We start from the raw sequence: 144,179 nt of genomic DNA, 5'->3' as shown, positions 1-144,179 counted from the left end.
AAGTGGTCTGTTTGACTTGATTCATCTGAACAAAATGAGGCAGTCACCATTATAGGACTTTGGGACTCAGTACTCCAGTACTGAGAAAAGAAATTGAAAAAGCACATACGATGGTAAGGTGGACACACAATGACCTCCCTGGCCATGTAGGGTGGGGGTTCTAACAATACCCCCTAAGTCACATAAAATATATATATTTTGTGGGGCATTAGTACCCTGGGACCAGCCCATGGTACTGCGGTTCCCACCAAAACACCCCTTGTGGTACCACAGTTTTGGTACTGGTACAATGGTTCTAAAAAATGTTTAATTGATGGCGGGCAAGCACCATAGTGCAGGCCATAAGCCTTGTGCTGTGGTAGTTGGTCACATGCAGTGGTTTGGGCTCAGAGCCAATCCATCGCTGCACATTGCTAAAGGCTATGTGCAGCGGGGGTTGGGTGGCCCCACGGTGGTTGACTCTGAGGCCAAACCCTGCTGGGCGTGACCTTGCACACTGAGCATTTATGCACCCACATTAGGCTGCAGGGTCTGGATGGAGAGCTTGCTCTGCTCCCAACCCTCCAGTGCGCATGGCTGTCTACCTGGCGGAGAGTTGTTTGCCAGCAGAGAGTTGGGAGCAGGGTCTGGCTAGATCCCAGGATCTCCAGCCAACTCTGGTGCTACACAGTGAAGGCTTGAACAGCTGTGGGTGGGCCTTTGTGGGGTTTTGGCTGCAGTACCCGGCAGGATCCTGTGGCCCAGCCTCCGTTGTGCTCAGTGGAAGGCCTTGAACAGCAGGTGGTTGGCCACACATGGGTTGTGGACTCAAGTCACAGCCAGAGGCCAGGCCCTGTGGCTAGCCTCTGCTGTGCACAGCCAAAGACAGTGTGCTTCATGGCTACTGGCGATAGGTTAAGCGTATGCTCAAGTTTTAATATAATCAAAAAACCCACATGTTCACTGAAAAAATACAAAGGTTAGGATGAGTTTAAATTTAGGTATGGTAATAATATCTTACTTTACATTTAGAAATGCCACAAATTCACTGAAAGAATCCTAGCTTAAAGTGATGCTATAGTTAAGTATTGAAATTATATAATAACTAATGTTTAAACTCTAAATAGCCAGTGAAATTTGTCAGTTATAATTTACTGAGTTAACTATACCTTGCTACCCTGCCATGCACTGCTTGTGAACTCACATATTGCAACAATTATGACATGCTAAAAGACATTCATGACGCCATTGATAACATCTCAAATTATATAATTCATGACATTAGTGATGACATCATCCAGTGATTGTGACAGCATTTGTGATATTGAAGTAAATCAGCACTCTACACTTGTCACCATTCAGAGCCATTAACGAGGCAATGGAAGTAATGTTTGACTACATTTGGAACACGTAGCATATCTGTCACGTCACCTATAACTGGGGTATATTAAACTCTGATTAACTGATGTTCACCACCTTAAGAATTAAAATTGGGGCATATTAAACTCTTTTTATTGATATTCACTCACCTAAGAATTAAAATGTAAAGGCCATAGGCTTTAATATGGCCACCCTTTTCAAACATTGAACATCCCCCAAAAAGTGTTTGTACACTTATCACTTCAAGGGAATTATCATTTTAAAGACTACACATGACCAGCAATTTTAAGTTAGAATCTTGACAGGTATTCTTTTTTTAATCACTGATAAGACCACTGATACCACACCTTCTGCCAGACTCTATGGACAACCATGAGTAGTTTACAACAAAATCATTCCTTACATAAGCACAATGGCATGCAATCTTGGAACCCAAAGTGAGTGAAGTCACCACTAACTGGCTCAACCTTACATTCTACATTACACAACAATTTGCAATACATCACAACTTTCAGTTCTGCACCTTATAAACATCCTTGTTATCTACTTTGAATCATGCCTCTGCAACCCACATCAGGTGAGCTTTGCTTTTATCTTATTTAACCTGGAATATTGCTTGGACCATGAACTTTACTAGTTTGTAAATGGTGCGTCAGATAACTATCAACATGCACAATTTCTATAATTTGAATTTCAACATATTACATACAACTACAGAAACAAGCATGCATTAAATAAGTACTTAAATCATGACATTTGTTTTCATATACATATTTAAGCTATATAAAAATCCAAACTTTAATTGTAAAGGGAAGATTGGAGTATTTCAAAATGTGGTTTTATTTCTAAAAGACAAAGTGATGTGATATTGATTTTTTTTGTTCCTAATATTTGCTTCTAGTTGGTGCACATTGATACTTTAGTCGAGGTCACCAATTGCCCATACTACTGCTCACAGTACTTCACAAATCAAGCTAAGGGTACCACCTTAATTTTTATTTTCCAATTTCATGTTATTTTGTATTTACAGAACGGTTTGAAAGGTTTCAATTTGACATTTAGCTTTTTTTAATAGATGTACTTTCATTATTCTGCTAATATTATTTCATTTTTAAACAATCACTGACTCCCTGAGTATGTGTTGCAGATCAACAGTAATCCACAGACCCCAGGTAAAGAACTAGGGCCCTCAATATGCAATATGGCACATTCCAGTTCTTTCTCCCTGAGCAGGAGCCGTTTAGGCAGTCTAGCACCAATGTTGGCACCCTTGAAACCTTTGGGGCGTCTTCCTGCACAAAAACAATCCCGGGAGGCTTTTTCCTCCATCTGTGCATGCTGCAGAATGCAGCACAATTGGAAAAAGTGAAAATCAAGAAGAAATAAAAATATTTCGCCTCATTACACCTCACATCAGAAGGCGCAAGGTTTTGGACCTGCCTCACATTTATGTGATATCATAAATCTAAGGAAGCATAAAAATCCATGGGTGTTGCACTGAACACCCACAGCAACACCCATGGTTCGCCTTCCTTGTGTAGATTAGGGCAATGCAGGAATTTGCCTTACTCCATATCTATGAGGCCAGAGTGGCTTTGCATAGACTCATGGATATGATTTGTTGTCTGCGCTGCTGGCTCATCGCAAAAAAGTGATGCTCCAGCAGCACAAGGAGATCATTAATACACACTCAATGGTGTAGAAGATTAAAGTTATAATAAATGCAATCAGGAAAAGAGACAGCTACTCTTCCTAATTTATATGAACTATCATCATAGTAGCAGTTATCTAAATGGAAAGAACTCTTTTTTTATTGATTTCCAAAATTCATTTTGGTGTAAATTATTCTTAATTAACTGGAATAAAGTACCATATCTTAGAACTTTGGACTGAGGTAGAGTTTCTAGCAGAGCAAGACTTATTGAAGAAAGGGATGGCCGAGAATGCGGCCAACCTAGATTGAGGAATAAATGCTGCAGGCCACTGTGGTGGAGAAGAAAATGCTATGCAGGAGACTAAGTTGAAACAGAAAATGTGTCTCAAGAGACATTTTCTAAACAAGTCCCTTTGCCACTGTCCAGCATGACATTTCAATATGCTATATGCCCACTTATTCAGTTTTCACTCAAATTACCGAAAGAGCATTTTATATAGTCTACATGTAATTTTGCATTGTACTCCCCACATCTTTTATATTTTGTGGGTAAAATATGCAAGTGTGCACACCCTTAATAAATAAGCATTTCCATTTGTGTTCTGCATATTTGTTTCTTAGTGAAAGCATGTTGTCTAAACCAAGACAACTCAAAACAACGTTAAAATATAACCGTTATATGCAGGATAAATAACACCTTTTATTTTAAAAAATGTATAAATGTACAGGTGTTTTCTACAGAGTGCAGCATTGAACATGGTTGCTCAAACTGCATTTTATATCAAATTATTTTGCAGAGGATTTGGTGCTGCACACATGTTTCTTTGTAAAAAAAAACAGTGTATTTTCAACAGTGTTGAAATACCTTGGGTTTCAATAATTTCCTATACCTATTAGTATAGGACTGGATAGTTTGGGAGCCAAGCAGAAAAAGCCTGAAATACAGAATATCACCACCAAGGAAGGTACCAAACAAGTACAGGAGGGTTCTAAAAAGCATTGGGATAAACAAGAGCATATTAAAGACAGACGAAGTCAGAGAGCAGATTCTCCACACTCGGAAACCTCAGAAAGGAGATACAATTTCCGGAATAGAGAAAATATAAAAGCTCCTAACAGATATACTGATCCACATCCCTCTCGTTTCATTCAGGATGCATTGGATAGACGTAGTGACAGAGTGGGCTGGTCAGAGCAATGTTCTTTCTAAGTGAAACAGAAGAAAGAGTCACTGCGGTCTTTGGACAAAAAAGAAGACAAGTCCCCACAACAAAAGCCACAGTTTCAAAAGAAAAAGGTGGCAGCACATTCAGTTAAAAATGCCAGTAAACTTGAGAACATTTCTGAAGAACAGGACATGGGTGGTGCCACTGCTGGACAGCACGTCAGAAGTCACAATATGTCACCAGAGTCTGAAAGATCATCTGGATGCAACAGCAACTAGTAACTAATTTGCAATCAAGACTGTGGACAAGCATGTTCTCTCGCCCCACAGTGTTTATGATTTAAATATCCAATTTGAGGGAGACATACAGTGCACCATTAGTGTAATATTCTGGGATGAACTTAGTTGTGATATCCTATTATCCGAGAGAGACTGGCCTCCTGTGAGCTCCCACATGGGGAAGGTGTTGTTGACACAGATATGCTAATTTGAAATGATTAATGAATATTTATGTGCCTGTGTTAACGAAAAGCTCATAGAGAAATTAATTGTAGGGAAATTAATGTGCAAGTTGAAAATGAGCCCACAGGGTATAGCAGCCACTTACACAAAGGTTGTACTAAAATAACAAAAAATGTGTGAAATAATGAAAATATGTAAGAATAATGTAGTAATATGTTATATTGAGATGTATAACCTATGTTTTGCTTTAATACCCTTATCTTAGTACTAGAGCGTACGGATCTAGGACAACTCATGTTGATCGTCTGTGATTCGTACTACTGTGTCCAATCCTTCAACGATTATCTTAATTATTGGTGATTGAACAGGTTCAGAGACTCAAAGGGGAAAACCATAAAGCACAGAATGCTCATGTAGTCCACACATTGGGCCACCAATGTGTAGGAGTACACGTCATTGGCAACATTTTGGCTGATGAAGTGGCCAAATCCACAGTAGCTACAGCTTCTGTTGCTGCCGTGACTCGTACCCAGACGAGATTGGATAATAACATTTTGGCTGCCGTGAAAGCTTCCCCTGAAGGCAAGCCTCTCCCAAAAGCATACCCTACAAAATATTCATACCACATCAATGCACAAAATGTTGCCTATGCAACACATCCTTAGTTTGGAGATCGAGTGATCCCCAACCAAGACCAGAGATTAGATCTAATTAAAGCAGCGCATGAGGGTGTCGCCTCTGCACATGCTGGTGTTGTGGCCACAAAAACACTCTTACATAAATGCTTCTGCTGGATGGGTCAATACACACAGACCAAGCAATATGTTCTTTGTTGTGACATTTGCCAGCAGATAAAGGGTTCAAATATCAAATGTCAACCGCAGACATCACTCTTAGTGTCCAATAGGCAATTACAATGTGTATACCTTGACCAGTGTGGTCCCCTTCAACCGGATGGTGCATACAAATACATTTTATTCACTGTAGGCTCTTGTTCAAGATACCTGTGGGTATGGCCTCAGCGGTCAGCTGACGCTCGACCTGTTATACAAGACTTGTTGATCTTTCTTGGTACCTATGCAGTTGCATCATTCCATTCGGACCAGGGCACTGCTTTGCCTCTAAGGCATTCAAGGACACCATGAGGACGTTGGGTGTTGAACTCCATTACTCCTCAACCTACAGTCCCGAGGGAAATTTGGCTGTGGAGAGGAGGACTCGAGATCTAAAGCAGTCCTTAACAGCTAGAGTGCCAGGTTACGGATGCAGTTAGCCTCATTCTTGATGTGGGGTCCAGAGAGCACTGAATAATCTGCCAAGACAGTCCTTGGGAGGACGCACTCTTTATGTGGTTCTCTTTGGGGTACCTATCTATGTCCCAAATCTAGATGGCCCTGCTTTGGAGGCAGCAGACACATCTTTTGACATAAATGAACATCTCACTGTCTGTGATGATAATTCATCTACCATTGCTGCTACCTTGTGAATAAGGGATTTGCCAACAACTTCTACAGGCTGGATTCCTAAAGTTGGGGATCTGGTTCATAAGAACATTGCTGTGAAGAAGTAATTTGGGCCATCTTAAAGTGTACCTGTTCAAGTCCTGGGAATACAAGGTACTAGAACTGTCATCCTACCACCGCTCCCTGGTTCCAAAGTTAACATATTTGTCTCCATTGACAACATTAAACTACACCATGTGGCCGATCCTGCACAGTAGACCCAGAGGTCCCTTGAGTAGTTCCCGGACCACTCTCACTACTCAACAGGACATACCTCTTCAAAGAAGAAACAACAACTCTTCTGACTGCAACAGCATGTACAACAATTCTACAAATGCCTCCTCAAGCCTGGCTGCCTTCTACTCCAACTCAACACAAGCAGACAACAGACGTCTACTATGTAACCCCATGCAAAGTGGATCCATCCACCAGTAATGCGGCTCCTGTGTTTGCAGAGACTGCTTCTGGTTATTTCATCGACCTTGATGACTTTTCTTTGAATTCATCCGCACCTGCAAGTGAAACTGTTTCAAAGACACTAAGCTGTACATATGGCCTAAAAAAATATTTAATTTATCCATAGAATTATCCGTGGATATTTCAGATATTGCTTGCCTTTCTATTATGGATTGGTTTCATTACGGTTTTCTTTCTCCTTCTAAGTGGTCATTATCTTCCTGAACGCTCTTCTGTTGAGCCTGTGGATGAAGTCTTAACTCCACATCTTTAGTCACATAAGATCCGGAGAGAGTCTTGTCCCTTGTGAACATTTCAGCAGTACCAATTCCAGATGGGATTTTGTGGGCTAAAGTTCAATTTGCTTTATATGGGCCTACTGAGGTAATTCAAATTCTATATGGCTTTACAATTTGTATGACTGATGTAGTTTCTGATGACTGAGATGTTCAAATAGCAGATTCCATGCTAGCTGAATTTCAGAATTATACTGTATTTGAAAGTGATGAAGTGTACATTAAAAAAGAATTATGGGAAAATGTTCTCTTATAATAATTGGGACATTACTACCTGCACCACGCAACTAGACACAGATCAGTATTTAATTAGACACAGTGGGAACACTGTTCAATTCCACCTGTGGAAGCCCAAAGCATTATTCTGATAAATTCACATATTTTTCTGGGTATAACATTAAGGATGCAGAATCATACTATTTCAAGTTACCACCTTCTAAAATTAGAAACATGTTGCTAACAAACACAACATTTATTTATTCAGATTCCTTTGTTTCCCGACTTGTACATGAAGGAAATGAATACTGGAAGAACACTTTTGATGGAAAACATGTATGGGGAACACAAGATTGTAAAATACACAGTAGAGAAGCTTTTTTTAGAGTGTGCATTATTCCTGTCCAAATTACTTTTTTGAACAACACAATTCAACATGCATATTGTCTAGGGTTAGCAGAAATAAAGGAAAAAAAAATGTGCCCTGTTTCCCCACGCCAGCAAAATTCAACAATTGGTAGTCCTTCCTAAACATCACTGAGGAAGAATTAGATGCAAAGGTTCAGGCTGGTACCTATAAGTCTTCACTTGCTAGTCCCGGTGGTGGTTATTGTATCCAACAGACACAAATGGGTGTCAGAAGTGTTTTGATAATTCCACAGGGGATTTCAAGTTCAGCCCGCCGGACCCTTGCTTTGTCTCAGGTCAGCACTCAAGTATAGTTACTACATACAGCGTGGGTAAACCGTGCCAACAATGGTTGTAAACCTTCGTAGCAGTTAAAGGACATACTAATATGCTATCTTATGTATAAATTATAAGATTTCTTGTTAGGTTCTAGAAAGCCACGCTCTAAAAGATTCCTTTATGCCTTATACAATGAGATCTGGAAGCTTTCTCAAATGGATACAGCTGCACGTTGAAGGCAGGTTGATAAGGAAAAATGTGGAAAAGGCTTTAGCTGTTGTCGATAATGGCATGAATACTCTGTCCAACAGAATATACTCCCTGAGTAACACAGTGTCATCTGTGATAAACATCATTCAGAATGACTTGTCCTTTTTACACCATGGAAAAAGTCAACTGCCTTCCATCATGCAGTTAGGTTGGACACTACGATTCTAAAAAATGGCTGAGTTCCATGGAAATACATTAATAGTAGAGACTTGTTTGCTGCTTTTAATTTATCCATGGAACCACAGACAATGGCTAAAAGGGAAGCAACTTTCACCATGCTTCATATAGAAAAGTTTAAAAAGTTGCCTTTCATGGTCGCAGAAAGCCCATCGACAGTGTGAATCCTACACAGCATTATAAATCTGCCCGTTTCCATCTTTCGTTTTTTTAAATGCTTGAAACATCTTGCCGTAAGCAGATACGAGCGACTAGGCGATTGCTATACCAAAGAAGAGTGGGAGTTGCCCTCTGAATATAATTGTCTGAACCGGGAAACAGAGGGCTTTCTCAACTGAAGCGTATGTGAGACTACTGTTAGTCATTCAATTATCTGCAAACAGGTGTCCGTTTATGATTTTTGCAATGTGGGGATTGCGAACTTGGCCTGTTTTCTGAAGGGAACTCCCGTCACTTTGATTTGTCCAACATTCCATATACTTTTGAATGAAAGTTATGTGGTCCTGAATGAAAACAGCTGTTGCGGTATGAGACTAGGAATTGCCTACGCAATTTCAGTCTCTGAGATTATAACTTGTTGCGGACATGTTTTATCCCCCCCATACAAGAGATAAGAGTAGCAGAAATGGGGTCTCACACTGATACTACTAATGTAAATTATGACAAGCTAAGCAGATTAGAGGCACTACTGTTCCAGAAACAATTTGCACTGACATCCGCTAGAGAGATGTATACTCTCCAGAGAGCAAGATCATCAGCCGAAATGCAAAACCTTTTAAATACCAACTTCCCCAAACACTTTGGAGAGCTGGTATTCAGAATATTCAATGTTTCGAGCAATACAGGAATTGTGCACTTCTTTAAGGCTGTTGGGTCTGGATTTTTGTCCATCTTCCAGACTGTCATTGGAGTCATTGCTTCACCCTTCCATTTACTCTTTTCCAGGGTTTTTGGCATATTTCCTGCGACTTTGGCATTGATCGGCGGGATATTGCTGCTGCTGTTTCTGATACCTAGTTGAGAGGTGTGATGGAGCTACTACCACCAGCCCAATTGTGCCATGATCACATTGTACAGTTCTTTGGAGCTCCGTTGCCGAAAGAATTGGAGCATGATTGGTTACTCTCATTCCGACTAGTCTTATGGTGTGTGCAACCAGTCTGTCAATGCACCTGGTGCCTCTTCAAATATCTACCTTTGGTGTGCTTTGTTGTTCCACTAGTGCCTCTTGTGGACCCAGAACTGCTGATGTTTCTGATGAGGGTTCATTCACGGTCGTGCCCCATGAGACCTGGGCTCATTCGGGAGGCCACTTACGAGCCGCCCTTTGTGGACTATCTGGCTTCTTTAGGCACTTTGGATGGTGCTGCCCGTGCCGATGATCCTGCGCCTGAGGCTGCTGCGCACTATTGCTCTGTGGATCCATCTGCCAATCCTGTCATCAATCTGACATCTGACGATGTGGTCTCTTTCCTGGGTGCCCTTCCTTTCAATGGCTTTGAAGACATTCTTCAAGATCATGACTACTATTAAATTAATTTGACCATTGGCTTATTCTAAAGTTACAAAGTTTTGCCAACATTGTCTTTAACTTTGGCCTGTTGTGCTTGTCATGGACCACATTTTGCCTCTTTGCATGTCTTAGCTATTTTAACTAGTTTTAAATTAGACCTTAGTTATATTTTAATATGATTTCAGCTTGTTTTAATCCAGAGCATTTTAGCTTGGGTTCATTCTCCTTCTCCGGCGTCATCCTTATGGCATCATACTTGTTCCCGTAATGGGGAGGGTGTAGTGGGTCCTATTTAGTTTTATTGGGAGTCAGGAGATATCCTAGCCTTCTGGCTTGCAGGCCTGTGCCCCTGTCACCCAGTGACTTTTAACCTACTTAGACTGCTCTGTTTTAGCACATTTATTTAATTATTTCTTCCAAGACGGCTGCTATATTTATAGTTAGGAAGATTTTTTGATTTCACATGATCAGTGAAGGCGTCACTATCAGTTTCAAAGACAAGTGATATACGTAGGTATTGACATCATGTCCCTTTCCCAATTACATGTGGCAGGAACATAATGTACTTTGGAAAGAATTGTTCATATAGTTGCCACCCCAAGCATACCTTCTTATCCATTATTTGGGAACCTACCTGCGTCAGGGGACCTACGAGATCTGTATAAATACATCTCACACAAACAAGATTATGAGAGGGATTCCTACAAGATGCCATCCATGCCATCTATGCCTTAATGCAGACTTAGCCTTCATGTCCCCACGGAGGTTGATCTAGAGACCTCATTACAAGGTAACAAGGGTTAGGAGGCTCTTCTCATGGACATGGTACTGTCAGATTAGGTTTACCACAATTAGCTCTCTTTAAGATAGAGGTTAGATTCTCCGTGCTAGGGTTTTAGGGCCTATTTTACATCTCATGTTATTGCAAGATGGAGGGGGGTTTTATATTAATGACTCACATTTTTACAGTTCTGCTTCTTGCATAGCTCATTATCCTAATCATTGCAGCTTATACATTTTGCAGTAGATTGCAGTCTTGTTAATAAAACCTATTGGAAACTTTACTGCATCTCCTTCATTGCCTGTGTGTGGCTGAGACTTGCTCATGTAAGAAATGTTAACCACGACTCTCCTGAGATGTCGCACTCTTGAGTCCATGCGTAAAGGCTGCCAAATTCACCTTTTGCTGGTTATGATTTTAGTGATGTACTGCTTTTGAGCCGGCAGGTACAGGCCGACAGTTGTGACTTGTGGTGGGATTGGCCTAGTCACCTACAACCAGAAGTGCTGTCATCCCTAAACCAGCGGTCTTGCCTAGAGCAACAGTCCAACTACGACAACAATTCCTTCATATTTGAAGAAATTGTTCTTTCAAACAAAATTACTTCACAGAAGCACTGTGTCATATTTGGACTCTTGCTCCTTAGCAAGACTGCTGGTTTAGGCGGTAGAAACACCATAAAAAGGATGGTGGAGAATGGGTCCACGGGGTCTCCAGCGGGTCCCCTGCACTGCCCATGCACTTGGCATGAGCAGTGCAGGGGGTCCCACTGGCCAACATCCTACATCTTACAGAATTGCTGCCAGCTTGATTATGAGCCTGGAGACAATGCTGTAGGGTGTTTCCCACTGACTGATGTTTCTGCCCGGTGACCTAGTGGGAAACTCTTTATGGTCCCAGTGGGGAGGTTGCAACAATGGCGGGAACCTCACCATTAGAAGTTTTGAAGACGGTCTAATCCATCCACAGAACTCCTAATACAGCCCTATATTATTGAGTGTATATATTCTGTTGGACAGAGAATTCAAGCCAAAATTGACAACAGCTAAAGCCTTTTCCATATTTTCCTTCTCTATCTGCATTAAAAGTGCAGCTGTGTCCATTTGAGAAAGCTTCCAGATCTTGTTCTATATGGCATACAGGAATCAATTGGAGTGGGGTTTCTGGGACCTAGCAGGAAATCCTGAAAGTCTACTTCCTCTGATAAGAGCTAAGATGTTCTTTAACTGCTGCTAAGGTGTTAGTGCGTAACCATTGTTGTCACAGTTTTCCCACACTGTATGTAGTAACTATACCAGAGTGTTGACCTGTGACATAGCGAAGGGCTGGCCTGATAATCTTGAAACCCCGTGAGAAATTAGCAAAACATGCCTGACACCCATTGGTGTCCATTGGCCACATTAACCACCTGCTGGGACTCTAAAATATGGAATTTAAGGTACCATTCTGGACCTAAGTATTTACTTCTTCCTTGGTGACATTTAGGACTGTTTGCCAATTGGTGATTTTGGCTGGTGTGGGGATATTGGGAACATTTATTTCTTTTATTTGTTGCCAACCCTAAGCAGATTGTTTGTTGAACTGTGTCATTTAAAATATAATTTTTACAGGAGTAAGGCATGCTCTATACTAAGTTTCTCTACCCTGAGTTTGCCAATCTTGTGTACGCCAATTACTTTTCACATCAACAGTGCTCTTCCAGTATTCATAACCTTCAACAGCAATCCAGGAAACAAAGGAATCTGAATAGGTTAATTTGGTGACGGTTAGCAAACTTTTCCACATTTCAAAAGGTGGTAATTTAAAACAATGGACTATGCATTTGTAGTGTCATGCTCAGAGAAATATGCACTTTTTCTTACACATGTTTTGGGGCTCCCCACAGGTGAAGTTGAACAGTGTTCCCATTGTGTGTACTTAAATGCTGCCCTTGGTCTATTAGCTTGATGCAGAAAGTAATGTCCCCCAGGATGATAACAGAACATTTCCCCCTAATTTGCTGTGTTTTTATACACATCTTCACTTTCAAATACAGTGTAATCCTGCAGTTCAGGCAGCATGGAATCAACTGTTTTAAAATTCCAGTCATTACAAACAACACCAGGTCCCATCAGGAATTGGTACTGTTGAAATGTTCACATGGTACAAGTCTCTTCGGACCTTATCTTATAAGGTGTTAGAAATTCATCCACTGGTTCAACAACAGAGCGTTCAGGAAAATAATGACCATTTATCAGGAGAAAGAAAACCGTCACAAAACCAATCCATGACAGAAAGGTAAGCAATGTCAGTAGAATCCACACATAATACCATGGATAAACCAGATGGTTATTTTTAGTCCATTTGTACAGCTTAGGTGTCTTTGAAAGAGTTTCAATTGCAGATGTAGATGAAGCTGAAGAAAAGTCATCAAAGTCAATGAAGTAACCAGAAGCAGTCTCTGCAAAAACAGGAACCTGGGCTGCGCTGGTGGATGGATCAGAGTAGATGATGTTGTCAGTCTGTTTTGCATTGGAGTAAAAAACAGCCAAATCATGGACAGTTTTTGTGGGTGAACTGGTGACAGGAATCTGCAGACTCTTATTCTCTGCCATCCCCACGCTCAATGAAGGTATTTGTAGCATTGTTGTACATGCTGGTGATTTCAGAAGCATTGTTGTTTCTTCTTTGAAGAGGTATATCTTGTTGGAGAATGAGAGGGGACTGGGAACTACCCAAGGGACCTCGGGGTCTAATGTGAAGGATCAGCCACATGGTCCAATTTTGTCAATTTGTCAATTTGTCAAATTTGTCAAATTTGTCAATGGAAACAAATCTGTTCACTTTGGAACCTGGCAGGGGTGGTAGAATGACAATTCTGTTGCCATGAATTGCCAGGGCTAGAACCGGTGCTCAGTAAGATGGGCTGAATTACTTCTTCACAGCAATCTTGTAGGAGGCTGGCCTGGCTTGTAGTGGGTACCAGAGGTACTTACACCTTGTGCCAGGTCCAGTTATCCCTTATTAGTGTAGAAGAGGTGTTTCTAGCAGCTTAGGCTGGTAGAAGATAGCTAAGGCAAAGCAGCTTAGGCTGAACTAGGAGACATGTAAAGCTCCTACTATACCACTGGTGTCATATGGACAATATCATAAGAAAACACAATACACAGAAGTCCTAAAAATAAAGGTACTTTATTTTTATGACAATATGCCAAAAGTATCTCAGTGAGTACCCTCAGTATGAGGGTAAGTTATATACACAAGATATATGTACACAAACCAAAATTATGCAGGTTATAGCAAGAAAAGTAATGCAAGCAGTGTAAAGTTACAATAGATTGCAATAGGAGCACATAGGTATAGGAGCAACACAAACCATATACTCCAAAAGTGGAATGCGAACCATGAATGGACCCCAAACCTATGTGAGATTGTAGAGGGTCACTGGGACTGTAAGAAAACAGTGAGGGTTAGAAAAATAGCCCACCCCAAGACCCTGAAAGGTAGGTGTAAAGTGCACCTACTACCCCCAGAAAGCACAGAAGTCGTGATGGGGGATTCTGCAAGGAGACCAAACACCAGCAATGCATTTCCAGACCTGAGTACCTGTAAGACAAGGGGACCAAGTCCAAGAGTTGCGACAGGGTCGAGAGTGGGCAGGAGCCCAGGAAACGCCATCTGAGGGTGCAAGGAAGCTGCCACCTAATGGAAGAAGCTTGGTGTTCTGCAAGAACGAAGAGGACTAGGAACTTCCCCTTTGGAGGATGGATGTCACACGTCGTGAAGAAGCTTGCAGATGTGTTCCCACGCAGAAAGACTGCAAACAAGCCTTGCTAGCTGCAAGGGTCGTGGTTAGGGTTTTTGGATGCTGATGTGGCCCAGGAGGGACCAGGATGTCGCCACTTGGATGAGGAGACAGAGGGGGTGCCCAGCAAGTCAGGGAGCCCTCACAGAAGCAGACAGCACCCGCAGAAGTACCTGAACAGGCACTTGGAAGAAGAGTGAACCGGAGTCCACACAAAGTCACAAAAGGGACTCCCACAACGCCGGAGGACAACTCAGAAGGTTGTGCACTGCAGGTTAGAGTGTCGGGACCCAGGCTTGGCTGTGCATGAAGGAAATCCTGGAAGAGTGCGCAGGAGCCAGAGCAGATGCAAATCACCCGGTACCCAGCAATGCCGTCTAGCGTGGGGAAGCAAGGACTTACCTCCACCAAACTTGGACTGAAGAGTCACTGGACTGTGGGAGTCAGTTGGACAGAGTTGCTGAGTTCCAGGGATCACGCTCGTCGTGCTGAGAGAGGACCCAGAGGACCGGTGATGCAGTCTTTAGTTGCCTGCGGTTGCAGGGGGAAGATTCCATCAACCCACAGGAGATTTCTTCAGAGCCCCTGGTGCAGAGAGGAGGCAGGCTACCCCGAGAGCATGCACCACCTGGAAACAGTTGAGAAAGCCGGCAGGATGAAGCGATTCAAGGTTGCTAGTAGTCATCTTGCTACTTTGTTGCGGTTTTGCAGGCGTCCTGAGCAGTCAGCGGTCGATCCTTTGGCAGAAGGTGAAGAGGGAGATGCAGAGGAACTCTGGTGAGCCCTTGCATTCATTATCTGAAGAATTCCCCAAAGCAGAGACCTTAAATAACCAGAAAAGGAGGTTTGGCTACCTAGGAAGGAGGATTGGTTACCAAGAGAGGTAAGAGCCTATCAGAAGGAGTTTCTGACGTCACCTGCTGGCACTGGCCACTCAGAGCAGTCCAGTGTGCCAGCAACACCTCTGTTTCCAAGATGGCAGAGGTCTGGGGCACACTGGAGGAGCTCTGGGCACCTCCCCTGGGAGGTGCAGGTCAGGGGAGTGGTCACTCCCCTTTCCTTTGTCCAGTTTTGTGCCAGAGCAGGGCTGGGGGATCCCTAAACCGGTGTAGACTGGCTTATGCAGAGATGGGCAGCATCTGTGCCCATCAAAGCATTTCCAGAGGCTGGGGGAGGCTACTCCTCCCCAGCCATCACACAAAGGGAGAGGGTGTCACACCCGCTCTCAGAGGAAATCCTTTGTTCTGCTTTCTGGGCCAGGGCTGCCTGGACCCCAGGAGGGCAGAAACCTGTCTGAGGGGTTGGCAGCAGCAGCAGCTGCAGTGGAGACCCCGGAAAGGCAGTTTGGCAGTACCCGGGTTCTGTGCTAGAGACCCGGGGGATCATGGAATTGTCTCCCCAATGGCATTGGGGTGACAATTCCATGATCTTGGACATGTTACATGGCCATGTTCGGAGTTACCATTGTGACACTATACATAGGTAGTGACCTATGTATAGTGCACGTGTATAATGGTGTCTACGCACTCACAAAGTCTGGGGAATTTGCCCTGAACAATGTGGGGGCACCTTGGCTAGTGCCAGGGTGCCCACACACTAAGTAACTTTGCACCCAACCTTCACCAGGTGAAGGTTAGACATATAGGTGACTTATAAGTTACTTAAGTGCAGTGGTAAATGGCTGTGAAATAACATGGACGTTATTTCACTCAGGCTGCACTGGCAGGCCTGTGTAAGAATAGTCAGATCTCCCTATGGGTGGCAAAAGAAATGCTGCAGCCCATAGGGATCTCCTGGAACCCCAATACCCTGGGTACCTCAGTACCATATACTAGGGAATTATAAGGGTGTTCCAGTATGCCAATATGAATTGGTGAATTTGGTCACCAGCCTGTTAGTGACAATTTGGAAAGCAGAGAGAGCATAAACACTGAGGTTCTGGTTAGCAGAGCCTCAGTGAGACAGTTAGTCATCACACAGGGAACACATACAGGGCACACTTATGAGCACTGGGGCCCTGCCTGGCAGGGTCTCAGTGACACATAGACTAAAACAACATATATACCGTGAAATATGGGGGTAACATGCCAGGCAAGATGGTACTTTCCTACATCAGTGCATTGCTCTGACCGGCCCACTCTCTCACTCTGTCTATTTGGCATGTCCAGAAAGGTACGCTAGGGACGTGTATCAGCATATCTGTCAAGAGTCATTAACATTTATCATATATATATATATATATATCCTTTCTGAGCTCACCAGATTTAGAGAGTGTGCTTCCTGACATTTCTGTATTTATTTTGTTTTTGTTTATCCCAGCATTTTTTAGAACCCCCTTGTGTTTTTTTTAGAACCTTCCGTAGGGGTGGTACTCTTAATTTCAGGCTTCTTAGGCTTGACTCCCAAACTATCCCCTCCTATAGTACTATAGGTTTCGGAAATATATTTGGTAATTGACGCTCCTGTTCCAACCTGTGGAATCTCCCGGAGTCACTGGCGTATAACCAACACTACTGCTTCTCCTTTAATGTTACTGAGTATTATGAGGAGACTGTGTTGAAGTTGCGCATCAGTTTCATCTGCAAATCTAGGGCTGGAGCAGCCCTGCGTTCATTTTGATTTTATTTTAACACTTCTGGTAAGTTGGCAAGTGTTGGAGTACCATGCGTGGTAGTGTAAATTGCAGCAAGGCTTTCCCCCATGTGGTGCAGTCGTCCACTGAGGGAACCATTCCGAATGGCAAGCTCATGGTGAGAATTCCTTATTGATCTAGGGGTCCCAAATGGGGAAACACTACTTCCAGCTGGTTAGTTTTTTGTGTTATCCAGAACAGAATCTTCTCATGTTCTGTGGGCGCTTTGCCCATAATAGAATGCCCTATTTGTGGGTTAATCACAGTAACAGCCAATTGTGGATCAGCTGGTGCAGCCAGTGCTGCGGTGATATTCAAGGACAGCACAGTGAATTGTACCATTTGTCTGTAGAATGCTACTAGCTCATTATAAACCTGTGCGTACGTCTGCTATTTGCATTGACTGTACGCCAGGATGTGGGGAGCATGTGGCAAACATGGGCCACGTTGACCTGCCATTACTTTAGGGAACTCTTCTAACTTGTTGTATTACATGTGGTAGGGCGCTAGTAAACCAAATATGATGTCCTTGATAAGAAAGCGGTATGTCTAGATACTGGTAAGCTTGGTACTGCTGCAGTACATTCGCAATTCTACATGTGTGACATGTATGCGTTGCATTGTTTTCATCAGGAAAAGTAACCCAGAAAAAAAATGTTTCTGTTCGGTAAGCTTCATGAGCTTCCACAATAAATGTGCCATCCCTACCCTCATCTGTTAAGCCATGGGCTACTAGATGTTGTGTTAATGCCTGTCTGACATTTTCATGAATGTTTATGTCATTAGCCATACTAACTGGTTGGTAGGGAGAAGGAACACTAAATGGGGGAAAAGTCTTTTTAAGGGTTCAAGCTTGAACACCCTAGTTAGGTACTCCCTATTCAGTTGAAGAGGATTACCCCTAAGACCACGGTCATCTCCGTAAAATGGGACTCAGGATACTTGCTGTGTATGAGACGTGATATTCAGAATATCTGTAAATTAGTGGTGCCATTCCATTCTGGATTCTCGCTCTCTAGCGAGATTGCTGGTTTAGGGGTGACAGCACCTTTGTTTGTACGTGACTGAGTCACCCTTAAACAAGTCCAACTGTCTGCCCAACCCTCCCAGCTCACAAGCAGTACCTCACCAAAACTCAGACAGTAAAGGTGACTTTTGGCATCCTCACGTGTGGACTCTAGATTAGACCTCTCAGGAAAGTTGTGGTGGAATAGGAGTTATCCTTTTCTCTTGTTAGCAATCAGTCTCAGTCGCACAAAGGCAATGAAGGAGATGCAGGAAAGTTTTCAATAGGTTTATTGAAAATACTGAAATCTGAGATAAAACGCATGTGCTGCAATGATTAGAATAATAAACAGGAATAAAAGCAAAATTGTGAAGATGAGAGTTGTGAATATGAAAACCCCACCATCTGACAATACACATGAGATATAAAATTCTTTGAAAGGAAAACCTAATCTCTACCCAGTGAGAGCTAGGTATGATAAACCTAATCTGACATTAACATGTCCACGAGAAGCACCCCCGACCCTCATTACCTTGGAATTAGGTCTTCAGGTCAGACTCTGTGGTGACACAAAGGTTGAGTTCTGCGGCAAGGGAACATGCAGCATAGATGGCATCTGGAAGGAACCCCTCTAATGACCTTGTCCGTGTGACATGTATTTAACCAGATCATGTAGGATCCCTGACACATGTCTGTTCCCAAACAGCTAATAATGTGTCAGACTTGTGTGGGCAATTGCATAAACAATCCCTAAAAAGTGCACATGATGTTCCTATCACATCAAGTGGAAAATGGAAATGATGACAATACCTACGTACATCACTGATCATGATGCTAATAATGGCGCCTTCTTAGAATGCCACTGATAGTGAAAAGGAGAACATTTCTTATAAAATGGAGCACATGGTGAAAACTAAAAGAAATAATAAAATAAATGAAATGAAACACAGCTAGCTAAATAGATAAATGGTCACTAGGTGACGGGGAAGAGGTGTCACAAGGAGAGACTAAAATGGATTTGCCACCCCAGGTGTTATCTAACAATCTATGAGCCAGGGGTTATCCATGTACACTGATTAAACAATCCATGAAACAGGCATGTTATTGCCCCAAGGATGCGCTCTCCACTCCTAAGGACAAGAAAATGTATGACCGACTTGTATGTGTGACTACTTTTTCCCCCTAATCCAACCTACTGAGGAAATGTATTCTAAAACATTGGGCCATAGTGAATGTGGAAATCCTTAACCTTGAAAGCCCGTTATTTTCCTTTCGTAGAGGCAAGAATATTAAAGATCATTTAGTACGGGCCTCCTTACTCTTCAAAGCCACAAGTCCCTCACTCACACAACTGTGGGGACTTCCCCTGGTGCTAGGACATTCTAAATGTGGTAATCGTATACTATGTCAGTTCACTATTGAGTCTAAGATGTTTGAACATGTCAGGATTACTATTGTTAACTCACTTTTCCAACTGCAGTACTGCAAATGTTATATATGCTATATTTTGCCCTTGTGAGAAGGTCCACATTGGTCAAACCACACAAAAGATCTGTATTCCCATCTGCCAGCACAGAAGCAGAATTTGCTGTAAAGTGTAAAATGCACCGCTGGTGGAGCACTTTTTGGAAAAGGGGCATACACAAAATCATCTCCGGTGGCAAGTGGTAGAAGTCATCAAATCCCCAGACAGAGAAGGTGACATCTCTTCCTTACAAAACAAGGAGGAGTTTTAATGGATCTTGTGTAACAAAAGTCTGTACACTTGGTTGAATAAAATGGAAGACTGGACAACACATGTATGACAAGCTTCTTACAATGAACTACTTTTATATCTTTGCAGTTGAGGCCTTGTTAGACCCCCTCATGGACACTCTCCTATGAATCATTTTTGTTCTTCCTGAATACACTTTACATAAGCTCTCTGTATTTATTATGTATATGACGTGTTTATTCAGTTGTATGTGATTATGAGTGCTTCCACTCTTTTTTTCCAACCATCTCTCGCTTTCATTAATCCTTTCTTTTCTTCAGCCGCTTTGGTATTACCTCCTTCTCCTCATCTGATGTGTCATGGTCCTTGGCTCAGACTAGGGGTGTTCTCTATCCTCCTTGGCTGGTTGGGGTTCATCCCCTTTCTTTCCCCCTCATTAGCTCCCATAACCACAGGGGTGGCCTCGCAACCCTTCCTAAGATGGCCGACACATAATTAATTTATTCTCCCTCCTCCTCCTTAAATGTGTCATGCAATATGGTTGTGGCCTTGCCAGGTGGCAGTATGTTTGCCTTGATTCTCCCCAGTGAGTTTTCCCTAGACAGCTCTGACTGGCCAGACAACATCATTCCCTCATTTAAATTTCCCTCACCAATATCCCCTTCAAGATGGCCGCCACCTTTTCCTCACTACATTCTGCCATCTTTATTTTTTCACTCACTATAAATATTCTCTCCAAGATGGCCGCTACCTTTCTGCTGCATCCACGCAGGGAACAGAACATGCTCCCCTGGTGCTTATACATGGCCCCAGTCTGTCCACCCCAGAGATCCACTGTAATACAAGGGTGATTCTACCATGGCAAACCATGTGGGTGATGGGACACACGGTGAGTCTCCTGCACCCGCACTGGGTCTTTGCCCATTTTGTAGTCCTTTTGGTTAATCTGCACATTTCTTGATTCTTGGTTTTTGTTCCCTAGATTGTAGGAATTGTGGCTTGGCCATCTCTTACCTAATTCTACATGGATTCTATCCTGAGTTGGTTTAACCCTTCTCAAAGGTGAACCATACTTGCAGCTCCTAACTGCCGTAGTCACCCTACTTCTCAACTTCCTCAAGCCATACTGGCCTGGTAAGTTTATCCTTGATATACAAAATTGTGAGTCACTTTTCACCCTGACTTCCTTTGTGCTGTGGGGAAATCAGTTCCCACTTTTGCACCGGTATGTTTCTCTATTCTCTACAGCATCTGGATTATATGGTTTTGCATGGGGTCCCTTGTCTATCCTGCATGTTTTTCTGGTAACTTTCATATCCTTATACTCCACATTGTGGCACCTGATGATGCATTTGTATTGGCCTCCCACAATGCGTTAGTTGCCATCACTCACACACCCAGCCATCCCCCACCCAATGGGTGTTTTCTATTGTCTTTATATTAATATGATTCAATTCAACAATCTCCTTTTTTTTCTTTGTTCGTTTTCCTCCTAATCTCCTGTTCTCTCTCTCTCTCGCTCTTTCCTTCTGATATTTATACAGGTCTTGGCTGCATTCCTCAGTCTCTCAGGCACATCCCAGGCCCTTATGATGATCCCAGTACTAATTGTGGGATCGAAACGTCATCGACTAAAGTTCCCTGAATCACAGTCTAGTAACTAAATTAATGTGTGCAAGCATGGGCAACATATGTATGTGACATATTCTGTACTTCTGTCATGTTACAATTAACTTGTCTGAGGACGATTGCGATCAATGTTTTTAGTTTCCCACATTATTTGTGTATTTATTAAATGAAAATACCATTTTGAAACAATCTATTCACCTGTTTTCATAGATTTCATTGCAAGTGTATGATTATGACGTTCATCTTGTTTAATTAAGGGTCCATTGTACCTTTAGAGTCTTTCCTCTATATGGGCATGGAACTCCTCGGTGGCTTACTATATTTTTAGAATGCACCGCATGGGTTACACTATCCCATATACAATAATGCCCAAGAATGCTGCACATAATTTACCTTTAATCACATAACGTACCACAGTTTTTGTTCCTTTCCACATAATGTAGTTAATCCCGCCCCATAGTTTTACCCTCTAGAGGTATAATTCTACTTCATGTGAAATTTAAATTATGCCATCGTAATTCGTGTAATTTTGGGAATTTTGAACTCTTCTTACATGCTATTGGCGATAAAAAAAAATGTGAACCACATAATTCTATGGGCCATAAGTATCGATCTACACTTCAGATCTAAGGCGTTTAACTTCTTAATATGTTGTATTTTCTCCTGCGATGAGTCCAAAGTGTTTTTTTAATTTTATTATTTTTATTTCCCTTCAGATTAAGTGACACGCTTTTGCAGCTGAAGGCAGGAGTGGCTGTCTCCCAAGCTGAATGAAGCATACAGGAAGCGCAAGGCACAAAGCTCCACAGCTTGCCTCGTGCCTCAACACAATGAGCTAGCTTTCTTATCCCATGGATAATTGGAGGCGTGAGGCTCGGCCCGCGCGCTCTCCTATCCGATAGCAGACATTCCGCTAAGGAAGCGTGGGATCAAGAGCTTATAGATCAGGCATGGTAATCTTTGACATTCTGCATTAAAACATTAGTTTTTTTAACATCTCATTAAACCAGTTTAATGACGCCGAGCGGCAAAGCCATGCTGAACAAAATTAATTGGACACTCTCACACACGGAGGGCAGATGGTTCTCTCAGCTCCTAACAAATCACTCATTTTACTGAGAAATGTTGCAACAGTTCAATGGCCCAGTTATTCCGTAGTAAATCGAGAAAAACCGGGTGCCAATCGGGCACACGACCCAGGGGTGCAGAATAAAGTAACTGTCATATAGAATAAATTTGTATACTCGAATAATAATACATCAAATCATGCTCAATTAGAAACTGTCTACAACCAGATTCATGCTGTGCTATTAGGTAGAGATAGTTGTGCAGCATGAACTGAGCGTGGTTTTCCGGCTCCTGATCAGGCCTGTGAAAACTTCGGCCCGTATTTATACTCCGTTTGCGCCGAATTAGCGTCGTTTTTTTCGACGCAAATTCGGCGCAAAACTAACGCCATATTTATACTTTGGCGTTAGACGCGTCTAGCGCCAAAGTATTGGCAAATAGCGTCATTTTTTTGGGTGAACGCCTTCCTTGCGTTAATGAGATGCAAGGAAGGCGTTCCCGTCTAAAAAAATGACGGCGACGCAAATGCGTCGTATTTATACTCCCGGGCAAAAATCACGCCCGGGAGTTGGCGGGTCAAAAAACCCCGCATTTGCGCCACTATTTAACGCCTGGGTCAGGGTAGGCGTTAAGGGGCCTGTGGGCTCAAAATGAGCCCACAGGTGCCCTCCCCTGCCCCCAGGGACCCCCCCTGCCACCCCTGCCCACCCCAGGAGGACACCCAAGGATGGAGGGACCCACCCCAGGGACATTCAGGTAAGTTCAGGTAAGTATTATTTTTTATATTTTTTTACTTTTTTTTGGGTGGCATAGGGGGGCCTTATTTGTGCCCCCCTACATGCCACTATGCCCAATGACCATGCCCAGGGGACACAAGTCCCCTGGGCATGGCCATTGGGCAAGGGGGCATGACTCCTGTCTTTACTAAGACAGGAGTCATGAAATGGCGTCTGGGCGTCGTAAAAAAATGGCGCAAATCGGGTTGAGGCGATTTTTTTGCCTCAACCTGACTTGCCCCATTTTAAGACGCCCTAACGTCATTTTTTCCCAACGCCGGCGCTGCCTGGTCTACGTGGTTTTTTCCACGCAAACCAGGCAGCGCCAGTCTGCTTGCGCCGGCTAACGCCATTCCATAAATACGGCGCCCGCATGGCGCTTCAGAATGGCGTTAGACGGCGCTAAATTTTTTGACGCTAAACTGCGTTAGCGCAGTTTAGCGTCAAAAAGTATAAATATGGGCCTTCATGTCGCACAATTACACGCCGTTCACGGTAAAATAATAGCATGATCACAACGCGAGAGGCTGTTTGTACTGCTTGTGTTTTTGCACTATTTTACTACTAAATCTATCCTCGAATTTCAGGATAAATGAGCCATCAAATGCTAGTTTTGCATTTTGCTGAGCTTCCCATAATTGGACAAATGCAAATTGTTTGACTTGTACTGGCTTAGTGCAAGCTGTGCACCTGTTTTTGTGCGCTATTTATGTGTAAAGTGAGTTCATTTAATCCAACATTTCCCAGAGCTTGATCTTCAGACAAGACAGCTCAGAAACAGAGAACAGGTAACTCAGATTCACATTACAGTCTGCCGTGCATAACCTGTTGGGCAGTGCGACGAGCCAGAGAACTCTGTCATTATACAGCCCCCGGGCTGGGTCATGAACAGCTTGCACAGGGCACGGTTATGCAACTGTATTATATATATGACTGTACTGGTGTGAATGCGTACATCTGAAAAAGTATTTCACGGGTCTGTGCATGAGATGCAGACAGCAAATCTCATGAACAGAGTGAGGCAATCATTGTTGGTTGTGCTGTCTGCAGCCCATGCATCAACTTAGTGGAAAATCCCTGTCATGCTGACCTTTTAAAAGTACTGTCACAAAGTGCATCAATTAAGCAGTTCACCCTTTGTGGAGAATACTTCAATCACCTCACATAACTTGCACATAGGCCACACAAATTGTGCACTTGGACATTAAGGGACATATTTACGAGCCCCAAGAGCCACCGGAGCGTCACTTTTTGTGACGCTTCGATGGCTCTGTGCACTGCACCTTATTTACAAGGCTGCGCTAAGACACTTTTTGTGGTTTAACGTCACCTTGTAAATACCACCCCTTCACACACAGACCTTTGCATGGTAGGCGCATCCAATTGGTGTTGCTGTGGGCATCCCACAGCAACACCCATTTCATTTTGACCCAGCCCTAAATTTACAAGAAATCGTAAACCGGTGGCAGCCCCAAAATCTAATGCCACCGCAGGGGTGGCATTAGCATGGCGCAATGAGAAGAAATGCTTTCATTTCTCCTAGTTTTTTGCTCTATGTGTGCTGCAGTCTGCAGTACACATAAAACGAGCAAATTGCTATTGAAGATTGTTTTTGTGCAGGGAGGTATTCCTTCCAGCACAAAAACAATCTACCCCACAACGCACCATTGCGCAAGCGTGGCTGCGTTGGCACTAGGCAACTAATTTATCGTTGGCACTGGGGAAAACACAGGGATGCGCTGTATTTTTGTAAATATGGCACATCCCTGCGTTTCAGAACTAATGCAGCATGGCACTGCCAATTTTGGTGCAGCGCCGCGCTACACCAGTTCTTTGTAAATATGGCTAAAATAAGGCTGCTTGCACAATACAAAACACACTGTCGAAATTCCGTGTTGATGAGGGTAGCTATCCTAGGTGTTGTAAGTGCAATAGCACAGGGTGACCTGGAATGTGAGGAGACTAGTGCAGCTCTGTAAAGGCTGCAACATATTACCTAAGGGGATGCTATGAGTTATTCTTTGTGATATGGCTCCTCATAGCCTTTTCTGAACGACTACTGATGTGAGGACATGTCCCTGAGAAAACACAAGACATAAACGCTTGTTACTATTGCTCAGGGGCACTTGTTCTGTGGCAAGGGTCAAGCTCAGAGGTATTGGGTCATGCATCTGGACTTGGAAGCAATGAAAGGCACATATGGAGGTGGATGTAGGGAGAGGCAGTCAATTCCATCTGCACGGGATGGACAAATTATGCAGCAGGGTTGAGTAAATTATGTTGCAAGAAAAGGCAAATTATGCAGCATAATTAGAAACATTTTTGAATAAAATTGCTTTGTTGTTTTGTAATTTTTACACCTTTTAACACTGCCCGGGGATTGGTTTCACTCATTAATGGCAGTTTAACACAAAAATATAGCAATAGGCAAAAGAAAGGTGACCAGTCAAACTTTGCAAAGGGCCTTCCACTGCCCGGAAAACAGTGTTGCTCCATTTTTAGTAACTTTCAACCGTTTGAACAAGAAACATTTTTTTGTTAAAATCTGCAGATTATGCAGCAAATGATCGATTATAAGGCAATTGCGGCAAACTATACCCAAGTAAAAAAATGCTGCAACTGCACAACCTCATAATTCCAATACCACTATCCATAGGCAAACTGTTCTCAGTCCTCACATTTATTGTATGTGACTGGATAATCGTGGGTGTTTCAGTACGAACTATTGAAGCTGGAATGGGGCTCCAATGCCTCCTACTGGCCAGTCAATGTATGGCATTGCCTAAGTATAAGAGGAGATGTGCATACTTTCACCATGCCACACAAGGTCACTGTTAAGTCAATCTCCTTAGAATGGTGACTGGTGAATGCATGAAAAATGAGCAGAACTGACAAGACTTCTGTGGATCGGTCCACAATGAAAAATGTGCCTCAAAATGTTTGTTTCTTATGCCTCATGAATGTTTCTCTCAGTTTCTTTGTCATTTACTCTATTTAATCAGCAGGCACTTCTTGGAACCCATAAGCACTCGAAGAAGACATTACTAAACAACTCTCGGCATGGACATTGTTTGACCATGCAATATAATAAAACAGCCTTCCGTCTAAATGCGTCTTTTATTTATATTGGCTTAAAGGTCTGTATCTAAGATGCAGCAACCCATTGAGCGAGCGGTGTGCGTGGAAGCCTTTTGTTAAGCTTGTCCCTAATACTTTCTGCTCACTGGGTACTTAAAAATGCATAAAGCAATCAGAGGAGCGAATGAAAACACTGTGAGGCTCAGCCAAATGTAACCACCGGCTTGTTTCTTAAAAAAGAAAAGAAAAGCACAGCGCACGAGTTCAGAATTTTTTCTTGGAATTGTTTTTTCCCCGAAATATTTACCTTCGAGATCTGATCAGCAACGTAAGCTGCAAGAGATGGCATTCGCAGCTCGAGTCGTAGAACATGAATGGCGTGGATTCAAGTTACTGGCGGGGGAAAGGTTAAATTCATTTTTCTATTGTATTATTTATAAAACGCGGCGGGCAACTTCAGTGGCTTAATGGTAAAGTCGTCAGTGACAATACAGTAACAGCATTAGCAAAGTCATTAGGTCCAGCCTTTGAGACCTATTGCCATTCTGTTTTTTGGGGATGCTCTGTGGCAAGACTACCGTTTTTTATTTTTTATTTTTTTAATTTGAAGCGGGCAAGCATGTGTGCACTTTGAAAAATGCTTCAAGGAGTTTGGTTTCTTATTTTAAAGAATCCGGTAGGGGGACGTAACGTCGGTGGATGCACCAAATGTGGGAAGTACAGGGATGGAAAGGAGAAGGAACGAGCGAGAAAGGAGGGCATAGGTCAGGGGAAGAAACAGGGAGGGCAAGAGTGGGGATGTTAAGGAACCCAGAGAGCAACGTGGAATGGGCAATGAAAAAGCACAATAGTGAGAAAGCAATGGAGGAAGTTCATGACGGTGAGAGCAGAATGGGGTGGCAATTAAAAGCACAACAGAGAGAAGCACAAAAGAGTGTAGTGGGAAAGAAGTACATGTAGTGCTTAACTGAAAAGAAAAAGTAGTCTTAAAAAAAGCACGGCGTGATAGCATAGTCACCAGCCAATCCCATAGGGGACAAATACAAGATTGACAAGCCGGGACACAACTAAAAATCAGGCAAATGTGAGCGACAGACAAGCCGACCAACGGTAAGCAATGGGGGGATACAAGCCCTTGTATGTTGTTGGTGGAACCATAATATGCCTTGCAGCAGACAGTGCATCAGCTGTCTAGAAGGCGAGACCTAAAATTGATACAGTGCCTGAGGGCCAACAAACAAGCAGGACAGATCTTGCTCTGTCTAAATTTCAAAAGCAAGTTGTTCTGTAAGAAAGTGTGTTATCAGTTGCAAAAGATGTGAGTCCTTCACTAGTAATAAGTCTGCACCCTTCAATTATTGAGAATCAAGTACCTCATTGTAGTATTTGACTCTCTCAGGGCAGCGAAGAATATCAGTCCAAGGGACACTAAGGGAGGTGGTGTGACCTAGTAATCCCAACTCACGGAATGCAACAAACAACACCCAATGAATAGTGCTCTAGTAAGTGCCTTTTCTTATAAAAAGGGGAAGTATTTTATTACATACACACAAAAAAAATATTATGCAATAATTGCAAATGTATACATTTAGGTAGATGGAAATAACTTTGATGACAGCCTCAAAATGGTTCACACCCTCATCAAGCCCCAAGCCCACTACCACAATGCCCCCAACTATATTAGATAAAATATCACAATATAACGGTGTGACATTATCAATAAGGGATGTCTACTGGCTTTGCTAGGGTATACGCATTAAACAAAAGTGGAAAGCATATTATAATCCACATTTGCAACATCAGTGAAATCAATGGGAATAGTACTAACATTCAAAATTTGTTATTATGCAAAACCTTGCATTGGTAATCACCAACATTGCCAATAAAGCCTTGTGTTGATTATTATGTGTCTCAGAGTCTAATTTCTACTTTTTCCAGGCTGCCACTGCAACTTTAGAACCCACAAATAGAATTCCTCACAGTTCAAAGCCCATGTACCAAAATACAAGCTTAAGGAGTGCAATACTCCAATGGTCATAATTAGAATACCCCAGGAAACTTGGAGTGACTTTTGATGGCAACATTTAGGGGCTATTAATATTCTGGCATTCCTAAGACAATCAAAAAAACAATGGCATGCCTCTGCCCACTCCTTGGGCACCACAATAACGCCCATGTGTAACTATTTGAGCCCTTGCAAAGACATATGGGACGCCCTTCACCTTAGGACATAAATATTAGTTGTGCAGCTCTAACATTCCAAAAATTCTTTTCATTTTCTTTTCTTTTTTGACAAACATAAACTTATGCTGCACTTTTCAATTTTTACTGCCAGGTGCCCCTGCCCCTCCACTGGGGAATCTAGCATGAAATCAATCAGAAGCCATGTGGGGAGTCCACTACCTCATGACTCTGGCTGGCTCCTCAACCAGTTGACACATTCCTGTGCCGTGTGGGACATGGCAGCCTCTATTTTACCCACCTGCATGAACTGTGGGTGATGATGTAGTGTGAGCCCCGCTCAACCGAATAACAGGAAAGGGAGTGGGAGATGCACGGCAAGAGCACAGCAATACTCACTCTTGTGTTGCCCTGCCCTCGGAAGATGAGGTCCCCTGTGGTAGTTTTTATTGTGCCGGACTCCAGAGTATGGCTTCCTCAATGCAGGCCTCCTCCCCATTAAGAATAAATAAAGAAGGCTGCTCAAACTGCAATGGGCTTGCTCCCCACTGGAGAACCTTATAGAATATGGTAGAGTACTATGTGCTTTTTTCCCTTCTGGTTCCTCCCGGTGATCAGTTTTTAAGTGTAATTTTCTCTGGCCCCCTACCAGCAGTGGCTGGTGAGCATGGGCGTGAGGGCGGAGCACCCTCACCTTATTACCTAAGGAGAGAAGGAACATAAGAGCAGCTCCTTTGGGGGAGGGGAGAAGCTGTGAATGTGCCACGTGAGGCTTTCACTCGCCCTTGAGGCACAGACCAGCATAGTGATGTCAGGGTGGTGGATGTGACCATATTTAGTGGGACTGCTACTGTCGGCCCTGGAGAGTTGATCATTGAGGTCCAGGGTGGAGTCAGCACAGTGCCATAGCTTACAATAGGAGGGAGCAGGACATGCTTATGAAGCAGAGGTTGGATTGGGTGTGGCATTAGGCTGGATGGAAACACTGGGCCCCACACTAATTTCAGTGAGCTCCCAGGTTAAAGTTGAGAGAGGCTGAGGAGGATTCTGGTAGGGAGCAAAGAAACAAAACTTTACCCATTTCATAGAGTGTAACTGCTTTGTGCAATGAGTTTTCTGTCATTCTTGCTCCTGCTTTGTTTGTTTTACTTGTGGCCTGTGGCTGGAGGAGTTTCGCCTACAGGCTAGGGTGACCAGATATCCCAGACTTGCCCGGACAGTCCTGGTTTTTCAAGGACTGTCCCGGCATCCCAGCACTTTTGGTGAAAACAAATAAATGCCCTAGTTTTTAAGAGAGGGTTGTGTGAACCTTCACATTCATCACAGTGTTGTGAAGGCTCACATTTTAACCGTCTCTTTCTAAAAAAACGGGGACAGATTTTCACTCCTAAATGAAGAAAAGGAATGGGGGGGATTGGTTATTGGAAAGGCGCTCACAGAAAATCACTAAATAGTATTTATGAACCAATAAATAACATCACGCTGCTCCTGGAAGGAGGGTCCTCCCAACTCCTCCAAAGTTTCTCGGGCGAAACAAATAAGATTCAAAAGGGACCAAGGCACTCGTGCAAATGACAAGAAACTTTAGTGTACCTGTTTAACACAAGTAGTGACTTCTTCTTGTAATCCAAGTTCTACTCAAAATAAATGTAGTCAGTAGTCAGCAGCTTAAATCCATTCTTCTGTTTATTATTGAGGATTGTTCTCCTTGTACACGGTCAAAATACCAACAGCTATCACGTGTTTCGTCATGCAAGAGGATAATCTCACTGACTTCCTCAGGGCTGTGAAGGATACAATTTTAACTATTTACAGACATGGATATCATATAACCTGTCTATTGACAGATTTAGTTGCTAAAACCCATCACCATCACCAGGCGGTGTTGTGATAAAAGAAATAGGTGAGTGTCAATACCAAAATGATGAATTGAATACTTTGAAATATGTTATATACTGTTCATGCATGAAAAAACAAGTATAGTATATTAGTGTGTGAATAGGCTATGTGCCGAAATCATCTCAGAAAAAAGAGCAGAAAATCTGTTTATAGAATGACAATCTATCATAACACACTTGTGAAAATAGCAAGATACCAGAATAACAAGAAGCCAGCAAAAACATGCTAAAACCACATCTACTTGTAATCCCATGGTGCCACCAAAAGGATTATAAAAAGTGAACCCAATCAGTATGAGTCTAAATAACATAATGCATACCTTAGAAACTTAATCACAGAATGTATATGATCCCAAAATACTCGTAAATTCCGATGGAGTTCTTTGCAATAAAAATGTCCACAGTCTTCTAATAAAACCAGAAATTGTGAAAAGGAGCTGACCTCTAGCTCTCCAAGACTGATAGATATCTTGATTGAGAACGCAGACAGGAAGTCTCCAAACTACAATTAGATATATCCAATTTAGGGGCCAAAATAAAAGGATTGAACTTAGAGGAAGCAGCGACTAAAAATTATGCAATTCTTAATGAGATGATCAATCAACACCAAAATAAGATCACTCAGAGAAACGCACTTAAACTCAAACGCGATGAAATAGATTACAGAAATGGTAGAATTTTTAACTTCTCCAAGAAATATGATCATTTAGTCAGAAAAGGAGAGGATCCATGATACGCGGCATAGGCTCGCAGTCTTCACTTAGGGGGTGATTCTGACCTCGGCGGTAAAATGCCCTTACCGCCGGTCATAAGACCGCCATAACACCGCCGCGGCCGCGGTCAACCGCCACGGTCATTCTGACCCACAACGGCCAAACCTCCAAAAATCCGTCCTCCACTGCAGCCCGCCACATCGGCGGGCAGCGATAAACTGGAGATGACCAAACCTCCACCGTCACGCCAACAGAAATACGCCCATGCCATTACGACCCGCGAATCCACACGGCGGTCATTCAAACGCGGTATTCCATTGGCGGTACACACCGCCGCGGTCAGAATACACACACATCACCAAAACACAGCCACATTGGACAATTTGAAATACACACACCTGATACACATACACACACCACTCACACACAATCAACCAACTATAAAACACACACCCACATCACCCACAAACTCCTGCGACCATAATTACTGAGAGAAGGAGAGAGAGACACAGCAGACAATCCATAGCAAGACACACTGAGGCACACTACACCATCACACACACCACATAGTAGCACAAAGCACCACTCACCAACACACTCCTCATCACATACACCACCCCACACCTCAACCATACCACCCCATGGCACCCCAAAGGCACCCACGCTTTTCGAACCAAGAACTCCGGGTCATGGTGGAGGAAATCCTAAGAGTGGAACCTCAGCTCTTCGGCTCGCAGGTGCAGCACACCAGTATAGCCAGGAAGGCGGAGCTATGGCAGCGGATCGTGGACAGGGTCAACGCGGTGGGACAGCATCCCAGGAATAGGGAGGACATCCGCAAAAGATGGAACGACCTACGGGGGAAGGTCCGATCGATGGTCTCCAGGCACAACATCGCGGTCCAGAAGACTGGCGGCGGACCCCCACCCACCCCTCCCGAATTTACATCGTGGGAGCAAGAGGTCTTGACCATCCTGCATCCTCAGGGCCTCGCTGGAGTAGCCGGAGGAATGGACTCTGGTAAGTCCCATCTCAAATACTATATCCCCCCCACCCCACCAGCATGCCAACCCACACCCCCACCCTCAACCCCAACCCCCCAGCACATATCCTCCCTGACAATGTCTCACCAGCACAACCCACCCATCCCAACACCAACTCCTGCATGCCAACACAAATCATGGGCACCCATCACCTATGCATGACCACTGCACTAACCCCTCCCCCCCACTAAATACCCTCACAACACCTCCCTCAAGGGAATGCCTGCACTGGGGAACAAGGGCACCCATAACACGCACGCTATTGCACACACAGAAACAATAACCAAACTCTCTTACCCCATGCAGGACCCAAACGACAACACACCAGCCAGGAGGGTCCAGAAGTGTCCATCCCACCACCGGAACAGGCCCACACTGAGGATAGCAGCTCTGTCGACAGTGAACCTGATGACCAGCCCGGACCATCGGGGACCTCTGGGCAGTCGGTTCCCCTCAGGCAGCCACAGGCCACACCAGACCCGACCCCCTCTGCCGACACCAGCACAGCTCCCACCCAGCGGGCCCATGCCTCTGTCTCTAGGACAGCTCAATCAGCGGTGTGTCCGCCACTACAGGGCACCCAGGCTAACCCAACACCCCAACAACAACAGGGACCTGGGGGCAGTGGTAGCGGGCACACCGGCCAGGGGACAGAGGCCGGGGGAAACCGGGCAGCTCGGAGGGCTGCTGTGCGACAGGGGGGGGAGGAGAGGCCCAGGGAACCCACTCTCCAAGAGGCCCTCACCACCATCATGGGGGCATACCACCACTCCCAAGAAACGATGGCGACGGTACTGGCCAGGTTCACTGAGATCCAGGCACAGCAGGAAGAACGCTACATGGGGTTCAGGGAGGAGCTGAGAATCATCGGGACCGCAATGGGGACCATCGTCCTGGCCCTCCACAGGATAGAGGACGCGTTGCGGGACCATGGTGCACCACACAGGGCCCCTGTCACTAGGCCGGACCAGGAACAGCCTACCACCTCCGCCGGCGCTAGTGGACAGGAGGTCCCAACACCTCGACAGCCCCCCAGAACCCCACCTCCTGCTGAAGAACAACCACCCCGTAAGAGGAGCCTGAGACCAAAGAAAAAGACAGAGTAGGATGTCAAGACCCCCGCCAGCAGGACATACCCCCTGAACTCTTCCCACTGTCCCACATTGCCACCCTGTCCAACCATGAACTGCCTATGCTCCATCCTTCCACAGGCAAAAGAACAATGCACCTGTGAGACTGAGAACTGGACTCTGCCATGGATATTCCTCCACCCCCACCCATCACCCTTAGAATCACATGTACCGATATCTAGCACTGTAAATAAATCACATTTTGAACACTAATCTGTTTTGAGTCATGCTGTATTATTAACAAATGGATTACATATTACTGTTCCATTTCTGTTCTGTCAATTAGTCATGACAACATACCAATGTCAATACGCTGTATTTCATGTGCGAACCAAGCAGAAGTCAGGTACTGAGTCAGACAGCACTGAGAAGGGAAGGGAAAGGCAAAAATTAATGAAAAACATCTGTGGGGAACTACAGAAAGTACAGATGCAGGAGGCTAGAAGCAATTGGGAAATGGCGTGGGTGAGTCTTACCTGGGTGTCACTGGAAATACTGTTGTATCACTCTATCCCTATTGTCTGTGTCGTCCTCTGAGTCTTCCTCCTCTTCACTCTCCACAGGCTCCACGGCTTCTACAACACCACCATCTGGACCATCCTCCTGCAGGAAAGGCACCTGGCGTCGCAAAGCCAGGTTGTGAAGCATACAGCAGGCCACGATGATATGGCACACCTTCTTTGGTGAGTACATTAGGGATCCACCAGTCATATGCAGGCACCTAAACCTGGCCTTCAGGAGTCCAAAGGTTCGCTCAATCACCCTCCTAGTACGCCCATGGGCCTCATTGTAGCGTTCCTCTGCCCTTGTCCGGGGATTCCTCACTGGGGTCAGTAGCCACGGCAGGTTGGGGTAACCAGAGTCACCTATTAGCCACACACGTTGTCTCTGTAGCTGCTCCATCACATAGGGGATGCTGCTATTTCGCATCACATACGCGTCATGCACTGACCCTGGGAACTTGGCATTTACATGGGAGATGTACTGGTCAGCCAAACAGACCACCTGGACATTCATCGAATGATAATTTTTTCTGTTTCGGTACACCTGCTCATCGTCTTTTGGGGGTACCAAAGCCACATGGGTCCCATCAATGGCACCAATGATGTTGGGGATATGTCCAAGGGCATAGAAATCACCCTTCACTGTAGGCAAGTCACCCTCCTCAGGGAAAATGATGTAGCTCCGCATGAGTTTCATCAGGGCAGACAACACTCTGCTCAAAATCTTAGAAAACATAGGCTGAGACATTCCAGATGACATGGCCACTGTGGTCTGGAATGACAGCCTGGCCAAAAAATGGAGGACTGACAAAACCTGCACCAGAGGGGGAATCCCTGTGGGTTGGCGGATGGGGGACATCAGGGCTGGCTCCAGCTGGGCACACAGTTCATGGATAGTGGCACGGTCAAATCTGTATCGAAGTATTATATGGCGTTCTTCCATTGTCGACAGGTCCACCAGCGGTCGGTACACGCGAGGATTCCTCCTTCTCATCGCAAGTCCCAGCGGACGGTGCCTAGGAAGGACAACATGGAGCACAGAGTCAGCCAAACCACAGGTACGTACAGACAGCTTGCACAGTTAAAGAATGGCAATGGTTTGAAAGGCGTGTATGTGTGGCAATGCAAGGCCTAGGCCTGTGTGTCGCAGTCAAAATTAAGCCATGTGGGCCCTTGAAATGGCGGCTGCCTGACCTGTGAAGTGGGACAATGGGATGTGAGGTCAATGCGCTGGCGGGGCACACCGTGGCGGTAGGCGGTCGCAGACCGCGGCGCAAAGCCGCATTGGTTAACATTGAAGCCTATGGGTTTCAGGAGCCAATAACGAAGTGCGCCGGCGGTCGCGGTACGCACCGCCGCGGTACGCACCGCCGCGGACGTGACCGCCATTTTCTATCTGCTTAATTACTCGAGACCTGATCATCCACAGGAGAGGACCTATACTGCAAGTGCTGCTGTGACCTCGGTCTGGAAGATACAATGGCTGCTGCGACTGGGGAAAGGGCCCCTGCCTTCACGTCTGAAGAGTTGGACAAGCTCGTGGATGGGGTCCTCCCCCAGTATGCGCTACTCTACGGTCCTCCAGACCAACAAGTGAGTACACCGGGTGCTAATGGAATGGGCTATGCCTGTGTGGATTGGGGTGGATGTAAGTTGGTGGGGTGGGGGGCGAATGAGGAGTGCAACGCCCGACAGATGAGAGCATGTGCCATATGGCAAAGTGGGTGGGGGGGGGCCAATTACATCTAACATGCAGGTCATTGATGATTTCCTCCTTTCCACCCTGTACATGTCTAATAGGTCAGCGCCCATCAGAAGATCGACATTTGGCGTGCCATCGCCAAGGAAGTCCGGACCTTGGGGGTCCACAACAGACGGGGCACCCACTGCCGCAAGAGGTGGGAGGACATCCGCCGCGGAACAAGGAAGACCGCAGAAACACTGCTGGGGATGGCCTCCCAACCTAGGAGGGGTGCCAGTCACACCATGACCCCCCTGATGTCCCGGATCCTGGCGGTGGCCTACCCTGAATTGGATGGGCGCTTTAAGACATCACAGCAGACACAAGGGGGTGAGTATCAGCACATTCTCCTATCTTTCTGCGCAGTGGAGGCGTCTGGGTGGGGGAGGAGGGCTGTGGGTGACATTAGGCCAGGGCGCTTTCTGTAGTGTAGTCCTCTCCCTTAGGCATGGCACTGTGCCCCCGGCCCCCACCTCGGTAGGGTGACAAGTACAGCCATTGAAGGTCCAGCATCTCCCATGTGCGCGTTTGACGTCTCTTGGCCTGTTGTCTTAGTCAGTAGTACTGAGTAGTGTACCCCGAATGCGCGGCTTAGTGCATTAGGCACCTGTGTCTGTCCTCTCCGCCAACGGTGTTGACATTGCATGCACTCAACCTGGTCTTCTTTTTTCTCCCCCCACCCTTTCTCTTCATCTTCTTGTGCATGTGTGCATTAGCATCATCAGGCGGAGGAGATATGGCATCGGAGCACGAGGGAGCTGCAGGACACAAGGCCCCGGTGGGCCCAGGAACAGACACCGAGGGCACCAGTGATCCGGAGGGCGAGGGGAGCACCACGACGGGGACCGCTGGTGAGAGCAGCGAAAGCGACACGTCCTCGGATGGGAGCTCCCTAGGGGTGGCGGCAACATCCGTGCCCCCCGCCTCTACAGGTACAGCCGCCACCCAGCGCACCAGCCCCGCCCTCCCAGCAGCCCCTCAGTCTTCGCTCCGTGCCGGTTCGCCCAGGAAGGCGCGCGTCTCCTTCGCCCCAGGCACCTCAGCCCCTGCCCCTGTTGCCCCTGCTGCCCTCAGTGCGGAGCTCATTGACCTGGTAAGGACGCTCATTGTTGGGCAGACGACCCTTTTGAATGCCATCCAGGGTGTGCAAAGGGAGGTGCAACAGAGCAATGCGTACCTGGAGGGCATTCATTCGGGTCAGGCTGCCCATCAACGAGCGTTCACTGCTCTGGCCTCAGCACTGACGGCAGCCATTGTCCCTGTTTCCAGCCTCCCTCTTCTGACTGCCTCCAGCCTGTCTCTGTCTCCTGTTCCTCAGCCTATCCCATCCACACCATCAGACCATCCTGCACACACCTCAACACCCAAGAGCAGCTCATCCAAACACAAGCACCACAGATCCCGCAAACACTCACCCGAGCAACACCCAGATGCAGACATGCCAACAGCCACTGCCACCCCTGTGTCCCCCTCCTCCTCGTCTCCCTCCTCCCTCCCTGTGATGTCTACACTCACACCTGCATGCACCCCAACATCAGCCAGTGCTTCCATCACCACCTCACCCTCCAGTACAGTCCACACTCGTGCATTCACCACCCCCACTGCCATGTACACGTCCCCTGTGTCCTCTCCCACTGTGTCTGTCACCCCCTCTTCCAAGACACACAAACGCAGGCAGCCACCCACCCAACAGCCATCCACCTCACGACAGCCTACAGCACCAGCACCTTCACCCAATGACAGCACACCTGACTCTCCTACAACCACATCCTCTACCTCCACTTCCATCTCCACTTCTCCTACCCTTTACCTTGGCCCAAAAAAACTTTTCCTGGCTAACCTTAACCTCTTTCCCCCCGATGACCTCCCCCATCCATCTTCAAAGAGTCCCAAGAGCACCGCAGCGACCACCAGCCCAGCTTCGGGTGTCACTGTTGTGCCTGGGTTCTGGAGCCCACCCTTTGCCAGCAGTGACACATCGATCAGCAGCAAGGACACGTCCAGCCCCCCCCCCGGCAAGAGGACCCGCAAAAACAAGGACCGCCGTTCGAGGACCGACAGGGCTGCCCCCAAAGAGCAATGTGCGGCCACTTCACCACCCACACCATCTGGGGGAGGCAAGGGCCCGAGAGCCCCATCAAAGGAGCGGAAGGGCAGCAGGAGCGCGGAGAAGGTGGACCCCACATGCCACATCCCAGCTGGGAAGGAGGACACTAAGGAGGCCAGGAGTCCGTCCCCGAAGGGTCCAGATACGTCACGGTCCGAGGGCGACTGAGCAGGGAGTCGAGGCCAGGTCTGGCTCCCTTGACCTGCTGGATGAGCACCGCTGAACAGGGCCCGCGGTGCAGAAGAGCACCGCTGAACAGGGCCCGCCGTGGAGAAGAGCACCGCTGAACAGGGCCCGCGGTGCAGAAGAGCACCGCTGAACAGGGCCCGCCGTGGAGAAGAGCACCGCTGAACAGGGCCCGCGGTGCAGAAGAGCACCGCTGAACAGGGCCCGCCGTGGAGAAGAGCACCGCTGAACAGGGCCCGCGGTGCAGAAGAGCACCGCTGAACAGGGCCCGCCGTGGAGAAGAGCACCGCTGAACAGGGCCCCGCCGTGGAGAAGAGCACCGCTGAACAGGGCCCGCGGTGCAGAAGAGCACCGCTGAACAGGGCCTGCCGTGGAGAAGAGCACCGCTGAACAGGGCCCCGCCGTGGAGAAGAGCACCGCTGAACAGGGCCCCGCCGTGGAGAAGAGCACCGCTGAACAGGGCCCGCGGTGCAGAAGAGCACCGCTGAACAGGGCCCCGCCGTGGAGAAGAGCACCGCTGAACAGGGCCCGCCGTGGAGAAGAGCACCGCTGAACAGGGCCCGCCGTCTCAAGCACCGCTCCGCTGGGCCCTTCTTCTCAAGCACCGCTCCGCTGGGCCCTTCCTCTCAAGCACCGCTCCGCTGGGCCCCGCCGTCTCAAGCACCGCTCCGCTGGGCCCTTCTTCTCAAGCACCGCTCCGCTGGGCCCTTCTTCTCAAGCACCGCTCCGCTGGGCCCTTCCTCTCAAGCACCGCTCCGCTGGGCCCTTCTTCTCAAGCACCGCTCCGCTGGGCCCTTCCTCTCAAGCACCGCTCCGCTGGGCCCTTCCTCTCAAGCACCGCTCCGCTGGGCCCTTCTTCTCAAGCACCGCTCCGCTGGGCCCTTCCTCTCAAGCACCGCTCCGCTGGGCCCTTCCTCTCAAGCACCGCTCCGCTGGGCCCCGCCGTCTCAAGCACCGCTCCGCTGGGCCCTTCTTCTCAAGCACCGCTCCGCTGGGCCCCGCCGTCTCAAGCACCGCTCCGCTGGGCCCTTCTTCTCAAGCACCGCTCCGCTGGGCCCTTCTTCTCAAGCACCGCTCCGCTGGGCCCTTCTTCTCAAGCACCGCTCCGCTGGGCCCTTCCTCTCAAGCACCGCTCCGCTGGGCCCCGCCGTCTCAAGCACCGCTCCGCTGGGCCCTTCTTCTCAAGCACCGCTCCGCTGGGCCCCGCCGGGCCCCGCCGTCTCAAGCACCGCTCCGCTGGGCCCTTCTTCTCAAGCACCGCTCCGCTGGGCCCTTCTTCTCAAGCACCGCTCCGCTGGGCCCTTCTTCTCAAGCACCGCTCCGCTGGGCCCCGCCGTCTCAAGCACCGCTCCGCTGGGCCCTTCTTCTCAAGCACCGCTCCGCTGGGCCCTTCTTCTCAAGCACCGCTCCGCTGGGCCCTTCTTCTCAAGCACCGCTCCGCTGGGCCCTTCCTCTCAAGCACCGCTCCGCTGGGCACCGCCGTCGCAAGCACCGTTTATGGTTCACTGTGCCCACCATGCCTCCTCCTTGACCAGTGGAGACTGTCATCCACCTGATGGACTGTGGCTTTGCACTCCCCAGGATGGTCCAGTGGGCAGCCCACCCACTGTAGAGACATTGAGAGACTGTGGCTTTGCACTCCCCAGGATGGTCCAGTGGGCAGCCCACCCACTGTAGAGACATTGAGAGACTGTGGCTTTGCACTCCCCAGGATGGTCCAGTGGGCAATCCACCCACTGCAGAGACTTGAGAGACTGTGGCTTTGCACTCCCCAGGATGGTCCAGTGGGCAGCCCACCCACTGTAGAGACATTGAGAGACTGTGGCTTTGCACTCCCCAGGATGGTCTAGTGGGCAATCCACCCACTGCAGAGACTTGAGAGACTGTGGCTTTGCACTCCCCAGGATGGTCCCGTGGGCATGGTGGCTCCTCGTGGATCTGGCGTCGTGGACTCATGTGGCTGTGGTGCCCCCCCCTTCCCTTCCCCCTGAGGTGCCTGTAGTTTTTACATCTGATGCCCCTGCAGTGTTCTCTCCAAAGGACTCAGGTCTCCTGTGTGGGCTTTGCCCTTGTTTCTCAAGACTTTGGCCCACGGACATGCTGAAATCGTAGGTTGTGCAGGACTTGGTACTTCAGTTATACACTGATGTGTGTGTCATTAGTTTTGTTGTGGATATCTTTCATGGTTGTACGCTAATTTTCTGGAGCTTTTTGGTACATAAATATTTATTCAAAATATGATTATGTCCTAGCATTTTTCAGGGGTGTTTGGGTGGTGTCACTGTGACTTGGTGCGCTGCATTGGTGAGTACATAGTTGGGGGGGGGGGGTCGCATATGTGTGTGCCCGTAACCTTTCGTCCTCCCCCTCCCGTGTGCCGTAGGTGCAGTACTCACCGTTGTCGTCTGCGCCGGACTTCGTACTCGTGGTAGATGAGAAGGTAGACGAGAGCAGGTAGGATGTTTAATTCGGGTTCCATGCTGTCCTCCTTCCTCCTGGAGTGCGTAGTGGTGAGCGTTTTCCCGTCCGTAGTCTGTTTCCGCCGTGTTTTTATCGGCGGTGCTCCCGCCCCGGAAAAGGTGGCGGATTGGTGAGTTGGAATAGTGTGGGCGGTACATTGTCTGCCGCCTGTCTGTTGGCGGTGACCGCCGCGCTGTTTGTTTGTACCGCCGTGGCGGGCGGAGTGTTGAGGTGGCTGTCTGTGTTGGCGGTTCCCGCCAGGGTCAGAATCCCATATTTTTTACCGCCAGCCTGTTGGCGGGTTGGCCGCCGCTTTAACACCGACCGCCAGGGTTAGAATCACCCCCTTAGTGCTTTATCAGTTAGCAGCAGTGAATCATATATCAGCGCAAACCCTTCTAGACAGGATGCGATAAACCAACAGTGGGCCCCTTCTTTTTTAAGGGAAGTTCAAAGGATCAGATAGGGACAATGGGAAACGAACCGCCGCAAAGAAGGCCGCGCAAAATAAGGAGGGGTAAGAGAGGAGGTAACTGCAGAGGAAAGAAAGGGAATGAGAACCAGGTCATGGAACAAGGAGAAATAAAAGATAAGAATGAGGGTACTATCTCTATCAACAATCTGTCAAACACAGTATTAACATCACTGATCTTTCATTGTTAAATAAGGGCCTTGGCTTTTGCCCGGGCAATTTTGGTGATTTTCAGAAAATAAAAAAATATTTTTTTAAGTTTATCAGACGTCTGAAAATCAAAAAACATTTTATTTTTGTGGACTGACACTTATTTTACCGTATCAGATATTTACAGACAGCAAGATGGGAAAAACATTGAAAAGGGAACAATGAACATTGAGGAAGACTGAAAAACTATCACAAACGAACAAAGTAGAAACCTGCAAGCGTAAGATTGGGGGGTGGAAGTGTCTGGTACTGGATTAAAGAGGCCTGATGTGAATTCAAGGCTAAAAAGGTTTGGTATTTGGACAGCTGACATTTAATTGAACTGGCTTCTGAGCAGAGCTTTGAGCAACGTCATTCATTTACAAATTAAGCACTTGGTGCATTGTGGGAGACCAGGACCTTTTTCTTCTTTTTGCAAAGATTTAGAGGTGAGTATGGCATCTTTCTGTGAAGGAGATTTGTCTTCTGGTGGCACCTCACATTTCTTTTCCAGCTTAGTGTCAAAGTTTTCATTCATTGGAGCCAAGCACTAAATGTGCTTGCAAGTGGTGTTCAAAGAGACTGATCTTGCATTTGGTTCTCATAGATTTTTGTAGGTCTCTGTATTCCACCGACATCTAAGAAGATGAAATCTACTCTAAAATTATTCTGATCACAGGGAAGCCACAGTGGCCATATGCCAGTGAAACAATTGAGCCAAAACATATCAATTGTTAAAAACATCATGGAATGGAGAGAAATGTAACATTGTAGAAAGGAAAAATTGAAAATATCAAGATTGGAGCAGCTTTACCCAATATGTTCATGGCAAATTCAGTTTAACCCCTTTGTGAGTAAATGAGGAGTACTCTATAAGTCTCTCAGTTTATTTAGACTGAATGAAAGAAAACAATAATCCAAAATAGGGAAATAATAGAGATATTACATCCCTGGGTCACAGAATGAAGGACAATGTAACCACTACAAAAGAAGCCATTCAGAAAACGAATTAGATTATGGATTTGAATGTTGGCCATAGATAAGGGGCAAATTATTATTGAAGTGCTAAAAGATTTAAAACAAATAAGGGAGCAACATTCTGGGAATAATGAGCATGACTGAAGGAACAGAGGCTCTCTCTTGAAGGAATTCATCTAGCAATTCTCCAGACACCTGACTCCTGTCTGCACAAACATGACATTAGGATTGATCAAATCCACAGAGTTGGTCATCAGGGAAGGTGGGTAAGACTGGCCCAAGAGACATCATAATGAAATTTCACCCATTGCAGATCATCTTTCAAAAAAATAGGAAATCTAAGTCTATTTCTTTTCTAGTCAGTTACAGTTCCATCACATCACTGTTTCTAAATAGTAAAGGGGTGACATATTGTTGGAAAATGGGTTATTGGTAGGGCAGGTAGGTACCTACACCTAGCAACAAGCCACTAACCTCCACATAGGTACAGTTAGGTCTCAGTAAATTAATCCCAGCTCTACCCTTGGTAGCTTGGCATCGAGCGTCAAGGCTTAACTTAGGAGACAAAGTGTAAAGCATTCAAATATCACAAAACAGTAATTAAATAAAACACAGGAAACAGTTTAAAAATCCAAAACCAATTTATAAAAATAGCTTATATTTTTATCTTTAAAATGACACAAAAACAATTAAAATCGGTTCAGGGGAACCGGAGATATGAATTTTTAAAGTATTATTATTTTCTAGCGCTTAGAAACAAAAAGCGCCAATCGGGTCATCTGGTTGCACCAGGACCGGGGCAAAGTCAAACTTTCAGGCCGACCGCGATGGAGCTCTGCTCGGCTACAAGTCGCGGGAGGCCTTGGTTAAAAAGTTACCTTCTGACTTAGTCTCTTTTTTGATGTTTTTCCTCCCCGGGACGAACCTGCCAGTTGAATCCGACCTCCAGGAGCCCTTGTCCGGATACGCGAAGTCGGTTTCCTCGGTGGTGATTTTTACCTTCGGACTTAGTCGTTTTTTCAAGATGAAAATCCTTCGACCGGGGTAAACCTGGATCTTGATCCGACGTCCATGGAGCCCTTCTCGGATACGATGGCTGGGAGGTCCCGGTCAACTTTTTACGTTCGGACTTAGTCTCTTTTTTGGATGTTTTTCTTTACCGGGACGAACCACGAAGTCAGGCCGGGTCGCGGTTGAGGCAAGCCGGCTAGAATTTCCGCGTCGGGTCGGTCACTTTATGGAGCTTTTTTTCAAAAATTCTCCAATCTTTTCCAAACTTCTGGGGCTTCACCCAGATGTTCTTTCAAGGTTATTTTGGGGCCCACAGCTCACCCCAAGGGTCCAGAAGTTCTGTGATGGTCCTTGGGGGTGCGGACTTCAACTCCCAGAATGACCTGGCGCAAACTCCTTTTTGGCCACTGGACAGTGGTCAGCTGGTCGCTTTCTTCAGGAGTTGGTGCAGGGGACTCTGGTTAGCAATTTTTCACCTGTAGCAAACAGGGAGTCCCTCCTTGAACCAGTTGAAGCCAGGCAAAGTCCTTCTTGTGGTGAAGCCCAAGTGTGCAGCTGGTGCAGTCCTTCTGAGTGCAGGGTCCAGGTGCAGGCCAGGGGTCCAGCAGGGCAGTCCTTCTTCTTCTTTAGTTCCTTTCTTGTTGAATTCTGGAGGGGATCTGAGGCGTGGGTGCAGGTCTGCCAGTTTTATCCTTGCTCCTGGGTGAAAAGCAGGGGGGCCCTGGTTCTCCAATCAGGGACAGGGTCGTCCCCCTGTGATGACCACTTCCTGGGAAGTGTGGCAAAAATCCATCCCAGAAGGCAACAGTCTCTAAAAATCCAACATGGATGAATCTGATTTTTGGAGGTTACATCTGGCTGAGCCCACCCACTGGTGTGGCTAAAAATCATAAACACACCCCTCTCCTGCCCTCTCCTAATCTAATCAAGGGGGCACCTAATTGTCTGGGGTTGCAGGATGTGGGGGTGTTGCTGGGTGCTGCAAATGTCCTTCTCTGCCTTTGAAGACCAGTTTGGCAGCCCTCCCCCTTCCTGCCTCACCATCTGCTGAGGGGAGATTCTCTCCCCCAAGCACATTCCTTTGTGTGAAGTCAGGCCACTTCACACCTCATCAAGGTAGCCTGGCAGAAGCTGCTGCAGGCTGGCCAATCAGAGCACAGCAGCAAAAACAATGCAGAGCTGAAATTGGCAACTTTTTAGGTAAAGTCTAAACTTTTTACCTGGACTAGTTATATTAAATCCAACAACTGGAAGTTGTGGGATTTATTATAACAATCAATTTGATACCAAATTCTTGGTATGTAACATTTAAGGAGACTTTAAAATTTAAAATAAAGTCTGCCCATTCTAGCCTATGAAGGCCATTTACTTCAATGAGGGAAAAACGAATTTGGCTGTTTTTACCTCACCAGGGCTTATAAATCTATTTTTATAAAGTCCCTGCTTATAGTTACATGGCACCCAGCCCTAGGGGCACATAGGGCACACCTTAGGGGTGACTTCTATGTAAAAATAAGGTAGTTTAAGACTTTGGAAGTACCTTTAATTCCAAAGTCGAATTTGCATATAACTTTAATTTAAAAGCAGCCAGCAAGGCAGGCTTGCTTTTAAAATGACACTGGGCACCTCAGCAATGCACCTAGGTGTGCACCACCTATGCTGTGGTCCCTAAACCTACATGCCCTACCATATACTAGGGACTTATAGGTAGGTTAACTTAGCCAATTATAATTAGCCTAATTTGCATATCCATTTTACACAGAGCACAGGCCCTGGGACTGGTTAGCAGTACCCAGGACACCATCAGAGTCAGGGAAACACCAGCATAAAGTGGAAAATGGGGGCAAAAAGTTATGGGGCCTCTGCAATCAGCCCCAGTTTCTCACACATATAAATGAGACTTCTCATTATTTTATGTTATTTGTAAAATGTTGGTGAATGGTGCCATGAAGCATAGCAAATAACCACATTTGGAGAGTCTAAAGTAACATAAGGTAACTTTATTCATCAGAAAGTAGAGCTTTCAGATTCTACCAGGAAACTATGAGAGAGAATAAGGTTCAAAGCTCAAAAAGAAATAAATTCTATTCTTTTGCCACTGTGATAGAGAAAGCTCTGTCACTTAAGGAAACTGTTTTGGTCCTTCGAATAACCAGTAGCCATTGGTCAGATGGACATAGTACACATTGGGAGAGATAAAATAGAATTGTAGATCCTGAAAAGAGGAGTGAAGAGTTTGGACCCTGTGTACAACAATCAGGGTCTTTAAAAGCTGTTTTTATTTCAGTAGATTCAGTGTAAAATGCAAAGAATGGTTCTTAAATTTAGAGACATTTAAAAGGTGAGATGTGGCATTTTGCATCAGTTGGACTCTTTTGAGTAGTTTGCAGTTAGTCCAAAGTAGATGGTATTTCTGTAGACTGGAACGGACTACATCAAAACCATGTCTATTGGAATTGCTCAGATTCAATATACAGAAGAATTTTCCTTGGGAGTTTATCTTGCCATAAGGAGGAGCTAGCCAGCTCAGCTATGTGGTATTCAAGGCAAAGATCTAAATTAAAATGATACCTACTTTTCAAAGACATGTGCACTCATGCACTCTAACATGTCAGCAATAAGATGCTCACACTGAATGTTGTTTGCGCTGGAAGGCGAAAATAAAATAAAATACCAGTGCAGACTTTATTCCCTAGATTAATTCAGGGTTTTGCCGTCCACTTATCTTTGACCCGCCTTTACATCAACAATGGTCAGGAACTCAAAGGCTCTTCGAGGTGCTGTCACCTGCTTCCTCACACTATGACCACTGAGACCAGGTCCAGGGCAATCTCGTAGAGTTGCAGTCATTTGGAGGTGAGTTTAATGATTTTTATTCTCCACTACAACTCAAACCTAGCCATCCCTAAGCCAGTCAACCTTCAACTGCCATCCTCAAAATCCTCACGCATTTAGATAATACAATTACAGTAGGATTCTAATTTAAATAAACACTGTTTAAAATTGGGTTAGTTTCAGTGCCTGCTAGCTCGTATTTACAATGGGGAGGCAGGAGGGGGGATACAATAACAATAACATTAAAAAAAGGCACTTACCTGTTGACGATCTTCTCTCCTTGCATCATCTCTCCCAGTTCTGAAGCGGGGCAGTTACGGGACCCAGGAAACTGCACAAGCCAATCCTGACGCTGGTTTTATGCTATTAACCAGCATGAAACTAGCATCAGGATTGGTGGGAGAGGGCTCTCTCAGCACTCACAAAAGCACTGGAGTCCTGTGCTTTCTGTAACCCAGCAGTCTTAAGAAAGCTGGGTTAGATATGTTTAAAGTGCATATGTCTGGATGGCTGTTGCAAGATGGCTGGCCAAATTTAAACAAGTGCACAGCTTCCTGCTGCCACTCGGCAGCAATTGCCATGCCCTGTCATGACACTCGGTTCAGGAATGGTGCTGAAAAATAAAATGGTACTAAACAAAGTTTAGTACCATTTTATCTTTCCGTTATGGAGGGCATTTTTTTGGGTGGGGAAACGCTCCTCCGCCCACCTCGAGGGACCACCCCTGGATAACTTCTTTTTATTATGACAAACCAAGCCCAAAGGCAGGGTAATGGTAATAGTAGTCATGCCTTGCTCAGTCTGTGACCGAATCTAACCAAACTTTGAGGGAAAGAAATAGGACAGTTATTAGAAAGAGCCTGTGATTGTTCAACATAGTTTTGCTGTGTTAGATGGGATTACAGATTTTCTGAGCCAGGGAAAATTTATTTTGCTTCATTGGGTGCCTGTGTAATATGGTAGAGTAGTCTTTTTTGTGTAAATGTGCACCTTGAAATGGCTAAGGTGTAAAAAATGTTAGTCTCTTGAGGGACCAATGTTTTTCCACTCTCAGGGCTTTAAGATTTAACAATGAAGGGATGACAAAAACAGGGACTATCCTTTAGAGAATCTTTTTATGTCAAGTAGATTTTTCAGTTTATGGCTCGAAGCTGATCGGGAGTTGTTTATTTCATTTTCGCCTCAGTGATTTCATCAGTTTTATCTTCTCTTCACTTTCAACCAGAAAACATACAGGTCCATGATGGTTGAAGAGGCATACAGAAACATAGGACTCAGTATGGAGAAGGAGCTGTTAACGAAAACACTATGGGGCAGATTTAAGTAAGGTGGCGCTGCACTCAGTTCAGTGCCACTTTCTTTGCATCCTTAGTGCCCCCCCTACTGCACCATGTGTTCACCGTATTTAAAATACAGCGCACCATGGCACAGGGTAGGGGGCAATAACGTCAGAAGATTTGTCCCTATTAATGTACTGTTCAGGTTTAGCACCAAAATGTTGCTGTCAACCCTGAACAGTACATAGGGGCCCACTGTAACCAATGGTGTGCCCCCTTTTAATGCTTGCTCTGAGCAGGAGTTAAAACTGCCAAACAAAATGAGATTTCTTTGCGCCATATTTGTAGTCCCCCCAACTAGGGAATGCCCCTCTTGCATACATTATGCCTTCTGCATATATTAACTAAAACAGTGTTTCTACTGTAAATAGTTTAAAGTTACTAAAAATGCAGCCACGTGTTGCCATGCTGTGGAAGCCCCTCTGCAAAGTTGACTGGTCACCTTTCTGTTGCTTTGTGCTATATTGTACCTCATTGGTACAAATGAGGTGCAAACTATGCCCAGACAGTGCTAACAAATGTAAAGGAGAAAATAGTAAAGTAATACTATTGTAAAATATGCCACATTATGCCACATAATTTGCCTTTCCTTGCTGATTACCTACTCAACCCCGCAGTATAATTTGGCCCTCCCCAGCCACACATTCCAGTGGACCTGGTTAAGTCAGACAGACAACATAAAGATAATGATAGATAGATAGATAGAACAACAGACAGATAGATAGATAGATAGATAGATAGATAGATAGATAGATAGATAGATAGATAGATAGATAGATAGATAGATAGATAGATAGATAGATAGATAGATAGATAGATAGACCTCATTACAGATTGAAGAAGGATGGCTATACTTGCTCCTTGGTTTCCAGAACACAGTCAAGGAGAGGCAGCACTTGAACCTTTCATGCTCTCTATGTAACTCCAGTTCACAGGTAAGTAAAAGCACAATAAGTTGTTCAAATAGAACAAAACCTGAGAACACAGACATCTGTGTTGGGAAAAAACAGATAAAGGGAATTAATGTGTTTGCTTTATTTTTAGAACTGACATTTGTAAAAGAAAACTGTTGTAAAGTGGATTATTGGTAAGGGCAGGTAAGTACCTACACTGAACAACAGGCCACTAACCCCCACTAGGTCCAGTTAGGTCTCAATAAATTAAACTCAGCTCAACCCATAGTAGCTTGTCAATGAGCACCAAGGCTTAACTTAGGAGACAAAGGGATTGATTACGAGTATGGCAGTCAGTGTACCTCTGTGGTGGAGTTGGCAGATGCACCGCTGCGGGCCCAGCAGTGAAGACTGCCATATGATAAGTAATGGGAAGGCAACTGCAGAACACACCCAAGTTACTGTGTGGCCTGCCACAGCAAGAGGGCTGGAGGTCACGTGGCAGCCATCTTCAGGCCGGCGCCCCACAAGCATATTACAAGGTAGCACACCGCCAGGGTCTCCTGATGGAAACAAACAATATAAAAGGGAACACCTACCTTGAGGAACACAAGCACGTTCTTAGGTGCCATAGCACATGAATTGCATCTCCTCCCAATCCTCTACTTGGCCATGCAACTCCCGGACCGGCGACCACAACACCAACCATAAGTACACCAGCCTAGCACACACTGGAGGGAACAACGTTAGTACACACACAACACACACGACACAGGAAGTCACGCCCACACACACGGAACTAAACACCTGTACCAGCATACACATACACACACTCATACACGCCAACACCCACAACCTCCACACATACATGTGGAAGGAAAGCCAGGACGAGGAAGGTACCATCGCCACCAACGGTGTTGTGGTGCAGATATATTAGAAAAATCTTAACTATTTACACACAGGCCCAAGGGCCAGTCCAAACGTCAACAGTGCCCCGAGCACACTGGACACAAGCTGCCCCCCAACTTGACTCCTGACTGCAAAGTGCAGGCTTCCACAGGGCATGGGCATCCATGAGAAATGCAGGCATCTAAGGATTGAGGCGGGGGTGTGGCGGGGGTGGGCTTGGGTTTTGAATGCAGGTTCTTTGTTCTGAGATTGGAGGGGGGTCCTTAGGAGTGGGCTTGGATGGGGGTCCTTAGGCTTGCCGTTGGAGAAGGGGGTTTAACAGGGGGTGCATGGGCTTGGCCTTGGAAGTGGAAAGAGTGGGCTTGGCCTGAGACGTGGAGGGAGTAGGCTTGGCCTTGGAAGTGGAGGGAGTGGGCTTGGGTTTGGCAGGAGGAGCAGTGAATGTGACAGGGGCCAAAGTGGCAGGTGGTGGAGGGGCATGGCCAGGGGCAATGGCAGACTGGGAGGCAGAAGGCAGGGACATTGTAAGGGTAGCAGGGCACTTGTGGGAACAGGGACTGGGTCAGTGGCGGGAAACAAGGAAAATTCCCATAGGAAATATTTCTTGGGGACACAAGGGAGGTCTAGGGAAGGACGTTTGGAAGTGGAGGGAGTGGGTATGGTTGTGAGGTGTGTACGAGGTGGTGCCATGGGTGCAGGTGTGTGGGTAGATGATATGTGTGTGCTGGGGGGCTGTTCGGTTGGTGAGTGCGGGCGTTTAGATGTACTGGGAGGAGGTGGGGAGGAGATGCAGGGAGATGGCAGGGGGGACGTGTGATTGTATGTTGGGGTGGTATCTGCAGGTAGGGTGGATGTGCTGCATGTGGGTGTGTTGGCAGTTATGGTGTCTGCACCAGTGGTGTATGGGGTGCATGAATGTGGGTCAGAGAATGTGGTTACGGTGACAGTGATGGTGATCAGTGACTGATGCGGTGCTGACTGCAGGTGTTAGTGGTGTTTTGACTGTGAGGGTGCGATGGTGGTGGAGTCGGTGCAGAATGTGGATGTTGTCATGTCTGCATGTGTCCACTGAGTGTGTGCATGGTGGTGGTGGCATCTGTGGTGCTTATGTCTGGCCTTGCGTACCGTGTCTGTTGATGTCGATGCATGTGGGTCAGTAGGTGTGACTTGGATGGGTGAGGGGTGTGGGAAGGTGGTATGGGAGCAGGTAGCTGGAAGGGGGATGAAAGTAGAAAGGACACTGGCTGCCGTCAAGGAGGAGGCCAGAGCCTGAAACGATCTCTGTAGGCCAGACAAGGCACTGTGAATGCCTTCCAGGAACACATTGCACTGTTGCATCTGGGATGCCAGTCTCTGGATGACATTCACAATAGTTGTCTGCCTCACAGAGATGGACCTCATGAGGTCAACAGCCTCCTCAGTGAGGGCAGCAGTGCGGATGGGGGCAGGGGCAGAGGTGCCTGCAGTGAAGGAGACACCCACCCTCTTGGGTGAGAGGGCACCTAGGTGGGGAGCTACAGGGAGGATGGTGCTGGTAAGGGGGGTGGTGGACAAGGATGGTGCTGGGATGGTCCCACATGGGTCCACCACCACCAGGGAGAGTCGTTGATCATGTCTCCCCTGTGGCAATCCCCTCGCCCTCTGTCTCACTGGTCCACTTGGCTCCACTGGTGTGAGCCTCCTGGGTCCCGTGGACTGCAGCTTCAATCGCCAGTGCCCCTTCACATCCGCCAGATGATGCTGATGTACACAAAGACAGAGGAGGACAGGGAGAGAGAGAGAGCGAGAGAGAAGAGAGAGAGAGAGAGAGAGAGAGGGTGAAATCAGTCAATACCAGCACAACAGTGATACAGGGTAGAACATCAGAATTTGATGCCATGCCATGATACACTATTCCCACCTCTGAACATACTACAATTTGGCAACACATGAGGGAAACAGCAACAATGCACATGTCAACCGCTGATGATCTGACTGATGCAAACATGTAAATGAGGAGTCTCATTTTCACCTCACCTGTCCAGTACCTGCCCACTACCCATGGCCGTTGAGACAGGCATGTAAAGGACTGCACACCCAACAGGATCCTGCACAGCTAGTTGGCAGGCCTACTTGTCTATTGTCAAGTAACACTGTCACCACTTGGTGCACCCACCCCACTATACATACAGTGCCTGCCAGCTGATTGCAGTCCTGGTTCCACCCCTGACACCCCAGGTTTAATCATCCTGCTGGCATGAGTTGGCAAGCACATCTAGCTAGTAAGTGGCCACACAGTTTCAACATTGGAGGAGTCTGCTCCTCTACCAATGACTGCATGGCATTACCTACACCTATGATGCCAATCCTGCCCAGATGGACACAACCCATAGTGGACATCATTGTACCTAGCATCCATGCCACAGCTACCCAATGGTGGCCACACAGAGCCACCATGCCAACACATGTTGCAAGTGAGAGTGAGTACTTGCCCCCATGTGGCTGCTGTGCTGCCCTGAAGCGCCTATCTACCTCAGGGTAGGCCACCACCAATATGCGGGCCATTAGGGGGGTCATGGTCCAACGGGCACCCCTCCCTCCTTGGGAGGACGTCCCCAGAAGGGCCACCACAGCCTAACAGGCCCAGCATCTCAGTTCCTCCCACCGCTTTCTGCAGTGGGTTCTCTGCCGGGCATGGCCCCTCAGGGTCCACACTTGCTTGGCGATGGCATGCCAAATCCACTTTTTCTGATGGGTGCTGACCTGTATGGGTGACACAGACAGAAGGACACAGAAATGTAGAGTGGCATCCCTGGAACAGTAGTGGACAGCACACATCACACTTCCACACCCACACATCATCACCCAACGTAGCCTTAGGCCCCTCATCCGTGTCCATGCTCCATACACACTGCCACCTACCAGGCCCCCATGTGCACAAATCACATACAGGACAGTAAAATTGGGCTCACGTGCTGCTCTGGTGCCTCATACAACTGTCCATACAGGGGCAGGACCCTGTCCACGAGAAACTCCAACTCATCCTGGGTGAAGGCTGTGGCCCTGTCTCCTGCAGGACATGGCATCTTGGCTTCCAGAGTCATAACACAGCAGGACACACAGTGGAGGTCTTTAGTGCACGAGGTTCAGGAATCAAGTGAGCATGAGCACATGAAATGGAGGTCATGGAAGCGGCGGACATCACTGTCACCTCTGGCAGTGATCATCATTGGCTCCAGCCTCCCATAGGCAACAGTGCTAAGCAATGGTGAGTTGTGCGGTGGTCGTGACCACCTGCTGCCATGACGTGTTACGCTGGCGGGATGATCTCACTTCCACCTGTCCCATGGATACAGACAGGCAGCTGCTATTTTACATGTCCAATGTGTAATGTGTGTGAAAGTGCGTCATGGGTGACATATGCTGGTCTGCCGGCACGTCAACACATTCAACACAGTCTATGGTGTACAACATAATAACAACTCTCTCTTGTTCCCATTTACGATGGACACTTGAGGATGAGGAATGCACTGGTGTACAGGCCCCTAGTCTACCCTGCCACCCTGGAGGAGACCTATCGCCTGAACCGTGTGACCATTATGTAACTGGTGTCTCAGTTGGAGCCGGATCTGTTGCCTGCCAATCGCCATCCCAATGCCATCCCTCTCACAGTGCAGGTGTTGTCAGTCCTTGCCTCAGGCTCCTTCCAGGTTACATTGGGCCTGGCAGCTGGGAAGTCGCAGCCCATGTTCAGCAACATCCTGAGGGATGTACTATGCGCCCTGCTAAAACATCTGTGCAGCTACAACCGGTTCCCCCCACATGCCAAGGCTGCATTCTACAAAGTGGCACACGTCCCCCACAAGTCATTGGGGCCGTTGATGGCACCCACATTGCCCTGATGCCACCCAGGAGGAGCGAACAGGTGTATAGGAACCTCAAAAACTTTCATTCGGTCAATGTGCAGGTAGTGTGTCTTGCAGACAAGTACATCTCCCAGGTGACAGCCAGGTACCCAGGTTATGTGCATGATTCCTTCATCCTGGGGAACAGCAGCATCCCACACATGAAGGTAGCACTCCAGAAGGACCTGGCCTGGCTCATCAGTATGTACCCCTGCATATGTGTGCCCCTCAGCTCTGTACACCCTTGTGTCATTGCTTATCGCCCTCCCAGTTTTAACTTTCCTCTTTCCGCTATGGACACAGGTCCAACCTGCCCTGGCTCCTGGCACCTGTGAGGCATCCAACTTCAGCTGCAGAGGACCATTACAATGAGGCCCACAGTCATATAAGATGGGTAATTAAGAGGTGCTTTGGCCTGCTGAAGGCCAGTTTCTAGTGTTTGCATGTCTCTGTGGGTGCCCTGCTCTACAAGCCACAGAAGGTGTGCCACATCATTGTGGCCTGCTGCATGCTGCACAATCTGGCCCTGAGGCATCATATCCCATTGCTGGATGCAGAGGAGCGGGTAGCTGTACCAGTGGCTGATGAAGGGGACATGGGGAGTGATGAAGAGTCAGATGATGAGAATGCAACTGACTCCAGGGCGGAGATGATTCAAAATCACTTCGGCTGAGATGCAGGAATGTGTAAAATGTGTGGTATGTGTCCTCTACAACTGTCTGCCTTGTCCCTGATGACACCTGTTGTACGTGACAACTGACGGTATTGGTTGCAGCTCTGACTCTGAGTGGGTTGGGGGTGTCACGTGTGCCCATGACTTAGGTAGTCACAGTGTACAGGTCACTCCTATAGTCAGGCAGCTGTTATGCTGGTGCACTAGTGCCATAAACGTGTATGTAGAATGTTACCTGAGCTGCCAGTTCAAGTGCTATGTGTGTGCCACACAGGGTTGTTGCATCTGTGCAGCATCTATCCTGGGAGTCGACATTGGGTGGCAGTGCTATATTGTTGTTGGTGACAGTGGGCATGGGGTCAGGTCTGGTGCTGGGTGCTGTGAGGGTGGGACCATTGGGTTGGTATGTGTTGTTACTGGTCATATGGTTGTGGGCTTGACTGCCATATCTGCCTTGGATACCTGTTCCCTCTGTGCATTTAGCTGGAGTTGGCATTTGTGACTCCTACATTGAATGTTCTCCCTGTCTTTATCCAATTTCAGGACAATGTAGTGGTGTACTGTGGTCCCTGCCTTGCCTGTTACCTCCCTTGACAAATATCTCCAGCTGCTCCACGATCAACCTCCCGGCATTTTACTCCCCCCTCTGCCACCCTCCCATGCATGTGTTGGGCGATGGATTGCCAATTGTACATATATTGGCAGTTCCATGCGTACTCATGACAAATAAATACGTAGGCATGAATTGTGCCCAATTGTCTTTTATTTGGAACGGACAAGTGTAAGGGGTGATGAGTGGGGTCATGAAGGCGGACATCATCGGAAAGGTTAGGCCAGCTGTAGGTAGTCCAGGTCCAGTCTGCTGGCCATGGGTAGATGGAGTTATGGGAGATGACAGTCAACAGGGTGTCACAGTCACACATTAGGGAGAATGTTGAGGCGAGAGTCATTTTCTGGTGGTGGTCGTAGTCTGGGCATCACGTCCAGCTGAATGTCTACTTGGACGTCCTCGCTTGCACAGGGGTTCCTCAGCTACAGGGGTAAGGGTGCTGATGTCCTGTGGCGGGCCTCCATTCCACTGGATGATGCTAACGTGGAGGGCTTTGATGGGGTGTGACCAGTGGTAAGGGCCTGCTGGTGGGTGGTGGACTCATGCATGACAGCGGTCAGGTCCTTGAGCACCATTACTATTAAGGCCATGGCGGTATTGTGGCCTGCCATTGTTGCATGGCCTCCTGATGGTATTACCCCTGCAGCTGCTGGGTCTCCTGCAAGGATCTGGCCACTGTGTCCTGGGTGTGCTGGTATACACCTAGGTGGTGTGGCTGTCCCGAGTCTTGGACCATGGTTCCCCTCCCACTACCCCTGGCTTCCTGTGCCTGTGCCCCTGGCACAGTGTGCCCACCCCCAGCAGCAGCAGGGCCTTCCTTTTCTGGGGTGGGTGCCCTTGACTCTGGCCCCTATATTATGGGGCACATCTCTGATTGAGAGGTCCCTGGGGCACAGGTTTGGTATTCAGGGTCTGGCTGTGGTGTTGTTGCCACATGGGTAGGGGCGTTCTGTGTGTCCAGGGTGCCTGGCATCCTCTGCAGGGTGTCAGTGGTAGGGTTACCTCTGGATGGAAACAGTAGATGTTAGTTGTGTGACTGTAGTTGTTATGTCCCTGTTGTGATGCTTGCAGTGCCTCGACTTGCTTCCCAGTGATGGCAATGACAGCTATTGCACTGCAGACATTGATTTGGATTGGATTGTGGGAGCTGTGGTTCTTCACCTTGTGGTTGTCATCCGTGAATTAGGAGTGTGTGAGTAGGGATAGTGGGAGTGGGGTGGTGTGGGATGCAGAGGAGGGAAGTGGGGTGTTTAGGATGTGTGCAGTGGGGTGGGTTGTAGTGGGTTGGAGAGTGGTGGAGAGGCATGCTGGGCAGGGGTGTTTGGTGTTTGGAGAGTATTGATGACTTACCAGAGTCGAGCCCTCTGCTGATGCCAGTCAGACCCTCGGGTTGCATGATGTCCAGAACCTTCTCCTCCCAGGATGTCAACCGAAGGAGAGGAGGTGGGGTCCACTGCTCGTCTTATTGCTGGCTATTCTCTTCCTGGACGCCATTGAATGGACCTTCCCCTGAGGTCCTTCCACTTCTTCCTGATGTCCTCCCTTGTGCGTGGGTTTGTGCCGACTGCGTTGACCCTGTTGACGATCCTCTGCAATAATTCCATCTTTTTGGCTATGGATGTGTGCTGTATCTGGACTCCCCTGAGCTGTGGCTGTACTCTGGTGATCTCGTCCACCATGACCTGCAACCCATTCTCAGGGAACTGTGGATGCTTCTGGTGTGACATGTTGTGGAGAGGGTATGTGGTGTGCATGTCCGGTGCAGTGCATGGTGTTGTGATTTGGGGGTGTTTGGCTGTGTGTGCTGGTGGGCTGTGTTGTTGATTTGTGCTATGTGTGCTGTGTGATATTTGTTTGCTGTGTTTGGGGTGTGCTTCATCTCGAATGTGGCTGTGGCTGCTCGTATTTGTCGCAAGGGATTGTGGATGTGTGTGGAGGGGTGTTATATGGTGCCGTGTGCAGGTGTGCATGGTGTGTGTATGGTTATCAGGTGGGGGAAATTTGAAATAGCCAATGTAGTGTTGGCTAATTTCCGCTGTGCCTTTTTATTCCGCAGCTGTGAGAACCGCCAACGGCTTATGCCGTGCATGTTCTGCTCTGCTGGAGGTTGTCTAATAATATGACGGTCGGAATGGTCTCGGCGTGGCAGGCCGCCAGTTGATCAGTCACTCTTTCGCCATGGGTTGGCCTGGCACTGTTGGTTTTGTGTCTCTACTTGGGTGTTTTGCGTTTTGTGACTCGTAATCCGTCAGTCGCTATACCGCCACCACTGGAGGTATGGTGGTGCCATTTCGCAAGGCGGTCTTGCCCGAAAACTGCCAAACTCGTAATGAGGGCCAAAGTGTGTAAAGCATTCAGGTATCACAAAACAGTAATTAAATAAAATGCAGGAAACACTTTAAAAATACAAAAACAATTTACAAAAATAGAAAATATTTTTATCTTTAATTTTACACTGAAATGATTAAAATTGGATAAAGGGAACCAGGGATACGAAGTTTTAAAGAATAAATGTTTTTTAGCGCATAGAAACTAAAAGCACAAATCTGGACATCTGGTCGCACTCGGCTGGATAAAGTAAAAATTTGAAGCCAACCACGATGGAGCCTTGCTTGGCTATAGCAAGCGGGAGGCCTCAGTCATAAATTTACCTTAGGAATTAGGGCCAGATTATGACCTTGGTGGAGGGGATTACTCCATTCCAAATGTGACGCATATCCCATCCGCCGTATTATGTTTCATAGGATATAATGGAATTTGAAATAGGGCAGGATATCCATCACATTTGGGATGGAGTAATCCCATTCACCAAGATCGTAATCAAGCCCTTAGTCTTTTTCTTGAAGATTTTCTTCACCGGGACAAAGTTGCAGATTGTATCCGGCCTCCCTGGAGCCCTCTTCCGATGCGTGTCACGGGGGCCTCAGTGAAGAATTCTACCTTCACACTTAGTCAACTTTTTGACGGAAATCTTCATCCAGGCCAAACTTGAAATTGGTTCTGACATCCCTGGAGCCCCCCTCAGGTACGCTGTGAGGGAAGCCTCAGTAATTTTTTTACGTTCTGACTTTGTCATTTTTTTGGGAGCTTTTTCTCTCTGACGTCGGAGGACCCTCCATAACAAACCGAATTAGAGTCAACATTGTCGGATTGCCTTTCCAGGAGCACCCAGTGAAATCTTGGAAGTCTGGGGCTCTGGAGCTTTTCAGTGGGATAAACCCGCAAGTCAGGACGGGTCACAGTCGACGTCAACTGGCTTGACTCACGATGTCAGGTCAGTCCCTTTATGGAGCTTTTTTCCAAAAGTTCTCCAATCTTCTCCAAACTTCTGGATCTTCTTCCAGAAGGTCATTGAATGTCGTTTAGGAGTTCACAGCTTACCCCAAGGTTCCAGAAGCTCTGAGTTGCTCCTCGAGGGTTGGGACTCCAACTCCCAGAAGGCATCTGGCTCAAATGCAAAATATGCCACTGTACAGTGGTCAGTAGGTCAGATTCTTCAGGTTTTCAAGCAGGGGACTCTGGTTAGCTATTTTCTACCTGTAGCAAACAGGGCATCCTTTCTTGAACCAATTGAAGCCAGGTAAAGTCCTTTTTGCTGTCAAGCTGGTGGAGTCCTTCAGAGTGCAGTGTCCAGGTGCAGGTCAGAGGTCCAGCAGGGCAGTCTTTCTTCTTCTTGTCTTCTTCCTGGTAGTGATCTGAGGGGTGGGTGCATCTCCGCAATATTTAACCTTGCTCCTGGGGTGGAAAGCAGAGGGGGCAACTGTCAAATTACGGGCAGTCCACCACCCTCTTGGATGACCACTTACTGGGAAGTGTGGTAATAATCAATCCCAGAGAGCAACATTCCTTAAAAATCCAAATGGCAGAAAATCTATTTTGGAGGTTAGGTCTGGTTGAGTCCACCCACTGGTGTGGCTAAAAGTTCTTAACTCACCCCTTTCCCAACCTTTCCTAATCTAATCAAGGGGGTACCTGGTTGTCTGGGTTTGCTGGAAATGGGGGAGGTCCTGAGCTGCTCCAAATGTCCTTTCCCCCTTTAAAGTCCAGTTTGGCTCCTCTCCCCCATCCTGTTTCACCAAATGCTGAGAATAATCTCCTCCCCAGGCACTTCCTTTGTCCTCAGTCCAGGCCACTTCACACCTCATCAAGGCAGCCTGGCCAGGCTGCCAGAGTCTGGCCAATCAGAGAAGGTCACTACAGGGCTGAAGTTGGCAACTCTAAAGTAGAATCCTAAAACTCTTTCCCAAAACTAGTTATAATAAATTCAACAATGACACACTGTTGGATTTATGATAACAATTAGTTTCATACCAAACTTGAAATACTTAGCTGGTTTTGAGGACTTTATTAATTAAAAGCAAAGTCTTCCTATGTTAGCCTAAGGAGCCCATTCACTACAGTGAGGGGAAACAAATGTGGCTATTTTTTGTTCACCAGGGCTTATAAAACATATTTTATAAGGTCCCTGCTTATAGTTACACTGCACCCAACTCTGGGGGCACCTAGGGCACACCTTAGGGCTGACATACATAAAGATAAGGTAGTTTAAGACTTGGGAAGTATTTTCAATTCCAAAGTTGAAATTGAAGGTAGCTTTAATTAAAAAGCAGGCAGCCTTGTTAGTCCTGCCTTTAACATGACACCGGGCACCTCAGCAGTACACATGGGGTACAATCTATTCTGGGGTCCGTAAACCTGCATGCCTTACCATATAGTAGGGACTCATAGGTAGGTTGGCATAAATAATTATAATTAGCCTAATTTGCATATCCACTTTACACAGAGCACTGGCTCTGAAACTGGTTAGCAGCACACAGGGTACAGCCAAGAGTCAGTAACCACATGTATCTGCCCAAAAACTTTGGAGGTGACCAGGGCAAAAAGGAGGACTTTCCTACAACAACAACAAAATAAACACAGGGACTCAAAATCTTGAACTCACAAAAGGTTGATTAACAAGTGCCTTCCTTTAAAAATTACTATTTTGGATACTAGAACATGGTAAAGAGAAGAAATATGTATGTTTTAAGATATGTTGACTTGTAGGCATGGGTATGGACATTAAGGGCCAGATGTAGGTAGCAGTTTGCATGTCGCAAACTGCAAAATACGCAGTTTGCGGCATGCAAACAGCCTAACGTGATGCACATCCCCAAATTGCGAGTCGATACTGACTCGCAATTTGGGGATGAGACTCCCAAATAGGAAGGGGTGTTCCCTTCCTATTTGCGACTGCATCACCATGCTGAGTTGCTTTGTGACCGCGAATCCCTGTGAGTGCATGGACTCGCTATGGGGTCGCAAAATGCGACCCACCTCATTAATATTAATGAGGTGGGTCTTTGCGAACCCATAGCGAGACGCAGAAGTTGTCTGAGACACCTTTCTGCATCAAATGTTGCGAGTTGCAAATTGCAAGTCGGTATGACTCGCAATTTGCAACTCGCAAAATTTTACTTTGCTACATCTGGCCCTAAGTCACCAAAATGCCAAGGGTTGCAGAACTGATTTCATTGTATGGTATTGTACTGTAATAGTATTTATATAGCGCTTACTACCCCTAAGGAGGCGTCGAAACGCTTTTCAGCGAGTAGCACGCTACTCCGGAACCCAAGAGGAATTAGTGGTGGATTAGTTTAGGGAAATATGAGTTCAGTTTTGTATTTTTATGAGTTAATTTGAGCATAGGATATGTGAATTTATTAGTTGGATTGACTAGAGTAATGGAGGGGTAGAGGGGGTAAGAATCCAGAAGTGTTAATTGGAAGTTTATAATAATAGGATGAGGCTTGGGATGAGTAAAGGAGAGATGGAGGAGGGAAGAGTCTGTGGAAAGGGTTAGGGAGATCAAGGTAGCAGGAGGGGTTTTGGATGAGTGAAGGTGAGATAAATGAGTGAGAATTTATTTGGGTTGTTTGGGAGATCATTGCAGTAAAGTGAGGTTTGGGTGAGCTAGATGTGGAAAAGGAGGGAAGAGTTTAGGCAGGGTTATTTTGGAGATGAAAGTGGATTGATAGAGACATGACATATAGTGATGGGTAAACACAGTAAACTTACAAGAGAGTAATGCACACTTTGGCGCTCATTACAACATTGGCGGTAAAAGCCGCTTACCGCCGTGCAGAAGACCGCCAACACACCGCCGCGGCAGTGGAATTCCGCCACGGTCATTATGACCCACTGCTCGGAATCTGCCAAAATTCAGACACCCACAGAAGTCCGCCACACCAAAGGTCAGTGATAAACTGGTGAAAACAAAAGCTCCACCATCACGCCAACAGAAATACGCCCACACTATCACGACACACGAATCTACGCAGTGGTCTTTCAACCGCTGTATTTCATCGGCGGTACACACCGCCGCGCTCAAAATACATACACATTCACAAAACACTACCACATTGGACAATTCGAAATACACACACCTGATACACATACACACATCACTCCCACACACCCATTACAAGATAAAACACACACCCACATCACCCACAAACCCCTACGACAAAATTACAGAGAGAAGGCCAGAGAGAGACACTACAAAAAACTACCAAGCATCCACAGGCACACAATACCCTCACCCACATAACTTCCACGCACCTCACACAACACACCACTACATATCACCCCAATTATCACTACACACACCACCCCACACATCACCCACACCACCCCATGGCACGGCAAAGACACCCCAGGTTCTCTGAGGAGGAGCTCAGGGTCATGGTGGAGGAAATCACCTGGGTAGAGCCACAGCTATTCGGATCACAGGTGCAGCACACCTCCATAGCTAGTAAGATGGAGCTATGGCGAAGAATAGTGGACAGGGTCAACGCAGTGGGACAGCACCCAAGAAATAGGGATGACATCAGGAAGAGGTGGAACGACCTATGGGGGAATGTGCATTCCGTGGTCTCAAGACACCACCTTGCGATTCAGTGGACTGGTGGCGGACCCCCACCTCCTCCCCCACAGCTAACAACATGGGAGGAGCAGGTCTTGGCGATTCTGCGTCCTGAGGGCCTCGCAGGAGTAGATGGAGGAATGGACTCTAGTAAGTCAAATCTTAACTATTACATCCCCCACCCTACTTGCATGCTATCACATACCCCCACCCTCACCCCAACCCCATCACTCCAACTCCTCACAAATGTCCCACTATCACAAACCACACATCCGAACACCAAGCCCTGCATGCAACAACAAAGCATGGACACCCATCACCAAAGCATGGCCACTGCACATACCCATACACACCCCTAAACCACCATCACACAAGGACCCACATAGGAATGCAAGCACTGGGGTACACGGTCACCCACCCATTGCACACCATGACACACACAGATGTAATAAACATCCTTTTATACCCCTGCAGGACCCCTACCCAACGTCACCGGACAGGAGGGTCCACACATGTCCACACCACCAACAGAAGAGGCCCACAGTGATGACAGTAGCTCTGTCCAACTGGATCTAGATGACCAGCCCAGCCCATCGGGGACCTCTGGACAGTCGTTTCCCCTCACACAGTCACAGGCCACCACAGAGTTCCCCCCTCTGGAAACTCCAGCACAGCACCCACCCAGCGGGCCCATACCTCTGTCCCCAGGAAACGTCAATCAGCAGTGTGTCCACCACTACAGGGATCTCAGGCTAACCCACCACCCCAACAACAACAGGGACCTGTGGGCAGTGGGCACACAGTTCAGGGGACAGAAGCCCAGGAACACAGGTCAACTAGGAGGGCTGCTGTGCGACAGGGGGAGGACAGGCCAAGGGAACCCACTCTCCACCAGGCCCTCTCCAACATCATGGGAGCCTACCACCATTCCCAGGAGACAATGGCAATGGTACTGGCCAAGTTTCAGGAGACCCAGCGCCTGCAGAAGGAACAGTATTTGGACTTCAGGGAGGAACTCAGATCCATCAATTCCACCCTGGGCACCATCGTAGGGGTGCTGAAGGAAGTCATCAACACCAGGAGGAACACTGTGGCACAACAAGGGGCCCCTGACACTAGCCTGGACGATGAACTTCCCACCACCTCCACCGGCGCTAGTGGACAGGAGGCACTGCCACAGGACCACCACACCAGATCCCCACCCCCTGCAGAGGGTGAACCACCCCGCAAACGGTCCCTGAGATCCAGGACAAAGACAGAGAATGATGCCAAGACCCACGCCAAGAAATGAGACCACCCTGGATGTCATCCTTCTGTCCCACTTTGTCACCCTGTCCATCCTCAAACTGCCCCAGCTCCACTTCCTATGCCCATTTGGGCCATGCACCTGTGAGACTTATAGACTGGACTCTGCCATGGACATTCCTACACCATCACCCCTCATCATTTTACAACCCCCTCCAATATTGAGCACTTAAATAAACACCCTTGAAGCACAATACAATCTGGAGTCAGTCTGTGATTTCGAAATAGTGTATTAGCAATTACAGTGTCAAAGTGCTCTTTCAAATGTAATGTCAACATGCCTATGTCACACAGCCCTAGTCCATGAGGAAACAAAGCAGATGTCACACAGTGGGAGCACATCTGTGAAATTGTAAGGGAAAGTGACAACTCAGTGACCATACACTGGGTGAAAACGAAAGATAGTTGAGAGGTAGTAGTGTTAAAGTACATGTAGTAAGCAGGTTTGTATTCTTACCTGTGTCTCACTGGAAATATTGCAGGATCACCGAGTTCCTGTTGCCGATGTCCTCTTCTTCTGCTTCCTCGTCTTCACTGTCCACAGGCTCCACAGGTGCAACAACACCACCATCTGGACCATCCTCCTGCAGAAAAGGCACCTGTTGTCGCACAGCTAAGTTGTGAAGCATACAGCAGGCCACGATGATCTGGCACACCTTCTTTGGTGAGTAGAATAGGGATCCACCTGTCATGTGGAGGCACCTGAACCTGGCCTTCAGGAGGCCGAAGGTCCGCTCTTTAATCCGTAGAGTTCACCCATGGGCCTCATTGTAGTGTTCCTCTGCCCTTGTCCTGGGATTCCTCACTGGGGTCAGTAGCCATGACAGGTTGGGGTAACCAGAGTCACCTGCAAATGGTGAGGGACAACTGTTAGACACACACTAACCTGTAGGGATATCCCCAGACACAGACAACCATTCCCACTGACTTGCTTCCAGGTACTCACCTAATAGCCACACACGGTGCCTCTGGAGTTGCCCCATCACATAATGGATGCTGCTATTCCGCAGGATGTAAGCGTCATGCACTGAGCCAGGGAACTTTGCATTAACATGGGAGATGTACTGGTCTGCCAAATACACCATCTGCACATTCATGGAATGAGAACTCTTCTGGTTTCTGTACACCTGTTCACTCCTGCAGGGGGGTACCAAAGCCACATGTGTCCCATCAATGGCACCTATGATGTTGGGGATATGTCCAAGGGCATGGAAGGCACCTTTCACTGTAGGCAAATCCTCCACCTGAGGGAAAACGATATAGCTCTGCATGTGTTTCAGCAGGGCAGACAACACTCTGGACAACAAGTTGGAAAACATAGGCTGGGACATCCCTGATGCTATGGCCCCTGTTGTTTGAAATGACCCACTTTCTAGGAAATGGAGTACTGACAGCACCTGCACTTGAGGGGGGATTCCTGTGGGATGGCGGATAGCTGACATCACGTCTGGCTCCAGCTGGGCACACAGTTCCAGGATTGTGGCACAATCAAGCCTGTAGGTGATGATTACATGTCTTTCCTCCATTGTCGACAGGTCCACCAGCGGTCTGTACACCGGAGGATGCCACCATCTCCTCACATGTCCCAGCGGATGGTGCCTATGAAGGACAGCAGTGAGCACAGAGTCAACCAACTCAGAGGTACGTACCCACAGCTTACACAGAACACGAATCATTATCCGAAATTTGGCCTTTATGTGTGTTGAGGCAAGGCCTAGGTATGTGTGACGCAGTTAAAAACTAAGCCATGTGGGCCCCTGAAATGGCGGCTGCCTGACCTGTAAAGTGGGACAATGGGATGTGAGATAACTGCGCTGGTGTTGTACACCGTCGCGGCAGGCGGTCGAAGACCACGGGGCATTTCTGCATTGGTTAACATTGGACCTTATGGGTCCCAGGAGCCAATGACGATGTACGCCAGCGGTGACGGTACGCACTGCCGGGGATGTGACTGCCATTTTCTATCTGTTCAATCACTCGATACCTGATCTTTGACAGGAGAGGACCTACACTGCAAGTGCTGCTGTGACCTCGGTCTGGAAGAGACAATGGCTCCTGCGTCTGGGGAAAGGGCCCCTGCCTTCGCATCGGAGGAGTTGGAGAAACACACTACTCTACGGTCCTCCAGACAAACAGGTAAGTACACTGGGAGCATGCTGTATGGGCTATGCCTGTGTGGAGTGGGGTGGATGAAACATGGGGGGGGAGATTAAGGCGTGCATGAAACGACGGTGAGTGCATGTGGCACATGGCAAGGATAGCGATAGGGGCCAATGACTGTGACGGTGCAGTTGGTAATCACTTTTCTTTTCTCCCTGTACAATTCATGTAGGTCAGCGCCCACCAGAAAAAGGATATTTGGTGTGCCATCGCCAAGGATGTCCGGACCCTGGGGGTCTACCACAGACGGGACACCCACTGCCGTAAGAGATAGGAGGACATTCGCCACTGGAGCAAGAAGACGGCAGAGGCTCAGCTGGGGATGGCCTCCCAATGTGGGAGGGGTGCCCATCGCACCATGACCCCCCTGATGTTCAGGATCCTGGCGGTGACGTACACGGAGTTGGATGGGCGTTTGAGGGCATCACAGCAGCCACAAGGGGGTGAGTACACTCTCATTCTGCTGATTTTGCACACAGTGGAGGTGTCTGGGTGGGGGAGGTGGCCTGTGGGTTTCCCTAGGCCAGGGCGAGTATGCTAGTTAGGTCCCCTTGTTCTGGCAGACCCTGTGGCACCCCACCCCACCTGTGTACAGTGCCAAGTACACCTAGTCAGGCTCCTGTGTCATCCATGTGTGCAGATGTCAGACATATCCTTGTAGGCCATGTCCCAGGGATTGAACAGTGGAGCCCAAGTGCGCGGCGTAGTACAGGGAGCTTCTGTGTCTCTCGTGTCCGCCAACGGTAGTGGTAATGCATGCACTCAACATGTCTTTCTTCTGTCGTCTCCCCCCTATTTTTGGTCTCCCTGTTCGTGTGTGCATTAGCATCATCAGGCGGAGGAGCAGTGGCATCGGAGCAGGAGGATGCTGCATACCACATGGCACTGGAGGGTGAGACAACGGACTCAGAGTTCACCAGTGGGACGGAGGGTGAGGGGAGCTCCACGGCGGGGACAGGAGCTGACACCAGTGATACGGACTCATCCTCTGATGGGAGCTCCCTTGTGGTCACCGGAATCTGGAGTGCACAAGCCACCGGAGCAGCCAGTGTGGCACGGAGCCACAGCACGGCCATCCCCCACCTGTCAAGCATCAAAAGTTGACCAGTGCCTGGCGGGAGAGGGGGAAGACTCCAGCCACCAAAACCGCTCCCAGGGATACAGGTGGGAGTGTGGAGTCAGCTGCGACACCTTCCAAGGTGGGGAAGGGCCACAAGAAAGTCAGCAAGTCTGGGAAGAGCAGCATGGCAGAGAAGACCGCCATCATCCCCGCTGCCCAGGAGGCCACCGCCATCATCCACGCTGCCCAGGAGGCCACCACCATTATACCCACTGCGCAGGAAGCCACCGCCACCAGCCCTGCTGCCCAGGAGGCCACCGCCAGCACCAGCCCTGCTGCCCAGGAGGCCACCACCATCATCCCCGCTGCGCAGGAGGCCACCGCCACCAGCCCTGCTGCCCAGGAGGCCACCGCCAGCACCAGCCCTGCTGCCCAGGAGGCCACCGCTATCATCCTCGCTGCCCAGGAGGCCACCGCCATCATCCCCTCTGCCCAGGAGGCCATCATCCCGCTGCCCAGGAGGCCACCGTCACCAGCCCTGCTGCCCAGGAGGCCACCGCCAGCACCAGCCCAGCTGCCCAGGAGGCCTCCACCAGCACCAGCCCAGCTGCCCAGGACAGGACCGCCAGCAGCAGCCCGCTGGGCCAGACAGGACTGCCAGCACCAGCCCCGCTGGGCCAGACAGGACCGCCAGCACCAGATCCGCTGGGCCATAAAGGACTGCCAGCACCAGCCCCTCTGAGCCAGACAGGACCACCAGCACCAACCCCGCTGGGCCAGACAGGACCGCCAGCAGCTGAGTCACTGCCAAGGACCCCGCCGCCACAAGCACCGCTGAACAGGACACTGCCACCACAAACACCGCTGAACAGGACACCGCCGCCACAAGCACCGCTGAAAAGGACACCGCCGCCACAAGTACGGCTGAACAGGGCACCGCCACCACAAGCACCACTGCCAAGGACACCGCCGCAACAAGCACCGCTGCCAAGGACACCTCCGTGACAAGAACCGCTGGCCCATGAGCGCCAAGGGCACTGACGCTACTGAGTCCGCCATGAGCAGGATGATGCACTCTGGGCACAAGGCCCCCTCCAGAACCAGTGGAGAGATACATCCACTACCTCTGTCCTTGGCAGGATGAAGCACTCTGGGCACAAGGCCCCCTCCAGAACCAGTGGAGAGATACATCCACTACCTCTGTCCTTGGCAGGATGAAGCACTCTGGGCACAAGGCCCCCTCCAGAACCAGTGGAGGAAGGCATCCACCTGAGAGACCGTGGCTTTGCACTCCCCAGGATGAAGCAGTGGGCAACCCACCCACTGGAGAGACTTGAGAGACTGTGGCTTTGCACTCCCCAGGATAATGCAGTGGGCAACCCACCCACTGGAGAGACTTGAGAGACTGTGGCTTTGAACTCCCCACAAAAAAGCGGTGTGCAACCCACCCACTGGAGAGACTTGAGAGACTGTGGCTTTGCACTCCCCAGGTTAATGCAGTGGGCAACCCACCCACTGGAGAGACTTGAGAGACTGTGGCTTTGCACTCCCCAGGATTGAACAGTGGGCAAACCACCCACTGTAGAAACTTGAGAGACTGTGGCTTTGCACTCCCCAGGATTGAACAGTGGGCATGTGGCCCCCTCGTGGATTTGGTGTCGTGCACTCAACCAGCTGAGGTGCCCCCCCTTTCCCTTCCCCCTGAGGTGCCTGTTTTATTGCTATCTGATGCCCCTGCAGTGTTCTCTCTGTCATGTTCGGGGATTGAGTGTGGGCCTCACCCATGCCGTGTGGGCCCAGTGTTCCACGGACTTCAATGGAGCACTACCTGGACTACTATTCTTGGTGTATATAATTGTTTATTGTGTATATATATTTTTGCTTCCTGGATTTTAATAGATTACAATGGTTACACTCATTTGCTTTTGTCTTTGCCATTCTTCCAGGGGGTTTGGGGGGGTGTAACTGTAATGTGTCATGCTGTATTAGTGTGTGTGTTGTAGTGGGTGAGGGTGAGGGTGTTGCATGTGTGTGTCCCTGTTTTTTCCTCCCCCCTCCCCTGTGTCGTAGGTGCAGTACTCACTGTTGTCTTCGCCACCGGCGTTCATGCTCCTGGTAGAGGAGCAGGAAGACAAAGGCAGGGAGTTTCTGGAGTTCTGGCTCCATGGTGTCCTGGTTCCTCGTGGGATGTGTAGAGGTGAGCGTTTTCCCTTCCAAGTCCTGTTTCCGCCGTGTTTTTGTTCACGGTGAATCCGCCCCGGAAAAGGTGGCGGATTGGCCTGTTGTAATACTGTGTGCGGTAAGTTGTCTAACGTCTCTCTGTTGGCGGTTACCGCCATGGTGTTTGTTTGTACCGCCGTGGCTGTCGGAGTGTTAAAGTGGCTGTCTATGTTGGCGGTTTCCGCCATGGTCGTGATTTCAATTTTTTTCCCGCCGGCCTGTTGGCGGTTTTACCGCCCCTTTAACACCGATCGCCAGGGTTGTAATGAGGGCCTATATCTTTATCTCCCCAGGTCTGACTGGGCAGTTATGCCTCAGCTACTACTCCTGGTGCAAGCACAACCTGAACTCACAGACTGATTTCTGAATTCCTTTCACTGGGTGGTTTGCCCACTGCTGTATCCTGGGGAGTGGAAAGCCACAGTCTCTCAAGTCTTTTCAGTGGGCGGTTTGCCCACTGCTTTATCCTGGGGAGTGCAAAGCCACAGTCTTTCAAGTGGATAACAGTCTCCACTGGTTCTGGAGGGGGCTTTGTGCCCAGAGTGCTTCATCCTGCCAAGAACTGAGGTAGTGGATGTCTTTCTCCACTGGTTCTGGAGGGGGGCTTTGTGCCCAGAGTGCTTCATCCTGCCAAGGACTGAGGTAGTGGATGAGATACTCCACTGGTTCTGGAGGGGGCTTTGTGCCCAGAGTGCTTCATCCTGCCAAGGACTGAGGTGGTGGATGTCTTTCTCCACTGGTTCTGGAGGGGGCTTTGTCCCCAGAGTGCTTCTTCCTGCCAAGGACTGAGATAGTGGATGTCTTTCTCCACTGGTTCTGGAGGGGGCTTTGTGCCCAGAGTGCTTCATCCTGCCAAGGACTGAGGTAGTGGATGAGATACTCCACTGGTCCTGGAGGGGGCTTTGTGCCCAGAGTGCTTCATCCTGCCAAGGACTGAGGTAGTGGATGAGATACTCCGCTGGTTCTGGAGGGGACTTTGTGCCCAGAGTGCTTCATCCTGCTCGTGATGGCCTCAGTAGCGGCGGTGCTTGTGGTGCTCATTGGCCTGCGGTGCTGGTGGGTGGCTCAGTGAACGTGCTGGTGGTGGCGGTGTCCTGGGCAGTGATGCTGCTGGCGACGGTGTCCTCGCCAGCAGTGCTGGTGGCGGCGGTGTCCTGGGCAGCGGTGCTGCTGGTGGCGGTGTCTTTGGCAGCGGTGCTGCTGGCGGCGGTGTCCTTGCCAGCGGTGCTCGTGGTGGCGGTGTCCTGGCCAGCGGTGCTGCTGGTGGCGGTGTCCTGGGCAGCGGTGCTGCTGGTGGCGGTGTCTTTGGCAGCGGTGCTGGTGGCGGCGGTGTCCTGGGAAGCGGGCTGATATCGGTGGTGTCCTTGGCAGCAGTGCTGGTGGCTGCGGTGTCCTGGGCAGCGGTGCTGCTGGTGGCGGTGTCCTGGGCAGCGGTGCTGCTGGTGGCGGCGGTGTCCTGAGAAGCAGGGCTGCTGGCGGTGGTGTCCTTGGCAGCGGTGCTAGTGGCGGTCTTGTCTGCCATGCGGGTTGGCAGCGACTTCCCTTTCCTTCTGTGCCCCTTACCCACCTTGGATGGTGGCGCTGCTGTCTTCCCACTCCCAACTTTAGTCCTGGGAGAGCCCTTGGTAGCAGGTGTTTTGCCCTTCTCCCTCCAGCCAGTGGCCAACTTCTTATGCTTCTGAGGTGGGGGGCTGTCCGTCGTCTGGCTCCTTGGCACACTGGCTGCCCTGCTGCTTGGCGCACTCCAGAAGCCGGTTACTGCTGGCACCACTGTTCCTGCTGATGTGGTAGCTGAGGTGCTGAGTTGGGACCTTGAAAGGCGTGCCCTAGGGGACTGAAGGGGTGGGGGAGGTGAGGGGAAGAGGTCAAGGTTGGATAGGAAAAGTTTTTTAGACACACTGGGACGGGGAGATGGAGTGGGTTTGGGAGTGGAGGAAGAGTTAGAGGTTGTAGGAGGTGTACGTTTGCTGACTTTGGGTGAAGGTGCATGGGCTGGAGGCTGTCGTGAGATGGATGGCTGTTGGGTGGGTTTGTGACTGCGTTTGTGTAGTTTGGGAGGTGGTCTCACAGACACACTGGGAAAGGACACAGGGGATGTGTGAATGGTAGTGTGGGTGGTGAGTGCACATGAGTGGTGTGTGGTGATGAGTGTGCTGGTGATGGACGTAGTGGATGAAGATGTGGTGCATGCAGGTGTGAGTGGAGACGTGACAGGGAGGGAGGAGGGAGACGAGGAGGAGGGGGACACAGTGGAGGCAGTGGATGTTGGTATGTCTGAATGGGTATGATGCTTGTGTGAGTGCCTGTGGGATGTCTGGTGCTTATGTTTGCCAGAGCTTCCTTTGTGTGTTGAGGTGTGTGCATGCTGGTCTGATGGTGTGCTTGGTATAGGCTGAGGTACAGGGGTTGGGGTCTGGGTGGAGGAAGTTGGAGGGGAGGCTGGACACAGGGGCAATGGCTGCCATCAGTGCTGAGGCCAGAGTCTGAAAAGCTCGCTGTTGGGCTGCCTGACCAGCATGAATGCCCCCCAGGTATGCATTTGTCAGTTGCAACTGCCTCTCTAAACCCTGGATGGCATTCAGAATGATAGACTGCCCAACAGTGAGGGATCTGAGGAGGTCAATGGCCTCCTCACTGAGGGCAGCAGGGCTGACAGGAGCAGGGGCTGAGGTGCCTGGAGCGAAGGAGATGCCCACCCTCCTGAGTGAGCGCCCACGGGGCAAACGCTGAGGGGCTTCTGGGAGGGCGGTGCTGGTAGGGGGTGGCGGCTGTACCTGTAGATGTGGGGGGCACAGAGGGGCCCGCCACTGCAAGTGAGCTCCCATCAGAGGAGGAGTCCGTGTCGCTGGGCTCAGCTCCTGTCCCCGCCGTGGAGCTCCCCTCACCCTCCGTCCAAATGGTGCCTTCAGACTCTGTTGTCTCGCCCTCCAGGGCCATGTGGGATGCAGCTCCCTCCTGCTCCGGTGCCACTGCTCCTCCGCCTGATGATGCTATTGCACACAAAAACAGGGAGACCAAAAAAAGGGGGGAAAGACAGAAGAAAGACATGTTGAGTGCATGCAATACCGCTACCATTGGCGGACACAACAGACACAGAAGACCTCTGCACTACGCCGTGCACTTAGAGTTCCCTAATTAATCCCAGTGCTATGGGGTACAAGGCCTATGCCCGATTGCTGCACACATGGAAGTCACAGGAGCCTGACTAGGGGTTGTTGGCTCTGAACACTGGTGGGGTGGGGTGCCACATGGCCTGCCTTACGAAGGGTCCTTGCCTACAAAACTCGTCCTGGCCTAGGGGTACCCACAGCCCACCTCCCCCACCCAGATACCTCGTAATGGGTACTGAATCAGATGAATATGACTGTACTCACCCCCTTGTGGCTTCTGTGATGCCCTCAAGGGCCCATCCAACTCCAGATACGCCACTGCCAGGATCCGGAACAACAGGGGGGTCATGGTGCGACAGGCACCCCTCCCACATTGGGAGGCCATCCCCAGCTAGGCCTCCGCCATCTTCTTGCTCCAGCGGCGAATGTCCTCCCATCTTTTCCGGCAGTGGGTGCTCCGTCTGTGGTGGACCCCCAGGGTCCGGACTTCCTTGGCGATGGCACGCCAAATATACTTTTTCTGGTGGGCGCTGACCTACAGGAATAGTACAGGGGAAAAGGTACAACATTAACCGTCCGGATCGTCACAGTCATTGGCCCACGTTCCCACCTTGCAATGACGCACAACCACTTACCGTTGTTTCATGCACGCCTCATTCTCCCCCCCTATCTTCCATCCACACCGGCATTGCCCATCCATCATGCTCACAGTTTACCTACCTGTTTGTCTGGAGGACCGTAGAGTAGCGTGTACTGGACACATGAGCCATTGTGTCTTCCAGACTGAGGTCACAGCAGCACTTACAGTGTAGGTCCTCTCCTGACGAAGATCAGGTATCACCGCCAGCGTACATCCTCATTGGCTCCTGGGACCCATAGGGTCCAATGTTAACCAATGCAGGATTGCGCTGTGGTCTTCGACCGCCTATTGTGACGGTGTACAACGCCAGCGCAGTTACCTCATATCCCCTTGTCCCACCTTACAGGTCAGGCAGCCGCCATTTCATGGGGCCACATGGCATTAATTTTAAATGCATCACACATATCTAGGCCTTGCATACACATTATGACAGGGGCATAGCGGAATAAAATATGTGTGCAATAAAGTTGTGTTTTCGTACCTCAGTGTTGTCTGACCCTCTGCTCGCTGTTCTCCTCCATAGAGCACGTCCACTGGGGCAGGTGAGGAGATGGCGGCATCCTCCGGTGTACAGACTTCTGGTGGGCCTGTTGATAATGGAAGAGCGACATGTAATTGTCACCTACAGACTGGACCGTGCCACAATCCAGAAACTGTGTGCCCATTTGGAGCCGAACCTGATGTCAGCTATCCGCCATCCCACAGGTATCCCCCCTCTAGTGCAGGTGCTGTCTGTACTCCATTTCCTGGCAAGTGGTTATTTTCAGAAGACAGTGGCCATAGCATCAGGGATGTCTCAGCCTATGTTCTCCAATGTGTTGTCCAGAATGTTGTCTGCCCAGCTGAAACACATGCGCAGCTACATCGTTTTCCCTCAGGTGAAGGATTTGCCCACAGTGAAAGGTGACTTCTATGCCCTGGGACATATCCCCAACATCATTGGTGCCATTGATGAGACACATGTGGCTTTGGTCCCCCACCGCAGGAGTGAACAGGTGTACAGAAACCGGAAGAGTTACCATTCAATGAATGTGCAGATGGTGTGTTTGGCCGACCAGTACATCTCCCATGTGAATGCCAAGTTTCCTGGCTCAGTGCATGACGCTTACATTCTGAGGAATAGCAGCATCCCTTATGTGATGGGGCAACTCCAGAGGCACCGTGTGTGGCTATTAGGTGAGGACATGGACACTATACAGTGTGACTAGGTGTCTGGCTCTGGGGTTGTCCCTAAGAGTTAGTGTGTGTCTAACAGTTGTCCCTCGACATTTGCAGGTGACTCTGGTTACCCCAACCTCTCATGGCTACTGACACAAGTGAGAAATCCCAGGACAAGGGCAGAGGAACGCTACAATGAGGCCCATGGGCGAACTAGGAGGGTTATAGAGAGGACCTTCGGCCTCCTGAAGGCCAGGTTCAGGTGCCTCCATATGACAGGTGGTTCCCTATTCTACTCACCAAAAAAGGTGTATGCTTCACCACTTGGCTTTGCAACGACAGGTGCCTTTTCTGCAGGAGGATGGTCCAGATGGAGGTCTTGTGGCAGCTGTGGAGCCTGTGGACATTGAAGACGAGGAAGCAGAAGAAGAGGATATCGAAAACAGAAACATGGTGATTCATCAATACTTCCAGTGAGACACAGGTAAGAAGACATCACTGCCTGCTACATCTGATGCACTTGTTCTACCTTTCATCTGTCTGTCACTTTCACTCAGTGTATGGACCCTGAGTTGTCACTTTCCCTTTCAATTTCACAGATGTGGGTCCCACTGTATGACATCTGCTTTGTTTCCTCATGGACTAGAGCTGTGTGACATAGGTATGTTGACAAATCAATGGATCTTCCATTTTTCCTCAGTTATTGCAAATACACATTTTCAAAAGCACAGACTGACTCCAGAGAGTTTTGTGATTTAAGGGTGTTTGTTAAGTGCTAAATATTGGAGGGGTGGTAAAATGGTCAGGGGTGATGGTGGAGGAATGTCCATGGCAGAGTCCAGTCTGTTAGTCTCACAGGTGCATTGTCCAAATGGACATAGTAAGTGGAGTTGGGGCAGTTGATGGATGGACAGGGTGACAAAGTGGGACAAAAGGATGACAATCAGGGTGGTCTCATTTCTTGGCGGGGTCTTGGCATTGTTCTCTGTCTTTGTCCTGGATCTCAGGGACCGCTTGCGAGGTGGTTCTCCATCTGCAGGCAGTGGTGTGCTGGTGTCGTGGTCCTGTGGTGGTGCCTCCTGTCGACTACCGCCAGCAGAGGTGGTGGGCAGTTCATCATCCAGGCTAGTGTCATGGGCCCCTTTTTGTGCCACAGCTCCCTCCTGGTGTTGACGAGTTCCTTCAGCACCCTTACAATGGTGCCCAGGGTGGTATTGATGGATTTGAGTTCCTCCCTGATCCCTAAATACTGTTCCTCCTGCAGCCGGTGGGTCTCCTGAAACTTGGCCAGTACCGTTGCCATCGTCTCCTGGGACTGGTGGTAGGTTCCCATGATGTTGGAGAGGGCCTCATGGAGAGTGGGTTCCCTGGGCCTGTCCACCCCCTGTCGCACAGCAGCCCTCCAAGTTGCCCTGTGTTCCTGGGCCTCTGTCCCCTGAACTGTGTGCCCACTGCCTCTGCCCCCAGGTCCCTGCTGTTGTTGGGGAGGTGGGTTAGCCTGGGTTCCCTGTAGTGGTGGACACACTGCTGCTTGACTTGTCCTGGGGACAGAGGTATGGGCCCGCTGGGTGGGTGCTGTGCTGGTGTTTCCTGAGGGGGGAGGCTCTGTGGTGGCCTGTGCCAGTGTGAGGGGAACTGACTGTCCTGAGGTCCCAGACTGGCCGGGCTGGTCATCTAGATCCAGTTGGACAGAGCTGCTGTAATCACTGTGGGCCTCTTCTGTGGGTGGAGTGGACATGTCTGGAACCTCCTGTCCAGTGACGTTGGGTAAGGGTCCTGCAGGGGTGTAAAGGCATGATTATTGCATCTGTGTGTGCCATGGTGTGCAATGGGTGGGTGACCCTGTACCTCAGTGCTTGCATTCTTGTGTAGGACCTTGTGTGCTAATTGTTTAGGGGTGTGTGTGGGTATGTGCAGTGGCCATGCATTGGTGATGGGTGTCCATGCTTTGTTGTTGCATGCAGGGCTTGGTGTTGGGATGTGTGGTTTGTGCTAGTGGGACATATGTGAGGAGTTGGAGTGATGGGGCTGAGGGCGAGGGTGGGGGTATGTGATAGCATACAGGTAGGGTGGGGGATGAAGTAGTTAAAGCTTTGACTTACCAGAGTCCATTTCTCCAGCTACTCCTGCGAGGCCCTCAGGATGCAGTATAGCCAAGACCTGCTCCTCCCATGTTGTTAGTTCTGGGAGAGGAGGTGGGGTCCGCCGCCAGTCCTCTGAACAGCGATGTGGTGTCTTGAGACGACGGAATCTACCTTCCCCCGTAGCTCATTTCACCTCTTCTTGATGTCATCCCATGTTCTTGGGTGTTGTCCCACTGTGTTGACCCTGTCCACGATTCTGCACAATAGCTCCATCTTCCTTGCAATGGTGGTGTGCTGCACCTGTGATCCGAATAGCTGTGGCTCTACCCGGATGATTTCCTCCACCATGACCCTGAGCTCCTCCTCAGAAAACCTGGGGTGTCATTGCAGTGCCATGGGGTGGTGTGGGTGATGTGTGAGGTGGTGTGTGTTGTGAAGTGTGGGGTGATGTTGAGGGGTGTGTGGTGTTTTGTGCGTGGATGTGTATGTGTGATGGTGCTGTGTGCCTCTGTATGGTGGTGTTGTCTTTTCTGTGCTGTCTCTCTGGCCTTCGTCTAAATTTCTGGTGGTAAGGGTTTGTGGGTGATGTGGGTGTGTGTTTTATATTGTATTGGGTGTGTGGGAGTGGTGTGTGTAAGTATATCAGGTGTGTGTATTATGAATTGTCCAAAGTGGTAGTGTTTTGTAAATGTGTGTGCATTTTGAGCGCAGCGGTGTGTACCGCCAATTGAATACCGCGGTTGAAAGACCGCCGCATGGATTCATGGGTCGTGATAGTGTGGGCGTATTCCTGTTGGCGTGACGGTGGAGGTTTTGCTATCGCCAGTTTATCACTGACCTTTGGTGTGGCGGACTTGTGGGGTGTCTAGATTTTGGCGGATTCTGAGCTGTGGGTCGTATTAGCTGTGGCGGAATTCCGCAGCCGCGGCGGTGTGTTGGCGGTAAGCAGGATTTACTGCCAATGTTGTAATGACCCCCATAATCTTGAAAGGGTGAACTTTTCACTTATTGAATACAGGAGCAGCATAGTCCAGGACTGGGATTAGACTGCAGATATAGACCTGCACTGCGTGAGCAACACTGCTGGGGCAGAGATCATCCATTCATAAAGGAGCGTGACCCACCCACTTCTGTATTATGGTGCCTAATGATAGGACACTCTGACGCTCTCCTATTCAGTCCAGGCAGAGTAGCAGGTGGTGCTCTGGATCATGACTGTGTGGAAATAGTGTAATTGAAACTATTAGCACCTCGCTGCTAAGAGACTTCTAATGCTGAAATAACCTTACTGCCTTGCTAACAGTTGAGCCAGCTCACACAGTGCCACAATATTGCCTCTTTTCAAACGGTCACCCTGTGAGGAGCCAATTTCCCATGGTGGCTGGCAAAAAGAGTTTAAAACCACTGTTATGAGTGGATTTCTAGCTTGAATTTTCAGGCTTTGAACATCCCATATCCATTAAGGGGTGGGAACACACCACAGGACATTGACACCAGCCTTATCATGCTTTTTTTGAAGTTGTGGGTTGGGTGGGGAGGGTACAAAAGAGCATCTTAGGTACTTCTCTGCACAAGGCCCTGCCCCCTCCTAGGAATTTCCCCTTCCTTCACACAGTGAAATATTTTTTTAGTTGGCAGATCTGTCACACATTCTTTTCAAATCTTGCTTCCATTCCTTCAGCTTGCATCTGGGTACATGCTCAGAACGTCTGAGTCGAAGAATGCATTAAATAAAAAAACATTCTTCGTACCTTGTCTTTTGTTGAAGTCAGTCCCAGGAACTTTTTCTGTGTACATGCTGAAGACTACCGCCACCCACCAGCATAAATTCACCTTTTCCAAAATTGTTCAGCCAGCCACGCTCAGAAAGAGTACATTCTTTACTGTTCATAGGATTTACTGGATACCTGAGAAGCTCTCAAATATCTAGAATGATTCAATAATAACATGCCCTCAGTGTAAAAATCTAGACTCCATTGATATACAGATGTATCTGCATTGTTCAGTACTTGCTACATTTTTACATTTGTCTATACTTATGACAATGATTGTAAGCACTTCCTTTTTTTTTGGTTTGGTTAATAATGATGAAAGTGGCTTATCTTTTGAAGAGGAGAAGCTAATTTCCTATCCCCTCCTGACCAGAGAAACGATCTGGGGTGAGGAGCTGAAGAGCCCTCAGATTAATCTAATTTCTTAAGAGAAATGAACACTACATATTTGTTAGAATAAAAGACCCCAACAAAGTTTCAGCATTCTTGGCACCTTAAGTCGTGGAATGGTCAAAGTGATATGCAAAAGATAATTGATGATACCTTCAAGAAGCAGATTAGTCATCTATGTGATTATTGCACCGCTAAAAAGCTGTTTTCCACAGTATGGACGGCTGCCTGAAAGTGCAATGCTCAGTGTTGTGTCGTGTCGGCATTTCTTAAACTTATGTGTTCATCCTGGGGTTATACGAGGGCTCCAAAAAACAAAGCAATGTCTTGGCACCAAACATACATGGGTAGTGCAGTCAGTATTGTTTGATGCTGAATATTCCTAGTTCAAAGAGCAGTATCATCATTCTTAAAGATTCCAGCATGGCCCAGGAATAAATAATTTGTTACAGATACAACTTTATGCCAATAAACAAAAGTACAGGGCAGCTCTATTTTGTCTCTGGAGTTATTTGAAATATGCAGCAGTGCAGGCCCAAATTATTCAACAGAATTGTCCTAATAATGTTGCAGGAAATGACTGAGGTATATTCTGTTGCAATATAAATGTTCACTGTTTTGTAATTTTAACACATTAAGGCCCTCATTACGGCCCTGGCGGTGAGTGGTAAAGTGGCTGTAATACCGGCAACAGGCTGGCGGTAAGTACCGCCAAATTAAGACCATAGGCAGCCAATGTACCACACCAACCGCCACGGCAGAAACAACAGTCATCACAGCAGTAGCCGTCAACAGCCAGGCTGAAGACAAAGTACCTCCCACCATAAAATGATACAGGAAACCGCCACCTTTTCCGGGGTGGTACCAACGCCATCAGAAGCCTGTAGGAGACAGAGCTCAGAAGTTAAAGGACTCCCCATTGGAGACACAGGGAAGAACCATGCCGCCATGGAACCCGAACTGCAAGTTTTCCCGATGATCTTCAACGTCATGCTCCACCTGGAACACCGATGTCGACAAAGACGATGATGGTGAGTACACCACCTAACACACAAGGGAGGGAGGAAGGAAAATGAGAGTGACACACACACACAACACACGCCCGACACACACACACCATACAAACAACCAGCTGCACTTGTAAACCGATGGCACAGGACACACGGCATTATAAAACACGGACCATTTTGCTGGAGTAACGACAATGTATTAGCATAGCAAAATCCACCACACAAACCAAATATATACAAATGTCCATAAAGGGTCAATGACCAGTCCAAAGTCATGAGGGCACACAAGGCCACAGGGCGCAGTCCAAGGCCTAACCTGTTTCCTGACACAGCCGGAGAGAGCACTGCAGGGGCATCATTTTGCAAGTGGGAAGGCACCTCGGGGGGGCACCTCAGCCAAATACAGGAACGTCCCCACTGGTTCTGGAGGGAGCAACATGCCCATTGCTTTGTCCAGGGAAGTGCAAGGCAACAGTCTCTCAAGTGGGTAACTTGCCCATTGGTATTGGAGGGGGCAACATGCCCATTGTTTTGTCCTGGGGAGTGAAAGGCCACAGTCTCTTAAGTGGGTGACTTGCCCACTGGTTCTGGAGGGGGCAACATGCCCAGTGCTTTGTCCTGGTGAGTGCAAGGACACAGTCTCCCAAGTGGGTGGCTTGCCCACTGGTTCTGGAAGGGGCAACTTGCCCATTGCTTTGTCCTGGGGAGTGCAAGATCACAGTCTCTCAAGTGGGTGACTTGCCCACTGCTTCTGGGGGGGGCAACATGCCCATTGCTTTGACCTTGGAAGTGCAAGGACACAGTCTCTTAAGTGGGTGACTTGCTCACTGGTTCTGGAGGGGGCAACATCCCCATTGCTTTGTCCCGGGGAGTGCAAGGCCACAGTCTCTCAAGTGGGTGACTTGCCCACTAGTTCTGGAGGGGGCGGCCCAAACAGCAGCCCCTGGAGGGTGGTCTACATGGCGTCCAGTTACGGTGACTGTTGCACTGTGATGGTGGTTAGCGGCGCCTCCTGGGCAGCCCCTGCACTGTTTGATGGCTGCATTGTGGCGGTGGTTGGAGGAGCCTTCTGGGCAGACCCTGCACTGTCTGATGGCTGCATTGTAGTGGTGGTTGGAGCAGCCTCCTGAGCAGCCCTGCACTGTCTGACGGCTGCATTGTGGTGTTGGTTTGAGGAGCCTCCTGGCCAGCCCCTGCACTCCCTGATGGCTGCATCGTCCCACGCATCTGCAGAACTACCACTGGCGGTATATCATTCTCTCACCTCGCTGCCAAAATGTGGAACACTCTTCTCACCCACCTGCGCCAGATCAAAGAACTCCTTACCTTCAGGAAACTTCTCAAGACCTGGCTGTTCGAGCAGTAACAGCACTCCCATTTCCTTTTCTCCACCCCCCACCTCAGCGCACTGAGACCCTCACGGGTGAGGAGTGCGCTTTACAAATTCTTGATTGATTGATTGTGGTGGTGGTTGGAGGAGCCTCCTGGGCAGACCCTGCACTCCCAGATGGCTGCACTTCCACAGCTGGCGGTGGAGGCCCTGTGAGAGCTGGTGGTGGTGGTAGTGTTAGCCTGACAGCTTCCGCAGGTGTAGAGTGCCCCGTCTCCTCCTGTCCATGGGTCATGGATCCCTTACCCTTCCTGACAGGGGTGGATGGGCTCTTCCCCTCTCTGCCTAGTGGTGCAGGCTCTTTCCCCTTCTTCACATCTGGTGCAGGTCCCTTCTCGTTCTTCACAGCTGGTGAAGACCTCTTCACACTTTTACCTGGTGGTGCAAGACTCTTCACACTCTTACCTGGTGGCGCAGGACTCTTCACACTTTTCCCTGGTAGTGCAGACCCCTTACCCTTCTTCCCTGGTGGTGCTGGCTCCTTCCCCTTCTGTGTTGTAGGTCTGGTATCCTTACCACCACGAGTGGGTGGTGCTACCACTGTCACTGTGGACTGTTTTGCTGAGGTGCTGGCCTTTGTCCTTGGTACCCTGCCCATACGTGCAGGACGGGGGGGGAGGGAAGAGGTCAGTTTGGGAAAGGAAAAGGTTTATAGGGACGTTGGGGCAGGAGGAGGGAGAAGTAATGGGAGTGGAGGATGAGGGAGTGGTTGTTGGAGGTGTATGTCTGCTGGATTTGGGTGCAGGTTCATGAGATGTATGCTGATGTGAGGTGAATCACTGTTGGGTGTGTGATTGCTTGCATTTGTTTTCTTTAGGAGGGGGGAACAGACAGGGTGGATGAGGACAGAGGGGACGTGTGCATGGCTGTTGTGGAGGTGTCTGCCAGTGAGGTGTGTGTTCTGCTTGGTGTGGTGATGCTGATAGTGGATGTAGATGTAGTGCATGCAGGTGTGAGTGTGGACGTGACTGGGAGGGAGGTGGAGGAGGAGGAGGAGGAGGAAACAGTGGAGGCAGTGGATGTTGTCATGTTTGCAACTGTATGGTGTTTGTGTGAGTGCCTGTGGGATGAAGTGTGGTGCTTGTGTTTGCCTGTGCCACTCTTGTGTGTTGCAATGTGTTCATGCTGGTCTGTATGTGTGCCTGGGATGGGTTGGGGTTGAGGGAAGTGGGACTGGGAAGTGGTAGTTGGAGGGAGGACGGTAGAAACAGGGACAATGGCTCCCATCTGAGAGGAGACCGGAGTGTGAATTGATCTCTGTTGGGCCGCCAATCCACTGTGAATGACCTCCAGGAATGCATTGCATTGCTGCATCTGGGATGCCACCCCCTGGATGGCATTCACAATGGTTGACTGCCCTACAGAGATGGATCTCAGGAGGTCACTAGCCTCCTCACTCAGGGCAGCAGGGCTCACTGGGGCAGGGCCTGAGGTACCTGGGGCGAAGGAGATGCCCACCCTCCTGGGTGAGTGGGCATGGGCAACTCGCTGAGGGGCTACTGGGAGGGAGGTTCTGGTACGGGGATGGCGGCTGTACCTGTAGTTGGGGTGGGCACAGAGGTGTCCGCCACCACCAGGGAGCTTCCATCGGAGGAGGTATCACTGTCAGAACTGTTCCCTCCTGCCTAAGCCGAGATGCTCCCCTCGCCGTCCATCCCACTGATGCCTTCATCGTCAGTGGATCTGGTGTCCTGGGCCATGTGGGATGCAGCTCCCTCCATCACTGGTGCCTCTGCTCCTCCGCCAGATGATGCTAATGCACACAAGGACAGGGTGACAAAACAAAAAGAGGGGGAACAAAGGATACACTTGGTCAATGGCTGCCCCAACACCACCGTTGGCGTACACAGCACAATCACACAGAGAACAGGCTTACGCACTATGCAATGCACTACAAATCACAATGCTAGCCACCAGCCTAAGCATACCTAAGGCCAATAGCAGCATACATGAGATCCACAGACCCCTGCCCAGTAGTGGAGGCCTACTAGCTTGGTTGTAGGACTTTCACATCAGAACCCTGCCCAACATGGGACCTACCATGCAATGTCCTGCCTGGCCTAGGGGCACTCACAGGCCCACATCCCCCACCCGGAGACCACCCCACCACGCGGAATTTGCAGATTTGGAAACTGTACTCACCCCCTTGTGGCTGCTGTGATGGCCTCAAGCGCCCATCAATCTCCGGATAGGCCACCGCCAGTATGGGGAACATCAGAGGGGTCAGGGTTTGACGGGCACCCCTTACTCGTTGGGAGGCCATCCCCAGCTAGGCCTCTGCCGTCTTCCATGCAAAGCGTCTCAGGTCCTCCCACCATTTCTGACAGTGGGTGCTCCGCCTGCTGTAGACCCCCAGGGTCCGCACGTCCTTGGTGATGGAATGCCATATACCCTTTTTCTGATGGGCGCTGACCTGCAGAAAAATAAATAATAGAAATAGGTATCAGCCATACCGTCTGGCATCTTACACTCATGGCCCTCCATATCCCTCACATCCCCTTATGCACAGACATTGCCCACCATACATGCAGCATGCTGCCCAGGACCCTTCTACCCCCCCTTACTCGAGGCCATCACACACAGCACTCCATGCATTCATGCCCCATTCATCGTGCTCACAGTGTACTCACCTGTTGGTCTGGAGGCCCACACAGCATTTGGTACTGGGGTAGGACCCCATCCGCCAGTCTCTCCAACTCCGTAGAGGTGAAGGCAGGGGCCCTTTCCCCAGTGACACGAGTCATGGTCGGTTCCAGACACATGTCACAGCACCACTTGCAGTGTAGGTCCTCTCCTGTTGAAGGTCAGGTAGCAAGTGGAGAACAGATAGAAAATGGTGGTCATGTCCGCGGCAGTGCATACCGTTACCTCCGGTGTACATCACTATTGGCCACTGTAACCCATAGGGCCCATAGACAACCAATGAGGAGATGCACGGTGGTACTCGACCGCCTCCCGCAACTTCACACAACGTCAGCGGAATTACATCATTTCCACCTGTCCATCCACACAGGACAGGTGGATTCCATTTCAGGGGGTCAGGCCGTGGCACCTACCTGCATCACAGTACACATAGGCACCATTTGGGCCTATCCAACAACATATTGTTTCAGTCACAACATGCAATGCAGTGTACAGTTTGGAAATGTGGAATACTGACCAGATGCTCATCGTTTTGCCCCCAGATTGCAACCACTGCGGATGAATAGGAGATGAAAACATACCCCCGTATACAGACCCTTGATGGACTTGGCAACAATGGAGGACAGGCACATTATCCTCACCTACAGAATTGACAGGGCCACAATCCAAGAGCTGTGTGTTCAATTGGAGCCAGACCTGATATCTGCTATCCGTCACCCACTGGGATCCCCCCTCTTGTGCAGGTGCTATCTGTGCTCCATTTCTTGGCAACTGGTTCTTTCCAAGTGACAGTGGGCTTGGCAGCAGGAACGTCACAGCCAATGTTCTCAATAGTGCTAACAAGAGGGTTGTCTGCTGTGATGAAACACATGCACACATTTTTTCCCCCAGGTGGAGGATTTGGCCACAGTGAAAGCTGACTTCTATGCAATGGGACATATCCCCAACATTTTTGGGGCAATTGATGGTACACATATTGGGGGTCATTCTGACCCTGGCGGTCGCGACCGCGGAAGCACCGCCAACAGGCTGGCGGTGCTTCCATGGGCATTCTGACCGCGGTGGTACAGCGGTCCCGCCGGTTTCCCGCTGCCCCAGGGAATCCTCCACGGCGGCGCTGCTTGCAGCGCCGCCATGGGGATTCCGACCCCCTTACCGCCATCCTGTTCCTGCCGGTTTTCACCGCCAGGAACAGGATGGCGGTAACGAGTGTTGTGGGGCCCCTGGGGGCTCCTGCAGTGCCCATGCCAATGGCATGGGCACTGCAGGGGCACCCTAACAGGGCCCCACATTGATTTTCAGTGTCTGCCAAGCAGACACTGAAAATCGCGACGAGTGCCACTGCACCCGTCGCACGCCTTCAACTCCGCCGGCTCCGTTCGGAGCCGGCTTCCTCATTGAAGGTGCTTTCCCGCTGGGCCTGCGGGCGGCCTTCTGGCGGTCGCCCGCCAGCCCAGCGGGAAAGCCAGAATGGCCGCCGCGGTCATTCGGTGGCTCCCGCCGGGCATGCGGTTACCGCCGCTGGCGGGAGTTGGAATGACCCCCATTGTCTTTCCCCCCCCCTCCCCCCCCCGGAGAAATGAACAGGTGTTCAGAAATCAAAAGAGCTTTCACTCAATGAATATTCAGATAGTGTGCCTGGTGGATCTCCCATTTCAATGCAAAGTATCCTGGCTCTGTGCATAATGCCTCTATCCTGAGGAATAGCAGCATTCCATATGTGATGGCTCAACACAAGAGGCACTGGTTGTGGCTAACAGATGAGCCCATGGTTCCCACCCAGTATATGTTGGTGTATGGGGTTGGCCCTAAGGGTTAGTGTGTGTCTAACAGGTATCCCTCGATATTTGCAGGTGACTCTGGTTACCCCAACCTCTCATGTCTACTGATCACAGTGAGGAATCCCAGAACAAGGGTAGAGGAACGTTACAATGAGGCATATGGGCGAACAAGAAGGATTATAGAGAGGACATTCGGCCTCCTGAAGGCCAGGTTTCAGTGCCTCCATCTAACCGGTGGATCCCTGTGCTACTCACCCAAGATGGTCTGCCAGATCATTGTGGCATGTTGCACAACCTTGCCTTAGGTCGCCAGGTGCATTTTCTGCAGGAGAATGAGGCTGGAGATGGGCGTGTGGCAGCAGTGGACCCTGTGGACAGTGACAAAGAGGAGGCAGAGGATGAGGACAACAGAACATCAATCATACGACAGTACTTCCAGTGACACACAGGTAAGACACTGTAACTTCACCTTCCATTGACAGTTATGTGTTGAATATTGTTACTGTCAGGCTGATTTTCCCACTACTATGGCCACTTACAGTACCCTTTGGTATGTCTATTTTCAGATATCTGTGCCCCACTCTGGCTCCCGGTGTGTTGACTGGAGTGTATACATTACTGTACAGTTGAATTGCAATGTTTACAGCTTGTTAAACAAATACATAGTTCAATCAATTGACAGACTCCATACTTGTATTTTTTACAAGGGTGTTTATTTTTGTGCTAATAAGTGGAGGGGGTATTGAAATGGCCTGGGGTGGTGGTGGAGGAGAGTCCAGGGTAAAGTTCCAGTCTATTTCTATCACAGGTGCACTGTCCAAGGGGGCATGGAAGTGGAGCAATTGCAGTACGAGATGGACAGGGTGACAGAGTGGGACACAAAGGTGTAATTCAGGAGAGTGTTATTTCCTGGCAGGGGTCTTGGCAATATTCTCTGGCTTCTGCCTGGATCGCAGGGACTGTTTGCGGGGTGGTTCTCCTTCTGCAGGGGGTGGGGTGCTGATGGCCTGTTGTTCCTGTGGCGGGGCCTCCTGTCCACTAGTGTCAGCGGAGGTGGAAGGCTGTTCATCGGTTTGGCTAGTGTCAGGGGCACGTTGGTGTGCCACTGCCTCTCTCATGTTGTAGGCCATGTCTGCCAGCACCCCTGCAATGGTGACCAGGGTGGTGTGGATGTCCCTTAGGTCCTTCCTGATCCACAGGTACTGTCCCTCCTGCAGCCGCTGGGTCTCCAGAAACTTGGTATCTGGTCCATCGTCTCCTGGGAATGGTGGTATGCTCCCAGGATGTTGGTGAGTGCCTTGTGGAGAGTTGGCTCCCTGGGCCTGTCCTCCCCTTGTCGCACAGCAGTCCTCCCAGCTTCCCTGTTGTTCTGTGCCTCTGTCCTCTGGACCTTGTGCCAACTGCCACTAACCCCAGCTCCCTGATCGTCCTGTATTTGTGCGGTGGCCTGAGGTCCCTGTAGTGGTGGACACACTGCTGATTGATGTGTCCTGGGGACAGTGGTGTGGGCCAGCTGAGTTGGTGCTGTGCTGGTGTTTCCTGAAGGGGGAGGCTCTGTCGTTGTTTGTGACTGTCCCTGGGTAACCGACTGTCCGGAGGTCCCTGATGGGCCAGGTTGGTCATCCTGATTCAGGCGTGCAGAGCTTCTGTCATCACTGTGGGCCTCTTCTGGGGGGGGGGGGGCTGGATGTTGCTGGCACCTCCTCTCCAGTGACGTTGTGTGGGGGACCTGTGGGGATGTAAATGCAGCGTTATTGTTTCTGCGTGTGCTATCTTGTGCATGGGTGTGTTGCCCTCTATGGTTGTTATTGCTCTGGCAGCTTAGGCTTGTGTGAGTAGTGATTTGGTGGGCTAGGTGATTGGCTCAAATGTGCATGATTTGGTGATGGGTGTCCATGCAGGTCTGTGATGGGGGTCCATGCATTGGGGTTGTATGCAGGGCTTGGTTGTGGGAGGGGTGGGTTGTGATGGTGGGGTGTGTGGGAGATGGTGGAATGATGGCAGTGAGGGTGAGGGTAGGGGTTTGTGATGGCATGCAGGTAGGGGGGTGAAAGTAGTAAAAACGTGACTTACCAGAGTCCAGTCCTCCTGCTACTCCTGCCAGGCCCTCAGGATGTAGTATTACCAAGACTTGCTCCTTCCATGTTGTTAGTTGTGGGGGATGAGGTGGGGGTCCACCGCCAGTCCTCTGTACCGCTATCTGGTGTCTTGCTACCATAGAATGTACCTTCCCCAATAGGTTGTTCCACCTCTTCCTGATGTCATCCCTTGTTCTTGGGTGCTGTCCCACGGCGTTGACCCTGTCCACGATCTTCCGCCATAGCGCCATCTTCCTAGCAATGGATGTCTGCTGCACCTGTGATCCAAATAGCTGTGGCTCTACATGGATGATTTCCTTCACCATGACCCTCAGCTCCTCCTCTGAGAACCTGGGGTTTCTTTGTGGTGCCATGGGTGTAGTCTCTGTGGTGTGTGTGTGGGGTGTGTAAAGTGATGTGTTGGGGTGTGTGCTGTAAGGTATGCGGATGGTGTATGGGTGATAGTGTTTAATGGCTCTGGTTCTGTGGGTGCTGTTGGTCTGTCTCTCTCAGTTGGCAATATTTTTTCATCCTAAGGGGTTGTGGGTATTGTGGGTGTGTGTTTTATAGTGTTGTGGGTGTGGTGTATGTATGTGTGTCAGGTGTGTGTAGTTTGAATTGTCCAATGTGGTTTAGTTTTGTATGTGTGTATGTATTTTGAGTGCAGCGTTATGTAATACCAATGGTTTACTGTGGTTGAATGTCCGCTGCGGTGATTCGTGGGTCATAATGTGATGGGCGTAGTTCTGTTGGCGTAACGGTGTGGGTTTGGATACCACCAGTTTATCACTGACCTTTGGGCTGGGGGACTTGTGTGTGTGTCTGTATAGTGACGGGTTGCTATATGTAGGTCAGAATATGGGTAGCAGTAAACTGCTATGGCGGTGGCATGTTGGCGGCAGTCGGCATAGCGGTAAGCAGGACTTACCGCAAGGTCATATTGAGGGCCATAGTCTCAATGAATTCAGGCAAGCTCTAGAGGACCCTACACAAGATAGCATTGTCTATTTTGTGGATAGTTCTTCCATGATTGATCAAGAAACAGGAATGAGACACACAGGGGCAGTGTTAGTCATGGCTAAGTGACACAGCTCCTTACATACACTACAGGTTATGGAACAATTATCCCTACCCCCACTCTATTAGGCACATGCAGCAGAGCTGACAGGCATTAATAGTGGACCTTAAGTCAGGAGCGGGAGAAATAGTTACAATATACTCAGACAGCATACGAGTCACCCACTGTACACTCCAGTCTCATGAGATGGAATAGGCAAGGGTGCCATTCAATCAGATGGTAGTCCTGTGATGCATGGAGAGCTCGTAGAAGCCCTGCTAGAGACACTGGGCTACCATAGGTAGTGGCAGTTGTAAAATGTACAGCACACACAAATGGACAGGATTTTGTGTCCCGGGTAACACACTAGTATATCAGTCAGATAAAGACACAGCCAGACATACACCCTCAAAGGTACCATCAGACTTGCAAACTGCCCCTGTCCTGGTGGCTCAGACTGCCCCACCAGTGGAGGCCGAAGCAAAGACTACCATAGATAAGGACACACCCACTGCACTGAGCCAACAAGGTTACACCTGAGGAAACTACAGGAAACTGCATCACCACATGAAAAGCAGTTATGGGAAAATAGAGGGTGCATCCAGTCCAGGAGCAACCTAGTGAATAGACAGCCATCTATGGGAAAGCCAATTATGCCACAAGCTTTGCTTGCAGTTGCCCTAGATCAGATTCATTTACCAGCTCACACTTTCAGGGACCATTTGGCTACTCAAATACAGCAAGACTGGGTTTTCCCCAATTTGCATGATACAATAACCATGAATCTACATATCTGCATGATTTTTCAGGGGTATTCCCCTAATCACACTCTAAAAGTGGTAAGCTAAACCATTCCAAAACCACAAGCTCCCTTTAAGGCCCTTCATTTGGACTTTGTGGATACGATTGACCCTTGCAACAACTACAGGTACCTCATATTGGTGGTCTGTCCATTCTCCAGATGGATTGAGAAGGGATCATGTGCCCATTGTGATGCCAAATCAACAGCCACGTTCCTAGTTTGGGAAGTGATTCCCTGATGGGGGATCTCAGGAGCCATAAAATCTGACCTGGTCAGTGAACTGCTCTGCCACCCGTAGCAACACCTGTAAGTAGAGCCCTCGTTTCTCTGAACTCCTGACCTCTGCAAGGATTTCAGGGCCCTCCTCTACCCACAGGCTTCAGCCTGTGCCTCATCCCTGGTGTCTAGTGGAGAGCTCTGCTTTCCTACTAGGCTGCCCTCTGCCTCTCTCCTTCTTTTTTCTGCTTTGCTCTATGTGTGCTTCCTCTTCCATGTCTGCCTCCTTTGTGCTCCTTTTGCTGCGCTTCTGCTTTACACTCTTTCTCCACTTTTCTCTCCCCTCACTTTGCTCTCTCTCTCTCACTCTCCTCCGTCTCTCTCTCTCCCTCGCCACTGCTCTTGTGGCCCTGCCCCCCTCCTCTCTCTCGTGCTGCACTCCTGCCGCTCTGCCCCACAACCTGGCCCCCTTTTTTCATGCCGTTTTTGCCCACTCTCCTGCCTCCCATCTGTCCTCTTCTCCCTCACCCACTTAATGGCAGCCTCTGCGCGGTAGGACGAGCAACACCACTGACCTGGTCAGTGTACTGCTCTGACTCCCGAAGCTCCACCTGTAAGTAGAGCTCTCGTTCCTCTGAACTCCTGACCTCTGTTAGGAGTTCGAGGCCCTCCTCCACCCGCAGGTTTCTGCCTGTGCCTCATCCCTGGTGTCTAGTGGGAGAGCTCTACTTACCTACTAGGCTGCCCTCTGCCTCTCTCCTCCTTTCTTTTTGCTTTGCTCTCTGTGTGCTTTCTCTTCTATGTCTGAGCCCTTTGTGCTCCTTTTGCCTTTCGCTCTCCACTGTGCTCCTTTTGCCTTTTGCCTCACTTCTGCTTTACACTCTTTCTTCAATTTTCTCTCCCTTCATTCCACTCTCTCTCTCTCCCTCTCATCTACCTCCTTTCTCTCTCCCCCGCCACTGCTGCCCCTGTGGCCCGCCCCCTTTTTCCGCACCATTTTCACCCCCGCTCCCACCTGCCAGCTGTCCTCTCCTCCCCCTTCCCTACTTAATGGTAGTGTGCCACGCAGCGGACGTGCCGAAGGTGCGCATAAGACAAACCCGTCTGCACCTAGACCCACGCCCAGCGCCGGAACCCCTGGTTCTCGCCCTCCCGACCGCTGCAACATCCGTCTCTGCTACGATGCCACCTCCCTCCACGCACTCAACACCAGCCGCTCATCCACCTGCCATCCAGCCACACCGCAGCTCACCCACGGGTCCTTCTCCTGCCAGAACTGCATTTTCACTAGGCTCCACGCCAACAACCCACCCACCAAGGAAGAATGCAACCATCTCAGATGCATCCTACTCAACACCCGCTCCGTCCACAAACACGCTGTCAAACTCTAGAATCTACTCGACTCAGCCTCCCAGACATTGCCTTCCTGACTGAGACCTGGATTAACCCCTCCTCAGCGCCTGACATTGCCATAGCCATCCCGGATGCTACAAGATCACCCGCAGGGACCGCACCAACAGGCCAGGAGGAGGCATTGCCATCGTCCCCAAGAATACCCTCAGAATCACGACCAGCACTGAAGACACCCTCAGTGAACACCTGCACTTACACATCCACACCGACCCAAACCCCACCCTCAGAGGAACCCTCATTTACAGACCCCCTGCCCCTGACAGCAGTTCAGCAACTCCATCTCCGAAGTCATCGGCACGCCCGCCCTCTCATCCACAGACTACATACTCCTCGGGGACCTGAACTTCCACCTTGGGAACACCAAAAACAACAACTCTACCACCCTGCTCGACAACCTCGCCAACCTTGGCCTCAAGCAGCTTGTCACGACACACCCCCACTCCACAGGACACATGCTCGACCGCATTTTCTCCCCCAGCAAACAAGTCTCCTTCAGCTACACCACCGAACTCCACTCGACCGACCACCGCTGCATCCACTTCTCCTTTGAGAAACCCACAACACACCATCAACCGCAACGGATCCCCCACCTCAGATGGAACAAGGTCACCAAAGACCAGCTGAACACTACCATCTCCCGGAACCCACTTATGGACACCACTGACAGAGCAGCCCACAACCTCAGGCAATGGATCGATGACTGTGCCAACACTCTCGCCCTGATCAGGAAACCTAATAACAGACACACTGACAGAAAAGCCTTCTGGTTCACCGCCAAGCTCCAAGAATCCAAGCAAACATACCGAAGAATCGAGAAGTGGCGCCAAGATCAGACACTGGACAACCACACAGCCTTCAAAAATGCCATCCACAGACACCACCAACTCATCTGAACCGCCAAAAGAACCGCCTTTAAAGAATGCATCGACAACAACATACACAGCTGCTAGGAGCTCTTCAACATCGTGAAGGAGCTCTCCAACCCCAGCTCCAACATCAACGACATCCTGCCATTATAAGACCTCCGCGACTCCCTAGCCACCTTCCTCTACTGCAAGATCGCAGACATCCATGACAACTTCAACACTCAGACCCCACGTCAACCACCAACATCACAGACTCACCGCCCACCAGCCTCCTGCTCTCCTGGACCCACGTCAACGACGACGACCCCTTCAAAATCATGAACACCATCCACTCTGGCTCACCATTCGACCCCTGCCCTTACCACATCTTCAACAAAGCAAGCTCTGTCATCGCACCCCAACTCCGGAAGATCATCAACAGTTCCTTTGAGACCGCCACCTTCCCGAAGAGCTGAAACACACCAAGATCAACGCCCTCCTCAAGGGCCCTCCTCAAGGACCTCAAGAACTTCCGGCCATTTCTCTGCTCCCCTTCCTGGCAAAAGTCATAGAGAAAATTGTCAACAGAAAACTGACCCTTTTCCTCAAGGAGAACAACACTCTTGACCCATCCTGACCTGGATTCTGCAGCAACCACAGCACCGAAACCGCCCTCATCGCTGCCTCTGACAATATCAGAACCATACTTGACAACGGCGAAACCGCAGCCCTCATCCTCCTGGACCTCTCAGCCACGTTTGACACCATCTGCCACCACACCCTACACACACGCCTCAACAATGCAGGGATCAGAGACAGAGCTATGGAGTGGATCACCTCCTTCCTCACCATCAGAAATCAGAGAGTCCACCTCCCTCCATTCCGCTCTGATGCCACAAAAATCATCTGCGGCGTACCCCAGGGATCGTCCATCAGCCCAACCCTCCTTAACGTCCACATGGATCCTCTCGCAAACATCGCCTGATCTCACAACCTCAACATCATCTCATACGCCGATGACACCCAGCTGATCCTCTCCCTCACCAAGGACCCCACCATCGCCAAAACCAACCTCCACGAAGGAATGAAGCCCATCGCCGAATGGATGAAGAACAGCTGTCTGAAACGGATTTCTGACAAAACTGAGGCCCTCACCTGCAGCTCCACCCCATCCACATTGGACGAGTCCTAGTGGCCTGACACCCACCGACCACGCATACAACCTGGGATTCATCCTGGACTCATCACTTTCAATGACACAGCAAGTCAACGCCATCTCTTCCTCCTGCTTCAACACCCTCTGCATTCTTTGGAAGATCTACAAGTGGATCCCCCCTGAAAACAGAAGGACGGTCACCCAAGCCCTCATAAACAGCAGGCTGGGGTACCACAAAGCCCTCTACGCAGGAACCATGGCCAAGCTCCAGAAAAGATTGCAACGCATACAGAACGCTTCCGCACACCTCATCCTGGACATCCCCTGCCACTGCCACATCACAGCCCACCTGAGAGACCTGCACTGACTCTCCATCAACAAGAGAATCACGTTCAAACTCCTCACCCACGCCACAAGGCACTGCACATCACTGGACCAGAATACCTCAACAGATGGCTCTCCTTCTACACCCCGACCCGATAGCTTTGCTCTGCCAACCTTGCCTTCACCACCGTCCCACGCATCCACAGAATGATCGCTGGTGGCAGATCGTTCTCCCACCTCGCCGCCAAGATATGGAACACTCTTCCCACCCACAGGACCTACTTACCTTCAGGAGACACCTCAAGACATGGCTGTTCGAGCAGTAGTAACCCCCCCTCCTATCAGCGCCTTGAGACCCTCACAGGTGATTAGTGTGCTTTAAAAATGCCCTGATTGATTCACATTTGTACTCATTTTTCTAAGCATTTTTTGAACACCTAACAGCACTATTAGTGATAAAGCACAAATTGTCCTATGCATAAGACTCACAAAGTAACGGTATTGTAGAGGGCCTGAAAGGCCTCTTAAAGAGTAAAATCAGCAAGTTCAGTGCCTCCTTAAATAAAAATTGGCTACACTGCTTGCCAGTAGCACTGTTCTCCTTAAGGAATACCCCATGCTTAGACCATCATCTGACTCCTCACCACATAGTGACAGGAAGATCCATCAATACCCAAGTCCCTGCTACTAGGAATAAAATTCAGGGAGAAACTTTGTCCCAAGCACTGAGTAAGGAAATGCATTTGTAATTTTGTGAATTAACACAATATGCAAAGTTAATTTTCAAACATGTAACCAAAGGAAAAGAGAAGCATACCAATGCAGCGGTCGACCTCCAAGAAGTACAAGTAAGAGATCAAGGGGGTCATTACAACCTCGGCGGTCTTTTAACAAGACCGCTGAGGGACCGCCGTGCGGAAGACTGCCAGTAGTGGCGGTTTGCCGCTCCGCGTATTATGACCGTTGGCTGCCCTCCGTCGTCTTTCCGACAGAGAGCCACACTTGCGGGCGGCGGGGAAGTGGAGGTTGCTCCACCTCCACCGCCACGCCAACAGAACACTGCCCAGCTAATCACGTCCTGTGATTCTGCATGGCGGTGTTCTGTTGGCGGTGTGGTGTCGGCGGAGCTGTCCCCATGGCTCCCGTCCCCTCCCGACGGATCGACTGAACAGGTAAGTCGATCGTCCGTTAGGGGAGGGGTGTGGGGGGGTGTTGTGTGTTGTGTGGGTGCATGGGGTGTGCGTCTGTGTATGTAGGGGGGTGTGTGAGTGCGTGTATGCTTGTGGGGGTGTTGCGTGTTTTGGAAATGAATGCGTGTATGTCTGTAGGTATGTCTCTATGGATGTGTGGTTGAATGTTTGAATGTGGGTGTACGTGTCTGACTGTGTGTGTGGATGTTGGCATGTATGTCGGTGTGTGTGTGTGTATGTGTGTTGGTGGTGCCTGCATGCGTGTCAGGTGTGTATGTGTAAGGTAATGTCAGGGGTCGGGTGGGGAGGGGGGCCCTGCCACCTTTGTGGGGTGGCAGGGGTGGTGGGGCGTGTAGGAGAGGAAGTCGGGGTGGGTGGTGGGGGAGACTCCTACCAGTGCCAGGGAAGGAATTCCGTGGCACTGATAGTGCTTACCGCCATGGGTTTCATGGCGGTACCTACCGCTGGAAATCCACGGTGGTAAGCCGGGTCAAAATACCGGCGGCGGTATTGTGACCCAGGTCTCCAGCCCAGCGGTCATCTCCGCACTGGCGGGCAGAACCGAGAAGCGGCGGATGACCATGGCGGTAACCGCCATGGCCATAATACACAAAAAAAGACCGCCAGCCTGTTGGTGGTCTTACCGCCGCTTTAACACCGTCCGCCAGGGTTGTAATGACCCCCCAAGTGTTCACATAGAATTTTGTTCACAAACGGAAAGAAAAACATTTTGAGGGCCCCTGCACAGTCACCATGGTTACACCAACCTCTCTCAAAGTGTATGGCAGGAATTCTTGGATCCATCACAGCCATGTGCGTCTTGACCTAGCTGCTCAAAAGAAATAATGGACAACTCAAATGAAACAAGAGGAAGGATGAAGATTCTCACCCTAAATGAGCCCTCCTCCAACTATAGTTTTGAGCTATTTTCTGAATGGAAAATACCAACGATATGTATTTTTGTTTTTGTATTTCTCTTTTTTAAATCTCTTCGTTTTCCTCTTTGCTAGCAGGTAATTCCAAACGCTAATATCTTTCTTGCCCTAAGAGTGTTCTCTAGTAAGAGTGTGACCCTTTACACTCATGCTAAGTCATCAGACAATATGTGATATCAGCACAAGCCACAAATGGGTCTTGCTTTGTGTGCTCCTTGAGTCCCCACATTACTCGTTCAGACAGACTACATGCCACAAGGGAAGTATGACCAGACATAGCTCACTGTCTATTACACCTGTACCTGCATAGAATAAAAGCGCAAATGCAATTGACACATGTCATAGTGTAGTGTAACCATTTTAAATGTAGCTTCATGCATGGTAGTTTATCATACTAGGCCGCTGTGCACTTTGCCCCAGGTGTATTTTATTCAGCTTGGCACTGTTACTATACAATAACCAGTTTTTTACGGTCTTGTTTTAATTTCTTCTATCATACTGTTTAGCTTAAGTTCAGCACTGTGTTCTCAAATAATGCATTCTTGATCGCCCTGTGCTTCAGTCAAGGCTACAGTCTGGTACATTGCCGGTAAACGTGGTAGAAGTTTAGTCTCCAGCATTCGTAGAAAATACACATCCTTACGTAGGGACATTTTCTTAGAACATCTGCGTGTTAGTTATAAAAACACTTTCTAGTCCTAGTACACGTCAAGAGGGAGATTCCAGCCAGGGACCCACAAATGTATGCTGAATGCCCCGTTGCAGATGCTGATGCAGATTACAGGCCTTTGCTCAGGTATGAGGGTCGATGTCCTCCCGGGGGAACCTGAAAGGCAGGCTTAGAGCTTAACATGCTGTGCTCAAAATATAACTTAGAGAGAGAATAACCTAGTGGCACTATGATAGCTTTATTCTTGTGCTTCACTCTCATCGTCACTATTTTATTATTACTGTGTTGTGTAGTTCTGGTTATTGCAGCTCACGCTTTGCTATCTAAAATGCAGCAGTTTTAGTAAACCAATCTTTAAATATGCTCTATTGTCATCTACATATGAGATCACATTGTGTATGAGAGAACCGGTTGTGACCTGAGTGACCACGACTTCCCTTAGAAGTATAAAGATGTCATGCGCTCGACTGCCCAATTGTCTCTACCAATTGGGAGAGATGAGGCAATGCTAGTTAGCCGGAGCAAAATCCGGATTTGGAGTGACAATCATCATCTACTGTGGGCTTGACTCAGTCCCTCACATTGTGGACAATCTTGTTGCTCAAAATCCAGTAGTCTCATTAGGATAATGAGAGCCTATGAGACAATAGTACGCTTTCTAGTTATTGCCACAAAATATGAGACATTGTCAGAAGTACTATGCATCCTTACAGACAAGAGTTAAGAGAGCAAACAAACATGAGAAAGAAAAATGCCCCACCACCAAAGATGTGGTCCCAGATGGTCCAAGACTTAGATTTCCTGTGGTGACATGCCAACCAACTAAGTCTAACAGCTATATTGTGAGCCTCTTTCCCCCAGGTTGTGTCCACAGACCAGGGCTCAGAGTCAGAGAATCAGGCTTTATACATAAACAGTGGCATCCAAACATGAAGTTTTCCTTTAGGGCCATGTCTTTTTGGGATGGCACTGACTTTAGCAAGGATGCCATAAGTCAATGTATCCCCATCTGGCATGAAAACATTCTGTGCTACACCTGAGTAGACAGCATTGTAAATCTTCAGACTGTTATGAAACTAACCTCTGTCTCCTTAGGTGTCAGGGGAAACGGGATTGTGGAAGTAGGTCAGAATGTTGGTTAAAGGTCACAGTCTTCCACAACAATATGCAGGGGGGCACCTCCAGCCTCATAGACGTCTTCTGGCAGTGTGGAGAAGTACTGCATGCCCAGTTACCACCTAACTGGGGAGGACTTTGTTCCATTGCATCTTTGAACTCTCCAATTTTAGTGATACCCGGAATAAACATACCTGCATTGCAAAAAAACACCATGAGCCATCCAACGACCTTAATACATCAGAGCCGGAAGAAGAGAACTGCAGAATACTATTGCACAAGCACCTGGAATAAAATCCCTCAAGAACACTGCTTGTTTCAATGACGCTGAGCTTTTCTTTGGGATCATCTTGCCATCTGTCCAAGCTAAGGCAAACACTCAGCTCCAGATCGAAAGGCGGGAACTCCTGAAGGTTATTAACACCACAAACAAGGGCTTCAACACTATAAAGGTAGAACTACGTGCTCTAAGGATAATAGTGCTGCAACACCATTATGTAATGGACCTTCTGACAGCCTTGCAAGGGGGTGTTTGTAAGAAGATAGGGAACAAGTGCTGCCCATTTATTCCAGCAAATGACACAGAGAAATTAACTTTGTCAGAAGCAATACTGACACTGCATAATCTACAGATTAAAATGAAAGATGAAGGAGGTGTCCATGATAGTTGGTTTAGTGGTTGGTTTTCAGAAGTACCATTGTAGATGTGGGGACTGTTGGGGGTCTGTTACCAATGACTGTGATCTTGCTACTAATATACTGTGTATTACAGGCAGTGCTAGCATGTGTTAGAAAACTAGGCACTACGGGCCACATGTACGAAGCAAAAAATGTGCACGTCGGAAATAGCGACTCCATGCGAATCGCAATTTCCGACTAGCAAAACTGAATTTACAAAAAAATTGCAAATCTATTTTGCGATTCGGTGCCGATTCACAGTGCATTTTGAGAAATCGCAAATTGCGATTTCCTAAATTGCACATGGGGGTTTAACTGAATCGGAATTTGCGACCCGGAATCGCAAATTGCGACTAAGTCGCAATTAGCAAACAGGCGCAAAAGAAAAGAGAAATGACCCTTCTTGGTGCTGGATGATGACATCAGAACCAGGAAGTACCTCCCATTGAAGTGGGAGGGGTCTTGCCAGGACAGACAGCAGAGGCACTCACAGCTCAGAGGAGCAACTGCAGCCATGGCAGGCCAAACTGAGGTGGCAAACACTGCAGGGAGGAGGAGAAAGCTGAAATTCTCTGATAAAGAGGTCCTCACTGAGGAGTGCTGCCGACACCATGAGGTCCTGTTTGGGAAGGCAGCAATGAGTGTCCCTGACTCACAAGAAAAGAAAATATGGCTTGACATACAAAGTAAGATAAATGCCATTGGATTCAGTCACCGTTCCATCGAGGAAGAGCGCAAACGATGGTATGACCTCAGGTCAAGGACCAAGGAAAGGGTTGCAGAGCGGATAAGGGAGGCACATGGAACAGGTGGGGGACCATCCCCAGTACCACCACCCACTGCAATAGAGAGTATGTTGGAGACCACACTGGAGCCAGAGGCTTTGGCTGGAATTGGGGACCTGGACAGTTCAGCACCTGGAACCTCCAAAGTAAGTAGCAAATCTCACTTATTTACACTATTCAAGGCGCCATGCACACAACCACAGTTCACAAAAGCATGCATCATCCAAATAGTTCCATGCCTAAATGCCCACCTCAAGTTCAGTGCATTATGGGTAATGTAGTACAGTAGTCCAATTTTTTAGGAATATTTATTTTGGTAAGCCACACATCTGAGAGGCACTGACAGTGTATCCCCTGTGTCCCACAGGTCTCCCTCAGGTATCCACTGATGACCCCGGTATGTGGAGGGAGATGACAATGCTACCATGACAGCAGACGAGGCAGTCAGCATTTCCGCAGGGGAGTTGCGCACCACACCAATTGTTCTCCATGCACATCAGACAACAGATGAGACAGATGTGGACAATGAGGTAGTAAACCTGACTCCCGTGTCACAGATGGGTGGGAGTTGTCCACTGAGAACAGCAGGGTCTGGGTGTAGAAGGCTTCATCTGACACTTGATGCAAGTGAGGAGGATGTCACTACACAACAATTCCTTGGATTGGAGGCATCCCTACTCAGCAGTCACCGCCTGCAAAACAAACACATGCGGATAATGAACCAGAACCTGCACCAAATGCAACAGACCCTCACACAGGGATTTGGAAATGTTGAAACTCAATTATCCACCATGAACACCAACATGGTCAACATCACCAATGCCATCACTGACCTATGTAGGGAAATGGTGGCGGATCGGGCCCTTGTAAGGCTCAAAGAGTGCACACAGCTACACAGTTGGACCAACTCAGTCAGTCCATTGGCTGCCTAGCCACCACAACTACATGCCTGTCATGACTCACTGTCATGTTCCAGGTTGAACTAGGGCATTTTTGCTGGAGATGTGGCAAGGGGACTAGGGTGCATTACTGCTGCTGTTGACCTCATTCATACCTCCCAGGCAGCAAGAGGTACTGGTGACACCCCTCAGGACAGTGGGGACTTATCAAGTGTAAGTAGTGTTTCTGCCTCAGATGCCCGTATGCTGCGTAGTAGCAGTGCCCACCAGACATCTGTGGACCAACCAGGCACAGGCCATGGTGGTCATAGCAGTAGGAGAGTGTGATGTTGTCTCTCTAGGTTTAGCCTAAGGCACATGAGTGGAATGTGTTAGGTTTTGTTACATAATTCTTGTTTACTGCTGGCTATACGCCACCATTTACATTATACAATCCTGACATTAAAGGATATTTTTGTTTTGCTCAACCTGGCTATGTGTGTCTTACATTTGTGAGTGCTGTTACAGTTGGCACCTACCTGCCAAAGTAATGAGTTGCTATGTGATCCCGTCTCTGTCTGCCCTCCATTGCGATGCTACCATCCCCAGGCTGTTGTTGTGGTGGCTCCTGCTCCTCATCCTCTGAATCTGTGTCATGTAAGGTGAGATGTAGCCCACCTCTGGTTGCTATGTTGTGTAGGAGGGCACATGTAGCCACAATCTTGCATGCAGTCTCTGGGGAATACTGGAGTACACCTCCACTTTTGTGCAGGCATCTAAAACGTGACTTCAACATGCCAAAGGTCCTCTCAATGACGGTTCTGGTGCACCGATGTCCAATGTTGTAGCGCCTCTCATTCTGATTGGCAGGTGTTAGGTATGCGGTGAGTATCCATGGCATCAGAGCATATGCACTGTCACCTGTATAACAAAACAGCAGATATGAGCATGGCTTCACATGGTTGTGCAGTGACAAGTATTTGTCACATTGGTGTGTACTACACAGTACCTAAGAAATATCCATAATCAAACTCCCCACATTCTAGGCGTTGGTGTATCCCACTGTGCCTGAATATGTAAGCATCATGTGTGCTCCCTGGAAATGTTGCCACTATATATTATGAAATTATGGGCATCACATACCACCTGGATGTTGAGTGAGTGAGTACATTTCCTATTGCGGAAAACATATTCCAGATTTGCAGGAGTACATATGAGTATGAGTATATGTGTCGCATCCACACACCCTATTACTTGGGAAAAGTTTGCAATTCTGTTGAAGTCCAATTTGGTGTTGTGTATTTCCTCCTCATTCCTCAGAAGGTAAATGTATCTGGACATGTGTGCGAGTATAGCATCTAAGAACCATCTAAAGAATCGTGACAGGGCACTTTGGGACACCACACCAGCAACAGCAATCACTCCCTGGTAACTACCTCTAGGCCAAGAGGAGCAGTGAGCACAGCACTTGCACATGTGTGCGGATGGAGCAGCTGTGCAGGGTTTGGCTTTCTAGCTGACGTTTCAGCAGTGCAATCATCTCTAATATGACTGTGCTGCTCAGTCTATATTTCTCATATATTTCTTCCTCATTCTGTTAAATATGGTTTGCTTGGTTCTGTATCTCCTCTCCTGTCTCTGCCTCCTCCTCCTCTGCTGGGCAGCTTGGACTCACCTCCTCCATGCAATCACGTAGAGTGCAGCCATTTTGAAAAACCCAGATGCCTTCTTGGTCTGCTTTTATACTTTGGTTCTGATTACCACCTGTTTGGAAACAGTGCTAATCTGGGTCTGCAAAATGGCCTATTTGCAACTAATCTCAAATTACAACTGCCTTTTACATACGGTTTGCGAGTCGCAAATTGCGATTTCTTATTTACAAGTCACAAATGTTTGAGATACTGTAATTGGTTGCATCGCTATGTGGGACTCCGAAATGGCATTTTTACATACCATTTTGCGTTTTGCATGGTTGCAAATAGCGATGCAACTGATTTGCGAGTCGAAAAACATATGTACATGTGGACCTAAGTCGAGAAGGATGTTTTCATTTGTACACCAGCACAAGTAGTGGATTCTCACAGCAAAATGTATCACCTAGTACCAAAGGCAGACCAAGCTTTAGATAAGGTAGATGAAACATCAATTAGAGGGGGGAATGTTGTAGGAAATGTGGAAAACAAATGTATTACAGTGAATACAAAATGTAAAAACATTGCACAACATCAAACATCAATAGAAGCTGCACCACTGTTTACAATCAAAAAGCAGTTTAGGCCAAACCCCCACACTGAAACAAGCAAGGTGAAAGGTTCATTAAAGGATGTGGCAGAGTGAGAAACATAAAAGGTCAGCTGTTAAAGACTAACTCATGTCTGACCAACCTGCAGATACTTACAACATTAGCACAGTAGTCATCCGACACACTATCCATGCCTATAAATAGATGGCAGATTTATTAGATTCTGGGCCCATTACTGAATTAGCCCTAAGCACAATAGTGCTTGATTTATAATGGGTGAAGGGAGGAAGCCGAATTCCAAATACTCTGGAGTCTCAGACTCACAATGTTGTCAGCACACACTTTAAATGAATAACATTTACAAAAGAGCACATACACAATCATAAATCAAAGAATGCTCGGTCATAAACTTTTGTCAAATGTAAAATAAAGAGCTAAAATGTCTTAGCCTAGGAATTCGGGGTTATGGGTTCACACAGTTTTGAGTGTTTTCTATGTTAATCTGTAAACTGGGAAGTTATCAATTGTTCATCATGGGTAATAAAGTATTGTACTGATTTGTATATCAGAACCTGTCTTTGAACAGGAGTTTGCGAAAAACCGTAGAGGCAGATTGTGCAAGGCTGAGGTGCAGTCCACAGTGTTTTTCTTCCTGTTGTGGCAGCTAGTAAATACTGTGTTTGAAACTGCCAAGAAGATTTGGGTCCTCATAAGAGTTTGGCGATCATAAGACCACCAAACTTGCGGTGGAAGTCTAACCGACGCGGACCCATTGGTAAAGACTGCCTCATTATGAGATGTGAGGTTTGGCCAAAGCCAAACGGCCACAACACTGCCAGTCCCTCCGGCTCGGTCAGACCACCATGGCTGGCAGTGAGCTCCTCCAGGCCAGCAGCATGCCTGAGGCTGCTGGTTGTATTAGGAGTCCGCGAACCACCAGGCTTTTCCTGGCAGTCGTCCCGCCACAAAAACCCTGGCAGTAACACACCCGACCACAGGAATCCCGATTCATGTCGCTAGCACACTACCTCCACATGTCCACACACATGCAGACAACACCCCACTCGTCCACACACTTGCAGAAAAACCTCCACCCAACCACACATATCCATTCAAACACCCCCACCCGCACTCACACTGGCATACACAAAACCCCACTTACACAAACGCACCCCCCTCCACAATCATTCACACCCACACACCCCATCTGCAATCATGCACACCCCACCCCCTCCACGCTCACATTCATTCACACACTCCCCCCTCCGCATACACATACATGCACACATCCCCCCTCATCCACACACTTGCACACCCCCTAATCCGCACACTTGCACACACACCCCTCATCTGCACACTTGCACACACCCCATCCACACACTTGAACACTCCCCCCTCATCTGCACACTAGCACACAGACACCCCTCATCCGCACTCTTTCTCACAGACACCCCCACTCACTCGCAGACTTGCACCTATGGCAGGCACACACCACACACATGCACAGAACACCCCTCTCCTTCCCCCTTTCGGATGGTCCACCTACCTGTCTCAGCAAGGCAGTACTCTGGGAGGGAATGGGTCTCGGCATTTTCCACCGCTAGCACCGCACTACCATTCATGAAACCGCTGTGCTGTATTACATGTCATTATCTGGCAGGTGGGGTCCTTTTGCCTGGCAGTGCTGGCCGTGGAAACGCCTCTCTTCTGTCATTGGCCAGGCCGCTGGTGTTGGATTTCTGCCTGTAAATGGGTGGAAATGGAACTTGACTCTTAATATGGTGGTCTGCAGACCACCAACACTGGTTGTCTTCTACTGCCCACCGCTTCGGCGGTCTTGTGAAAAGACCGCCAAAGTCATAATGAGGGCCTCTGTGTGGTCATCTCTAAGCCAAGAGAGCACATTTGTTCACACTGAAAACAACACTGAAGAGGGTACCACCTTGAGAGCAGCGTCTGGATTTTCCATCCTTAGACATCCCATGCATCAATCTCTTAAATAACACTACAGAACCTCTCTCCTAAAAAATGGATGATGAAAGCTGTTCATGATCTGGATTTCAAATGAATTGGCATGTTATGATACAAGATAAACACATTTATTACTTAAATATATTGCCCTATAAATTGAGCATGCCACTTCCCAAATATTATCCATAGGGCACCAGACAATTAACCTGAAGGACAATTTGATGTTCTGTTTCTCTGATTTAATTCAGCTTTGCCAGCCCTTTTGCTACCCAATTTTCCCAACATTACCACTGTGTATTTCTTCCTTACACAGTTTTCAGTGACCATCAACACCTGCTCTGTTCTGTTGAATCCAATGTAATAGTCAGGGACTAACTAATTGTAGGGAATGCTAGTCCATTGACAACCCACATGCCCAATCAAGACGTCCCTTCCTGTTGAGCAGGAATTTTATGCCAAAAGTGCTTCTGCCTACATGGCAGGAGTACTTTTTGCAAAAAAGATGGATGGATGGTCCTCCATTTCATGACAGGTTGGTGGACTTGTTCACATATTTTCAGTTTTGCTTTTCAAAGACAAACACCCATAAGGTAGGGATTTGACTTTGAAAAACAAAACGCAGTGTTTTGGAAGTGATGAGAGTTTCTCCCTGTGCATGAGTGACATTTGAGAATTTTTCATACCTGTGACAGTATGACATCCATGGTGTGCATGTCTTTCCAGGACCTGAACAAAAGAAATAATATTAATTTGAAGTGCATTTGAATATAGGATGAACTGTCCAAAGGCATTCTGAATGGGGGATGGAAGACCGAGTGGTAATGACATCAATGCAAGCTGCTACTCCACTGTCAGAAGCACAGAGGTTTCCTCTTTGCTAAGTGTTGCAGTAGTTGAACGTAGGGGACGTTCACAGATTGTTGGTATATGTCTTGTTATGGTCCAACTATAAAAGATTCAATGAGTCCCTTCTGTTCCTTCCATCCAAAAAAGGATAGGCCACTTTCATTTTCCGATAATTTGGACTATGGTTCTCTTCAACTGAACATACATTTTAGTTGCTGGTAATCTGTAATTGTTGTTTCTTTCTGGATGCACACCAAATGACTCTAAGGCCCTCATTACAACATTGGCGGTGAGTGTCGCTTACCGGCATGCTAACTGCCGCCAACATATCGCGACCGCGGTGGTATACAGCTACCCGTATAATGACCCGCAAATAGAAATCCGCCACTATACAGACACACACACAAGTCCGCCAGCCGAAAGGTCAGTGATAATATGGTGGTACCAAAACCCACACCGTCACGCCAACAGAAATACACCCACTGCATCATGACCCACGAATCACCGCTGCGGTCATTCAACCACGGTAAACCATTGGCGGTACACACCGCTGCACTCAAAATACACACACACTAACAAAACAACACCACATTGGACAATTCAAAATACACACACCTGACACACATACACAGACCACACACTCACAACACTATAAAACACACCCACATTACCCACAACCCTTTAAGACCCAAAGATTTTGGCAAGTGAGAGAGAGACAAGCCAGGAGCATCTACTGAATCTGAGCCACAAAACTCCATCACCCATACACCATCCACGCACCTTACAGCACACACCCCAACACATCACCCCACACACCCTCATACATACCACTCACACTACACCCAGGGCACCACAAAGACACTCCAGGTTCTCAGAGGAGGAGATAAGGGTCACGGTGGAGGAAATCATCCGGGTAGAGCCACAGCTATTCAGATCACAGGTGCAGCAGACATCTATTGCAAGGAAGATGGAGCTATGGCGGAGAGTCGTGGACAGGGTCAACGCCGTGGGCCAGCACCCCAGAACAAGGGATGACATCAGGAAGAGGTGGAACAGCCTACAGGGGAAGGTGCGTTCCGTGGTTGCAAGTCACCAGATAGCTGTTCAGAAGACTGGCGGTGGACCCCCACCTCCTCCCCCACAACTCACAACATGGGAGGAGCAAGTCTTGCCGATCATGCATCCTGAGGGCCTGGCAGGAGTAGCAGGACGACTGGACTCTGTTAAGTCAAATCTTCAATACTTTATCCTCCACCCTATCTGCATGGCATCACAAACAACAACCAGTACCCATGTCCCCGTCACCCCACCACCTCACAAATACCCCACCATCACAACCCACCCATCCCAATACCAAGCCCTGCATGCAACAACAATGCATGGACACCACTCACAGACCTGCATGGACACCCATCACCACAGCATGCACAGTAGTGACAATCACTTAGCCAAACCAATCACAACTCACACAAGCCAAAGCTGCCTTGCTAATAACAACCATAGAGGGAAACATATCCATGCACAAGATGGCACATGCAGATAACACTGCATTCACTTCCCCACAGGACCCCCACTCAACGTCACCAGAGAGGAGGTGCCAGCCACATCCAGTCCCCCCCAGAAGAGGCCCACAGTGATGACTGCAGCTCTGCACGCCTGGATCACAATGACCAACCTGGCCCATCAGGGACCTCTGGACAGTCGGTGACCCAGGCATAGTCCCAACCCACCACAGAGCCTCCCCCCTAGGAAACACCACCACAGCACCCACTCAGTGGGCCTATCCTTCTGTCCCCAGGACACGTCAATCAGCAGTGTGTCCACTACTACAGGGACCCCAGGCAAGTCCACAAACACAGGACGATCAGGGACCTGGGGTCAGTGGCAGTGGGCACATGGTTCAGGGGACAGAGGCACAGGACAACAGGGAAGCTGGGAGGACTGCTGTGTGACAGAGGGGGACAGGCACATGGTACCAAGTCTCCACGAGGCAGTCACAAACATCCTGGGAGCATACCACCATTCCCAGGAGACGATGGGCCAGGTACTGGGCGAGGCAGTGGCACACCAACGGGCACCTGACACTAGCCACACCGAAGAACAGCCCTCCACCTCTGCTCACACTAGTGGACAGGAGGTCCAGCCACAGGAACCACAGGCCACCAACACCCCACCCCTTGCAGAAGGAGAACCACCACTCAAACATTCCCTGCGATCCAGGCAGAAGCCAGAGAACATTGCCAAGACCCCCAACAGGAAATGAAACTCTCTAGATTGTCACCGTTTTGTCCCACTCTGTCACCCTGTCCACTTTGAAGTGCCATTGCTCTCCTTCCTATGCTCCCTTGGACAATGCACCTGTGATACAAATAGACTAGACTCTACCCTGGACTTTCCTCCATCAGCAACCCAGCCCATTGCAATACCCCCTCCACTTTTTAGCACCAAAATAAACACCCTTGGAACAAAATCAAATATGGAGTCTGTCAATTGTTTGACAAATGTATTAGTTTCACTAACTGTAAACATTGCAATTCAAATGCACTGTAATATTTGCATCGGTATGACCTGTAGTGGACAGCAGTAAACACACCAGGAGCCAGAGTGAGGTACAGAGATCTGAAAATCGAGGTTCCAAAGGGTACAGTACATGGCCATAGAAATAGGGAATTCAGGCTGCCATGTTCAATGTCAGGCACAAAACTGCAATGGAAGGTGAAGTTACAGTGTCTTATCTGTATGTCACTGGAAGTACTGTTGAATTATTGTTGTTCTGTTGTCCACATCTTCCTCTGCCTCCTCTTCATCACTGTCCACAGGCTCCACCACTTCCCCATGACCATCCCCAGGCTCATCCTCCTGAAGAAAAGGCACCTGGTGTCTCAAGGCCAGGTTGTGCAACATGCATCATGCAACGATGATCTGGCACACCTTCTTGGGTGAGTAGTACAGGGATCCACCTGTCAGATGGAGGCGCCGGAATCTGGCCTTCAGGAGGCCTAAGATTGGCTCAATTATCCACCTTGCTCGCCTATGTGCCTCACTGTAACGTTCCTCTGCCCTTCTCCTGGCATTCCTCACTGGGGTAAGTAGCCATGAGAGGTTGGGATAACCAGAGTCACCTGCAAATATCGAGGGATACCTGTTAGCCACACACTCACCCTTAGGGCCAAACCCACGCCCATGTACCAACATCAACTGGGTGGTGACCATCGGCTCACCTATTAGCCACACACCGGTGCCTCTGGAGTTGAGCCATCATATATGGGATGCTGCTATTTCTCAGGATATCATGCTCAGGGCATCATGCACAGAGCCAGGATACTTGGCATTGACATTGGATATGTACTGGTCCGCCAAACACACCATCTGCACATTCAGAGAGTGAAAGCTTTTTCTATTTTTGAACACCTGTTCATTTCTAGGGTGGGGGACAAATGCAATATGTGTACCATCACTGGCACCAATGATGTTGGGGATATGTCCCAGTGCATAAAAGTCAGCCTTCACTGTGGCCAAATCCTCCACCTGGGTTAATACAATGTAGCTGCGCATGTGTTTCAGCAGGGCAGACAACACTCTGGTCAGCACGTTTGAGAACATAGGCTGGGACATCCCTGATGCCATGCCCACTGTCGCTTGGAAGGAACCACTTGCCAGGAAATGGAGCACTAACAGGACCTGCACTAGAGGGGGGATACCTGTGGGGTGGTGGATAGCTGAGATCAGGTCTGGCTCCAATTGGGCACACAGTTATTGGATTGTGGCCCTTTCAAGTCTGTAGGTCAGGATAATGTGCCTTTCCGCCATTGTCGCCAGGTCCACCAGGGGTCTCTACACGGGGATGTCTCCATCTCCTATTCATCCTCAGTGGTTGAACTCTAGGGTGAAAAACGGTGAGCAGAAGGTCATATTCACACATATTTCAACATTAATAAGCAATTTTTGCTTTACAGAAACAGTATGTGAACTCCTAAGTCAGTTGATGTGTCAATGTCTGCTGTGACGAAGTCAGGTGCCCTGGCCTGTGCCCCCCTGAAATGGCCGCTGCCTGACCTGTGAGGAGGGACAAGTGGAAATGAGGTAATTCCGCTGGTGTTGTACGCCATTGCAGTCGGCCGTCAACGACCGTTGCGCAACACAGCATTGGTCATCATTGGGCCCTATGGGTTCCAGGAGCCAATGGTGATGTACACCGGCGGTGACGGTACGCACTGCCATGGACGTGACCGCCATTTTCTATCTGTGCACTCACTTGCTACCTGACCTTCAACAGGAGAGGACCTACACTGCAAGTGCTGCTGTGACCTATATCTGGAGGTAACAATGGCTCGAGTGTCTGGGGAAGGGGCCCCTGCCTTCACTTCAGAGGAGTTGGAGAGAATGGTGGATGGGGTCCTACCCCAGTACACTTTACTCTATGGTCCTCCAGACAAACAGGTGAGAACACTGTGAGCATGATGCGTTGGCCATGAATGTAGGGATTGCTGTGTGTGTGTAAGCCTTGTGTGGGGGGGGTCTGAGGGTCCTGGGCAGAGTGCTGCATCTATGGTGAGCAATATATGTGCGTAAGGGTATGGGTGGGATATGTTGGGCCATGAGTATAACAGTCCGGACGGTATGACTAATACCTTTTCTGCTGTATTTTTTCTGCAGGTCAGCGCCCATCAGAAAAAGGGTATTTGGTGTGCCATCCCCAAGGAGGTGCCGTCTCTGGGGGTCTTTGACAGGTGGAGCACCTGCACCGCTGGGCAAGGAAGATGGCAGAGGTCCAGCTGGGGCTGGCCTCCCAAAGAGGAAGGGGTGCCCATCGTACCCTGACCCCCCTGATGTTCCGCATCCTGGTGGCGGCCTATCCGGAGTTGGATGGGCACTTGAAGGCATCACAGCAGCCACAAGGGGGTGAGTACAGATTCTGAATCATGACTTTGCACGCGTTAAGGTATTATCTGGGTGGGGGATGTGGGCTGTGGGTGCCCATAGGCCAGAGCGAACATGGCAGGGTATGCTCAATGATGAGCAATCTCAGATGCACTCCAACCCCAATAATGTTAGTGGGCATCTACTACTGGGCAGGTTCCTGTGGGTTTCAGGTGTGCAGCTAATGGCGTTAGGCATTGTACCCCATGGGCTGGTGACTAGCATTGTAACTAGTAGTGCATGGCCTAGTGCATAGGGCTGTTTCCTGTGAGTTGTGTACGCCAACGGTTGTGTTGATGCTGACATTGACCAAGTGTATCCTCTGTCTCTCCCCCCCTCATTTTGTTTTGTCACCCTGTCCTTGTGTGCATTAGCATAATCTGGCAGAGGAGCAGAGGCACTGGCGACGGAGGGAGCTTCATCCCACATGGGCCTGGAGGCCGAATCCACCGACAGTGAGGGCCCCAGTGGGATGGAGGGCAAGGGGAGCACCATGAAGGAGACAGGATGGGACACTACTGACAGCAACACCTCCTCCGATGGCAGCTCCCTGGCAGTGGCGGACACCTCTGTGTCCACCCCAACTACAGGTACAGCCGCCACCCCCGTCCAGCACTGCCCTCTCAGCAGCCTCTCAGTGTGTTTCCCGTGCCCGCTCACCCAGGAGGGTGAGCATCTCCTTCACCCCAGGCACCTCAGGCTCTGCCCCAGTCAGCCCTGCTGCCCTCAGTGAGGAGGCTTTTGACCTCCTGAGATCCCTCTCTGTTGGGAAGTCAACCATACTGAATGTCATCCAGGGTGTAGCAGGGCATTTGTAACAAACAAATGCATACCTGGAGGGCATTCACTCTGGCGTGGCTGCCCAACAGGGAGCATTCCAGGCTCTGGCCAATGCACTGATGGCAGCCATTGTCCCTGTCTCCAGCCCCCCCCCTCCAACTTCCTCTACCCAGTCCCAATCCCTTCAACCCCAGCCTACCCAAGCACACCTTCAGACCACCAGCAATCACCCAAATCAACACACAGAAGTGGCTCAGGCAAACACAAGCACCACAGTTCATCTCACAAGCACTCACACAAGCACCATCCACATGCAGACACACCAAAATCTACTGCCTCCACTGTGTCCTCCTCCTCCTCATCGCCCACCTACCTCCCAGTAGCGTCTCCACTCACTCCTGCATGCACTATGGGCCAGATGTATCAAGCGATTTTGCATTCGCAAACGGTGCGAATTGCAAAATTCGGCCGTTTGAGAATGCAAAAATGCCTTTCAGAATGTATGAAAGGCATTTGCAGTGCAATTTTAAGGAATCGCTAAAATAGCGATTCCTTAAAATTGCGACCCCATTTAGAGAATCGCAAATTGCGATTCTCTGAATAGGAAATCGCAAATAAGGAATCCTTATTTGCAATTTCTTAAGGACATGTATCAAGCATTTCCTAAATGCGAATTGGGCATTTAGGAAATGCAATTACCACCAACAAAAGTTTGGTGGTAACCATGTGCAAATTTTAAAAATACATTTTAAATGCATTTTTTAAATTGACATGTAGCGCACACATGCCCCTAAGGCATGTGTGTGTTTCACATGTCCGTAAAAATATTTTTGGGGTGCAGCAGAGGGGGCCTTAGGCCCCCAGCACCCTGGGATTTGCATTTCCTAAATTGCCAATTCCTAACTGGAATTTGCAATTTAGGAAATGCAAAACCATTTGCAGCAGGCCCATAGGTGCAAATGGAGTTGGATTCTCTATTTGCGATACGGTAATAGCATTTGCGAATTTTAAGAAATCGCTATTACCGAATCGCAAAAATCATACATACCATTTTGCATTTCTTAAATAGCGATTTCTTAAAATTCGCTATTTAAGAAATGCAATTTTTTTTTTGATACATCTGGCCCTATATCCTCATCCACTACCTCCATCACCAGCACGCCTATCACTACACGCCCCTCACTGGCAGACACCACCCCCACATCGATGAACACGTCCCCTGTGTCCTCTCCCACTGTGTCTGGGACCCCTCCTCCCAAAGTACACAAACGCAAGCACACAGACACCCAACAGCCATCCACCTCACAACAGCATCCAGCCCATGCACCTGCACCCAAACACAGCAGATTGACACCTCCTACAATCATTCCCTCTTCTTCCTCTTCCTAACCTTCACCCTCTTCCCACCCCACTGTCCCTAAGAAGCTTTTCCTCACCGTTCCTGACCTATTCCCTACCCCTCGTCCTTCACTTCGGGCCAGGGTGGCCAGAACCCAGCCCAGAACCTCAGTCACCCAGTCCACAGCCACTGTGGTTTCTGCAGCTACTGCAGGTGTGAGAGGCTCCAAGGAGGCACGCGTCATCCCAGCCAGTGTGCCAGAACCAACTGCCAAGGCCAAGAAGGGTCTGCCACCTAGCAAGGGCAAGAAGGGGACACCAGCCAGCAAGGGGAAGGAGGCACCACCAGCCAGCAAGGGCAAGAAAAAGACTCCAGCTGGCAGAAGCAAGGAGGCACCACCATCTGCCAAGGGCAGGAAGGGGCACACAATACCAGCCATGGCACTTCAGCCATCCGAGGCTCTATGTGAAGGCCTGGAAGCTACCACCACCACTGGCAGCACTTCCACCTGCACTGCAGCCAGCACTGCCTCCTGCTCCGCTTCCAGCACCGCCACATGCACCACCGCCAGCAACACCACTGCCAGCAGCAGCAGCCCCAGTGGGCAGCCGTCCGAGGCTGCAGGTGAAGGCCTGGAGGCTACCACCACCACTGGCAGCACGGCCACCTGCACCATGACCAGCACTGCCACCTGCACTGCGGCCAGCACCGCCACATGCACTGCCGCCAGCAACACCACTGCCAGCAGCAGCAGCCCCAGTGGGCAGCTGTCCAAGGCTGCAGGTGAAGGCCTGGAGGCTACCACCACCACTGCCAGCACCGCCACCTGCAGCGCAACTGGCATCCACTGAGCTGCCGTCACCGCCGGCGAGCAGTGTGTAGTGGTGACTACATGGGCTGCAGTGCATCCTGGCCCCTGCAACACCTGTCAGTGTGACACACAGGTGAGAGACTGTGACCTTGCCCCATCCAGGATGAGGCACACTGGGGACACGGCCCCCTCCAGAGCCAGTGGAGGAAGCCATCCACTCATCTCCTCCGCTGTCAGGATGAAGCACACTGGGAACAAGGCCCCCTCCAGAACCAGTGGAAGAAACCATCCACTCAGCCCCTCCTTGCCAGGATGAAGCACACTGGGCACAATGCCCCCTCCAGAACCAGTGGTAGAAGCCATCCACTCAGCCCCTCCTTGCCAAGATGAAGCATACTGGGCACAAGGCCCCCTCCAGAACCAGTGGAAGAAAACATCCACTAGAGAGACTGTGGCCTTGCACTCCCCAGGACCAAGCAGTGGGCAAACCACTCACTAGAGAGACTGTGGCTTTGCACTCCTCAGGACCAAGCAGTGGGCAAACCACCCACTTGAGAGACTGGTGCTTTGCACTCCCCAGGACCAAGCAGTGGGCAAACCACCCACTTGAGAGACTGTGGCTTTGCACTCCCCAGGACCCAGCAGTGAGCAAACCACCCAGTAGAGGGACTGTGGCCTTGCACTCCCCAGGACCAAGCAGTGGGCAAGCCACCCACTAGAGAGACTGTGGTTTTGCACTCCCCAGGACCAAGCAGTGGGCAAACCACCCACTTGAGAGATTGTGATCTTGCACTTCCCAGGACCAAGCAGTGGGCATGGAGCCCCCTCCAGGCCAGTGGCGTTGTACCATCTTCCAGCTGAGGTGCTCCCCCATTCCCCATCCCCCTAAGGTGCCTGTGTGTTTTCGACCTGATGCCCCTGCAGTGTTCACTCCGTATTGAGGCAGAAGTCAAGTGTGGCCTTGGCCTATGTGTTTTTGCCCAGTGGGCCACGGACATTTTGGAATGGGCATTGTCCCACCCTTTGTATATATTGTATATATTATACATACTGTTTATTGATTTAAGTACGTATTTTTCTAAAACTGTACTATTACACTCATTTTACTCCATTCCATTTGTCCTTGTGTCATTCCTGAAGGTTACGGGGTTTATATGTAATGTTGTTGCATCTGTTTGTGTGTATTGTGTTGGGGGTGGGGTGTTGCGTGTGTGTGTCACTCTCTTTTTCCTCTGCACCTCCCTTGTGTGCAGGTGCAGTACTCACCATGGTCGTCTTAGCCGGCGTTCGTGTTCCTGGTGTATGAGAAGGTACACCAGCATTGGGAAAAAAATGCAGCTCGGTCTCCATGGCATCGTGGTTGTTCCTTGAGTGTCGAGAGGTGAGCCGTTTCCCTTCAGAGTACTGTTTCCGCCGTGCTTTTGATGGCGTTGGTACTGCCTCAGAAAAGCTGGCAGATAGGCGTTTTGTAATGCAGTGGGCAGTACATTGTCTTCCGCCTGGCTGTTGGAGGTTACCGCTGTCGTGTTTGTTGCTACCGCCATAGCGGTGGGTGTGTTAAAGTGGCTGTTTGTGTTGACGGTTTCCGCCCTGGTCATGATTCCAATTTTTTTACCGCCGGCCTGTTGGCAGTGTTACCGCCGCTTTATCACCGACCTTCAGGGTTGTAACTAGGGCCTAAGTGCTTGCTCAACTCCCTAGCAAATTTCTTGGTCCACATTCATTGGCAATAGTGGTATACATAAACCACAGTCTACTAGAATCCTGGCCTTAATACCATCGAATTCTATACAACCCTCAAAGAACCAGCACTTTTATTCCCCCCCTGTACTTAACATTGTCCACTCCATATTGAGGTTGCTATTTCCCAAATTGACACCCTCTCTATGCTTAAATCTTCCTTTAGTATGTCTGATGCATTCAAGTGCATAGTTATAAAATAAATGTTTAGTTGATGGTATTTTCTTCAAGTTAGCCATATCAGCACTACTCACACACAAAAACATCTGTACCAACCATCTGGCCTCCTTAAGTGCCATTGTTAGTTTTGGGCATCTCTTCTTCTTCTTCCTCATACATACATTATTTTATTTTGTTAGCATCACGAACGTCTCCTTTTTCAGGGACCATTCTTAATTGGCCCTGCATATCAAGAGGTCAATCTGACCTTGACCAATTGTATTAGCCTCGTAAAGTAGTAGCTCCTGTAGCATACATAATCTCTCCTGACTAACGTAACAATTTTTGTGCGGGATTCTCTGGTCCCATATAAATTAGTTATGCAAGGCAGAACAATTGTCTTTGTTCAATATTCTTACCTCAGTAGGCAAAGGTTTGTTCATTACCATTGTTCAATTAGTTTGTGCACAATAAGGTTTCAATAGGTTTTTAAACTGAAAAGTAGAAGACAGCCAAGACATAGACAATGCTACAACAATGCACCTTGTCAGATGAGAGACAAGGCACATTGATTGTTATAGCTGAAAACATCCATTGCAACAATGTGATAGCCTCAGTGAAAGAAATTTAAACATCAATTGAACCACTATACCTAGATGAATGGTGTTCATTCTTTCAAAGCTCCATTCGAGGGTAACACCTACACCGTCACTTACCACTGAGACGTAAAACGGTTTAAGTACTCTATTTGTTAAACTGCAGTACACTTATAGGTAAGTCACCACAAAGATGGCAAATGGAAGGCATGTGGTTAGATATTCTGCCTGTATTTAACCAAAAAATTATACTAAATAGCATAGATGGTGAGTGCAAACTAAGCTTTGTCACGCCACTCAATATGGCTGCTGACATACAAGATAAAAGCTATGGGCTTGCACTCCTTCTGCTCATTGAGGGAATATAAAGCTCAACACTGGTACCATATTAATTTAAGACCATACTGTCTTGTGTTATAACTCGCTTGGAGTTATTGCTAGGACACCAAATTAGAGGGTACCCAACTTGCACCCAAAACTGCAATGGAACAAACCATGAAGCCCCTCTTGCTTTCACTCAAAAATGGCTTCTCTATATGTTTGCTTCACCTCACTGAAAATGAGAAGGATGATCTGATGGCAAATCAGGAATCTATTTATTCGAAAGTGAAATCACTTATATGCTGACCCTGCCTCTTCGGTGACCAACTTCAAGTCCCGAATGTTGGGCTGATGATATTGTTGATTCCACCCAATTCCATTGTTGTGTAGCCATTTTAGCTATAGCTTTGTGCATGTTATATTAGCAAACTAGGCCTGCGGCTATACTCTTTAACCTAGATTAGTTTTATTTTAGCTTTGTTATATTATTTTAACAATACCCACATTTGCGGTCTTGTTTTATTTTTTCTATCTAGCTGTTTTTTGCCTAGGTCAGCACTGCGTTCTTAAACAAGACATTTCTTTCACTCTGTGTCTTTTTGAAGGCTACAGTAAGATAGGTTGCCGGCAAAAGTGGAACGCGTTGTCTCCATTGTTCACAGAAACATACACACTCTTATGTGGGGATCCTTTCTTGGAATATCAGCTTTTTTATTATAAAAACACTACTTTGACCCACGTACGTTAGAGGGAGATTCCAGACAGATGACCATGACTGTATGCTGATTGCTTTGCTGCTGCTGCTTCTGTTGACTGCAGGCCTCTTGCTCAGGTATGAGGGATGATATGTTCCCAGGAGAAACCTGAAGGGCAGAATTACAGCTTAACATGCTGTGCTTTAACATTAGGTAGGAACTATCACTAAAAACCTCAGTGACAACATGATAGCGTTATTCTTGTGTTTCACTCTCCTTGTCACAATTTTAATCCTGTTGTGCTTCATCGTCCTAGTTATTGCAATACATGCTTTAATATCTAAGATGCAGTTGCTTCAATAAAACCTTATTGAACTATACTCTGCTTCTGATTGTCCTTGCATATGTGAGACTAATGTAACTGAGAGAAACAGATGAGATCTGAGTGACCACAATTCCCCTGAGGAGTCATTCATGTCATTTTCCCGCTTGCCCCAATCATCCCTGTTCTTGGGTGGAGATGAGGCACTGCTAGTTAGCCGGAATAAAACCCGGATTAGGCTGACAGGTGTCACATGGTGCGGGATCAAGCTCAGTCCCCCATAGTACAGGTGATTCTGCCACCCGAATCCAGTAGTCTCATTAGGATAAATAGAACCTACGCAACACCATCACATGTCTACAGATTACTCAATGATACACTTGCAGTTTAAACTCAAGGAAAAAGAACTGACTCGTATTATTCCGTAGATTTCATTTGTAAAGGTTATTAGGTTATTTTGCATATATATATATATATATATATACATATATATATATATATATATATATATATATTTGGAAAGATTCAGTATTGCCTTAAACTCTTTAAACTGTGTTTTATGAAATCACTTTACATGAATATTTATACTTATATATGTTGAGTTTTTAAATTTACAGTATTTTAAGTTTTGCTTTTTTTTCAATAAACAAAAATACAGTCAGACCTTCAACACTGATCTAGGTTTGCAAAATTTCTCATTCAACTACCCTATTTATAGATTCCAACTTAGTATTCTTAAAATTCAGTCATTGTTTAGGTGAAATAGAATGTGTTTTTCAAACCTCTTGTCACATTTGATCAGTTTCAATTACGGTTGAAATTGGGTTAAAACATGCATCAGAAATACAGCATCCTGGGAGAAGCACACCCTTCTCTATGCTATTCCCAATAAGGAATTGTATGGTGCATTGAGTAAAAATAAGTCTGCTTGAGTTCTTGCAGACAGAGAGGGGAGATTCCTCTATGCAGCAAGAAATATAGCCAGGCAGTAACTCATATATTTAAATCTAAACTAACGTCCCCGCTCCAAACAATTACTTCTAGGCACTATATTTGACAAACATAAGTTTTGATCATGCACAATACCCCAAGTTTGCTTCATAGTCAAAGGTAAATCTAATAACATGTTTCATGGACATTTAGATCCCAAGATATTCAAGATTCTATCCATGCCTAACGGTAAACGGAGAGGAAAAGCATGATTTCAGGATAAATAACTTTTTAAAGTGAAAATTTAGACACTTGACTTCATTTTACTATAATCTTTGAACCTTTCTCCAAGTTGCATCCATCATAATTAGGGCTCCCAGGTTTATAGTATTCATTTTTTTACATTTCCATCTGTATCTATCCATATGTATTTCTTAGACATTTTGGTGGTATTTATTCATATTTATTTCATGTTTTGAGAAAAAATTGAGTAGTAAGTGGTATATTTCCACATTTATTTAGCTGATAAACATGCACTCATACTTTCATGCCTCTTGCGTTTCAGCAAACAAAGCAGTCAAATATAACAAATCACTGCACCAACAGGTAAATATAAGGTTTCTTTACAAATATATGTTAACATATACCTGCATTTGAGGGAATCTCAATCTGTTTTTAAATCCCAGTGGTGTACATCTGCTTAGTAGTTGGTCTGGAATTAATGAAGGACAACAAAGACAGTCACTTACAAGAAACTCACTTTTCTGTATTTTTTTTCTGTTAATAATAAATGCAGACAGAAAATAGATTGTTTTCTCTCTGTACTTATCTGTACAAATCAGTAAAAATTGAAAACTAGAAGCCATTAGAGTGTTCATTTGCTCAAAATTTAGTTGGACAAGTTCTCTTTATTATTACTCTGTGAATTGAACAATTCTATATTTAGTGGTACCTGTCAAACTACCTCATTTAAGCTAGGATTAAAGTGACCTAAAATGTTACCCCAAAAGTCAGATGATTGGGGATCAAGCTTTCCACTGAAGAGTAAGCACCTAGTGTTAAAGGGGGATACTCCTTATTGGGATTACTATGTAATTTGCAACATAAACGTTTGGGCTACAATGCCTGACAGAGATAAAACTATCTGGAAATTCTAATGTTTAGAAGGAGTGTTACTCAGAAGTCTTGATTTGCTTGACTTCCCGGTTGCCTAAAATGCGAAGGATTTTCAAAATGTTTGATAGGAATCAAATAACCAATAGGGATCAAAGTAGAGACATAAAAATTGTTAATAGTGTTTTTCTCTACATGCAAAGGTATATAGTGGAGCACGTCAAATCCTTATGAAACAGAACAAAAATACCTGCAACACTTTATAGGGGCCAATGATCTCATGTGCATTTCACTAGACAAGGCATAATTATAAGAATCAGGTTTGAATATAGGCGGTATGAAACAAGTAGGCGCAGAGCATGTTTCGGAATTTGCAACGATTTCACTATCTAAAGAATAGTTTAGTGGGATACAAAGGTACATGAATTTGTGTGTACTAGACTGTAGTAAGAGGAACATCAGAGCACATTCTCGGGCATGAGCCGCAGTCACCTTTTCAAAAATATGAGTAATTCATATCCCTGTACATATGATATTTTGAGCAATGAACCGTGTAACTGACTTTACAACTTAATTATGTGGTTCACTGTCTTGTGCAGTGTTAATAAAATACACAATAACATTTCACTTTTAATAACATTCTCATACTGTCAATACACATCTATGGTAAATGCGTTCTGTAATTAATTAATGGCTGTTATGAAAGGGCAGACTAAACCGTAGATAATCAATGCTTTCAGTAATAGCGTAAAAACATGTCAAGCAATTGGAACGGGGAGTTGTTTCTGCCTGAAATATTCCCAAGAGAAGAGGTAAACAAAAACTGTATTTGACGTTTCATAGAAAGCTTGTTATTTCACTGCATTTTAAGTCTAATATTCGATCTCTCCCACCCCCGCTCACAACGTACAACACAAGCCAACTCGTTATCAATATTTAAAAGGGTGCAGTCCTACTAAGTTATAGTTGAATCCCTAAAATGTGTCCCAATTTCCTTGTGCCACCAGTGGGGAGAATAGAGTGTACGATTCGATTTAATGATGGTGAAAGCTGGAGACCTGAGTTCTTTTGTTGGTTTCACGTCTTGATCATTTGGTTGATCCTGGACAGAACAGTTTATGCACATGCTCCTGTTTTAAGCAGCTTGCTTTTATATTGTTATATTTCTGACTTTTGCGATTCTGAAGCAGTAGAAATAATAAATGCCATTATTAGCCATCTGTCAAACGATAGGAAATGGAGTCTTCCTTGCTGGAGTTTTAACTCATGACTTCCAAGACATCACATTTGAATGTATGTACATAGTGTACTCCTATAACACAATCCTTGCAGTAACGTAAGGGACATTGCGTGTAGATGGAGAAAGATAACATTTCACATTAGTGGATGTGGGCACTTTCCGTTAAAATCATATGGTATTGTGAGCAGAGGAGGTCTTACTGCTTAGATACTGTTCCCCAATCCTCTGAACTCGCTTCGGTCCTCTGAAGCAGATTTATAAAAACTGTGAAGTACAAGTCCAAGGGGAACAGTTTAACGTTAGTCTAAGCATAGAACTTTGTACTGGAAGAATATCCTTCCTGTACAATACATATGCTAGACTTAATGCACACCCTCTTTCACTATGGTGCACGTTTGTGTACATGTGTTTGTCTCTGTGTGTAGATGTGTGTGTCTCACAAGGCAGGCTCAAAGAATGATACTATAGGGGAAGAGAGAAAGAGGGCTATATATTTGTAGATATGACACTGTCCTGCTCTGTTACAGAGGCGTAGCTTCAAGGGGTGTTTGGGGCGTTACACCCCCTAATAAATGGAGTTTGAAGTACATCATTGGGTACAGGTGCTCTCCGTCGAGTATGATGAGTTCTCAGTCAGATTTCACATGGATTTGTGAACACATATAGAGGAAAAAACACACTGTTGGTTGTTTTACGAAATATTATGTTTCCCACCATTTATTAGCCCTAACAGACAACACTCCTCTCCACCTCCACTGTCCCTTTAGCTTCCCTTCATTCCTGCTTGTGGGATTAATGTATTTTAACTAGATATGCCAGTGTGATTGTTAGAATGTGTGAAGGTCACACCTCCCCCCAATCTTTCTGACCAAGATACTTCCCTGTCCTTCTTGAGCAGCACAGCACAGCAACTTTGGTTGTTGTGCTACTAGAGTGGCATTTTGGAAAGCTGTCCCTTTCTGCTTTTAGTAGCAGGTATAACCCCCTTAGTTAAAGATTGTCCAAATCTAGAAAACAACATACACTGGTACTCACCTACTCCCCGGAAGTCTATACTAAAAAAGAACATTCAGAGTTTCTGATGAGGTAATCTATTGATATCCATAACACAATGAATAGCACATTATTAGCAAATTCCATTAATTAGTATTCCTGCAGCGTAGGCAATTACCAGTAAGTCGCTTTGTGGAAATCAATCATGCTTGTTTTCCGATATATATAGAGGGAGAAAGCTCCAGGGAGAGCGGGAACAACCTCCCGCCTTGTTTGTAGCTACGCTGCCTTTGAAGAAATCATGAAGCATTATGGACGACTATAAATAGCTCTGGTTACGCTCGAGTCCCGGAGGCTTTACCACCTTACACAGCAAATAGAGACAAGAGCAAAGCAACAAAGAAAAAAAACGGCAGCATTTTTCTGTTCTCATGTGTGGCGATTAGGAAAGGTACCCATGAAAATACAGAACGTGTACAGGAAAGCCTTGGAATATAAAATTATAAAAATGTCACTATAAGGGGTCCTTTGCCACTTTGAGTTGTAGTGGACGGAACTTAGGCCCATATTTATACTTTTTGACGCACAACTGCTCCAACGCAGTTGTGCGTCAAAAATTTTAACGCCGGCTAACGCCATTCCAAAGCGCCATGCGGGTGCCTTATTTATTGAATGACGTTAGCCAGCGCAGCTGACTGGTGAGCGTCAAAAAAAATGACTCACACCATGCAGCGCCGGCGTAGGGGAAAATGGAGCTTGGGCATCAAAAAATGGGGCAAGTCAGGTGTGAGGCAAAATTTTGTCCTCAACCCGATTTGCGCCATTTTTTTGACGCCCAACCCCCATTGAAATGACTCCTGTCTTAACAAAGACCGGAGTCATCCCCCCTTGCCCAATGTCCATGCCCAGGGGACTTGTGTCCCCTGGGCATGGTCATTGTGCATAGTGGCATGTAGGGGGGCACAAATCAGGCCCCCCTATGCCACAAAAAAATAAAAAAAAAAACACTTACCTGAACTTACCTTTCCTTCCCTGGGATGGGTCCCTCCATCCTTGGGTGTCCTCCTGGGGTGGGCAAGTGTGGCAGGGGGTGTCCCTGGGGGCATGGGAGGGCACCTCTGGGCTCCTTCTGAGCCCACAGGTCCCTTAACGCCTGCCCTGACCCAGGCGTTAAAAAACGGCGCCCATCAGGCTGGGTGCCGTTTTTTAAGGCCTGCCCCCTCCTGTGCGTCAAAATGACATCACAGTATAAATAAGGGGCACAGGCCTTAAAGACATTTTTTGGAAGGGAACGCCTACCTTGCATATAATTAACGCAAGGCTGGTTCCCCCTTCTAAAAAATGACGCACATGGTGGAACTTTGACACCCGTGGGGTCGGACGTCAAAGTATAAATATGGGGCAGTGTTTGCGCCGATTGTGCGTCAAAAATATTTTACGCACATTCGGCGCAAAGAGAGTATAAATATGCCCCTTAATTTCATGGTTCAAGACATAACACTAGTCAGTGCATACGTGACGTGTAGAGGCACAGGGAGATTGTGTGTTAGAGAGGAGGGTGTAAACTAGTATGCTGTAAGTTTGAGAGGGAATAAAGTGGTGTGTGACTGAAGTCTGCCTAACACAGAAAAAATATGAGGGTTCGAGAAAGAATGAGTGGGTGACCAAATGTATTAGTGAGTGGATGTGAGAGGTTGAGTCAATGATGGTGGTGTAGGTGAACAAGGAGAGTGGGCATGTGAGCGAGAAGGGTGAAGACTAGGGTATGTGTGTTGACGTGTGACAGAAAATAATTTTTTTTTTCTTTCAAGAAAGAAAGTCCCAAACCTGGAGTTTGATTCTGCAAAAACAAAATATAAACCTGACTCACACGGATTTTTCTCTCAGCTAGCTGGGGAGGGGATCATTGATGCTTAGACCCGACTTGGCCAGGGAATTCTATTGTAGGTCAGTTGCTCTGAGAAACATTGATCTGACCAATAGGCCTCATCTGCTGCTTTCAGTCATTCTTCATAGCATCTCCGATTTTGGGCAGCAAGGTTTAAGAATAAAAAGCAACTTTACCGTGGCTGCCTTCATCATTTTCCAGGCACACACACCACACATGCTTGACCCAACAAAATGACGCAAGTGTTTTTTTTTCTATTTAATTTCCAATCTGAATTGGATAGGTAACTAAAAAAATGCAAAAGATTTTTTTTAAACAGGTGAGGGAAACAATATCTGGTGGGGAGCAAGCAATATGGGTGGCTGAAGCCACACAGAGGTCACTGGTGGGGGAGAAAAAGCAACAGGCACGCCACAAGCAGGGGAGAAGCACACAGGCTGAGCATGCAACGGATGTGAGTGCTGAGGGCGTGGGTGGCGGTGAAGAAACATGGAGGGAAGCAGTAGCGAAGAGGGGTAACAAGCAATGCAGGGGGAAGCATACATGGAGAATTTAAGGTGGGAAGCACTGGAGGGCGAGTACAACATGGACGGTGGTGGGGAGAATCTTATGGATAACGGAGACCACCATGGGATTCAGGGGGAGAGAAGCACATGAGGGGAGCAGCTACAAAACACATGCACTCTCATGGAGTGCTTAACCAATCTAAAAAAGAAATACTTAAAAAGCAAGTAGTGGAAGCATAGTAACCAGCCAATTAAAAGTGATAGTAAGGAGCCAATGCTCCATGGAGAGGAAGGAGCAAATACAAAATTGACATGCCAGAATCCGAAGAAGAAACAGACACATTAAAGTGACAGGAAATCCAACAAACACTAAGGCCCTCATTACGAGCCTGGCGGTCTTAGACCGCCAGGCCCGCGGTTGGCGGGAGCACCGCCGACAGCCTGGCGGTGCCCCGCAGGGCATTCTGACCGCGGCGCTTTGGCCGCGGTCAGAAATGGAAAACCGGCGGTCTCCCGCCGGTTTTCCGCTGCCCGTTGGAATCCTCCAAGGCGGCGCAGCTTGCTGCGCCGCCGAGGGGATTCTGACACCCCCTACCGCCATCCTGTTCCTGGCGGTTCGCCCGCCAGGAACAGGATGGCGGTAGGGGGTGTCGCGGGGCCCCTGGGGCCCCCTGCAGTGCCCATGCCAATGGCATGGGCACTGCAGGGGCCCCTGTAAGAGGGCCCCGCTTGTATTTCACTGTCTGCTTAGCAGACAGTGAAATATGCGACGGGTGCAGTAGCACCCGTCGCACCTTCCTACTCCGCCGGCTCGATTACGAGCCGGCTTCATCGTGGGAAGGACGTTTTCCCCTGGGCTGGCGGGCGGCCTTTTGGAGGCCGCCCGCCAGCCCAGGGGAAACCTCAAAATACCCACCGCGGTCTTCCGACCGCGGTACGGTATTTTGGCGGCTCCCGCCGGGCGCGCGGTGACCGCGCCCGGCGGGAGTCAGAATGACCCCCTAAGTGATGTGGGGGATCCAATTCCCCATATGTTCTTGCAACAGACCACACATGCACTGTCTAGTAGGCAAAACTTTAAAAGGAGAAAGTTTGTCTGTGTTTCTTAAAGAGTGAGAAAGGATGGCAAACAAGAAGAGAAAGGGCCTGTTTGTGAGACAGATTGGAAGCAATATGAAATAGGAGTGTTTGTGTTTTGGATTGAGGGATTAAATGAAAGAGTGTGCAAAAAGGACTGTGAAGTTGAACTTGAAAGACAGATTGAAGGCGACGACAAGAGAGCAATAGAGTGAGAGTGTGAAGATGGTGTGAGTATCAGAGGAAATAGGAGAATAAGTGTTTGGAAGTGCGAAGTAAAAAGCAAGGAGCACTTTTTATGCAAGCAAGAGTTACCGAGCAAGACACAGTAATTTCATGAGTATGATGAACAGTGATGGTGTTCTGTGGCATGATAAAGAAAAGGGATAGATAGATAGATAGATAGATAGATAGATAGATAGATAGATAGATAGATAGATAGATAGATAGATAGATAGATAGATAGATAGATAGATAGATTCAGAATTTGTGTAGAGAAAATGAGTAAGAGAAATAAAATAGATCAAGAAAGAGAAAGGCCCTCATTATGATATTGGAGGTAAATCCCACTTACCGCCAAGCTGACTGCAGCCAACATACTGCCGCCGCAGCGGATTACCGCCACCCATATTATGACCCACACATAGCAATCCGTCACTATACAGCCACACAGACAAGTCCACCACTACACACCTGACTCACATACACACACACCACACCCACACACCACTATATAACACACACACATTACCCACAATCCTTTCCCATTACAAACAAGTGCGACCAGAGAGATAGCAAAACCACAGACAAGACCACAGACACACATCACCATCACCTATACACCATCCATGCACCTTACGTCACACGGCCCAACACAGCACCCCACACACTCTCACCGACACAACCCACAATACACCAATGGCACCGCAACGACACCCCAGGTTCTCTGAGGAGGAGCTAAGGGTCATGGTGGAGAAATCATCCGGGTAGAGCCACAGCTATTCAGATCACAGGTGCAGCAGACGTCCATTGCTAGGAAGATGGAGCTATGACGGAGTATCGTGGACAGGGTCAACGTCATGGGACAGTACCCCAAACAAGGCATGACATCTGGAAGAGGTGGAACGACCTACGGGGGAAGGTGCATTCCACAGCAGCAAGACACCAACTAGCTGTACAGAGGACTGGCGGTGGACCCACACCTCCTCCCCCACAACTAATACCAAGGGAGGAGCAAGTCTTGGCAATCATGCATCCTGAGGGCCTGGCAGGAGTAGGAGGAGGACTGGACTCTGGTAAGTCAAATCTGCCTGGGCAATACCAACCACACAGGGCAACACACCCATGCACAAGATGACACACACAGAAACAATAACACTGCATTTACATTCCCACAGGTCCCCCAGCCAACATCACCAGAGAGGAGGTGCCAGCAACTTCCAGTCCACCCCCAGAAGAGGCCCACAGTGATGACAGCAGCTTTGGACGCCTGGATCTTGATGTCCAACCTGGCCCATCAGGGATTTCTGAACAGTTGGTAACCCAGGCACAGTCCCATACCGCCACAGAGGCTCCCCCCTCAGGAAACACCACCACAGTACCCACTCAGTGGGCCAATACCTCTGTCCCCAGGACACGTCAATCAACAGTGTTTCCACCACCACAGGGACCCCAGGCCATCCCACAAACACAGGATGATCAGGGACCTGGAGTCAGTGGCAGTGGGCACACGGTTCAGGAGACAGAGGCACAGGACAACAGGGAAGATGGGAGAAATGCTGTGAGACAGGGGAAGGACAGGCCTGGGGAACTGACTTTCCAGGAGGCCCTCACCAACGTCTGGGAGCATACCACCATTCCGAAGAGACAATGGGCTAGATACTGAACAATTTGCAGGAGACCCAGCAGCTGCAGGAGGGACAGTACCTGGGGAACAGGGAGGACTTGAAGAACGTTAACACCACCCTGGTCACCATTGCAGGGGTGCTGGCAGACATGGCCAACACCATAAGGGAGGCAGTGGCACACCACCGGGCCCCTGACACTAGGCAAAACGATGAACAGTCTTCCACCTCCGCTGCTGCTAGTGGACAGGAGGCCCCGCCACAGGAACAACAGGCCACCACCACCCCACCCGCTGCAGAAGGAGAACCACCCTGCAAACAGTCCCTGCGAACCAGGCAGAAGCCAGACAACATTGCCAAGACCCCCTCCAGGAAATAAGACTCTCCTGAATGTCACCCTCGTATCCCACTCTGTCACCCTGTCCACCTTGAACTGATATTGCTCCCCTTCCTATGCCCCCTTGGACAATGCACCTGTGATACAAACAGACTGGACTCTATCCTGGACATTCCCCAATCAATACCCCAGACCCTTGCACATCCCCCTCTAATCATTAGCACTTAAATCAACACCATTTGAATAAATACAAGTATGGAGTCTGTCAAATCATTTCACCATGTATTCGTTTAACAAGCTTCAAACACTGCAATATAACTATACAGTATTGTATACATAAGAATGACCTGTAGTTGGCTGAAGTCAACACCCCAGGAGCGATAGTGGGACTCAAATATCTGAAAATAGAGATGCCAAAGGCTACAGTAAGTGGCCATAGAAGTTGGTAAATCAGCCTGCCAGTGACAATGTCAAATACAAAACTGTCAATGTAAAGTGTAATTACAGTGTCTCACCTATGTGTCATTGGGAGTACTGTCTTATAATAGCACTCCTGTTGTCGTCATCCTCATTCTCTGCCTCTTTATTTTCACTGTCCACAGGGTCCACTGCTGCCACATGCCCATCTCCAGCCTCATCCTCCTGCAGAAAAGGTACCTGGCAACGTAAGGCAAGGTTGTGCAACATACAGCATGCCACGATGATCTGGCACACCTTCTTGGGTGAGTTGTACAGGGATCAACCTGTTAGATGGAGGCAACAAAACCTGGCCTTAAGAAGGCTGAATGTGCTTTCTATTATTCTTAGGGCCATATTTATACTCCGTTTGTGCCGGATTTGCGTCGGTTTTTTTAACGCAAATTTGAAGCAAAACTAACTCCAGATTTATACTCTGGCGTTAGACGCATCTAGCGCCAAAGTCCATGGAGTTTGCGTCACTTTTTAGCGTGGACACCTACTTTGCGTTAATGATATGCAAGGTAGGCGTTCCCGTCTAAAAAATTGACTCCGAGGCATGTGCGCCGTATTTACACTCCCGGGCAAAAATGACGCACGGAGTGGGCGGGTCAAAAAAAATGACGTCCAGCCGCTTTTGCGTCATTTTTTAGCGCCTGGTCAGGGCAGGCTTTAAGGGACCTGTGGGCTCGGAAGGAGCCCAGAGGTGCCCTCCCATGCCCCCAGGGACACCCCCTGCCACCCTTGCCCACCCCAGGAGGACGCCCAAGGATGGAGGGACCCACCCCTGGGACATTAAGGTAAGTGCTGGTAAGTATTATTTTTTTTTGTTTGTGGCATAGGGGGGCCTGATTTGTGCCCCCCTACATGCCACTATGCCCAATGACCATGCCCAGGGGACATAAGTCCCCTGGGCATGGCCATTGGGCTAGGGGGCATGACTCCTGTCTTTGCTAAGACAGGAGTCATTTCAATGGGGGTTGGGAGTCTAAAAAAATGGCGCAAATCGGGTTGAGGCGAAAATTTTGCCTCAGCCTGACTTGCCCCATTTTTTTACGCCCAAGCTCCATTTTCCCCTACGCCTGCGCTGCCTGGTGTAAGTAATTTTTTTTCACGCACACCAGGCAGCTCCGCCGGCTAACGTCATTGAATAAATACGGCGCCCGCATGGCGCTTCAGAATGGCGTTAGCCGGCGTAAACTTTTTGGACGCACAACTGCGTTGGCGCAGTTGTGCGTCAAAAAGTATAAATATGGCCCTTAGTGTTTGCCCATGTGCCTCATTGTAACGTTCCTCTGCCCCTGTCCTGGGATTCCTCACAGGGGTCAGTAGCCATGAGAGTTTGGGGTAACCAGAGTCACATGCAATTATCGAGGGACAACTCTTAGACACACACTAACCCTTAGGGCCCACACCATACCCATAGACCAACAACCCCTAGGTGGGAAGCAGGCCTCACCTATTAGCCACACCCGGTGCCTCTGGAGTTGAGCCATCACATATGTAATGCTGATGCTCCTCAGGATAAAGGCATCATGCACAGAGCCAGGATACTTTGCATTGACATGGGAGATGTACTGGTCCGTCAGGCACACTATCTGCACATTCCTGGAGTGAAAGCTCTTTCGATTTCTGAACACCTGTTCACTTTTCCGGGGGGGAGGCGGGGGGACAAATGCAATATGTGTACCATCAATCGCACCAATAATGCTGGGGACATGTCCCATAACATAGAAATCAGCCTTCACTTTGGCCAAATCCTCCACCTGGCGGAAAACGATGAAGCTGCACATGTGTTTTATCAGGGCAGACAATACTCTGGTCAGCACTATTGAGAACATTGGCTGAGACATTCCTGCTGCCAAGCCAACTGTCACTTGGAAAGAGCCACTTGCCAGGAAATGGAGCACAGATAGGATTTGCACAAGAGGGGAGAGCCTGGTGGGCTGACGGATAGCAGATATCAGGTCAGGTTCGGGTGGACACACAGCTCTGTGATTGTGGCTCTGTCCAGTCTATAGGTGAGGATAATGTGCCTGTCTTCCAATGTTGCCAAGTCCACCAGGGGCCAGTACACGGAGGGATGTCTCCATCTCCTATTCATCCACAGCGGGTGCAATCTAGGGGCAAAGGGTTAGTAGCTGGTCAGTATTCTATATTTCCAAACACTACACTGCATTGCATGTTGTGACTGTAACACAATATTGTTGTTTAGGCCCAAATGGTGCCTATGTGTACTGTGAAGCAGTTAGGTGCCATGGCCTACCTCCCCTGAAATGGCGTCCACCTGTCATGTTTGAGGGACAGGTGGAAATGAGGTAATTCCGCTGACGTTGTGCCCCGTTGCGGGAGTCGTCGAAAACCTCTGTGCAACTCCCCATTGGAACCCATTGAGCCCTATGGGTTACAGTGGCCAATGGTGATGTTCACCGGTGGTGACGATACGCACCGCTGTGGACGTGACCACCATTTTCTATCTGTTCACCCACTTGCTACCTGACCTTCAACAGGAGAGGACCCACAGTGCAAGTGCTGCTGTGACCTGTGTCTGGAACCGACCATGGCTCGTGTCACTGGGGAAAGGGTTCCTGCCTTCACCACTGCGGAGTTGGAGAGACTGGTGGATGGGGTCCTACCCCAGTACCGAATGCTGTATGGGCCTCCAGACCAACAGGTGAGGACACTGTGAGCACGATGCATGGGGCATGAATGCATGGAGTGCTGGGTGTGAGGTCGTCGTGTAGGGAGGGTTGGTAGACGGGCCCTGGGCTGCGTGCTGCATGTATGGTGGGCAATGTCTGTGCGTAAGGGGATGGGAGGGCTATGGTGGGGCATGAGTGTAACAGGCCAGACGGTCGGACTGATACCTTTTACTATGTGTATATTTCCGCATGTCAGCACCCATCAGAAAAAGGGTATATGGCGTGCTATCGCCAAGGATGTGTGGACGCTTTGGGTCTATGGCAGGCGGAGCACCCACTGTCACAAACGGTGGGAGGACCTGAGACGCTGGGCAAGGAAGGCGGCAGAGGCCCAGCTGGGGATGGCCTCCCAACGAGGAAGGGGTGCCCTTCGAACTCTGACCCCCCTGATGGCCTGCATACTGGCGGTGACCTATCCGGAGCTGGATGGACGCTTGAGGGCATCACAGCAGCCACAAGGGGGTGAGAACAGCTTCCCAATATGCTACTTGCATGTTGTGAAGTGGTCTCTGAGTGGGGGATGTGGACCTGTGGGTGCCCCTAGGCCAGGCCTGACATTGCAGGGTAGGTCCCCTGTTGGGCATGGTATGATGTGAACCACCGCCAACCAAGATAGTGGGCATCCACTAATGGGCAGAGGTCTGTGGGTCTCAGGTATGCTGTTATTGGCATCAGATATTACTGTCCATGACCTGGTGACTAGCATTGTGACTGGTAGTGCATTGCCTAGTGCGTAGGGCTGTTCCCTGTGTGTGTGTGTGTTGTGTACGCCAACTGTGGTGTTGTTGCAGCCATTGACCAAGTGTATCCTTTGTCTCTCCCCCCTTTTTATTTTGTCACCCTGTCCTCTTGTGCATTAGCATCATCTGGCGGAGGAGCAGAGGCACCAGCGACGGAGAGAGCTGCATCCCACATGGCCCTGTGAGGCCGAATCCACCGACGGTGAGGGCACCATTGGGATGGAGGGTGAGGGAAGCACCACGGCAGAGACATGAGGGGACAGTTCGGACGTTGATCCCTCCTCCAATGGAAGCACCCTGGTGGTGGCAGACACCTCTGTGGCACTCTAACTACAGGTACAGCTGCCACCATGAACCAGCACCCCCCACAGCAGCCCCTCAGCGTGTTTCCTGTGCCCGCTCACCCAGGAGGGTGGGCGTCTCCTTTGCCCCAGGCACCTCAGGCCATGCCCCAGTTAGCCCTGCTGCCCTGAGTGAGGAGGCTATTGACCTCCTGCGATCCATATCTGTTGGGCAATCTACCATTGTGAATGCCGTCCAGGGGCTGACAGCCCATTTGCAACAAACAAATGCATTCCTGGAGGGCATTCACTCTGGCATGGTGGCCCAACAGAGATCAATCCAGGCTCTGTCCTCCTCTCTGATGGCAGCCATTGTCCCTGTTTCCAGCCTCCCCCCTCCAACTTCCTCTACCCAATCCCATTCCCCTCAACCCCAACCTATCCTAAGCACACAGGCAGACCAGCACGCACACAGGACAACACACAGGAGTGGTTCAGGCAAACACAAGCACCACACATCTTCCACACAGGCCCTCACACAAACACCATCCAGATGCACACATACCAAAATCCACTGCCTCCACTGTGTCCCCCTCCTCCTCCTCCTCGTCCACCTCCCTCACATTTGCGTCTCCACTCACACCTGCATGCACTACATCCTCATCCACTACCTCCATCACCAGCACGCCTATCACTACACACCCCTCACTGGCGGTCACCACCCCCACATCCATGCACACGTCCCCTGTGTCCTCTCCCACTGTGTCTGTGCCCCCTCGTCCCAAAGTACACAAACGTAAGCACTCAGGCACCCAACAGCCATCCACCTCACACCAGCATTCAGCCCATGCACCTGCACCCAAACACAGTAGACAGACACCTCCTGCAACCACTTCCTCTTCCTCCACTCTCAAACCTTCACCCTCTTCCCACATCAATGTCCCTAGGAAGCTTTTCCTTTCCACCGTTAACCTCTTCCCTACCCCTCACCCCCATCCTTCACTTCGAGCCAGGGTGGTCAGAACCCAGTTGAACACCTCAACCACCTAGTCTACAGCCACAGTAGTGTCGACAGCTACTGCAGGCGGGAGAGGATCCCAGGAACCAGCCAGAAGCACTGAAAGTGTGCCTGCACCAGGTGCATCAAGGAAGGGCAAGGAGGCACCACCAGCTGCCAAAGGAACGGGCAAGGAGGCACCACCAGCTGTAAGAGGGAAGGGCAAGGGGCCTGCACCTGCAGGAAGGAAGGATAGGAGGTCTGGTGCTGGGACTCATTCAGAGCCCCCACCACCAACCATGGCGGTTCAGCTGTCCAAGGCTGCAGGGGAAGGGCTGGAGCCTCCCCCCACCAGTGCCAGCACCGCCACCAGCACTGCCACCAGCACCATTACCAGCACCACTGCCACCAGCAGCAGCCCCAGTGGACAGCCGTCCGAGGCTGCAGGGGACGGGCTGTAGCCTACCCCCACCACTGCCAGCCTCGCCACCAGCACCACTGCCAGCAGCAGCAGCCCCAGTGGGCAGCCATCCGAGGCTGCATGGGAAGGGCTGGAGCATACCCCCACCACTGCCAGCACCACCACCAGCACTGCCACCAGCACCAATGCCAGCAGCAGCAGCCCCAGTGGGCAGCCGTCCGAGGCTGCAGGGGAAGGGCTGGAGCATACCCCCACCACTGCCAGCACCATCACCAGCTCCACTGACAGCAGCAGCAGCCCCAGTGGGCAGCCGTCCGAGGCTGCAGGGGAAGGGCTGGAGCCTACCCCCACCACTGCCAGCACCACCACCAGCCCTGCCACCACTGAGCAGTGGTTACCACCAAAGGGCAGTGTGTAGTCCTGCATCCATTGGCTGTAGTGCGTCCTGGAACCTGCAAATCCTGTAGGTGAGACACCCAGTTGAGAGACTGTGACCTTGCACTCCCCAAGATCTGCATCACAAGGCACAATGCCCCCTCCAGGACCAGTGGAAGAAGCCATCAACTCACCCCATGCTTCCCAGGATGAAGCACACTGGGCACAAGGCCCCCTCCAGAACCAGTGGAAGAAGCCATCCACTCACTGCATCCTTCCCAGGATGAAGCACACTGGGCACAAGGCCCCCTCCAGAACCAGTGGAAGAAGCCATTCACTCACCCCATCCTTCGCAGGATGAAACACACTGGGCACAATGCCCCCTCCAGAATCAGTGGAGAAGCCATCTACTAGAGAGACTGTGGCCTTGCACTCCCCAGGACCAAGCAGTGGGCAAACCACCCACTTGAGAGACTGTGGCCTTGCACTCCCCAGGACTAACCAGTGGGCAACCCACCCACTTGACAGACTGTGGCCTTGAACTCCCCAGGACCAAGCAGTGGGCAAACCACCCACTTGAGAGACTGTGACCTTGCACTCCCCAGGACATCACACAGGGCATGTAGCCCCCTCCAGGACCAGTGGCATTGTACCATCTTCCGGCTGAGGTGCCTGTGTATTTTTTACCTGATGGCCCTGCAGTGTTCTCTCCGTGTTTTTGCAGGAGTGAGGTGGGGTCTTGGCCTATGTGATGTGGCCCTGTGGTCCACGGACATTGAGGTGTGGACAGTGTCCCTCTATTTGTAAATATGTATATACGTTTGTATTTTGATGCACTTATTCATGTTATTTTATCATATTACACTCACTTTCTTCCAATCATTATGTCCTTGCAATATTACTGAGGGGTACAGAATGTATTTGTAATGTTACTGCATCTGGTTGTGTGAATGGTGTTGGGGGGGGCTGTTGCATGTTGCATGTGTGTGTCACTTTCTTTTTCCTCCCCCCTCCCTTGTGTGCTAGGCGGCAGTACTCACCGTGGTCGTCTTCGCCGGAGTTGCTGCTCATAATGCAGGAAAAGGTAGACGAGCATCAGAAAAATGTGCAAGTCGGGCTCCATGGCGTCGTCGTTGTTCCCTGAGTCTCCAGAGGTGAGTCCTTTGACTTTTGTGTTCTGTTTCTGCTGTGCTTTTGATGTCATTGATACCGCCCCCAAAAAGGTGGTGGATAGGCCTGTCATAATGCAGTGGGCGGTACATTGTCTTCCACCTGGCTGTTGGCAGTTACCTCCGTGGTTCTTGTTGATACCGCCACGGGGCTCGGTGTGTTAAAGTGGCTGTCTGTCTGAGCTGTTTCCGCCATGGTCATAATTCCTTTTTTTTTTACCGCCAGCCTGTTGGTGGTATTACCGCTGCATTATCACCGACCGCCAGGGTTGTAATGAGGGCCAAAGCGTCAAAATGAGAAGACGAAGAAATGAGCATAAAAATCTGAATGAGAAGTAGAGTAAGACTGATGTGGTAAACGTAAGGACAGTTGGAAACTGATATAGAATGTGATGAAGAAATAGTGAGTGACGTAGTGAGCAGTTCAGAAAAATAAATAACGGGACATATGGGTATGGCATGTTTGAGACAACAGCACTGATCATATACTTGTAAAAGGATCTTTGTGATTATATCTCCTATAGTTCGGCTATTGTATACTTTTCATTACAATTGCATTGTGTAAAAAAGAAGCTACGTCAGTAAATGGAAATGTGAGAGCCACAGTGAGTATGTGGCCAGGTCTACTGAAACCTTTGAAATAGATCAGACAGGCCATACAGTTTGAGGCTTTATTAAAAGTCACATTGTACGTTTGAAAGTGTGGCTTTAATAAAGTATGGTTGCCCAAATAGCTTCCTGAAGACCCGTACAACACATTTACTCTGATGCTGATTGCACCAGCACTCCTATCTGTAGGGCAAGTAACTCCTGAATTGCCTTACCAGAAAGAGGGAATAGCTTCAACTCTTTGATAACAATTGCTGACCAACTCAGTTTTTTAGAGTGATCAGCCTGTCTCCGTTGAGATTTCAGGGCATTTTATAAGGCCAGTCGATGTCTCTGTACTGGGGTGCAGTGCACTTTTCAAATCAGGAAAGAAGTGCATTACAAGATATCCATGGATATCATCTAGTTTTCTAATAGAGTGCAGAGCTAGACAGCTGGGGTTACATTATGAAAACCTTATGTATAACTCAAAATTGGATTATTAGAATCTGGTTCAGGTCAGGATAGAGGTGCATCCTAAAATCCCTGCCAAGTCCTCAATCCTAGGATATCTGTGCATGTGGATAATGTAGAAGAAAGTGTTGCGGTTTTAGAAATCTGGGCCACTGATGTTAAATCTGAGTAAAAACAGATTCCAGGATTTCATTCAGTTCTGACCTGAGTTGGAGAGATGACCATGGATTGATGACAGAGACTAAATTATACTTTTCTTGATCATCTTAAGTTCCATTTTATTAGGATTTAGTAACACAGAGTTTGAAGACATCCATGTTTGGATGGTAATTAACTTAGTGGCAAGAAATTTGCTGATGTCACTAGAAAGGAGGGATTACTTTTTACTGTCCATATGTTCAAAAATCAACCCGTTCGCATGTGCATGTGAAAAAAGCTGGGCCTCCATTGAGAAAAGATAGTGAGCTAATCGAAGCATGCGTACATCAACTAGGAGGGGTGAGAGTAGGGATTCCTGTGGAGTACCATATTTGAAGGGCTTTCCTTAGGACTTAAAAGGTGGGAGAAAGACAGTCTAGGGGCGATGGGAGAGAAAGGGTTCATCCCACTTCAGTGCTATTGTTTAAGCTCAACAGCCAAAAGTATGGGATAGTCGTTGGTGACAGAGGTTGCCAAAAGGTCTTCAAAATGAATTCCATGACACCATTGCCATCCACCAATCTTTGAAGATCATCAAGAACAGACTGTACTTCTAATTCAGCACTGCAGCCAGACCTGAAAACTGCTTAAAGTGGATGGAGGATAGTGCTATTTTCTACAAAAATATGTTTTTACAACATTTTCCCTAGATATGATAGCAGTGAATACATCAATATTACTATTTAATTTACTAGTGGAAGATAAACCGGAGACTAACTGTGAATCTAATGGATTTAAGTTACAAAGTAATGACTTGTACAGTCCAGCTATGCATAATTTGTTGTTTGTTCAAGTTTAACAATGTTCCATATTCGTTGCCTTAAAAATACAGCAAAGTACAATCAATATTATGCATTGATTGGAAAGGTGATACTGGGAGAGCAAACCAGATTCCCTTGAGGGGAGTCGAAGGGTTTGGCACAGCCACTAGTGGCAATGCTAACAATTACATCTGACTAATTCAGTAGAAAGGGAATAATGGAGGTGGCGGATCCTACATATATGTATATACATGATATATAAGTGATCAATATTTAGCTAATCAATACAGTCACTTGTCCAACATCCTTTTTTTTTGCATTTGGACTTAAATTTAAGAGCCTAGAACAGACATTTTGACTATTGCCTGCTATGGGTGATATTTTTGAAAATTATATTTTGGACAGAATATTTATGTCAAACGATATTCTGACTATATTCTGGTACAGTCCTTTAATGGCCTCACAACTAATAAAAAGAAAGATAATTATATAATGATAACTCAAAATCAAGTTTGAATGAATGTGCCTACTTTTGTAAGCTCCAGGATACATGGGGCTCCCAATGGAGGGGTCCCAATCCTTAGCATGACATTTGGCCCATATTTATCAACATTTCACACAATGCAATGCAGCAAGCCGCCTTGCTCTACTATGCTGCATGAAAGGGAGAGGGCAGGAATGTGCCATATTTAATATTATACGGCACATTCCTACTCTCTGCCTGTGCTGACCTACAAACTGCTGCCTAATGCAAATAAAGGCACCCTTGTACCATGGTGCAAGAGTGCCTGCATTGCAGGCAGGATTATTTTTGTACAGGAAAGAACACAATCCTGCACCAAACTCATCCTTAAAGGCATTTTCCTTTTTCTGTTGCACACTGCAGCACATTTAGAATGCGGAAAGAACAAAGATAAATAAAGATATTTCTCCTCCTCGTACCTCAGATGGGGAGATGTACAATTCTGACACATTCCCAGGTCTACCTGTGTTGGTAATTCTGGGAGAGTGTCAGAAAGTATGGGTGGATGCATGGGAACACTCATGCTCCACCCATTACATGCCATCCTGCCATAGAGTAATGCAAGACAGCGATTTATGCTGCTTTGCCTTGCTCTAGATTTATCAAACCATGCAAGGTGGCCCTGCATGGCTTGGTAAATCTCCCTTAGGTTTTGCTTCACCTTTGGTCCCCAAGCGTGGCAAGGATGACACAAAACCTTGATAAATATAGGCCTCTGGTTGTAAATCTCAAGTGATTTTTTAAGTTAAGTATAAGAATTTATTTAGGAAAGTTACATTGTATCATTCAAAAGCCAATGAAGGTATGCATGGGAATAATTGCTATGTAAGAATGCTAGAAAGAGCAAGGCAGAATAAAGCCAGTAAGGAAGAGGATTACATTTTAGTGTGGATGGTCGTGGTGCCTTCAGAATCGCATTCTTGGCTGCAAATCTTTGGTTTTATTTATTTTTTACATTTACGCACAATTGGAGCTCATTGAGCCAAAATATGCGGGGCCCCTGAAGCAGCCAGCTCCTAAAACAATAAAAACGAATTATTGCTCTGTTGTTCTAATACTACTGCTCATTTATTTCTTCAGGTATCCTTAACTATACTGCTTTTTGTTGTCTGTTTCAATGTTCTGATATTTAAATCTCAATAAACTATTTTGAAGTTTAAAACAACAAAAGCAAGTAGACAAGTCCCAAAAACGTGATTGAAACGACAGTACACCTCCGAGCATTGGCTTGATATGAGGAGAACTAGCTTGTGGATTCGCTCATATACTAACACATTATTATTGATGTTATGACATGCTTCTCTTTGTTACAGTATAAGTAGACCTGCCAGTGCTCGAGGGATTATTTTCGGCAACCATATAATTTCGCCTGACGTCACAAAGGCCTAAAAGCTAATAAAGGCCCCCCAAAATGAGAAAAACGGTGACATTGTTTGAATGAGTCAGATGGGTTCCGGAACAGGTAATGTGCAACTGGTCACCGCGGCCTATGTCCTACTACATCTCTCTTTACCTGTTTACACAGATGTGTATGTGGGTGTAGATATAAGTTGGTTTTAAGACTTCTACTGAGACAGATGTTTAGCCAGGGCTGTGAAAAGTTACAACATGGGTCTTGCAATGTTCATAGGGTTCTATTGAAAAGTTCTCAACTTTGAAAGTATTTTGTTTTGCGTGGTAATCTTGACTTGCACAACAACTTTTGGAGTGCATACTCTTATTTGATCTTTACTTATTAGTTCAGCATAGAGTGTACTTCGTTTCCTGCACATTGCAGCTGGGCACAGAATAGGTCTGTAAAAGGTCAATTTGCAGAAAAAAAAATCTGCAAACGTTTATCATTGAAAATAGAAAAGCTTTGCAAAAAGAAAATTGAACAGAACCATTGTACATAGATGTTCAGTCATCTCTGGGTTAAATGAAAGTGAAATTGATGTTGATATCTAGTAAAAGTTAAATTATTTTTAATGTGAAAAGCAATTTGCTCAGTTGCTAGTAAATCGAAAAACTTTTACAAAGTGTGAGAATCAGGAGCACATGTAAAAAAATACTTTTCACATCCCTATAATAACGTCCAAGAGGAAGATTTGTATCCCAGCATGGGCATGCCAAACTTTCCTCCTTCTGAGATTCCTGAAAAGAGGATCATTGTTTTGACTGATATAAAATTCTATATTTCAGTGCTACAAAAGTGCAACACTTGCTGTAGAACGAGCTATATAAAATATGTTATTGTGTATTTGGTTAATGATTAAAATAAATTAGGGTGATAGTGGATGCAGACTATGTTGGTCATTATGCTTTTGGTGTCACCTGACAGCCCTGGCGGCAGTGGCAGTCAGTCAGTCTTCCACCAGACTGGCGGTGAAGACCACCACATTATGACTTTGGCAGTTTGGCAGAAGCCAAACAGTCGAAACGCAGCACATACCAACACGGCAGTCCGACCACCGGGCAGAGGTGAGCACCTCTGGCTTGGAGGCAGCTGTGAGACCGCCGACAATATAATGACCTGGCAGACAGGCAGGCTTTCCTTGGCGGGGCACCGCCACGAAAACCCAGGTGATAATGAACCGGGTGACAGGAATCTCCATTCCTTTCACTGGCACCCTCCCCCACCACATCCACACACATGCACTCACCCGCCCCCCACTTCCATACATATGCAAACACCCTCCACCCACTTCCATGCACATTCAAATTCCCCCCTAACTTCCACGCATGTGCAAACACCCTCTCCCCACTTCCATGCACATGCACGCACCCTCCCCACCCAACCACACCCCCTCCGCAATCATGTACACCCCCACCACATCCAATCATGCATATCCCCCACCACATCCAATCACGCACTCCCCCACCGCATCCTTTTACGCACTCCACCTCTCTGCATTCATGCACATGCACTCCCCCTCTCTGCATTCATGCACACACACTCCCCCTCTCCACATTCATGCACACACCCAGTCACCGCATCCTTTCACACACGCAGACACCCTCATTAACACACATACACACACCCAGACACCCCCATTTACACCCATACACACACACCCAGACACTCCCATTCACTCACAAACACACACCCAGACACCCCCATTCGCACACATACACACACACAGACCTCACACATGCACTCCCCCTCCTTCGGATGATAAACTTACCTTTTCTGGCAAGGTGGTCGTCTGGGAGTGGATGGGTCCTGGCATTTTCCACCACCAGCACTGCACCACTGACAGGACTCTGTCACTCCATATTACATATCGTAATACTGCAGGTGAAGTCTTGTTGGTGTGGTGGTGCTGGTGGTGGAACCACATCTCTTCTTCCATCGGCCAGGCCGCAAATGGGCGGAAATCCTACCTAACTCAATAAATGGCCTCTTCGGACGGCCAGCACTGGCGGTCTGTTGGTGGCAGCGGCTTCGGCGGTCTTGGAAAAAGACCACCAAAGTCGTAATGACCACCTATGACACCAAGGAAGGCAAAAACTCATAATTGAACAAGGTGATTTTAATACACCAAGCGTTATGCAAATATCTTAACTCATTGTGATCAATGTATAGTGCATTGGCATATGTTGGTGTGTACTGTGATTATTCATGATGAGTTAGGAGCTTTGTATAGCACCATGATTTGACTTTTGAAACACAGGTATTTTAATCTGTCTTGTTAGAAATGGGGTCTCTAGTTGGCAGAGGTACACACCTTTGTCCACTAGGGACCACAACCCTAGTCAGGGTAAGTGACACACAGTCCAAATTGTCCTGTGCTCACCCTCTGGTAGCTTGGCACTAGGCAGTCAGGCTTAACTTAGAAGGCAATGTGTAAAGCATTTGTGCAATAAATCATACAGTAGCAGAGTGAAACACCACAAAAATACACCACATCGGTTTAGAAAAATAGATGATATTTATCTCAATATCATAAGGTCAAAACAAAAAGATCCAATAAGTACAAGTTGAAATATCACTTTTAAAAGGTTTAAAAGAGTCTTAATCCTTAGAAATAAACATTTGTCTTTTCGTTAAACATAATTCCTAGTATGCATCAATAATAATGACTCACGGAGAATGCAGAGGAGGAGATGCATGGAAAAGTAAGGTGTGAGTCAGATTTTCTGACGCAACACAGACAATGCACCATTTCTTTCCGAGCTGCAACGGGCTTGCATTGTTTTTCGTGCAGTCTTGGTTCCTCACTGCAATACTGGGATATTTTGACACCTAGGGACTATGCAGGGAAAATCCTGGATGCACTGGAAGAAGGGACGGGCACTGTGTCAATCTGGTATGCGATGCGTCAAATTTTCCATCGCAAGGCAGGCGCTGCATTGAATTTCCAGTTGGGAGGTCGGGGCTGCATCGTTCCGGTCAGCTGTGCGGCGATTTATTGGTTGCAATGCATGCTTTGCAGTGCGTTGTGTTGATTTTCGATGCACAAGGAATTTCCTGAAGAGATGAAGTCTTTTTGGCCCTCAGACTTCAGAAAGCAGGAGGCAAGCTCAATCCAAGCCCTTGGTGAGCATTTTTGGGGAAGGCAGAATTCTTCTCAGCAAAGTCAGAGGCCAGCAGGGCAAAAGCAAGGCAGCAGTCCTTCTCAGCAAAGCAGTCCAGATGATTCTTTGGGGCAACCAGGCAGTTCCTCTTGATAGAATGCAGGTATAGGTCCAGAAGTGTCTGATGTTTGTGGTTGTCTGGGTGAAATGCATAAGGGAGCTGTCAACCAGCACAGATCAGACATTGATTGGAGAACGGCTGTAAGGCACAGATAGTTTTAGGTGCAGAGAAATGCTCACTTTTTAAAAGTGGCATTTCTTAAATAGTAATATTAAATCCGACCTCACCAATAAGCAGGATTTTCTATTTCAATTCCAGCCGTAATAAATATGGCCTGATTCTGACTTTCAGATCAGAATCTACAACTCATAAAGTATATGAGGGCAGTCCTAATGCTAGTCTATGAAAGGAGCAAGCCTCACAGTAGTGGAAAATGAATTTAGAAGTTTTCCACAACCAGGACATATAAAACACATATGCACATGTCCTGCCTTTTACCTACACAGCACCCTGTCCTATGGGTTACATAGGTCCTACCTTAGGGGTGACTTATGTGTAGAAAAATGGGAGTTTAAGGCTTGGCAAGTACTTTTAAATGCTAAGCCAAAACGGCAGTGAAACAGCATGCAAAGATCTTGCAATGGCAGGCCTGAGACAAGTATTAAGGGGCTACTTATGTGGGTGGCACAATTATTGCTGCAGGCCTATTAGTAGCATTTAATTAACAGTCCCTGGTGAAATGTAGTGCACTTGTCTAGGAGCTTACAAGTAGATTAAATATGCCAATTGGGTATAAGCCAATGTTACAATGTTTAAGGGAGAGAGCACATGCACTTTAGCACTGGTCAGCAGTGGTAAAGTGTCCAGAGTCCTAAAGCCAGCAAAAATGTGTTCAGAAAAAACAGTGGAGGAAGGCAAAAAGTTAGGGGTGACCCTTCAGAGAGTCCATTTTCCAACGTGTCTTATTTCTAGACCTCTTCTATACAGGAGGCCCCGTCACTGTCCACTTATAATCAGTTCCAGCCTCTGACCAGCAAGGACGTTACTGTTAGAGTCAATATCATTAATTACATTTCTACTTTGGACCCCTGTCTCTGAGTGTACGTTAATCATGTTCAATCCACAGATGCACAATTGTTCCATCATATTCCTAACTGTTCTTTCGACTCAGACTCTGTGTCTTTTTTCAAATCATTTTCAGGGATGGCTCCTGTCTGGGCAAAGCGGTTGGGTAGGGGGGTACAAAACAAACACTACAGAAATAGATACAATAAAAAAAGAAACTTACCTCATCATCCGCATCACCACATCACCGCTCATCTGGCTCCACTTGCAAGCACAGGCTCCCAGCCTGCGCTGCGGTCAATCCTAATGCTGCTCTCACGCTGCTGGTAGCATAAGAGCAGCGTTAAGAATGGCCTGAGTGCCCTAGCTTGGCACTCCCACGCAGACTGGGAGCCTCTGCCTGCTCTCTCCAACCCGGCAACAGAGTGCCGGGGTGGGGAGAGGTTAGTGTTAATGTGTGTTTGGCTATCATGAGATGGCCTGCCAAACACACCTGGGCACTGAGAGGAGTGCACAAAACTCCCCCTTCATCCCTGTCATCAGCCCCACCCCTTGAAAAATAAAAACAATAATAATCTTTTATTATTCAATTTGCAGCTTCTGCTGCTGGCGGGGGGTAGCAGGGAGGATCTACCGCTGATCCTTTTCCATATGCTCAAAAAAACCAATTTGCAACTTAGGTGTCAAAGGAAAGTCTGTTTAACATTTTGGGTGGAGTCTGGAAAGTGTTTATTTAGAAAATTTGTATATCCGTTTTTCATCTGTGGATTTCTATGTAGATGCTATTGTTAAAGAGTTGGTATGGAATGTCACTGACAAATTCTTAATAAAGTGGAAATTTATAAATAGCAGATATTTATGGTTGAATTTTTTAGACATCATACATTGCTGAGAAACAGTGCAATGTATGGATGACTTACTTACAGATAGATGAACTTGTATTATAATTGTAAGCTTTGCTCTAATGGCTTGTTCCCTTCTGCCCATTTCAAGAATATGTTTGGTGTTTTATTTAACAAAGTATGAAGAGTTGTCCTTTGGTTCTCGTTGCATATGCCTTATAAGTGGTCAATTCATAGATATGAAGTAGTTGACTTTACATTCTGGAGTACATTTAACAGAACTATGAGTCCCATGAGTATGTAGGGTACAGGAGGGGGCCTTTCCAACCCTATGTACCTGCTGCTGCCGTCACCAGCGCTATATAGCCCATTGCCTGGACCCACAGTGCAGAAGTACTTTTAGCAGGACTATGAGTCTCAGGAGTCCATGAGGCCTAAGAGGCAGTCCTTCCAACCATCTACACCTGCTGCTGCCCTCACCAACACTACATAGTATATTGCTTGGACCTGCAGATGGGGGTACTTTAGGCAGGAATATAAGTGCTAGGAGTCCGTGGGGCCTAGGAGGCGGCCCTTTCAACCATTTGCACCTGCTGCTGCCCTCACCAGCTTTAAAAAGTGCATTGCCTGGACCCGCAGCACGGAACGCACGTGGGAGGTGCTTGATCATTGCCTGGGCGAAGACCAGGACAAGAGCAGGCCTGTCTGTGCCCATCAGAGGCTGGGCCACCGCTCTTTGATTTGTTCTTTTCTAAAAGGTATTTTCTCTCTTTTTTAAACATTTATTTTGAGGGGTTTTTATTTTTATTTTTATTTTTTTCCCACTATGTAGCAGTGTTACATAAATATACAAATTCATAAATATGTTCATTTTTATTCATTAGCTGTCTCCAAATACATCCCTTAGAGTTTTGCAGCAGACATTCAAGTACAGTACCTCCTAAATCTCAATGTGGCAGCCTCCTCCTGGGCTACGTTACTACTACTCACACCTCCCGCTTTTTGTGACCCAAAACGCTGATTACTTAAGTCAGTCTTTGTAAATTCTATTAAATATAATCAATGACCTCACTCTCTTGGCATCCAATGTTTCTCTAAACTGTACTCTATTAATTTTCGTTAGCCACTCTGCAACTGATGGAATTTTTGTCGACCTCGAGTTACCTCTAATCAATGATCTGGCTACTACGGCTGCAATAAAGCCTAGCTGTTGCTGTCCAACAGTCAATCCCAAAGCATCCCCCCCTCTCCAGCCAAATAGTGTAGTCTGGGCACTGGGACTGAGAATCAGCTGGAGTTTATGCTCTAGTTGCCGAAAAACATCCTCCCAGTACACTTTCAATGAAGAGCGTAAAAAGATGACATGCAGCCAGTGACCTGTGCCCTGACCACACCTAACTCAGAGTGGCGATACCACAGGGAACATTTTATGGAGCTTTGCTGGTGTATGACGTATCATCCACTTACTGAATAGTGCTATTCTCCTCAAATTGGCCACTCTAACTGCCTTATAGCTAATAAGATTGAAAAATTGCCATTGCTTGGAGTTAATATGACAGTCTGTGGCATCTACTATTAACTGAAGATGTTGAGGAACCGAGGTCATGTTTTTGTTGCAAACATTTCTTGGTACCAGTTGCCAATAATAGGATTGAGCGATTTTATCCACTATGGGTTTCTCACCTTCCCTATAGCCTGCACAAAACTTCTTAATTTGGACGAAACAAAAAAAGAGGGAAGGATTTATATCCGGGTAGAGGCTCGTCAATTGATGCCAAGAAGAGCAGTGTTCCATGGAGATAAAATCATGCAACCGTTGAAAACCCAGGCCCTCCCAATGTCTACTTTCAACTAATTGCAGTCGGGGTAGGACCCAGGGACCTCATAGCTCCTGTAAATATTCTGAAAGCGATAAAAGATTACACAAGGTATTTGTATTGTTTTCTTAGGCAGCCTGGGAAACTTCGAAAAGGGAAACAGCCCATCTCTTATGGTTTGGCAGGTTTGGATAAAAATTTGGTTAGTGCTGGGATGGACAAGAAGATCTAATCAATCAATGTTTTAAGATCAGGTAGCGCAATCCCGCCTAGCTCAGGATTTAGCTGCAGGGCTTGTAGTTTAAGTCTTGGACTTTTAGTGTGTCACAAAAACTGATGAAATTCTGTGTTCACCAGCTTAAAAAGGACCTGTGGCACTTTCATCAAAATATTGGTGAACAAAAAGAGAAAAAGAGGCCTCTTCTGCAGGGTGGTCTTAATATTAAGGGAATAGAGATCCCCAGGTTTAGGAGACACCAAAACTCCCAAATATCTTACGGACTGGGATGGTGAATAATGAACTTGCATAATACCCGGTAGTATCTCTGGAATGGGATTAAACAATAATGACTCCAATTTTGCATGATTTATTGTGTACCCCGCCTATGCATAACACAAATTAATTCTAGCAAAAGCGCATTAAATATTAGCTGCATCAGTGGCCAGATAGAGTGCTATATCATTGGTAAAGAGTTTTAACTTTGCAGATCCCACGATCGGGGGCTGAACTGCTGTGTCTTGTCGAAGAGCTGAGGCAAATGGTTCAAGAAACAGAGCATATAAAAGAGATGATAAGGGACACCTTGCTGTGTTCCCAAGATATTATAATCTGGCCTGCTAATAGAGCATGAATAAGAATGGATGCCTTCACAAATTTTGCTAATATAGCGAAAATCACTTTCCATTGAACCTGATCAAATGCTTTTTCTGCATCTAAAAAAATATTGCCTGCACAAGTTTGTTGTGTAGTCTAATAATCCATAGCTTGGAACAAGTAGTGGATATTTGTTGACATATAGCTATCAGTTAAAAAACATTCTGACCTGAATGGATGACTGATGCTGCCACGTCCACGTTTGGACAGAATTTTCATTAAAATTTTATAATCAACATATAACATATAATAAACTGGTAGGACGCTATGACTGCACATATTAGGGAAACTTTCCTTTCTTCAGAAAGCTAACCACCACCGCTTGAGCGAAGGTATCTGGAGCTTTAGCCCCCAGGGAATGCTAATAAATAAAGCAGTTAACAATTGATTTAATTGAGGAGTGAACAACGTATAGATTTCGGCCAGAATCTCGTCAGTTCCACAAGCTTTGACAATAGGCATGGAATATTTGGCCGCCCTGACCTTTACCCGGGAGATGGGATATATTAAGGTAGCCGCCTGCTCGGCTGTGATTGACGGAATGTGGATATCCACTAACCAGTTCAAGATCTCATCAGAAGATGGGTTTAAGACATCTGACTAAAGAGCGGTGTAATGAAATAGAAAAACCCCAGCTATCTCTTCTGGGATTGATGCAGGCGCTGAGGTGCTCTAATCATAAATATGCATAATTCTATTTGCATGAGCCTTGTGCTTCACCAGCCATGCCAACAACCAACCTGCTGCTGAGCTCATTGTCCTCATAGCTTTGTGGTAGCCTTGTACTATGAGTTACCACCTCCTTGCTAAGGAAATGGTACTGGGCACACATTAACCTGGTCTTATCCCCTGATGAATGAACAACTAAGTAAGCAGCTGTTGCTTGGTCCAACATAATTTGTAGCTGTTGGTATGTAGCT

The sequence above is a fragment of the Pleurodeles waltl genome, chromosome 7 (assembly GCF_031143425.1).
Source record: "Pleurodeles waltl isolate 20211129_DDA chromosome 7, aPleWal1.hap1.20221129, whole genome shotgun sequence".
NCBI lineage: Eukaryota > Metazoa > Chordata > Amphibia > Caudata > Salamandridae > Pleurodeles > Pleurodeles waltl.
The sequence above is the reverse complement of the archived record's forward strand: the minus strand, read 5'-3'. Positions refer to the sequence as shown.